Source organism: Azolla caroliniana, unplaced genomic scaffold (genome assembly GCF_043228905.1).
Source record: "Azolla caroliniana isolate FFs.n. ecotype wild unplaced genomic scaffold, voAzoCaro1.0.p SCAF_10, whole genome shotgun sequence".
Taxonomy (NCBI): domain Eukaryota; kingdom Viridiplantae; phylum Streptophyta; class Polypodiopsida; order Salviniales; family Salviniaceae; genus Azolla; species Azolla caroliniana.
The window spans coordinates 844,451-968,711 of NW_028230445.1; the positions used below are offsets into that span (position 1 = coordinate 844,451).

The 124,261-nt window shown below is 37.1% G+C and overlaps 10 protein-coding genes across 15 annotated transcripts; 6 read left to right on the forward strand and 4 right to left on the reverse strand.

Moving 5' to 3' along the window:
• The first annotated feature begins 6,070 nt into the window (after positions 1-6,070).
• On the forward strand, positions 6,071-17,966 carry LOC147858590 (squamosa promoter-binding-like protein 1). Its single transcript, XM_087326463.1, has 10 exons — positions 6,071-6,895; positions 7,201-7,373; positions 7,837-8,585; positions 9,166-9,240; positions 9,348-9,455; positions 9,570-9,687; positions 9,758-9,893; positions 10,012-10,189; positions 16,464-17,060; positions 17,190-17,966. Exons 1-10 carry the CDS (start codon positions 6,216-6,218, stop codon positions 17,646-17,648), a joined length of 3,273 nt encoding a protein of 1,090 aa, XP_087182589.1. The 5' UTR covers positions 6,071-6,215; the 3' UTR covers positions 17,649-17,966.
• A 5,172-nt stretch (positions 17,967-23,138) lies between these two features.
• On the forward strand, positions 23,139-48,231 carry EMB3012 (embryo defective 3012). Of its 3 annotated transcripts, none has more exons than XM_087325314.1 (37): positions 23,139-23,506; positions 24,553-24,818; positions 25,618-25,775; positions 26,132-26,348; positions 26,574-26,935; positions 27,134-27,313; positions 27,413-27,548; positions 27,804-27,952; positions 28,048-28,159; positions 28,279-28,868; positions 29,668-29,791; positions 29,892-30,175; positions 31,066-31,170; positions 31,261-31,323; positions 31,522-31,713; positions 35,080-35,139; positions 37,373-37,441; positions 37,559-37,705; positions 38,459-38,578; positions 39,356-39,475; positions 39,587-39,742; positions 39,956-40,018; positions 42,420-42,547; positions 42,673-42,928; positions 42,995-43,135; positions 43,561-43,663; positions 44,487-44,617; positions 44,905-44,976; positions 45,830-45,911; positions 45,983-46,090; positions 46,182-46,323; positions 46,410-46,493; positions 46,579-46,825; positions 47,142-47,196; positions 47,299-47,399; positions 47,518-47,581; positions 47,662-48,231. In XM_087325314.1, exons 1-37 carry the CDS (start codon positions 23,310-23,312, stop codon positions 48,045-48,047), a joined length of 5,970 nt encoding a protein of 1,989 aa, XP_087181440.1. In that variant the 5' UTR covers positions 23,139-23,309; the 3' UTR covers positions 48,048-48,231. The 3 variants fall into 3 exon arrangements, with proteins under 3 accessions (XP_087181440.1, XP_087181442.1, XP_087181443.1); XM_087325316.1 differs by having other exon boundaries at positions 45,986-46,090; XM_087325317.1 differs by having other exon boundaries at positions 45,998-46,090.
• Positions 48,232-51,212: 2,981 nt separating this feature from the next.
• On the reverse strand, positions 51,213-53,196 carry LOC147858592 (uncharacterized). Its single transcript, XM_087325270.1, has 5 exons — positions 53,070-53,196; positions 52,868-52,941; positions 52,586-52,665; positions 51,940-52,097; positions 51,213-51,750 (listed from the first exon to the last, which is right to left on the reverse strand). Exons 1-5 carry the CDS (start codon positions 53,191-53,193, stop codon positions 51,386-51,388), a joined length of 801 nt encoding a protein of 266 aa, XP_087181396.1. The 5' UTR covers positions 53,194-53,196; the 3' UTR covers positions 51,213-51,385.
• A 1,026-nt stretch (positions 53,197-54,222) lies between these two features.
• On the reverse strand, positions 54,223-57,550 carry LOC147858593 (uncharacterized). The gene is made up of 6 exons (XM_087326415.1): positions 57,466-57,550; positions 57,255-57,338; positions 55,533-55,614; positions 55,336-55,424; positions 55,050-55,161; positions 54,223-54,961 (listed from the first exon to the last, which is right to left on the reverse strand). The coding sequence occupies exons 1-6, from the start codon at positions 57,502-57,504 to the stop codon at positions 54,813-54,815; spliced, it is 555 nt and encodes a 184-aa protein (XP_087182541.1). The 5' UTR covers positions 57,505-57,550; the 3' UTR covers positions 54,223-54,812.
• A 14,253-nt stretch (positions 57,551-71,803) lies between these two features.
• On the forward strand, positions 71,804-76,666 carry LOC147858594 (putative xyloglucan glycosyltransferase 9). The gene is made up of 5 exons (XM_087325389.1): positions 71,804-73,309; positions 74,274-74,582; positions 74,840-75,130; positions 75,253-75,366; positions 75,502-76,666. The coding sequence occupies exons 1-5, from the start codon at positions 72,578-72,580 to the stop codon at positions 76,141-76,143; spliced, it is 2,088 nt and encodes a 695-aa protein (XP_087181515.1). The 5' UTR covers positions 71,804-72,577; the 3' UTR covers positions 76,144-76,666.
• A 2,242-nt stretch (positions 76,667-78,908) lies between these two features.
• On the forward strand, positions 78,909-81,624 carry LOC147858595 (uncharacterized). 4 transcript variants are annotated; one of them, XR_015530371.1, is made up of 5 exons: positions 78,909-79,057; positions 79,129-80,693; positions 80,784-80,872; positions 81,152-81,475; positions 81,558-81,624. XR_015530371.1 is itself a non-coding variant. In XM_087326017.1 (4 exons), exons 1-4 carry the CDS (start codon positions 78,964-78,966, stop codon positions 81,363-81,365), a joined length of 1,962 nt encoding a protein of 653 aa, XP_087182143.1. In that variant the 5' UTR covers positions 78,909-78,963; the 3' UTR covers positions 81,366-81,624. The 4 variants fall into 4 exon arrangements, 1 of the variants encoding a protein (XP_087182143.1); XR_015530372.1 differs by having other exon boundaries at positions 81,152-81,454; positions 81,539-81,624; XR_015530373.1 differs by having other exon boundaries at positions 81,152-81,454.
• An 11,915-nt stretch (positions 81,625-93,539) lies between these two features.
• On the forward strand, positions 93,540-96,257 carry LOC147858596 (cyclin-D4-1-like). Its single transcript, XM_087325388.1, has 6 exons — positions 93,540-94,053; positions 94,346-94,432; positions 94,557-94,655; positions 95,052-95,250; positions 95,352-95,485; positions 95,584-96,257. The coding sequence occupies exons 1-6, from the start codon at positions 93,640-93,642 to the stop codon at positions 95,650-95,652; spliced, it is 1,002 nt and encodes a 333-aa protein (XP_087181514.1). The 5' UTR covers positions 93,540-93,639; the 3' UTR covers positions 95,653-96,257.
• Positions 96,258-97,400: 1,143 nt separating this feature from the next.
• Positions 97,401-102,144, reverse strand: LOC147858597 (putative protein phosphatase 2C 46). Its single transcript, XM_087325387.1, has 4 exons — positions 101,785-102,144; positions 99,261-99,628; positions 98,484-98,720; positions 97,401-98,145 (listed from the first exon to the last, which is right to left on the reverse strand). The coding sequence occupies exons 1-4, from the start codon at positions 102,050-102,052 to the stop codon at positions 97,909-97,911; spliced, it is 1,110 nt and encodes a 369-aa protein (XP_087181513.1). The 5' UTR covers positions 102,053-102,144; the 3' UTR covers positions 97,401-97,908.
• A 6,726-nt stretch (positions 102,145-108,870) lies between these two features.
• On the forward strand, positions 108,871-110,559 carry LOC147858598 (adenylate-forming reductase 06235-like). Its single transcript, XM_087325344.1, has one exon. It carries the CDS (start codon positions 108,950-108,952, stop codon positions 110,498-110,500), a length of 1,551 nt encoding a protein of 516 aa, XP_087181470.1. The 5' UTR covers positions 108,871-108,949; the 3' UTR covers positions 110,501-110,559.
• A 5,651-nt stretch (positions 110,560-116,210) lies between these two features.
• On the reverse strand, positions 116,211-118,000 carry LOC147858599 (adenylate-forming reductase 06235-like). The gene has a single exon (XM_087325642.1). It carries the CDS (start codon positions 117,998-118,000, stop codon positions 116,456-116,458), a length of 1,545 nt encoding a protein of 514 aa, XP_087181768.1. The 3' UTR covers positions 116,211-116,455.
• Positions 118,001-124,261: the final 6,261 nt, after the last annotated feature.

Here is a 124,261-nt window from a genome sequence, read left to right on the forward strand (position 1 = left end):
GACATGACAATTATTATTTAAACTAACCTCCTTAATAGAGAAGACAAACTATGGGAGTTAAGATAATGATTCAGAAAGGAATTTATAAATTCGACACAATAAGAAGTTAGAGTTCTAAATTCATGCTATGGAGATATACAAGGAGCTGCAAGACAAAGATCAGCACTTTAATTAATTATCCTACTAATGATATTATGATGCATAATTATAGTCGTGCACAAAAGAGCTTGTTTGGTTACATTGTGATTGTCATTCTAATTAGTTTGACATAATTATAATCATGTTAATTACACGCTTGTAGATAGACGATAATGATAATGAAAACAATACACTATTTAAATTTACAAGTGTGTGGAAATCCCCATCGATTCCAAACAATAAATGCCTAATAAATGCTCAAAGATACCCTTTAATATGCTTCAAGGAAATTGATTGAAAACAAGTTCATATAGGTAATGATATCAATATCTTGAGTTTCAAAAAGTTAACCCACAGAATATACATGATTCAACTACTTGAAAGAACAATAATATATTGAAGGCAATGATAGTGCATATGCAACAAAAGTGAGACATAAAGCAACACTAAGATTAATCAATTTGGGCTAATCAAGAGCTAATCAAGCAAATATAGAGGATGCATACCAGGGCAGGAATTTGACGGGTGTCATGCCCGTCGAAGGCCATTTTGCCCGTCAAAAACATACACATAATAAAAATGCCCGTCAAGTGACATATAAAGTTGAAATATCCATTTTTCATGCAAAAGGCCCCTACAAATTATGCATGTCAAATGACATGTTAAAATTCTATTTTCCATGTCATATATATTATATACATATACATATGTCACTTATTATAGATATGAAGTGTGTATTATAATATATTAATACTATATAAAAAAAATTCCAAAAATATATATGTTTTTTATAACACGCTTAAAATAATATCATTATCATGTAATAATGGTATATATTCTCAAATATTTATTCTTAATTTCTTTACTAATAATATTAGTTGAAATTTGATTGAAATTTTAAACAATAACCTTTATTAAATACATACTTTAAGAAGTGTATAACTCTAAGAAGTGTATAACTCTAGGTTTGATTTTAATGTTTTAAGTTTTAAGTTAAAACTAATTTTTTTTACTTACATAAAATTTTTAGTTAAAATTAAATTTTTACTAACCTTTTTTTCATACTTATTAGTAAAAACATTAACCTAATATTAATTTTATGTATTTCATTATCTTTGTGAGGTAGTTATGTTTATTTGTGCATCTTTGTGCACTTTCTATAGTAATGAAATGTATAACAATGAAGCATAATATAGAACTTTCATTATTAAAATTTGTATGTCAAATGACATGTTAGTTTTTGCACTCTTGTGTCATATGACATACATCTTTAAAAAATGCCCGTCAAAAAACTTTTATACTAACCCGTCAAATTCAAGCCCTGATGCATACCATGTATAGGCCACCAAAGGCATCAATACCCAAAATGAGTCTTCATTTATTATTAAAAGACTGAACATGCTCTTTGTGTTTGTTGCATGTGTAGAGATGAAAGGGATAGAAACAAATTATTTGCATGAAGAGGTACAATAATACCTTTGTAAAATCTTCTCAATTTGGTGGTATCCATTGGCCATGACTCGAAAACTACACAATGTATAGACACATAGAGTTTGGAAACTTATTGTCCTTGATAGTGTTTATAACTCTATTGACCACCTTTTCACCTAACATATTTGAAATGCACATAAAGAACACATGCAGACCACAATATGTTTTGAACATATAGGTGTGTTTTCATGAACCCTCGCATTTGAACTTTTTCACTCTTTCATTTTGTGGAGAGAATTTTGTCTACATGAGACTTTTAAAATTTGTGAAACAAATTATTGCAACATGCATGTTATATCATCAATTTGGGTGCTCTTACATAGCTTGAAAATTAGGGAATTATATGTGTTCATGTTCAAGTATGTCTAGCCTGTTTGAACATTGCTAACAAGCATTGGCAAATGTCATGGTATGGTTGCCATTTTAGCAAAACAAGTATCAATTCATACTGCATACTTTCTATCACATATTAGAAAAACTTGTTTACTAGGCCTAACTTCATTGAGAGAAAAAAAATGCATGTAAGGCTTATATAGGGTGAATATATTCATTGACAAAAAAAATCCTAAGGAGAAACCAACTACAGTCTACAACCATGTACAATTTGCTATGCTGGTAGTTTGAAATTTTTACTTTAAACCATTTATTTCATAGATTTCTTAGATTTCAAGATGCAAGAGTTTTCTTATGAGTTTGATAGCCACCAATACCATAATTTGCTTGTGAAGCTACAGAAAAACTATGGAATTTGCATAAGTATGCCCTTCAACTCATCTCATAGTACACCTCATTCTCCACAAAATATTATTGTATGCAATATGTTACAATGTTCAATTGGCACCAGCTAATTGATTGTACACAATGTCCTTGAATGATTATAGTATGAATTTTGAATGTGAGTGTTGGAGCCACCTAATAAAAGGACATGATAAAAAATGCATAGATGCACCCTTTTATCCATGTTACAAAAGTTACGTAGGTGTACATATACATGGTTTTATTCAATGCAAATGTACGTGTGAATAATACATTATTTGGCAAACAATGCATGATTACATAATTAACAAAGACAACGTGTTTCTAACGCAATGTGAAAGCATTGCCTTTACACATTGTGTAAGAACCCTAGACATCTTGACCAATTACAACTTTAGATCACAAGAAACAAGTACATAAGTTGTATTGGAGAAACAGAGATAACATATGAATCCCGTAGAGCCACATCATGGCCGATTTGATGTGTATATACAATAGCCAAATAGTTTTGTATACCATATCTCCAAGATTACTATGCTCCACTTCCCCCAAACCGCAAATGATCACATGTTCCACAAAGTCGCCTTATCTAGAAATCTATCATTTGTGCTTAAAGTTTTGTGAGATTATGCTTGTGTGTTCAAGTCTTGAGCAAATGAGCAAAGGTTTAAATGCGAAGTCCACTTGAGAAGTCTTGATAATTGGTTTGAGTTATTGTTATTGGTTCAACAAGATTAACATTGACCGGTTTCCTAGCACAAGAGTGGATAAAAAAAATGGTCCAAGAAAGAAAAAGATGATAAATCATATGGTTACAAACTTAAGCTAATTATGTACCATTTATAGGCATCTTCACGTGTATAGATGTAAACACGTATAGATGCAACCATACATATAAGAATTTAGATGCACGTGCATATACAAATGCTCTATGGATCTTAATGTGAAATATATTAAGCATTCTTTTTATCTCTATGTTAAATCTGTTGTACACAAAAATTGCAAGTTTGAAAATGACATCAATTGTATGCTCATAACATTCATATGAGGTTAAATAGTTATTTGCCACTAGCATGGGCCTACAAATAATGTGTGTTTCGTATAGTGCAATCGTTATGCAAATAACACATTCTTTCAACTATCTTGTTCACCTTATATACAACCATATGTTGCCCAACGTAAGCCAATAGTTTTATGATCAAATTTGACATTAATTCCTTAATATGGTTTTAGAGCCTTTGAAGGGAGAGTTACATGTTGAATTTTATTTTTTATTATTTGATAGAAATAAGTTGATCATTGTCGTCATTCTTTTGGGAAAACAAAATTTGGTTAAAAGTTACATGATTGGATAGTTTCATGTAGCTTTTCCCTTTCACTGTGAGAGAAGGGTAGCTAGCTACAAGTGATATGGAGCCAATATGTTATGAAATCTTGATTCAGATATAACAATTAGAAAAAAATGTAGAATTTCTTAAGGCTAGTGGCTTATTCGAGGATGGTTGAAGTCAATAATGGAGGAAATTGTCTAAGAATTGAATATTATATTTGTCAAGCAATAAACAACATACAAAGGTAGTCAACAAAGTTCCAAGTCATGGCCATTCTCATTCTTAGATGTGGAGCAAACAAAAATAATTTTAACACTAGAAAGATTGTTCATAGAATCAATTACAAAAGCACCAGTGATGCATGTACAAATGGGTGATTGATGGCAATAGAAAACCGGAGACTAGTCAATGTTCACTAGTAATAAAAGCCACAAGGATGGGTTCATGAGAGCGGGGTTGATATTTGTTGGGGCTTAATGGATGAATAAAAACATGTGTCACAATAATGATGTTTAACGAGACAAAATAGTTAGCAAGTATCATCATTGGGTTACCTAACCGTCTTCGTACATTGTTCTTCTTATGGTATATGATGGAAAACAAAGGCACCTTCATCTTGTCCAACCAATAAGGATTGGCAGAGGGGTACATCCATTGGAGGGGTAAAGGGAACACATGACTTCTGTCCATCCATTGGGTTTAGAGGGAACACTATCCAATCTATATATTGTCTTTAACCTAGTTTTGAATAAGAGTTGATTATTTCCCCCCTTGACTCTTTCTCTTTCATATTATAGCACCCTAACTTTCTCTCTCTCTCACACAGACACACATTTGTAATCATGATTTGTCTTATAGGCTGATTTTGGCCTCTCATTGAAAAACTAATTTATTTATTTCATTTTTTTTCCCAATCTCATTGGCCATTAACGCGCACGACCTTCTTATTAGCTTGGTAAGGCCGATATTGACACCATCAACTATGCAAGATTTCATGGGGTGACATATACCTCTCACCTTATCATATTGTAACTTTACGTCCTTGTCTCAGTCTCGAGATGTAGGATTTGTAATATTTTTATGCACTATTTTCCTGTTCCACAACCTTTGTTATTGTTATTTTCTTCCTTAAGCCTTATTTCATTTTAGGCTTCTTATATACATTAACATAATTTTTATTTCCCTTTCCCTTTCTTTTGGTTTCACCTCCAACAATTCCAATTCAAACAACGGTTCAACTTAGAACCTCTTGGGTGTCTCAATGACGCTCAAATGCCTTTAGCCTCAAGCCATTTCAAACAAACGACAACATGCAACATATAGCTTCCTAGAGTAGGTTCACATGCAACATACAAATAAATGACATACGGCATGCATCTTGTGCATACAGTTTATCGAGCGAGAGAGTGCGGAGGCACGTTTGACTTTAATGACACCTCTCAAAAATGTAATGGTAATCCACAAAGCGAATATTTTGTCTACAAAGTAATCGTGACAGCTTTCTCATTCTGTGAACCATCACCGTTGATGTGTATGTCGGTATGAGTTCCATGACAACCGATCAAGGCTCCAAACTAGTCCTAGGCTTTCCTGTGAGTGTTGCATGTCACATGGCTTTTACCTTGAGGTGTTTCGTAGGGCACACATTACAAGGGGCTTCCGGATCTACCTCTCCTATGTGAACAAAGGCTTAATATAGCAAGCATGTGCCAAGGGTTGTACGAACATAGATAGATAGATAGGTATGTATGGTGTCGCCTTTAGGCTTTTACCGAAAGAGAAAAGAGAGAAAGGATAGGTAGGTATCACTACTCGACGCACCGAAACCGAACGGGGTCGAAAGTGAGAGGAGGGCTATTGGGAGGTGAGAGGAATGAGAAATGGTTGGTTACTTAGGAATGGTATTCCTATTCCTAAATTCTAATCAATCAAGAGAGAAGAAGAGTAGCCAATCTCTCCTTTTTAGAAGAAGAAGAAGAAGAAGAAGAAGAAGAAGCCCACATGAAAAGGTATTCTCCTTCACAGAAGAGTGTGGGCAAGGCAGGCAATGACAAGTGTTAGGATGAGTACATGAAATTGGTGAGTACTCTCTCTCTCTCTCTCTCTCAGTTCACACACACACACACACAGAGTTTTTCCTTTTCCCCTCTTTACCTTTATCTTTCTTGGGCATGCTCTGTTCCCCCCTCACCATTTCATCTCCAACTTCCCCCAACCAAAGGAGGGACTCTCATTCAGTATTCAGCATCCAGCATCCAGCATCCAGCATCGATTTGTTTTCTCTGTATAAAACATCTGATCCGTTTCATTGGGGTTTTGATCCCCCCCCCCCCTCCCCCCCCTCGCAAAACAGCTTAAAGAGTTACCTATCCCTCAATTGGCTCCTGAAACTCTGCGGAAGTTGCTTGGCCGCTGCATCAATTGTTGGCAAATTTTATCAGCAATCCTCTTGGGTTGGAATTTTATGTGCTGCCGCATGGAGATTCACATGCATTAGATATGTTCTTTCGAGATCCAATGGAGAAATTGCAAGGAATTCAATATAGAAGCGAAGATGTCCCAGCCATGCAATTCTGGCCCATTCAACATGAATTTTTCCCAAGTCAAAAGGCTCAAATTGCATCTGACTTGGAGGAACCAACTGTGAGGAGTAATTTTACCGATGTAAATAAGGCCAAGATAGATGCTTTTGGTAGCATGAATTGGAAGGATTCTTGGGAGTGGGATAGTTTCGTTATGTCTGCCCGCCCATCTTCTATGAATACCAACGCATCACCACAGGTTCATCATGGTTCTTCTATACCCATATCCTCCTCCTCATTCCACAAACGTGAAGCAAATGAGTTGGTATCTAATGAACCAACCTTGCTTGAACTTGGGCTAAGCTCCTCATTATCATCAACAAGAAGAAAAACAGATGATGATAATCTCTTAGCTTTAAAGCTTGGTGGGAATGGTCACATGTGGAGATCAGAGGAAATTCCACAACAGAATGTCAAAAGGAGTAGGCATTCACCACCGGAAACGCAACCTCCCCGGTGCCAGGTTGATAACTGCACTATGGATCTGAAAAATGCAAAGGATTACCACCGTCGTCATAAGGTCTGTGAGCTCCATGCAAAGGCCTCAAAAGCTCCTGTATCTGGCATGTTGCAAAGGTTCTGTCAGCAGTGTAGCAGGTTTGTATTTTATTGTTATATAAGCAGTTGGACATTTGCATACAAATGACTGTACCAATTATGCAATCGTGTCTTATATACTTGTTGCTACATATATTGCACTTTTGCACACATACGTATTATTCTATCTCTGGCTATGAATTTAGTTCTATGTGATTAATTTCACATTTGCACACATCCACCATGCAATATTGTGCTATGAACTTATTTCACATTTGCACACATACCCACCAGCCAAGCTTCAAGTACATACATAAGGGGATTAGATCTATGTTTTTAACAAAAGGAAGTTGATACTTTTTCAGATTCCATGTGCTACACGAATTTGATGACGACAGAAGAAGCTGCCGGAGACGGCTGGCTGGGCATAACCGGCGGAGAAGAAAGAATCAACCAGATGCAACTGCTGCTTTAGCAAGTATTTTGGCTGATCAAAATGCTCTCTCAAAGATAATGAATCCACTAGGTCCACTTCAAGGTTGGGTTTACGCTTTTCTTGAACTGTTTTGTGTTAGTGGTAGACTAAGTAAGGATAAATCAGAAAGTTTTCTATTTCAATAGGTGTGGGACTTTTTATCAATTTAATTGGCACAAACCTATTAAGGATTCATTGGAATGTGCTCCAATGAATCTGGCTAAGTGCAAATTTTAGTTTTAGTTGGTGTTGGCACTTGTCACATCGTAGAAAAATAATTTAGTTTATCCATGAGAAAGAATATTTGTGTAGGAAGTCTGACAGAACATGATATGAGATATTTCACATATTGAGATGAAGAGCATAGCAAATGAGAAATAATGAATTTTGTCTGTTTTAAATAGTGTCATATGCATCAGTTATGGGATTATGCGAGGTTTTTAAACTGGGTAAAAATTTGAAGTGGGGTATTTTGACTGAATAGAAAATTAAGGTTCAAGCTTTTTCTCTTTTTTCTCTCCAACAGCAAAGGATGAAGTTGACAAGCTTCTTAAGTTACTTGGTGGGGGAGAGACACTTTTGGAGACCCTAATGAGCTCAGCTGCAACAATAGGAGAGACATGCAACAAATCTTCAGCTCTAGGGGCTGCAACAACCAATAACCTTGTGAATACAATTGCCAAGTCACAAGTCCTTGGCAATCTGTTGCTTTCGAACCCCAATCTGACTTGCAACTTGTCAGCTACAACAGCATCTACTGGAGCTTCAATTGCAGCTCTTTCTAATGCAGTTCTGTTATCACTTATGCAATCACAACAGAAGATTGATGCAAATGTGAGTAGTGGTGATCATATCCCTAATAATGAAAGAAATTCAGAGATTTGCACAAATGCATTTAGTCCTGGAAAAGTTACCCAGCAAGATACATTTGCCGTGCCCAATTTTAGGGCTCAACCAATTTCTGCTACATTGCCAAACTCAGGTTTAATGGGGAAGCCTATTACACCTCCCATATGTAGTGACAATTCAAATGAATCCAATGGAGATTCTGCAGATGAAAGGATTCATAGTGGTTATACTCAAGAGGGAGGCTATCAAGAAAGGTATCCCAGAAATCTCATGGAAGGACAAATTCAAGATTGTGACAATGAAAAGAACTTCCCAACAGCCAGAGTTCAGAATTTAGGTTGCATAGAGAGTCACTCTCCCGATGAGCATTTTGATACAGTGGTTGTGGGTTCTGATCATTCCTCAGATACCAGTCTCGACAAGCAGGTATTTGTTCTTTCAACATGTGTATGTACTACATATATGTGAGCACACTGAAGTTAGTAAAATGAAATTGACAACTTTGTACTTTTGTGAGCTGGATACTTTACACATAAAGGTTGCATTGTATGTTCAAGAAACTATCGATGTATTCTTTGATTTGTTTGTGCTTTCCCATCTGGATCACCTTTAGGTGACCTGTTACGGGCCTGACCATATAATATCCCATGGTGAGAATTTACCGTAGTATTCTATACACATGGATAAAGTGTGAGGGTTAAACGAGAGTGTAAAGAAGGGGAGGATTACTTCTAATCCTTGGGATTGAGCCAAACCTAAGGCCCCCATGCCAGTTCACACTTGGCCTTATGGGTTGTCTCAATCCCAAGGATTAAAAGTAATCCTCCCCGTCTTTACACTCTCGTTTAACCCTCACACTTTATCCATGTGTATAGAATACTACGGTAAATTCTCACCACGGGATATTATATGGTCATGCCCATAACATGACCTGTTTGGAATCTTATCTTGTTAAAGAATTAAGTTCATTCTCATCATATAGTTCATGGATTCTTCTGATATACAGGAACAAACATTTCAATTGTGGTTTAAGATCTTTGACAGAGGTCCTGGAGATCTGCCATCTTCACTCCGAAAACAAGTAGATATTTCAGTGTCTTAATGTATCTCATTATGTTGATTGGTAGTCTTATTATGAATGAATTTTTAACTTATCCTCTATTAATTTCTGTTTTCTGCATCTCTTAGATGCTTGAGTGGTTGGACCATTTGCCTACTGAAATGGAAGGCTATATCAGACCAGGCTGTATTATACTTTCCATCTTCATATGCATGCCGGTTCATGCATGGGAAAAGGTAATGCTTTGAAAATCCAAGCAATATCCTTACTAGTAAAGAGATGTTGGTCACTTTATTGCTTGCTTATAAATAATCCAGAATATGGATAATTAATAGAGAACTAGTTTACAGTTATGTAGAAATATTGAAGAGAAACTGCACAAACTCGTATGGAGCTCAGAAGGGGAATTTTTGCGTAAAGGCCAAGTGTTGGTGCAGTTAGGGGATGCTAGTGCTCTCATTGTTGATGGTAGGTGATTCATATTTGGGAAAACTAAGTCTTTGCAGCATTCAACTAACCTGTCTGTGCTATAACACAGGAAAAGTGATGCGGAACACAATTCCAAGGGTTATGCAAAGGCCAAATTTGACTCTGGTACGACCCTTCGCTGTAATTGTTGGGGAAAAAGTAGATCTGACCCTGAAAGGTTATGACCTGAAAAGCATGGGCACAAAGTAAGGAATGTCTCCTTGTGTTTATTCTGCATTGATTTCATTTACAATCATAATCATGGATCTCGTTGATGCCAATGTCTTCTTGTGTTGCAAACTAACACTTCTTTTAAACTTTCAGAGTAATATGTTCGTATGAAGGAAAATGTATAGAGAGAGAAGTGGCTTTTACAACTACTTTGCAGCTCAAAAAACGAGAGAGAGAGGAAGATCAAGATTTAACTCCTTTAGAAACTGAAGAGCAGGATATTTCTTTTCATGTGGGGCCTTTCAACAATCAAGGACATGGTTTCATCGAGGTAAGTGGATGGGCAGAAAGAAAATTCAATTATCTTCTTTAGAGAATTCCTTTCTAGAGAGAGAGAGAGAGAGTATATTAATGTCGAGTATAAATCAATCTTTGGGGCATATCAAACATACAGTGTTATCAATTGTCCAAACTACCCAACTGTTCATGGTCAAGTCATTTCGATGATTATAATTGTTGGGCTCATTTTCTACTCAGGTAGGAATTTGTCCAGGATTCTAGTTTTGGTTGCGAGATGTTAGATATTGATACTTTATCATGTGGAAGGACTGTGCTGAGGCCATGTTTGATGGATAGTGGTCATTTGTTGTGCACTCACAGCCCAGATCACATTGATGCTGGAAAATTTGGCATTCCTTTATTAATTAGATATGTTAGGCATCAGCCACAGAGTGTCCAATGCTTTAGATCGGCCAGCACAGGGACAATTTTGGTTATTAAAGCAGAATGATTTTCACATTCGATTTGTTGAGAATCAATCTCAACTCGTGTGAACATGTGCTTATGAAGAAAAGCACAATCTGCGAAAAAGTGCGTGAGCACACTTTATTGTAATCCATCGTGTAGTTGTCAAGTGTAAATGTGGTCAAAGAATATCAAATATTCTTATGACATAATCATACTCGAGTGAATATTTTGATTGGATTCCACCAACCACATTTAATGTGGCAGTCCCTTGAGGACTTGTATATATAACCCCCTTGGCCCATTGTGTTTAGTTGATGATCTTTAGTTTATTAATGTAGTTTTCTCTTCCATGCATAAGTTGTCATCCCCCTACCGTGTATTTTATTATTTCTGGCTATTTTCTGTGATTCCTTCTCTTGCTCACACATGCACTACGCTTCCACATACCCCAACTCTATGAGAGTTAGATTCTTTACACGATTGAGTAGGCTGATTTGGGATCAGGTTTTCTTACTGGCCCTGGATAAAAAAAGACATTGTAGATGTGTTATCTTCTTTTGGGGATCCATTAATCAATGTTACAATGTAAACAATATCTTCTCCACAATTATTTACATTATTATGATGCACTTGGAAGAGGTAGTGCTCAGAATGATAGACATATAGATTGGTACATTAATTCTCTGTAGATAGGTAGACATAATTTGGTATATTCATTTATTGTAGATAGATAGCTATAATAATTCACTGTACATGTAAGATTATCAGATCAGATATATTGTAATTTTTGTTTTCAAAATATCTCTAGCATAGGTTGATCCAAAATGGAGAGGTCTCTGAAGTGAGAGAAATACTTCTAATGGCAAGAGATAATGGCCTTTATCTGTCAATGACAAGGGTCGTGAGATTGTGGTCCATGAGGTTGGGGCCTACGTGCACGGAAAATTGCTATTGCCCAATCTATTGCCTTTGCTATGTCCTAGTTGGGAACCCATTTTTATAGCCCTTGATTGACTTGTAGCATGAGGATTGATGGGGATAAAGAAATTTGTGATTGTTCTTTGTTGATGAGCGTGTGTGGTTGTACTGTTGTCCTTCCAACTCCACGTGTCTCTTGAATTCTAGCAAGAAAAGCCCCAAGTACCGTTGGTCTCATATTCCATTATCTTGCGTAGTGAAACAAAGCCTTACTTAAAGAGGCAATGGTATCTCCCTCTTATTTCATAAAACACTACAATGACAAACATAGTGTTCTTCAGATTCCGCTCATGATTAGACAATTGGCAAATTCTTTCTTCCAAAGGTATTTGTGCATATCTGCCTACTTCAATCTCTAACTAATCTGATGAAGTTCGTGGTTGCTCTATCACACTACATAATGCATAGCATGGATGTACATCCATATAAAATGGCCTGATGATGAATCCATCCTCCAATGTGTGTAAAAAATGTCGTATAGTCGACCATCTGCATACTAAGTGATGGTTTGGGGCTGATGCATCGTACCTTGTTTTTTCAAGTTAATAATATCAATTCGAATCACTCTATTCTTCTCCACTATGGTCATGTTTAGATGGGGACAATCCAAAATATATTGTGATGGGGGTAGTACATTTACACTTATGCCATGTGCCTCGAACCATTGTCGCATTTCAGACCACCAATAATGAACATCTCCATGTTCAACAAGTTGTTTTGATGACATAAGTGCTAACCTTTAGTACCGTCATTTAGGGAGCTCCCAAAGCCATTGGATACAGGTCACTGATCAGGATAATGCCTCGATGATTACAAGGGCTACTCCCATCTTTGCTCGGATTATATCATGGGGCACCAATGTTTTGCTCTCTATAATGTGGGCAATCATTGAGTCTAAAGGTTTCTCGAAATCTTTCCAGTTATTTGCCTTGTTAAGACTCAGTTCCCACGTTTCTACTCCATAGAGAAGAGTTGGTGTCATAAGTGTATCAAATAGCCACAGTTTAGTTCATGGCTCTTGGAATTGCAAATGTGCACATTGTCTTTCAAGAGCATCAAGGGTTGCATATCCATGAGAAAGTCGGGCTCAAGCAGCCTCCATGAGGAGAACCTAGGCCTCGTGAATGTTACTTCTAGGTATGTGTAGAAGCATGTTTCTCTGCCAAGAAGAATTCTGGTTCTGATCTTGTTGCGCAAGCTTGAGTGGTGTTGAACACCATCACTTTAGTTTTATCCATGTTTGCGGACAAACCTTTGTCTGTACAAAATACTTTTAAGGCGTTTAGATGTCTTAGTAGTTCCTTGAGAAAGTCGTGGATTAGCACAATATCATCAGCATATAGTAATATTTTGTATGGCGATACCTTCTAGGCATGCTCTCGAACCACCCCAAATCTCTCTATGTAATCTGATACCTCATCTCTATAGGGACTGAAGAGAGTGGGAGATAGTGGGCATCCTTGTTTTACTCCAATTGTGCTAGCCACAACCCCTGACAAACCATTGGAGAGCACACTTTTCCCAACACAGACTCATATAGGCATAGATTCCCCATTGCATATCTATAGGGACACCAAGGACTTCTAGCTGTTGCATAAGCCAAGCATGCGGTAGAGAGTCAAAGGCTTTTCAGAAATCCAGAAAGCAACAATAAATCCTCTTATTATGGGCTCTACCCTCCTTGATAAGGGCTTGGAGGGTCAATATGTGATCCAAAGTTGTGAACCGCTTTCGAAAGCCTGCCGGTCCAGCTGAATGGCAGCTATTTCACTCTGACCATATACTCAATTCTGATTCTAGGATTGAGCCATATAGTTTAGCCAAGTAATGGCCAATCATGATTTTCCTATGGTTGTTTAGCATCATGGCGTGTCCACTCTTGAGGATTGGCGCAATGGTATGTTCTGTCCATCTAGTAGGGAAACCTTCACACATCACTTTATTAAATATGCGTGCTAGCAATGGGAGCAAGATGTCACAGGCATAGATAGGGATCGACAACGGTTCGGTTTAGGCTTATCCAAGCCAAACTGGTTAAGCCTAAATCGTTTTAGGGTTCTCAAACCTAAACCAAACCAAACCAAACTTAGCCTAAACCGGTTTGGGAAACGACTTGTCAAATGGTTTGGAAACCTCTCTCTCTCTCTCACGATTCACTATGTAGCATAGGTGTTCGTCAGCTATATCGTTCGTTTTCCTACGTTGCAAAACAAACACGAATGATATTCAAATATTCATGTGTGTTTTTTTCCCTCTTTTTCCCCTTTTTCCCCTTTTTCCCCCATTTCCTCTGCACATCAACGCTACGCTCTCCTCTCCTCTCCCATCTAACCTTGAACAATCTGCTGCTTGAACCTTGAGCTTGCATCGTGCACACTAGTCACTAGTGAGTCAGTGACTACACATCTTCTCCCGGCCATTAATTTCTGCATACCAACGAGATTCACGTATGTTTAGGGTTAATAATAGGGTTTAAAGTTGTTTAAACTTTAGGTCATAGTATGTACTATGTAATATGTGCTATGTAGTACAGAAATTTTTGTAATTGTTTTGTAATAATTTCTGTATTTTTTTTGTAATTTTTGTAATTGTTTTGTAATTTCTGTAATTTCGTTGTAATTTTTGTAATTTTTTTTAAATTTCTGTGTGTTCTGTAATTTCTGCAATTTCGTTGTAATTTCTTTATAATTTTTGTAATTTATATCATTTCTTTAATTTCTTTGTTATTAGAATTTACGAAAAAAAGCATATTGTTATGTAATAAGAAGGTAATGTGTTTTTTTTTCCAAATTTTAAAAAATTGTTTACCTTGAAAAAATATTTATCTTATAGTAGATAATTTACCCAAATCATTCTTCGAGGGTGTTTACCATTCTCGAACACGAATGCACGAATGGTACGTATGGTTCATACTATGCTATGTAGAATACAAGCTCCTTGATTTTTGGAAAAAAGAAGAAGAATACAGGCTCCTTGCCTCCCTCCCTCCCTCTCTCTCTCTCTCTCTCCCTCCCTCTCTCTCACGTTTGTGTAGTCTCTCTCCCTCTCTCTCTCTCATCTGTATAGTCCCTCTCTCTCTCTCTCTCTCTCTCTCTCTCCTCGTTTGTGTAGTCTCCCTCCCTCTCTCTCTCTCTCAAGTTTCTAAACGGCTTAACCGGTTTGAGCAGGTTTGGCGAGGCTAGCCTCCCTCCTTTGTGTAGCCTCGCCAAACCGGTTAAGCCGTGTAGAAACTTGAGATAGAGAGAGAGAGAGAGGGAGGGAGACTACAAAGACGAGGTTTGGCGAGGCTCAAGCCGAGCTGAGCTCAAACTGTTAACCAATGCCTTAAGCAGCTCAGCCATACCTCCGGTTGGGATGGGGGATTCATCAAGCCCCCATCCCGAAGTAAGTGCGTGCGTGCGTGCGTGCCTACTTGGGCCAGCATGCACCTATTCTTTCTTTCTTTATCATCTTTATTTCCCAGATCTACAAGGGTATCCCTCTTCTCACCTGCATCTTATTTTTTGGGTTAAGGCAGGCTAAAGCCTAAGCTGACCCTCTAAGCCGGTTTAGCCAAACGGTTTAGGCTTGAGCCGAGCCGTTGCTGGTTCCAATGATCGGTTACAATTTAGGAAGGTCAAGATCATGATGGATTGGTAGATGAGCACTTGATCTATGCCTAGGGATCTTACATTGTGGGGTTAAAAAGGTGGATTCATGTGGTCTTGAACCATGTTGGTGGGGGCTGCCCAGGGATATCATATAGTACCTTTGCATATTCATGCCATACCTGAGGTGAGGTCATTTGTGTGGTAGGTTACCTCATTAAACATTTTCCATGCTCTTTTACTCTTTTATCATTGGAACAAGTGATACCAACTATTTTGTATGACTCTACCAAGTTTGGGTGCATTGCCTGTTTTGTGGGGAAAGGCATTTGTGGCTGATTTATACAATGACTTTGACAATCCTTGTGTACTTCATCTAGGGGTGTAACTGATCCAAATCTAACATTCCATACTCCAACTATACACGTCAATTGTCTCTCGAATAAATTGGTATTAAACCAGTTCACTCTCATTCTTAGCATATACATCCCTTGTGCATCCATCTTGACCTGAGCATAGATATGCATGATCTGCTGCGAAGGTAATTGATCTATCAGATATAGTGAACTCTGTTATTTGAGGTATAAGAGGTGGAGATCCCATCAGGTAATCGACTGTGCTGGCACCACCTTTTGGGTTCCAACATGCCGAACCATCTGATCTGAGCAATTGTGGCAATCCATTATATATCTCAAATCCGTCACTTCCCAAGGCTAGAAAATGTTTGCCATATTCCGTTACTTCACACATATCTTGAGCTTGTCTCTTTAGATCAACCTCTTCTGCCAAAATATTAATGTCTTTTTTTAAGAGGCTAAAATGGTCTTTAAGACCAAACCATAGACTTCGTCTTCAACTAAAATAATGGTAACTAGGTAAATAAAATAAAACATGACTTAAGAATCTCGTTATCGATACATGTAAGATTCTCAGGTGTGTGTGTGTGTGTGTGTGTGTGTGAGAGAGAGAGAGAGAGAGAGAGAGAGCAAATGGGTGTAGCTCAGTTAAGGTTGCCCAATGGAGTCCAGGAGGTCATGGGTTCAACCCCTACACTCCTCAGTGGCATTTAGTAAACTAAGAGATATGTATGTGAGTAATAGAGATATGAGAAAAACTGGGTTTTGAACCCAAGATGTGGTGCTAGTAGTGTAACAACTTCCAACTAGGGTAAGCTAATTACCATAGAGAGATGAATAGATAGCTAGATAGATTCTTATCGTCTTCGTAGGTCAAATATGACCTATGAGAGAGAGTTCTTCGGATTATTTTAAATATGTGTATTTTGTTGATTAGGTGGAAGGGCAACTGGTAAAAGGAAACAATTTTCCCATTATTGTTGCAGACAAGACAGTTTGTGATGATGTTGGCATATTAGAGGAAGAATTCACGAGAAATCTTGGTAATGGTGTTATGGGAGGACCCAACAAAGCAGCAGCTGATATTACTCACTTTTTATACGAGTTTGGTTGGCTTTTACACCGAAATAAATGGAAGTTACATTACATGGATTCAGGACTACACAACTTTTCGTCGGAGAGATACCAATGGTTGTTACGGTTTTCTGTGGAACGAGGCTATTGTGCTATAGTAAAGAATATCTTGGATATTCTTTTCTGTACAAACCATGAGTCGACAGAGCATGTAAATGCAAAGGCCCATAAGATTCTATCTGAAACTAACCTACTGCATATTGCTGTTAAAAATAACTCAAGGAACATGGTGGAATGCCTGCTGGCATATAATTCTACAACCTCTGTTCCTGATGATCAACAAAGATATATTTTCAGGCCTGATACACCCAGCCATGGTGGACTCACCCCTCTTCATGTTGCAGCTAGCATGCATTCTGGTGATGAAGTTCTTGATGCACTCACAAACACTCCAGAAGAGGTATGTCGATCTTGTAATCTTGCTCAAAGTGATTTTATGTTGCTATAACTGATTGTGGTAGTTTTTTAACTTGCTAGAATTGATTGTGGTCTCACTTGAATGAATGCTAAATTTGTTGTACCAATGCAGCTCTGGGCAAAAGCATGGACAAGTGCAAAAGATTGTGGTGGGCAGACTCCTTTGATGTATGCATTAGCCGCAGGCCGTAAGAACTCTATAAAATTGATCCAACAAAAGCTGGGAAATAGAGAATGTAAACGAAAAGAAGAAACTGAAAGAGCCCCACAACATGTAGCCCTGAATGTTGATGGAGATAACAACATAAACTCATCTTCACCAAGGAGTACATTATTCACCAATAAAATACATGCATATACTTGCAGAGGCAGAGACCTACTTCTAACGCAAAACCTTCCTCTTCGGATTCGTGGTTTAAATACTGGATCCTTGTATCGCCCCTTCATGTTGTCGATGCTTACCGTTGCAGCTGTGTGTGTATGCGTAGGTGTACTGATGAAGGGCCCTCCGAGTGTTAACTTTGTCCCAGGTCCATTTGTATGGGAATCCATTAGGTACGGTCCCAAGTAAGAAATTAGTTTCATCCAAAAGGAATATCCTTATGTTGGGCACTTCTGAGCTTGTATGTGCTCTCGTACTATGCTCTCCGCAATTGTTGTTGGACAATATAGGTGGGTGGGCGTGTATTTTGTTTCAAAATGTACTTCTCTATTTTTCCCACCTCACCAACTTCATATCACGGAGAGAACAAATTATTACCTCGACGAATAAACTCAACGGTGTTTTAAGGCAAATGAATGCTCGATAAACACTTGACGTTAAGTCAAGTAGGTTCAAATAATGTATTATTTTACGACTTATTCTCAAGGGACATTTGTTGTTATGTTCCTACTTATGCAGAGGGAGAATACCTACAAATGTATGATGGGTCAATGTTGGCTTTAAGCATATGTAATGCGACATGGTCACCATTGGTTATGTTATTGCTATCTATAGGTGTAAAATGAGTTCAATGGTCATGCTAAGAGTCTTTTCATGTAATTAGTATAATAAATAGATGAGTACTATAAAATGAACACTTGGCTCAACACTTCATCGTTTTGTGCAAAACCAGACTCGGCAAGGGCAATTAGGACGCTCTTAATACAAAACCTTGGGATTGGACAATAACTAAAACATGTTTGTATGTTTTGAAAGGGTTTCCTAGAGTCTAGAAGTTTCATCAAACTCTAATTTAGAAGGTCATGTTGCATGATCTATGAGCTTATGCATTAGCTCAATTAATCCTAGCAACTTGTTGCATGAACAAAATCAACATATAAAAGAAAAACTTGAATATTGAAAGAACTAGTGACCCATACATTGCCTACTATAATTCAATGCGACCTTTTTGCACTTGCACATGCATTATGATAGTGCAATTTTTTCCCCATTTATATCATGTGTAACAAGCTTTTACCAAAGTAATTGGCTAGATGAATGGCCTATCCCATTAGTTAATGAAATGAGATTCAAATTTCAAATTTAGCTATATTAAGTGAGCCTAAAAATATTGAGAATTATGTTCGTCTTTTGGGCATTGATTTAATCGAACGGAACAACCATTCGTCTACAAAACTCTACCTAATCAGCAATGAAACCTAGTGATGGGAATTAGATGTTCGTAAAGAAGGCCATCGCGCCTTTTACCGAGACGGGCGAGTGATCATAAATGATCGTACTACTAACTGACGGCGTGTGGCCCATGTGACAGAAAATGCACTTAGGATGACCCTATGGAATTGTAATGGCGCACTCTGGGCACACCCCGGCCGCCTAGAGGAGATACTAAAGGTATCTGATATACTTTTCTTGGTAGAAACACATCAGAGCCCAAATAGAGGACTCCCACGGGTCGAAGGATTCCGTTGGGAGTCCGCTTTTAGACAAACCTCACGTCGACACACTACTAGGGGATCTGGAGGTGTCGTGATACTATTTCGTAGAGAGCTACATAATAGGATAGAAATAATGAAGATAGACCCAGAAGCTTGTTTTATGTGGGTGAAAGTCTCCACAAGCAAAGACCATGTAGTATTTTTCGCCATTTGTTACTTTCCCCCAAAAGGATCTCGTTATAATATTAGTGGCTTGACGAGATTAGTCGATGAAGGAATGCCACATGAGCCTTCTCCATACGAACCCCTATCGGATGACATAATCCGATATTCTTCCCAAGGAGAAGTATTTCTTGTAGGAGACTTCAATGCGAGAACCCAATCCCGACAATGCACAGTATTTCAGATGAATAGAAACCTAGAAATGGTAAATGTTGATCCTTTAGACATAGGCACCACACGTAGATCAAAGGATCAAGGTGCAGACGCCACGAGCTTTGGCCATCATTTGCTCGAACTTGGCAGTCGGCACCAGATGGTCATATATAATGGTTTAGCTAAGTGGCCGGGCTCGGAAGAGCTCACATGTTTCCCACATGGAGGAGGGGAAAGCACAGTTGACTATCTAATAGGGCGCCCGGAAGCTACCCACATGATTAACTCCTTCTTAGTGGCCCCATGCCCTATTGGCGCAGACCATAGCTTCTTATACTTCGAGCTAAAATGTGATATCTCTAAGGTCACCAAGTCTAGTCAACCATGCCATCACACCACAATACATTTCACACATGAGCTCTCTGACATATACTCTCAACATGTTCAGGCCCATCTCCCCTCCATTGATCCCTCTCTACCGTTAGAAAGCCTTAGTACAAAACTCACACACATCCTTCACTCCGCAGCAGCTAGCAGTTTCCCATATACAAAACACTCAAATCAAGGTAGATCAGGATCAATGCCACAAAATAAATGGTATGACGAGGATTGTAGGGACCTACATAGACAACTTACAGTATCGCAACTCAATGGTAGTATTACCTCCACACAAGCTCGCAAAGAAATGCGTAAGATGACACGTCGTAAGAGACGAGCGTGGGAGGCATCCCAATACTGGGAACTATACCATATGCTCATGAGTAGCGATTGCGCCACGGCATGGAAGAGACTACGAGAGCCAAGACCACAAACACCCTCGAAGATCCCGAAACTTGGCACACATATACAAAGAGACTTTACCAAATCCCAAACCAACCACCTTTTCCAATGCCTTCCACACCCCGGCCTACCACAGGGACACTTTTCACGACCTCTAGGGTCATGAAGGTCATAAAGAAATTACAACATAGGAAGTCCATGGACCACACAGGATTGCGAGCAGAACACGTTATATATGCGAGAGAGTGCCTAGCTCCCTTGCTAACTCCAATCTTCAATCGTGCCCTTGCGGAGGGTTTTCCACCACAGTGGACTATGAATACAGTGACCCCCATACATAAAGGGGGGGACCCCATGGACCCAAATACATATAGGACCATTATGATAGGCCATACCCTTGCTAAGTTATATGGTGCAGTAATGGAAGCAGAGCTTAGCGACTACATGGAGACCCTAAACCTTCGTGCACCTGAACAAGCTGACTATAGACGAGCCTTCTCCACTATTGATCACATCTTCACACTTAGATGCCTAATTGACCAAACTAGGGCTCGCAAGAAGAGATTATATTGTTGTTTTGTGGACTTCCGCAAAGCCTTTGACACAGTCCCTAGAGATCGGTTGTTTGATAGACTTAAAAGCTTGAGGATACCAGATGATATGGTATGGGCCATCTACGCACTATATGAACAAGTGTCCGGGTGTGTCCAATGCCCAGGTGGCCTATCCAATCGTTTCACTAGCACTATTGGTGTAAAACAAGGTTGCCCCCTATCACCGATGCTTTTTGGGATCTACATTGATGAGATCACAAATTTTATTGCTCGTGAGGGAGGCACCGGAGTGGTCCTTGGGGATACGCAAGTTCATATCTTGCTCTATGCGGATGACATAGTTTTGCTCTCTGAATCCGAACACGACCTACAGAGGCACCTCACTGCCTTAGATGACTTTTGTGTACAACGAGGATTGGTAGTGAATCTAGGGAAAACGAAAGTCCTTATCTTCCACACATCGGCCCAAGTTAGAGCTAAGTGTCACCTAACTATCTCCCATAGCCCAATCGAGGTGGTTGGATCGTACGTATATCTCGGAGTCACTTTTAGTGCCCGCTCAGGTAAATTTTCGATGACACAGGCAGCAAAGGATAGACTCACGAGAGGACATGCATCCCTCTCACTCCTAGAGTGACAATGCCACCAAGCACACTTTCAAGAGCCACGGACTAAAGGGTGGCTCTTTGACTCATTAGTGACCCCCTCCCTCATGTATGCATCAGCGGTTTGGGCTCCAGGATTACCATCCTTCATGTGGACGCAATTAGAGAGACCATTGGTGATGATGCTATCACGCCAACTCCAAAGCAAATCGACTGTACCACATGACATTATTAGGGCCGAGTTCACGTTACCCCCAATGCTAGTAGAGGCACTTTTTCAACTTGTAGTCTTTATTAATAGGATACATAGCCAACCACATGATAGAATATCTCATCAAGCCTTTAAGGCCTCTCGATCATTGTATGAGTCCGGCTATACTAGCTCATGGTATGGCATGATGGTGACTTGGCTTCTTGCGAATGGTCTAGACATTAATAACCTACCTCCCCTTAGGTACAACCACACGAGTGATAACACCTTAATCTCTCATGAGAACCGCAATAAAGTAATACACCAAGAAATATGGCAAATTTACACTCGGTGTAAATGGATCACCCCACTAGAGCCACTCCCATCTAAAATGTCGTACTATAAGAAACACTTCATGCACTTCTCTGAGTTAGGTTTTATCACGCGGCCAAAATATCTAGATGTATTCTTACCACATGCACTAAGGGTTGCCATTGGACAACTTAGAATATCATCTCACCAACTTGAGATTGAAAATGGCCGTACTAGTGGAGTCCCTAGGGAGGAAAGGATATGTAGGTTATGTCACATAGAGATAGAGGATGAGTACCACTTTACATGCAAGTGTCCAACCTATGCCGAGATAAGGGCAAAATACCAAGACATACTTGGTCCGTCTCCCACCCTCCCCAAACTATTAGATACTCTAGATATAAAGAAATTAGGCAAATACATTCTAGAGCTAAAACAACACAGAGAGAATAAATTACAAAATGTTGACAATAATGTTGCTAATGATCACGAACATGTAACAAATGCAGTTTTTCAGGAACCTGAGGAGACAACGAATGCCGACACACTTGCACCACTCGGCCTTTCCATTGATGAGGCAGAAAACCAGAGAAGAACCAGACGTCCTCGGGTGCCGGGTTTCAAAGCAACTCAACGTGATGTGGAAGCAATATTGAAAATACGGGAACGTGAGCTACACCGCCTAGAAGCCATGGCTAGGGCACTCTCTACATTGGAACCCACATCAAGACCCTTTGACCCCCCACTTCTTTTCGAGAGGCTTGGGTGGAAATAAAATTAGGCTTAGTGTATAGTCACTTTCGAGTATACTACATATTGTACACTACTAGAACTCTTTTAGTTTAAGTTCTATTTTTTTTACTTAATTTTATTTTCAGTTATGATGACTGGATAAATACTCTATTGTTGTAAACCAATTGTCTCATGGGCCAAATTTGGCCTTAGAAGACGTTAATACATCTTTCTTTCTTTCTCTCTCTCTCTCTCTAGCATCATCATCACTTTGATGTGATTGGACATGCTACAACCTCATGCACTCTAAAACAACCCGGGTGACCCGTCGTCCTCGGCTGGAGGATCACCGTACAAACTTGGCCCCCATCATTCATTCCGCAGTGTAAATGGAACGGAGGATGATGAAATCGGGTGGTTCTCGCCCCCACTGTATAACTGGTCAATGCTTGGATGGAGGACCTGGCCGATGCGTCGATTAGAGTATGGAAAGAAGCAGAGTGACAGTGACGGACATAAGGCAGGTTGTTGTTTGTTGGGGCTCCTAATTATTAGAGGCTAGAGCAGTGGTTTAAAAAACAAGATTAAAGAAGAACAGGCGATCGATGATGATGGTGCTTTCTTTTGTACTGAAGAGAGCAGCGGCAGCAGGAGAAGGAGAAGGAGAAGGAGAAGGTGAAGGTGAAGGAGAAGGAGGTACAGACGTTCCCGCCAATCCCTGAGCCAAAACGAAAAATGCAGGCGCAGCAGCGAAGATGATCGCCATCCTCTCCTTCCAACTTCTTCTGCGGTGAAACTCCATCGCCATGCTGAATGCATTACGTCTTCTGTCGTTCCTCCTCCTCCTCCTCCTCCTCCTCTGTATCTGCTGCTCCTTGCTGCTCCCGCAAAGCCATGGCATACCTCAAGGCCCGCATATCAACAATCTGAACGTCCTTCTTCCTCCGAGAACAACCCATCCCGTTCGATTTCGCCTGCAAGGTTCTGGTGGATGCTTCACCTGGTATGGTTTTCTTGTTCGCCTCTCTTCGCTTTCCTGGATGATAATGTATCCGAGTAGCGCTTTGCACGGCACTTGAAGAGTTCTTTTGTGGGATAAGTGATAAGATTTTTTAAACATTTAATGATTTTGTTTCAGGTGTTGTAGTTTATCTGAAATGATACGCATTTTGTGATTTTTTTTGACTGGATTATGTATGTGAGAGGAACGTCACTGAGCATTGTACGAGTTCTTTATGGAATGTTTAATAAGTTTATTGCAAGATTGAAGCTTCTTTCAGCCATGCTAATCTATCTGAATTAGTATGCCTTTTTTGTAATTTACTGAATGTATGATGATCTAAGAAAATCTTCACAGAGCACTTTAGAGTTTGTTTATTAGTTGTTTGGTCAAATCATGGTAGTTTGTGTGGCTGCTACACACGAATAACTAAATTATTCATAATGCATTTATTTTCTTTGTAATATGTCTGAAAAACACTTCACGAAGGAGCCCATTGTTGGATACTCGATGAGGTTATTGCAAAATTTGAAGGTTCACAAGTATTCAGAGTACATCACAGGAGTTCTTCATTGAATATTTGATAATGTTGCTGAAAAATGTAAATTTTTGCTTCTTGGATGGTAGTTTACATGGCTGATAGACATGGTAGCTCAAAGTATTCAGAGAGCATTGCAGGGGTTCGTTATTGGATATTTGGTGAGATCATTGCCAAAATGATCTCATATGGTAGTTACCCTGACAGTAGGCATGAGAAGTTAGTGAATCTTTTATCTGACAAAATAAGCATAATTTACTGCATCTTTCTGGAACTCTTTACTGGTTATTTGGTAAAATAATAGTAAATCTTGAAAGCTTTGTGCCCAGTGTCTTAATTTACGTAGTGAATAAAAGTTTTCAATATTTGCAACTCACTTAACAAATATCCAACAAAGAACTACTTTCTAGGCTGTTCCTCTGAGGATGAGCTGTTATCTGGAAAATTGCTGGTTTCTTCTATAGAATGTTAAAATCTGTGCATAACCTATTGCTTTTCAAATTCTATCCAGGCTGTGGGATCATCATGATCTTATCCATGTCGAACCCGAGTTTGGTGGTACTGAAAGCTGTTCAGAAAATGCAGTGATCACCTCGATAGCTTCTTATACCGGACGAAGAGCAACAGCTGTTTATGCTAGGGATACTGTAACTGGCCAAGTGATTAGATGCGAAGTCTTTATTGACAAAGTTTCTAGCATAAAAATTTCTCATCATTCCCTCAAGCTTGATCTGGATGGTCTTGCCACATTACGCATACATGGGTTCGATGTGGAAGGTATGTCTTGAGTTCCAACATTATCCAATTTTGACGCCACAACATTTTCACTCTTTCTCAATCTCATCAAGCAAAGTCATTTAATATGCACTAGTTCATAGCGCTTATGGTGAAACTTTGCATGTGATTCCACGGAGTCTGAAGAGATGATCACAAGCAGGAAAAACGGGTTTTGCATTTTTTATGAAGTATAAAAATGATATGATACAACTAAATGCTTCACCAGAAAAACTTTTATGATGCATACAATATATTCTATGTGTATCATAACATTAACTCTATTCCTTGCAGATGTAGCATACATTAAACTAGACGGATTCTATGGCTTTCTTGGAAATGTTTATATTTTTCCTTCATATGATAAATTGGTATATTACATGTATTCTTATCTGGAAGTAGGATATGCTCCAGAGTTAGAATATGGCTTTATATATTTACCCAATGTGTAAGTATATAGAATGACCAATCTATACTAGCATTTTTATTATTAACAGAAAACAGTTGGTATACCACATGTTTCAAACTCTTCTGTGGTAGACTTCAGCTCTTATAATATGCCATTATCATGTCACACTGTTTATTCTTCATTTGGAGTGGATGGATGCCATTCTTTCATGTTCGTTTCATGTTTCTAGAAGAAACCAATGCTTCAATCCACAGATTTCTTAATTGCGATTTCTAAGCATTTGTTCTCACAGTTTGCGTTGTCAATTTTATCACATGTTTATTATTCATGATGTTTATACTTATTACAAGTTTTTAAAGTGTTTAAGGGCTCATTAAAGTTTCTTATTTGTAGACAACACGTTCTCATCATTGGTGGGAATTCAGATTTCATGGAGGTTTCATTACTCAGAATCATCTATGGGTCTTGCAACCCACTGTTTGGTACATGTTCCTCTCAAAGACACTGCACTGAGTGATGAGATCGACACAAGGATTGAACTTGAAGAAAAGGTAACTGTGATTGCTGTTATAGTCACACATTTTTTTGTTGATCTATGAACCTAGCAATAAAAGTTATTGTATTTGAAATGAGCCTATCTTTCAAGTTATCCAATCAGAAACTTCTTTGCCACAGAAAACTTCTAACGTACTTTGAACTCGGGTAACCCACTTTAATGTCTGGAGAATGTGTGTTATGAGTATGGTCCTGGTGAAAAGACTATGATTTATTATTATTATTATCATTGACAGGATCCTGACAATAATCTATGTTGGAGGTTTCTGGGCTGAATATAAAGTACAATAGGACACAAAGTTCATGTTTTACTTCTCAACTATAAATTAAATTGCTAGCTATGCTTGTGCAGGGTTCTGGATCAGACCTATTCGTTGTGAGAGGAGTAAGCGTTGGTCATGAAAGAGTTTCTGCGAATGTTATTGAACCCACAATGGAAGGACTCGAGGATGAAATAAGTCTAACAGTTGCAGAGGCCATTTCCATCGAACCACCATCTCCGTTGTATGTTTTGGTTGATACACAATTCCAATATACTCTCAAGACACTTCGCTATAAGCTTCCATTAGGTATAATGCTTCTTCTTTTTATGCTGCTCTGTAATAATCATTGACACTCAAAACGTTATGGCATGGCTTATTGGGTTTCATCTTTTAAAATTTGAACACACTTTTCCTAAACTAAGAGAGTAAGGAAACCAAAGTTTACTGATCGATGAAGTTTGAACCCCTTTGATGTTATCCGTTGTCATAAATTTTGAAATCATGGCATACATTATTCATGAATTTATGCAGCTATACAGCTCCCATCTATGCATCACCGTTGGTCTGTTATGGATTCTTCTATTGCTGAGGTTGATCAATATACGGGAAAGGTGTCTACACAAACAGTGGGAAACGCAGAGATTGTGGTAGAAGATGTCAGATTGGCTGGCCATAAACAATTCTCTTCATTACATGTTGTAACACCTTCCAGCCTGCAATTGTATATAGCACCTTTAGGTTTCCATAATGCTAGTCAGCAGACAGTTATGAAAAAGGAAGCTCCTCTATGTTCTTCAGATCTTCCTTGGTATCTTATTGTGGGTTGGGATTATGTCATTCAAGTTATGGCCTTCTCGGATGAGTCTAGTACTACACCACTTCATATAACACAGGTTAGATATGTTGGTATCTTGTGTAAAAATTCAATATATCTATGCTCAATTGAATAAATGCCAAATGAAGCGTTTCAGAAGCTACTGCACTGCCATTGCTTTACTTCTGGAAGCTGCTGTTTGCAATTATAATTGGCCTTTACAACCTCCTGCATAGCCTTAAAAGTAAATGTGAGCTTCCCTCTCTCCTCCTTGTAGGGAAATGATCTCAAATTTTTATTTGAAGAATGGCCCTACTGGAGGGCGTTACCCATTCCTGAAGATGTTCAACGTGAGCAAGGTTGGCGTAATGGCACCTTTATCAAGGCTGTGTCTGAGGGATCAGGGAAAATATCTGCATCACTAAGCTACAGACTGTCCATAATGAATCCCAATGAGGTATTGTGGACTGAATAGATTTTCATATCACTTATCTATTTTGTCTTTTAATTAACCATGGAAGTGGGATTGAGAATGTTCAATGTTGTGTAATTACAGGTGCTAACTGAAGACCAGGAGATTATAGTATGCAATCCAGTGCTTGTGTTATTTGAGAATGGGAAGCATTCTAACTTATTAAGTCTTCCTTGGCATCCTGCAGTTATGCAAGCTTATCATCTCAAAGTTCATGGAGGTATTGCAGGCATAAATTTGAACATAATAAAAGCTGTAACAATTTGTGTGGATTATACAGCACATTGCTAATATAGGTTCATACTGAAATTGATTAAGTAATGTTCATTACTGTCTTGGAGAAAGCTCTAAACTTTCTGTCAAGGTTTTTCATGCATAATATGTACCGAAGTTTTATTTTTGTTTGCGTGGTGATGGTTCAGTGTTAATGGATTGGGTCTTGAAATTCTCATCTTCAGATTTGTCTGTGATGCAGGTTGTGGCACTGAGACTTCCGACTATCAATGGGCATCTTTGGATCCCAAAATAGTTTCTGTAAACGCTTTTGGAACAGTTTATGCAAAAGGAGAAGGCAAAACTATAGTGCATGCAATAGCCTTGACAAACCCAATGAATTTTGATAAGGTGATTGACTTGTACTAAACATCAATATTACATATGAGCAAATGGTTTGAAGCAATCATTCACATTTTTTATTGTGACCTGTGCACTTTTTACAGGTGAAAGTACACATATCATACCCTTCTTCTATTGTTAGGGTTGAAGATTTCCCGTTGGAGATTGAAGTGGGTTCTTATCTACCCGCTGCTGTTACCATGAGAAATTCAGATGGTAATGTGCGAGGATTATTGAACATCGATTCTTTCCAGCAGATGTTACTTTTAATATCAGTGTTTGTAGGCATTGTGCATGTTGATTGCTTATAATAACTGTAGCAATTTGATTTGCAGGACAATATTATTCCAAATGTGAATCTTTTTCGTCTTTCATTAAATGGAAAATCATTGGGGAAGAAAAAGTCTTTGTACAAAGAGATTCTGTGGGGGATGGGGAAAGCATGTTCCACGAGCTTGCAATGGTTACTGAGAAGCCAATTTGTGACTTGAAGTATTTTCTGGCTGTACAGGCTGGCCGTGCAACCATAACTGCGTCGCTACCTTCAGATGAATTTACTAGTTTTTCTGCTTCAAAGCACCTTGTTTCATGGACCATTTCAGCATATGCACCATTAACAATCCTGCAGACTGCTGATGGACACTCCTATGGCGGCTATGACTGTGGCGTGAGTCAATCTGAAACATCAGGCAATGCTTCTGTACTCAATCATTGCCAAATCAATATGTTGCAACTTGTACCAAAAACCAGTATGAAGGTAATGCTAAGCGGTGGGCCAGACCGTTGGGGACAAGGTACCGAATTTATTGAACGGCATAAAGTTATATCTGGGGAAGTAGCAGACGGAGAACAAATTCAGGTGTCACATCTCACAAGTGGTGGAGGAAGGCTTTACGATATACATTGTGTGGGTCTTGGAAATTATGTGAGTACTAACTGTTCATGTGTCAAGGGTCCTAAATCTATTAGAACACAAATCTTAGCATTTCAAAATGTTTAAGATACTTAATTTACGTCTGACGTAGCACACATTCACATTGTGAGGTAGAAACATTGTTGGAAGGGGATTGTTAATATCGTGTTCCTTAAAAGGTAATACATGATTAATTGATGGGTGCTATTCTGTGAATTGGGAATATTGAGGACATGAATATTGGGACTTCTTTTCTGAGGCAACTTGAGATATGATGAGATTTGAGGGTAAAATTCGAAGTGTGATCCCTTACTCTACAACTAAGAATAAACCGTATAACAGCAGAAAGTGTTCCATCTCAAATTAAAAGAGACCAATTCTGCTCTGTAACACCAAGAAAACTGCCACTAAGTTCTTTAGTAATGACAAAAATCAATTGGCCAGTGTGTGTTGGGACGGCATCATCTATTTCTCAAGTTTCCACAATCATACAATGTAATATGAAAAGGGTAAAGGTTTGCAAACCCACATATTACTGCACATTTTATTTGTCAGCTCATGGATAGCTTGAAGTAATACTTATCTGAGAATGTGACAGTAGCTGATGACAACTTATTTGTTGTTAGGTTTCCTTTTTTTGTATACCGTTTGTTAAAATTTAGACCATCAAGGCAATGTAGCTGATCCATATTTACCTTAAAAAATCAGAAGGTTAACTAATCTAATGATGATATTTTTAGATCAAGTATTGTTCTCCTTTCTAAGCAGAGAATGACAACTTGTCTTAACACTTTGCTGATTGGACTGACAGACTGTTATATTCTACCGTGGTAATTTAGCTGGTGTAGGCCATCCTGTGCCCACAGTTGCATCAGTAAATTTGACTGTCGTTTGTGCTGATCCATCAGCTATTGCCCTCATTGTTGATGATATTGGTCAGTGATATCATGCATTGAGTGCATTTCTCTGGATTAAATAAGGTTCTCCAAATATTCTGAGAATTCTTACTTTTTGATAACCTTATTGTTACACTAGAGCACACTTTGCCACACATCAAAGCTGCAGTGCAAGGAAATCGTGATGATAACTTTGTACACAAGACTCCAATCACTGTCACAAGTGGCCGTGGCCTAAGGGTTTCTGCAGTGGCTCTGAATGCATTTGGAGCCCCGTTTGCGAATGCATCATCTTTGCCAATCAACTGGATGTTGTCTGATTGTTTGGGCCTGGCTTATTGGGAAGGTCATCAAACGTCTGAAGTTTCAATTGAAAATGCACGATGGGAAGAGAATCTAATACTTACAGACAACTCGGGTCAGGTAACCGCTTCACATAATGTACAAGAATATTTAGTGTTATTAAAGTGTATACTGGGACCTTTTTCTTGATAGAACTTATCTCTATATGTATTTTTTTGTTCTCTCTTGAAGTTGAAGTTTTATACTAGCTATATTATTTGTTGAAAATATTTCTGATATGTCTTTTTCATACTATATTATTATTATCTTTCTTTCTGTTTGTTCAAATATTGAAAGGTATGAATATTCTGCATGACACCATCTTCCTGGAACAATGACCACAAAAGTAGGTGCACACCCATATAAATATTCTCATCTCTAGAATGAGTACAATCTTATAATTGGCGTCCATTAATAATTGTTACCTTACATGCTTACAAAATATTTTGCATGACACCATCTTCCTGGAACAATGACCACAAAAGTAGGTGCACACCCACATAAATATTCTCATCTCTAGAATGAGTACAATCTTATAATTGGCGTCCATTAATAATTGTTACTTTACATGCTTACAAAAATGAAAGAAATATTTTGAAGATAAAAAAACTTGTGCATGCCCAGATTAATAGAAAAGCTCGTTGGTGTTCTATTTCATCATAAGAAATGTGATAATCTAGTATCTACAGAAGATGTAAACATGGGATTTCATGAGGTTATGAAGCTGGTTAAAAATATTTTTACAGCTGACCTTTTGATTAGCATATACTCAAAGTGCTTTTTTTGTCTTCCATCTCTACTTCCTCTTACTGCTGATGAGAAAATTTATTAACCACGGGATGCGAGATAACAAAAGTCTGTTTGGCTGAACTATGTGTAATGTTAAGCTCTAAATTTGAAGTTATAACCCCTCAAGATTTTGAGTGGGCTATATAGCATTGCAGTGCTTGAATTTTAATGATCGGCTACAGTGCCTTTTGAGGGCTTCGGTAGGATTGCTTAATTTGGAATTACCAACACCAGTGCGGATCTTGGAGCCACGGTTATATTTCCTTACAGATGCCGTACAGTTACAGGTCATATTAAAGTCTTCACATGCTATGGTTAATTGGATTTTACTGTGTATTTTGAAAGCAATCCTTGTTTTCTGTCACAATATCTTGCAGATTGTAACTTCGTTGAGGGTATCACCAAAATTTCTTCTTCTCTATAATCATCCTGAGGCCAAGGTACCATTGTTTAACTTGGCACCTTTGGCTGATAGGTTCATAAACTACAGAGAATTCCAAAGTTAATTATTCTTTTCTTCTTAACTTTCATTGGTGGTTTCAGTATTTACTCTCAATGTCGCATTAGTTTAGCAATCTTCCATGATCTTTTCCATTCTTTACTGGTCACATTTTTTACTGAGAGCACTTCTTTTCCAGGGTAGTTTTTCTGTTCTTGGTGGATCAAGTCATATTGAAGCTGACATCAATGATACAAAAGTGGCTTTTGTTCTCGAGCAGCCCCATGCACCGGATTATTTACATATGACGATTGCTGCCAGGGGCCTTGGGACAGCTCTTATAACTGTATATGATGTTGGATTGATTAGTCCAGCATTTGATTCTGCAATGGTATTTGTTTCTTTTACACTTTCCTTGAAATACATAATATAGTATATATTTGAACACTTCACTTCAACTAAACAAAGATGAATAATAGTTTTCTATGTTTTATGGTGGATTTATGATATTTCTTGCATTTGCACTCTCCACCATTGGAGTATCCTGGCACACGGTTTTCACATGTACATTTATCGTACATCTATAATATGAGCTCTCACTGCCAGAATAGATATGCTGATATGTAACTGTATTCTGGAATTAATGCATCCTGATTCCAGACTTACCATTGGTTTTATTTTATTAAACTGTGGGCACTTGGGAATTTCGTATGCCAATAACAAAACATCCTAATAAATGAAGATAGACAATAGAATCATGAAAATAAGGTACGAGGTTCTGTTTCCTAGTGCAGTGCTTTTAATAGGAGTGTGCATTGCCTGAAGTTTAGATGGCTTAACTTATACAGCATAGTAGAACATGGAATTACTGCTGTGTGGAAAATATTCCTTCAAAGCCGAAGAAAAGGTGAAATGATACTCATTCAAGAACTGAAAAAAAAGAAACAAGGATATATTCACATCTTTTAAGAGGCCAAAATATTCCTACCAAGAGAAAATAAATTTGGCTAAATTAGTGGAACTCCTTAAGATACCAGGGAATCTTATTAGCAACACACTTGAAGATTCTAAGCTTAGACGGACTGAAACTTCTGCCCTCAAAAGAAAGAAAGAAAGATATATTAACATATTTTAAGATTTCAAAATGGACTATAAAACTAAACAAGAGATTACATTTTAAAATATTGTCTTGTCTTTGAGAACTAACCAAAAGAAATGTATCTAATAGAGAAGTAAATAAAGAATGAATTAGACCAAAGCATCCTGTTAGCTGTACATGTAAGATTCTCAACTCAGATAGATTGTAATTTCTGTTGAAAGATCTCTAGCATAAGTTAATTCAATATAGAGAGATCTGTGAAGCTAGGTTGGTGACGGGTGTGTCGAGATTGTGGTCCACAAAGCCGGTTCCAACGTGCACGAAAAATTGCTATTGCCCAATCTATTGCAACCCCATTGCAATCTCCTGCTAGAGAGCCCACTTGTGTGTCCCTTGATTGACTTGTAACATGAATAGGAGTGGTGGGGTTAAGTTGTGATTACTCTTTGTTGATGAGCTTGTGTGGTTGTATTGTTGTCATCCAACAACTTCTTATTGTAAGAACAATCCCGATCTATTGCAACCCCGTTGCAATGTCCTGCTAAGGAACCCACTTGTGTGTCCCTTGATTTACTTGTAACATGAATAGGAGTGGTGGGGTTAAGTTGTGATTACTCTTTGTTGATGAGCTTGTGTGGTTGTTGAGGACAATGCCAAGCATCATTAGTCCTCATATTCCATTACCTTGCATGATGGGCCATGGGTAAAGAGGCAACAGTTTCTTGCTCTTTTTCCATAGAGAACAGTACAGTGGCAAACATAGTGTTCTTCAGATTCTACTTTGATGGCACAATTAGTAGATTCTTTCTTCCAGAGATGTGTGTGCATATGTGGCTAACTCAATCTCTTATTGATTTGAAGAGGTATGCAGTTGCCCTATCACACTGCACAATGCATGTGATAGATTTATAGCTATATCAGAGGCCGTGATGATGTATTCATCCCCCGATGTGTGCAAAAAGTGTGCCTTATAGTCGGCCATCTTTCTACCAAGAGATGTTGTGATGATGATCCATGTTCTTCCGTTATCCTATTTGATAATATCAATTTGGATCACTCTATTCTTTTCCACTATGTTCATGTTTAGATAGGGACAATCCAAGCAAGCTATATTGGAATGGGGGCAGTGCATTTCAAATACTGATCATTGTTTAGGATAATGCCTATGAATTATACTTGGGATTGTGAGAAAACTGATATGAACAATTGGATGCCAAAAAAGGCTAGCAGCAGCTTAAAGATAAACGAAACCAACAACTGTATTACTTAGTGAGGCTCAAAACCTTTATATACAAAAATGAGAGTGGGTTTGGGGTTCTTCAAAGCTATCGTTTGAGCTTTATTGTCTCTATGATACATTTGTTGGACTACATTCCATAAATCTTTTGCTGTCTTGTTATCTTTACCAAGAAATTACAAGGAACTTGAGGTTCATACTGAAAAGCATGAGCAGGACCATCTTTGTCTAGACAAGGTTCAATTGTTGTTTGTGTGGGTGTTGAAGATGAAACAATAGAAGTAGCCATAGGATTGGTCATTGTCCCTTTGACAATATTCTACGAATGATGGTATTGCAGCAAGGTCATCATCTGCAATTCCCAATCTAGATAGTTGGTTTCATCTGACTCTATGGGAAGTGAAGGAATGGTGGAAGAGATACTAGTGGCATTGGAAGCCAAGAATACCTCAAATCTATAAATAGATTATTTTTAGCTAGGTGCACAAGGACTGCTTACTCCCTAAAGGATAGCTTAAGTTGGACAATATATGGTTGCTTAGAGGGTGTTCTCTGTGGGTGGGAACAATGGACATGGAAAAATAAAGAAATAATTGGTTGGTTTCTCAAAGAAATCTGAGTTGAATGGGATATTATTTTTTGAGTGGAGGTTATGGAGACCTCACAGCTTTGATATCATGTGATAAAACTGCTATCAACAGTTTTATGGTGCCAAAGAGGCTAGCAGCAGCTTAAAGGTAAACTAAAACAAGAGCTATATTTCTTAGTGAGGCTCAAATCCTCTTCGTAAAAAAATTACAGTGGGTTTTGTAACACGTGCATTTATTCTGACAACAATGGATACTTTGTGCCAGAAATTAAGGCACATAGGATATACAGATGTGCTTGGTTTATGAACTTTGTCATATGCTCACTCTAGACATAACCAACTTGAGATACCATTTCCCCTCAGTATTACTCTCTCCATTAGTATTAGCTCCAGAATTTAAGATCATTATCATGGGTCTTTAGGAAATTTGAGCTTTTGTTTCGGTGTCAGTATGATTTTGTAATTTCATACTGATTATTCTGACATGTAGGCTGATTTTGTCCTCTAGTGGACATTAATATAAAATTTTCTCTTTCTACCTGTATAAAGTGACGGATGAGTTTGGGATTTTAGCCGATTATAAGCATGATTATTCTGATAGGCCGATTTTAGCCTCTAGTGGACATTAATATATCTTTCTTTCTATCTGTATAGAATGACAGAAACAAGTTTGGGGAAGCTTTTTATTTGGGCAAATGAGCAATCTCTAGAAGTAGGACTCCATTCAGCATACTGCAATGAAACAATGCAGACTAAAAAGTGCATTCTTGTTTATTAGCGCTTTAATACTTTTATACTATATATTAGTATCATAACCGGCTATTGTTTGCAGGTTTCGGTGGCTGATTTAGCGTGGGTGCATTTACTTTTACCTGAGGAGGCTAGCATTGAGGTATGATATAACTATTTGTTCAACTCTTGTTTCTATTAATCCAAGTGATTATATTCTTTCTATACAGTTATACTAATAACATTATAAAAGTAAATGAAATAGTATTTCTTTTTTCTTTACACTTAACAACACTTTAGTGCTAATGGATTCATTTCAAATATAAAACTATTGTAGAATGCTGTTATTGGCAATAATATCTATAGATTGTCCAACTAACTAATCTTAACAGAAATTGGGTTTGGGTCTATCAAATTCAAGTTAAAATGTTTTGTAGATACCTAAAATATCTGTATGTATAGCTTGATACATTCAAGGAGATGTCTCTTGAGTCTAGCTTTAGGAAGCTGAAAGTAATCATTATCATCGCTTTCAGTTTGGATCAAGAAATCGAGATCTTGATGGATTAACACAAGAATGATCCGGCAGTCTCCAAGAACTCATATCTCTGGATCTGCCATTTCCTATGATTTACTCCTATTTCATTAAATTGTATGATCCCTACTTACTTCTATATCTCTCTATATTTAATGTGTTAATATCACTAGCTGATTTTTTCATCTTATTCCACAAGACAAAAAAGATTTATTATGAATATCAAGCTATGGGCAGTCTCCCAGAACTCATGCACTGGATCTGCCATTTACTTTGATTTAATATTATTTCTTATTATGTGGTATCTATATGCACACTCAATGCCCTGCTTACATCTAAATCTCTCTCTATGGAATAAAGACTTGGGATTAAGTGATGTAGCTCTCAATATAGATAATATGTTTTCTGGTTGAAACTTTGGAAAATGAATCCAAGTATATGCCTAGTATTGATGGCTACACCATAAAATCTATATGACCCTGCACTAGAAGTAATATTCAGTGAGCAGGAATGAATGTATCTATTTTGAGACCTTTGAAAACTACATACAAGTAAAAGATATATGAATACAAAAGATATATGTGGGTTCAAGTAAAACATTATGTAAAGATAAACTTCATGTCCTAGGTGGTTACATTCCTCATAGAGAATCCAAATACCATAAATTGTATGGGATAGATTGTGATGATCCTTTTTCCGATGTATGTGCTGACATTCTTACAGTGTTGGTTGTGGGAGATTGTAATGCTAGAGTTGAAACTTGCCAAAATGTGGAAGTCAGTTATAATGTAATGTGGAAGATTGTTCTATGTCAGATTAGGATAGGCTTCTCATACACATGCTTAAATGCATAAACTTGCATATTCTCAATGCTACGCATGCATTTCCAATGACAAATGTTTTGACTTGTCTTCTAGCCTCGAATGAGGAAGTGGGGATCAAGCAAAAAACTCATAAGAGCAAAATCCTCTCATGTGGCTGGGTGCTTAACATTATGAAATGGTTTAAGATGGGGGACTAGAAGATTGATTGGCTCTCCCTACTGATGCTATGAAGTAAATGATAATTGAGGATAGATTACTAGAGGCACTAAGGATGCAGTAGCAAGATGCCAAAATGTCAAATTTGGAATATTACATTGCGCATAGTAACCCCCAATGTTGGCCTCAATACAATGCCAGAATGTATCCAATTCAGCGCACTACCCTCATGAGCATTGGCTCTCGGAGAGCCTTAATACTTCTTCAAACTCGGTCACACGAGTTAGGTGTTGAGGTAGCATGATTGCATCATTGCTCAAATATCCAATGATGAAGACATGCAAGGTATGCAATGAAAACCTAATGGAGGATGAATATCGTTTATCGCAGCATATAAGGTAATTCACGAGAAATATGATGACTTATGTGATTGTCATACTCAAATTTTGACCAAGAAAGGTGAGCACATATGTGCGTGCTTTATTTTCACATCAAGAGTTTTTACTACAGAGTAGTAACCCCCCTTCTTAGGAAGAAGTCACATACATGATGGTATGTTGATTTGGTTCCATAGGTTAAAAATTGGCCTCATCATGCATGGATGATAAAAATATCTATTCTATTCTGTTCTGATGTCACTAGCATGTGGTTACAGTGTATAATTTGCTATACGAGGAACTTCTTCACCTCAAATAGTGCAGATTTGATCACATTGTCTGCATTTTCTGCCTCCTCAAAAATCTTAAGTGTTGGTTAATATCATGTTAATCATAGGTGTGAAGGTTGATTTAATATTATGTGCTTTGACATATGAACATATTATATATAATAAAGATTTTGCATATAATATAAGTTTAACTTATATGCTTGACTTATTCTAGGTTGGTTCAATTCTAACAGTAAAGCTTCAAGCTGGTGATAACTCCGGGAACGTTTTCAATGATTCCCAGGTGAATTCTTCATAGTATTTGTGGAGAAAAATAAAATGCCATCTTTGAAAGAAATTTGTGGACATTTTTTAGTTGAAGTGTCATCTGAATGTCTGCCTTTTTCTTTGAAATCTGAAGTTGGAGTTGATGGAATTCAATGTGCACATCAAGGACGAGATATTAGAGCTTTTATTTAAGAACAGTGTAGATCAAGTTGGAGGGGAAAAAGTTTATGGATCAGAATTCACTATACGAGGTGCTAATGTTGGTGTCACTGACTTGTATGTAAGTATCATTTTGGTAAACAAACATTCTGTTCTCACAGTTATCAGAAATCAAAATGTATTATAATTAAAAACTAGCATAGTAGATGGTGCATTGCATATTGTAATGTGTAGAAATTTGTCTCTGTGGAAAACAAAACCTAAGAGAGTAGTTATATGAGGATGGTTCGTGTGGTGTATATGGTAGAGCAGGAGATGGCTTTATGGCCAAGGAAAGTATTGCCATAAGGAAGCTGCTTGTCATTTCGCATTTATAATGTGCTGCATATCGTGATGAAATATAAGAAATATACATTGTGTAGAGTTTAGACATGGCCAGGCATTTGAACTTGAATTTGCTATTCTCTGTTCTTTGTTTTCTCCAAGGTGGGAGGAATTGTGATAAACTCCAGCTGTTATAAAGGTTGCACAAAATGTTACCTGGCCCAGTAACTATCATTCTGTAGTTCTGGCATCTCAAAAAGCATGCCAGGAATTTAAGTTGTAGTTGTGCAGTCATCTATGCCAACTGTAGATATAATTGTGCAAGTTTAGATTGTTTCTATACCTAAAACTTGCAACAATTGTTTTAAAATTGCTATTCAACTATTCATGATAACCGAAAACCAATGAGCTATGCAAAGTCTAACATATAGAACAGCACACAAAGTCCTGAAGCAACTTTTATTAACAAAATGCAAAAGAAGTTCTCACAAAATCTGATGGTAAAAAATAGCAAAGAGAATTGACTGTTTTTCTTGATTGTGGTATGCAGGTAAGTGCAGGCCAAAGCTACGGTCATGATATAGTCAGCGAGCTTCTAAAAGTGGAAGTGTATCAACCACTTTCTATTCAACCCAAAGGGCTTGTGCTTACACCAGGATCACACTATGTGGTACATTTTTAGTCGTGTTTTTTGGGTGGTTTTGTCTATGAATTCCGGCTTCTTATAATGGTTAATTTACTACAACCATAGAATGGAAGGAAATAGGTTGTCTGAACAGAATGAAAAGTGTGGCGTGGTTGATAATTAGATAGAAATCAATCCATTTCAGTGCTATCAGAAGTAGATATCTTCCATACCTTTTGTATTTCTTAGTATTGTCTGAGGTTGGGGTGGGTCTTATCCCTCTGAAGTAGCCGAAGGATTCTGTGAAGTTGTGGTGGGTCTCATAACATCTCCTTGAGGTTTGAAAGTTGATTGGTAAGATGTTATCCAGGCATTGATTTAGCCAACTAACATCTCACAAATGCTTGGAGCAGCCCAGATTTTTGAAGTAGTGAATGAATGGTTTACTGCATCCATTACATGTGCAAATTACTCTATTTGTGGTGGTTTCCTCTCTTATTTCCAAGTTGTGGTTTCTTTCTGATTAGTTGTTGCAGGTTGGCAAGTTTCTTAACAAACTAGATCTGTGTGAATATGTAATGCTAACAATTCCTCTGCCGAATATGTGAATTAACATCAGATCCATGTTCACTTTGTTGTAATGAGCTTTGTCTTTTATTGTCATCTTGGTATCATAAGGCTCAGATTTAACCAGAGTATCTTTATACTGCTATATCCTTTGACTTCATGACATCTGCGTTCTCATGTGTGAACAACAAATCTTTTGCTTGAGTTCTGAGATCGACAATATAAAATTTTTGGAATTTTGCATTTATTTTCCAGGTTAACGTTCATGGCGGTCCAAGTTTTGGCACATCAATAAAATTTCTTAGCTCTAATGACACAATTGCCTCGGTTGAAAAGTCACTCGGCATGGTTACTGCTAATTTTCCAGGAACCCTTGTAATGTCCATGTTCCCATATTTTATTGTAATATGCTTTTGAGAAAATGTGTCACAGTTACATTGTTGAGGTGAACTTTGAGAAAAGTTAACTTGTATGTTAAATTTGCAGTTTGTTTACGCCGAAGCCACGACACAAAGTGGGATAGTTATATGCAAAGCCACATTGGAAGTGAGTATCCATGTTCCAACTGCAATGACTTTGAATGTTCGAGGAGGACAAATTGCAGTAGGACGGAAATTGTCTGTCTTTCCAATGGGTATAAAGGTCGATCTCAGATTTTTATTATGTTTTTGCAAGTCTTAGTTAAGTTGGCTATTGGTTGTATAGAAATCACTTACATACGAAATGTCTTTTGCTATTTAATAGACTAGAAACAAAATGTTTCTGGACATAGCTTTTCATCTTTTGCTAAAAACATTTAATAACCAAATAGCCAAGCTCGTATACTGATGAAGTTATTCTTTCTTAATTGTGTAGGAGGACGTATTTTCATTCTATGAGCTTTGTGGGAACTACAGATGGAGAGTTGAAGATCCAGAGGTAGTATTTTGTACAGTTCATATTCTGGTTAGAAAAAATGTATTACTGTGTCCTGTTTCTGTCATGACTATATTTTTTCGGAAGTCTGAAAATGATCTGAATTACTGTTAAGTTTGGACATTCAATTTGACATTCATATGTCAAACCTTTGAATTCAGATGTATGATTGTGGTTAAGCCTCGGTACACTTGGATTTCATTACATTAAAATGTCTTTTATGACAGTATTTCACCATTTATTATGGAATCTGCATTCCATCAAGATGACCTCGTTGCATATGATGACTTTCATAATGTGTAACTTATTGAGGTTATGCAGGTTTCTGGAGCCTTGCGCTAATTTGCTGTTCTTACAACCACCCATCAGACTACGGTTGTTCAATACATTGGTTACACCCTCTTGCGTGAAGCAAAGATATGGGGAATAAGTCTCCCAATGCAAAAGGATGGAGAAACATTGCAAAGCCACTAGTTCTGCTGCTTGCCCATATGATTAGGAGCAAAACATCAGCACCATATGAGATAAACCAGGCAGAGTTGATACAGCCATAATAGTCACCGAGAGATATGTTAAAGCTTAGACTTCTATGTAGTTTGTAAGTGAGCTGACTTGGTATACCTACTGATGGTTTGCCCTTGCCTCATCTGAACAACCGCCATACAGGAACAGTCTGTTTTTATAAATGAAAGATTGGGTCCACATACTTTACATGGATATAGAAGCACAGCCACCATTTGAGTATTATAATCTTCACTACCCAGTTTAGCACAATTCCTTGCTTAGGTATGGAAACAGCATTGCTTAGCACTATTCCTTTACAGTGATATGTACAATTAGGAATACTTGTAGGCAAGCGAAAGGATCGTGTCCAGATTGCAGTAGCACTATTCCTAAACTGACAATAGATAGTGTCATTGATCTTTTCGATGGACACCATCCATGCCCATCTGAACCACGTGTGAGAACAGTTGTGATCAGGCACAGCTCTTGATCAATACTGAGTACTGTGGATTATATTCAGCCTGAATTTTATTTGATTTGATTTTACATTTCTGGTTAATTGGTTTGAGAATATCATATAGCTGCAGAAATACCATGCAGTAGATGATGGAGAAGCCTGTCTCATGGCACTTTGGCCATATCTTGGTGAAGCTTCAAAAGCATAGGGATTTAATCCTTCGATTACTACGTGGAATGCAACAGAAATTTGTTTCTTCTGGACTAGAACTTAGACTAGAACTTAGTCACAAACACATTCGTACTCCTTACTGGAGTACAATCCGAAGGTGTGGTCGGAGGTATGGTAATAACGCGCGTATTCAATCAACAACACACCATAATACACGCATAAGATTAGACATTCAAGTACACGAGACAGCAATCACACAGATCTTCCAATTATAATATATTACTTGTGTATCCAGGCTCCTTATATAGGTAGCATGTTCTGATACAAAACGGTGTTCATCTGTCACCCCTTAACATAATAACTCTTCTAATCTATTTGTATTGCAACGCTTTGCTTCTACTAATATTTCTAATTACTACATATCCTCTAATATTCATCCCACTTCTGGGTTCATACTGTATCCGATTCACATTGCTTCTGGATTCCGGTTCCCCCCGACTTCCTTCCAGCAACCAAATTGTACATCACTGATGTCTTGCTTTTAGTAAACGTAGAGTTTTTATTGTTGTCTATGGATAACCTAGATTCAGCCATATATATATATAGTAGGGATGCCGCCCAATGCTCTGAGAAAATGAGGAATGATCAGGGTAGGTTCGCAGCGAAGAAACTGTGTCTGTATATAGGGAATGCCGTATGTGAGAAAGCAAGAAATCCCTGCTGTCAGTAGCACTATAATAAGGATGCTTGATGTGAATGTATGAAATCCAGAGGAGGAGATGCCTGCTGATGCTTGCGCATAATGAACACTTGATTCAGAGGAACTAAGAAAGTATGCAGTCATCGTTGCCGGAAGAAGATACAACCTAGTATCCCGATTAAGCTAGTAAGAGCTGATTTTTTCCATTAAAGTGCTTTTCCAATAGTTTAGAAGATACCTTGGGGACCAGAAAAAAAAACTCATTTGTATAAATTGTGAGTGTGTGAAGATAATCTTTATTTGTCATCCTGGTTGATCAAATATATATATATATATATATAATATGTATTTCATCCTCTGTCTGGATGTACTCTCAAATTAGATACAATGTCAGGTGAATATGATTAATGTCTATAGAATGCGAAATGTTTATATCTAGAAATATATTCCATTTACAATTATATCATGTTTTTACTTTATGATTGCATGTTCACATCATGTTTCATTGTCTGCTTACTTGTGTAATTCATGTCTGCTGATATTTTTATTGGTTCTTTGTGGGATGCAATCAGGTTTTGAGTTTGTGCACTACAGACGATCTGAAAGAAGGGGAGAATAAAGAAATTGTCTCTACTGCTACCCCAAATAGACATGTTGAAAATTATGTTGATGCAAAGTTTTCTGCTGTAGTTTTTGGGAAGTAAGTGCTTCTGATGCAATTTTTTGTCTGCTGTTAATTAACTGTCAAAAATTATTATTGTTTAATCAAGGTGTATTTTTCAATGTTTATACATGTGCTTGAAGTTCTAAGGTGATGTCTTTCAGGTCTGCGGGGAAAACAGATGTCAATTTGGAGTTTTCATGCCATTTTCATTCAAATCTAGGTTACTCAAGCACACATTTTTACATTGCAAAAGGTACTCTTCAGGTTATTCCTGATCCACCGTTGGCTCTGGGAATGTGTGCAACATGGTTATTACCCCCAAGCTACAGGACATCAAGCTTATTACGCCAGTCGACTGAAGCAGGTTTAGAGAGCACGAGCATGACAAAACGGAACATTGTCTATTCCATGTTACAGGTTGGGGCGAGGAAAATTTGGATGGAGATAGTACTGAATAGGCGTTAATAGACTTGTTTTTTGTAGGATAGCAACAGAGACCCGATGAGTATCTCTCTTGATGGGGCACATATCAGGACATCAGAAAGGAAGGATTTAGCATGCATCCAAGCCAGGGATCGAAGAACTGGACGAACAGAAATAGCTATCTGCATAAGAGTTGCAGAGGTGGGCTTAGAAAACACTAGTACATACATTAATCTTCTGTTGATTTGTACTTTGGAAAACCAGTTTATGTGATGAAAAATGGAGTTTCAATTTCTCTTTTCTTTTCTCACAAGTTTCATTTCAATTACACTTTCTAGAGATTTGTACACTAATCATGTTCCCTTAGTCAAATGTTTTAGATGCATCTCTTTTTTGTCCTGAAAATTTAGGATAAGTACAAAGAGCAGGTCTATATACAAATTGGAAGTGATGTGTAGTTTTATGAATGGGGTCAGGATATGCATGGTTCTCTTATGATGGTGTTAAAACTTTAGTATAATCACAGAGAATGATTCCCTTAGTATTGTAAAGGGGTTTAGAATATGCATGATTCCCTTTAATGCCCTTCAACTGCCATTATGACTCTACTTATTTACCACTGGCAGGTCTCTCAAATTATTATCGGGGATATAGAGACTTCCATTCGCAGGATGGTAATGTCAGTCGGAGCACATCAATATTGTTCTGTTACGCTCCAAGATGAAGTTGGTAAGATTTTCTCTTACAATATAAATATGATTATTGTAGTGCACATAGTAAATGCAAACAATATAAATATGGCAAAAATCAAACTGTATCTATGAATATGCTTATTAGTCAATGGTGCTTCTTTAGGGGAGGTAAATGTAAAAAGCTTCTATGAATGCCTGTGAATTGCTTGAATGACTTATTGAGCTGCGTTACTGTCTTGAGATTTTCTCTTCTGAAAAGTGATATGGATCTTATTATTCTAGTCATTGTAAGGAAAAACTATGAACAGTATTGCCAGGAATAACATTTTTAGCCCTTTTAACCAATCAATTCCACCCGATGGACTTTCCATGGGTCTCATTCTATCAACGGGTTTTGTTATGACTTCAGCGACTTCGGCAGCTTGGCCAATAACACGCCAGCCATACGGCGGTGAATCCGTTCCCAGGCCTTGTACACACCGCCCATCACACAAAGGATTAAATTATTCATATAAACATAGAAAAACTGGCTAATTTGGCTGTATCACCTACTTATCAGTCAGGTTGGCTGCTAACTAATAAGTAAAACATGATTAACCATAATTTGAGGTTGCCGATTGCCAATTGAATTCTTTCCTGAATTTTGTCTTTCCATTCGAAAATCAAAACTATATGCTACGTGTGACGGCCGCTGTATATAACTGTGAGGCTTTTGTAATACATTAATTAATGGGTCAATAGGAGTATTTTATGTCATTGGTGCATGGGCCTCAACTAAAACTACACAATAATTGGAGGCTTACCTCATAGGTCTCTAACTGCTTACAAACATTCGACTGTATATTCTCTTCTGTATGTAGGACTTCCATTTTTTGAAGTTGGTGATGCCATTCACTTGGTAGCTGAAACCAACCGTATAGATGTGATTTCGATCAAAGTGTTGGTTGAATATGATGACGAGCATGCAAGGAATGCAACAATTCTCATTCAAGTAAGATCTGCTCGGGGTTTGGGTTTATTAGTGCTATAGATATATATACAGAATGATAGCATTATCAAAATTAATGATTAATTGACAAATAATTAATCTTAAGTTTAAATCAGTTTATTTAATTTCATTCATGAAAATCCATCAGCAATTTTTTGCAAATATTAATGGTTGTTTTTCTTAGTATATGTCTTCATGAGCAGGAAAACAATTAATTTTGAGGCATTCCTTAATTTTTCCATGTTATTGTCCTACTCTTTTCGGAACTTTTTGTTTGCTTTAACTTGCAGGCTTTGAGACAAGGAACAGCCATGGTTAGAATATCACTGATGGGAAATCCTGCAGTAGCTGACTATATTCTGGTATGTATTTCAAGCAATTAAATGCAAGTATTGTAAGTGATTGATGAAAGAAATATTTGTACATGCTGCCCAGTTTATTTAATAATGTACTAAATGTCCAAGAATCTGCTTAGTATCAGGTTAGCCTTGAGTACTGAGGTAACAAAGTTGGAATTTCATGCAGAGAGGCAAACATATAGCCTCTCTGGTGGTAGATCTGAGTGTGAATGAAGTGAATTGCAGACACACATATCCTTATCCTTCACATGCCTGTTTGTAATGCAGCCCATGTGTGTTGGAAGCATGGATGCATTTATTATACGGCCAACCTGTATTTGTAACTGTTTATGGTATCACAAAGTTGATTCCAGCAGTCTCTCATCTTAAACAGGCAGGCAAGTAGTCGGTATGTGATCGGTTGTGAATCATCTGGTTATCACTCTAGTGATCAACCAATGGGAGACCAAATGTATGTTGTCATAGTGTATGTTGTTCAACCAAGCACTTGTTCCCCTGGTGTAATTAGAGTGAAAGAAAATGTCAATGACAACTTTGGAAAATTAGTCAATATAAAGCCACTTGGAAGCTAATTTGAGAGAATAATGTTTTAAGAGGACAGAATCACTCCACTCAAGGTGATGCAATTAAACCATTGCTCACTACTAAAGGTTCCAGGGAAGTAGCTGAGGATAATTATTGCTGAAATATCATGCATTTGGCTAAGAGTACTTTGTTAGCTGCTGAGAGCCCAAATCTCAGGTTTTTGTTGTTAGTAAACTGGGTTAGAAGTACTTTGCTGCTGGGATAGTTACAATCTATGCTGAAAGTAATAGAAACATGTTAATTAAGTAATTCTTCACTTGCTGTTTATCAGGTTCATGTTGGAACTTTCATTATTCCACGAAATCCGACACTACATATTGGTGGATATGTAAACTTTTCTGTAGCAGCAAAAAGTAAGTTGCCAAATGATTATCTGTCCTGTTTCTGAAATTTCATCTAGTTTCATGAAATGACATCACTTTAGCAGGACATGTCACAGATAATGGGCATTGGTTAAGCAGCAATGCAGATGTGATTCAAATTAACGAGCATTCTGGTGAAGCGCATGCGGTGGGTCCTGGATCAGCAGTGGGTAAGAGTAAAACATACATTTTGCTTTACTGTGATTTCAGATCACTAATGTTGGGTAAGTCAAGAAACTTACTAATCTGAGGCACTTGCAGTGAGCTATGACAGTTCTTATTTGACTGCATATACAACTGCAAATGTAGTTCAGATCACGTCTATTTTCCTGAAGGCACCAAGTGAGCAACTGACTAATGTTCAGGTTCCAGAGAATGGTTATCGTTTTCCTGTCAAGTTCAGGTGGTACACTTACCAAATCCACTGTTTCAAATATTCGTATGCATGATTCGGTGGTTTATGTTTTATGATATCGGATCTGTGTATAGTGATCTCCATGGTCAAGACATAGGGGCTTTTGCTACTGATCAGAAGATTTTATACAGTTGCCATGTGGATCCACCATATATTGGGTTAGACAATTCTTCTACATGAGAATGCTGTTATGTTTGGCAAGATGCATGCTTTTGCATCATATTAACGTACGAAATTGACCAGGCGCCCCCTAGCATTCCGTGATCCAGCAGATGGGAAGTCTTATTGTGTCCTTCAGCCCTACTCTCCCGAAAGGCTATTCTTGACTTTACAAGGTCTTGCTGAGGAGGCGGGAACTGGTGTGGTTGTTGGTGATGCTAAAGGCTGTTTGACCATAAAGATCACAGCAGCAGTCCAAGGGATGCCGGATATTGGCTCTGTAATGACCCCCTTTGCTGGAGGTTTCCAAATACGTGACAAACGTGCAAAGGTGATATTCTTTTAGCTACTAAATGGTCGTGGAAATCTGAAATCTGAAATATTTGAATTGGTTATGACAGGCTTTGCTTGAATCTTAAATTTTCTGAACATATAGAAAGAATATAGAACAATCCCAAAGATACTAACTCCCCTCATACAGTTGTATGGATGTCTATAATCAGTTTCCTGTATTAACTTCAACATTGAGAAATGAAAGTCCATAAAATGATGAAATGATACATGAGAACCTTCCCGACATTTCTAGGAAACCCTCCAGATCTTGGAGGTCATGCATTTTTCTATTGACACCCCTTTCTTGCCATCAGGTTCTGTTAACTCCAGCAGCCAATAAGACAAAAGTGACCGTGGTTGGAAGTGCAGGTATTCTCTTTGGCTATTATTTTCTTGATTCTTCCATTTTCTGCAGATGTTGAATATCTTTTTTGGTAATGTGCAATGTCATTAACATGTTTTAATGTATAGGTGCTGTTCTTGTATCTTGGTCAAGAAATGACCTCTTGAATGTTACAAGAATCAGTAGTGACAGAGATGCTTATGGCTTTGGTGGTTACGCAATTTTTGAGGTGATATGCTGTCACAAGAGCCACAAAGCTCAAGTTTTCAGTTGCATTAAAAAAAATTCCTTTTATTTATATTGACCTACTTAAATAATAATTTTTCTCCTCATCTGTTCGATTGCAGGTATCTGTAATTAACGGAGATTCGCCATTTATTTCCAATTTAGTATTCAGACTCCCCACTACTGGTATGTGAAACTCTTAACATGAGTACTTATCATGCATTTTCCCTGCAGTGATTATGAATAACAAGGTTTGTCTGCAATAGGGGAAATAGAAGAGATCCTAGTTGAATATGATTTGAAAGATCTTCAATATGGAGGTTTAATGCGGCAAATTGTTACGGCTGTGATTGCTGCTGTTGTTCTTGGGATGCTTCCATTTGTAGTATGTGCACGAGTGTTTGATATCCCACGGAGGCGCCATCAGCAGCAGCATGATTCAGATAGTATTGATGGACAATATATGCAGTATGAGAGTCCTAGGAGTCCATCAGGAACCCTTACACCAAGTGGCTTTCCAAGTCCACAAACAATTTCTCTGAGTAGAAGCCCACCACAACCATACACAGATTATGTAAGCAAGACCATTGATCACACACCTTATTTTCGTCGTGAAGGCTTACGCCGATTTGATCCATCAAGAACATATTGAGAATGATGATTTGCTATGGAGACTACATTTTGTATGGAGCTGAAAATGATGTGTTTGCTTTTGCTTTAATTTCTTTATATTTTATTTGCAACAGTTACTCACACCACAGCCACAGCCATTACACAGATTATGTAAGCAAAACCATTGATCACTCACCTTATTTTTGTTGTGAAGGTTTGCATGGTGTCGATCCATCAAGAACATGTTGAGGATGATGATTTGCTATGGGCATTACATTTGTATAGAGCTGAAAATTATGAGTGTTTGCTTGCTTTAATACGTAAATGTTTTATTTGCAGCTGAAAATTGACTAGAGCTGTTCTATTCAGTGCTTATTCAGATATAAATCTAGTCTTGGGTAATCTTCTTTCAAGGTTCCTTAACAAATATTTTTTTGTGTATATTTGCTGTAGCATGCCATGGAGATAAATACAGTTTTTCGCTTTAAATTTGCTATTTATTTTTTTCCAAAAAAAAACCTCCTTCACATTAGTTAGCAACCAATTTTAGTATTACATGGTTAATGGTGATACTTCTTTCAAGGAGCTCCATCTTTCCCAAAAGTTATATATGCTTTCTATTACTGTGAATGGTTGATTGCTTACCTTTGTAAAACATAATGCATATTTCATGCAAATACGGATTAGAAAATTTATGATTTATTTTGCCAAGAAACAAAGTGATTCCCATTTGTTATTAAGTGTACACCTATCTTGCACTATTGGCCGAATAAAATAAAAACAACTTAGTAGGAATTACATTCAACCCCTATCCATTCAAGGTTAGCATTATGAGATTATCCAGATATTTAAATTCAAGCTATTTATTTATGGTTAGGTGTAGATATATAATAGTATTAATTAAGTAATGTTTTTAAATTCTGCACTTTATTTATCATGTTTGCCATGCATATATTACTCGTTACCGTATTTATTTTACTGTCAGGTAAAGGAGGTAATATATTGATGAATGTACATATAATAAATGTATTCGGTAAGCACAGCAATGCTTGAGACTGTGCTACAAAAGTTATGAAGACAAACTTTAAAATTTTAGAATATCTACCAGCCTTCCAAGTATAAATTAATAGAGTTGGTTGTTGAAAAGATCATGAAAATGTCGTATCACCTGGCAAACAATCAACATTGGTGGGCTCTCCCATAGGCGCGTTAGTTGACTATGGCCAATTCATGTTTGAAGACCAATTTATATAAAGACTGAAGTGAGAGCTAAGCTCGCATTAGTTGACTATGTCCAAATCATGTCTGAAGACCAATTTATATAAAGAAGATATATAAAGACTGTAGTCAGAGCTAAGCTCACATACGATTTTTAGAAGAGTACAATATTTTTCCCAAACTTAATATTGCTTGATAATATATTCATAATGAGCGTTCAAAGCAGCTGGACTAATTTGTTTGATGACCATCTTATGATGATGGTAATAGTGGGCATGTTTTTTATGTTGAAATGTATAGCTTGTTCTAGTGATACATTACTTCATGATATTAACATTAATTATGTGGATCTATTAATTGAAGAAGGGGTCACTTACAATTCTTTGAACCCTAATATTTGTTCCTTCTCTTTTGGGCTTGAGTTAGATCATACCAAAATACATCATGAAAACAGTGATAAATTGGGGAATTCTCGAGTCTTCTCAAATCAAGATTTAGTAATGAATATGCTAATCTCTTCTTCAAGCTTTGAGGATAATGATAACCAATCAATAGTAGTGGGCACTGCTAGTGGTGTGTATCTCTATAGAGACGTTAATTATGATTCTTCTAACATAACCTCATTAGTTGAATCTCTTGGTTTCCTATATCTCACAGCCAAGCTCTTTAGTCCTAATCATGAGAACGTTCGTAGATACCATATTGCCAACCGATATTCTCACCATTGTTATTGCAGTGACCATGTTATTGATAAAATGGCCAACGGAAATAAAATAGATGGGCATTCTGATGTTGATAACAGCATGTGGATGTCACCATGCAAGAGTGTCGGCTCTCTCATACTCGTTGGTAGTGTACCTTCCGGTGCAGTTGTTGTTGTAAGTGGCACAGGCGACTTTGTCTCTGCTACTGGTCAAGCCTTTGTCACCCTTCTTCCTTCCACAAATCCCCACCTCAGCCTCACCATTAAATTTGATGTGGAACTTCAGTTTGGCGAGGACAGATCTAAGTCTACTAACTATTTTTGAGGTCCGAGGACAGATCTAAGTTCCAACATAATGTATCACTTGTTGTGCTAACACCTTATTTCCTCATGGTATTAACAATAAGCAACTAGTTAAGCTTAAGTAGTGAGCTGTGAATGCATGAGCAATCATGCACTTGACCGCTACATATAGTCACCACTTACAAGCCAGTGTTATGAATATAGTTTGGGATTGTTAATAGGGATGTATACAGAAGTGTGTGTGTGTGTGTGTGTGTGTATATATAATTACCTACCACATTTACATCAATGGTCTTTGATACAGTTCTCTCTTCATAATTGAAGCACAGTGTGGTTCACGATGCTCTTTTGATTAATATTATTTCGCTACATAATTGGTCACAATTTTTCAGATGAATGGTCTTTGATACAGTTCTCTCTTCGTAATTGGAGCATTGTCTGATTCAAAATGTTCTTATGATTACTGTAATATAATTGTCTACATAATTGATCACGATTATAGTAACTTTTTATCAGAATCACCAGAAATGCTTACAATCCTTATCCCTCACAGTTTGACAACAATAAATGAGTATTGGTATGTGTATTTTTTGCAGTCCCGACCTCATTCCAAATATACTAATGTTCACATGAATAGATTTCTTTACATTTCATCAGCATATCACAATTTTCCACCTTTTGCGAGCCAAATTGTACTGAATAAGATGGAACAAAAATACAGAAATGCCTTACGAGTCTGGAATATACTTCAGGATTCTGTTATATACCTTGCCTATCCAATATGCTGCTTTAACCTCGAAATCTTCCATGCCATCAGAGGAACCATGCCCCTACTCTCTAGTGTGGGTAAACAAATTTAAATTGGCATTATGGTTCTAGAGAAAAGTCTAATTCCTTGCATATGGAATTATTAAAATGACCTCTAGATTACCTAAAACAAGAATTATGCCCCAAAACAGTCTAAAAAATCTACATTGTAAATATAACAAAAAAACAGCCCTCATTAAAATATCTTCTCTTCTTAAGAAAACACACTAAGTGCAAATTCACAATCAAGCAGCAGCTATCGACAAGAAATATGCCCAGAGGAATCTTTCGAACATTACATTAGAAGAATATTTGGATATTTGGATAAGAGGAATCTTCACATTACTTCAAATCGAGTCATGCACAACTTTACATGATGGCTTCTCCCTCCAATCAGGTAGCATAGAGATCCCAGTGCTGGATAAACCCTCCACAATTAGTTCTTTCTGAAAGATATCCTCAAACTCTTTAGTCACCGATGCACAACTCAAACATGACCTCATTTCACTTGTCAATATGCTCGACGATTCAGCATAGGCACTTTGATTCCTGGATATATTTACATCATCATCTCCAGTACTTGCATCTTGCTCATCATGGATATTTATGTCATCTTGATAAATTTGTCTTGTTGAAGTGCCATGCTCCAGATCCTCAGGTGGTTGTACCTTATCAAACTTCAGCCCCTTGATGTGCATTGTGCCAATATTAACTGCATTTCATTAGAGAACAATGAACGATCTCAATTGCCTGAACATATGCCTGGTTTAATCCGAGAAAATAAGAATAAAACATCAAATACCCCAAAACAATGGAGTATTATATGTTCAATGTACCATGCAACTTTACCTTAGCTACTAAAATAATAGATGGTAACATGAATGTAAAAGAAAACTCCAACCTACTGCACCCCGGTCAGCAATAGAGGGCAGGTACTTCTTTATATGTTGTTCTGCATCTTCATCTGCTTTCAAAATCTCACATTCAAATTTTATGCTCGGCACAGAAGCATTTTTTGCCTTCCCACCATGAATTGCCTCCATAATTTCTTCTTCCCAACTACTCACCAATGACATCAAATATGACTTTAATGGATCATCTCATGCAAAAAGAAAAATTGTATCAAAGAAATCATAATGTGCTAAAGCACATGTGAAATCAGTGTCTTCAATGGCATTTGTGCCTCATGGCACAATATGCATATAAATTGTCGGAATACATGTACGTACTTGTTGCAATATTCACAAAGAATCAAAAAATCAAATCAATTTTCTAGAGGATCCATCAGTAGTCAAACTTATTAGATATTCATAGTTGCAAAGCATTGCGATTAGGTTTAAATGTCCTCTTCAAAGATGCTCCCCATAAACTTGATCAAGCAAAATTATCGAATGCAGTCACAATCTAGTCTATTCAAAACCTTTGACCTAAATGGACCAACATGATGTCTGTTGGTAGAAATGGTGATTTGCAACCTAACTGTAGCAAAAAAAGAACCTGGTGATTCTTTGAGGTATTATTTTATAAATTCATCACATTTTACATACCCATGAATATCAGTTGCATTTTGGAACCTCGCAGCATCATGTCCATGTGATTCTACAATGATCTGGACCTCCTTCTTGCTCTAAAAGTATAAATACACATCATGTCTCATTAATAAATTGCAAGCAAGAGCGCGGATGAAAGCAAAAAAAGCATCAGATCGAGCAAAAACTGGAAATACAGCAAAGCAACAAAGAAACCATCAAAGATGTAAGAAATAATGAATCAAAACACTAATAATAATGAGTTCAGCACGAACAAATATCAATAAACATATATTTTACATTGTAATCAATGACGGAGAGATTAATAAGTTTGTAATCTTCTCCACGGCTACACTCTCTCACACAAGAAATCTCTGCACAAATCAGCGAACCATGAATTTCTTTGCCTCAGCGTTTTAGAAACAAATCTTGCATATATTTAGGAACATGGAAGAAACCACGTGATCAAGTACAGAAAGAGACAGAGAGAGAGAATACGCACGAGTTCCAAAGAGACCAAAGCACTGAGATGTCTGAGCATCGACGAAGTGACCTGAGAGGGACCCTGAAGGAAGAATGGCTATGGAGGCGATCCCTCTCTTCTCCATCTCCATCTCCATCTCCATCTCCTTAATGTTAATTTTGAGGGTTTAAGAGCAAGAGGGGTTTAACGGTTTGAGGCGAGACTCATATGTACTTCGTTCTGTTCGGTGTGGACAGTAAATACCATACCATATTTCAAGCTCAGTATGTCAATTCAATTCATCAATCCATACATTGCTTTGCATAACATAAATGCCAAGATTTTCCGGTCGCCCACTCGCCTCCGTTCGTGATATCTAATCTATTTGTGATGTAATCTGTGAGCTCAACAACTCATGGTTCATCGTGTTCACGATACATTCCTTTCCTTTTTTGAGAAGGGATGGTTGAAGACCCCTCATGAGAAGAAGGGTCATTCATTTGACAAGGAGGTAATGAAATATGAGCTCATTGAGAAAAAAACTTGGAAAATGGCTTTCGTACTAGCTATCTTAGAATGATGATTAATCATTATCCCAAAATTATCTGAGAGTTTCTCCTATTGCTCGTCGAACTACAAACATTACCTCTTGGATAAAAATACCATTATGATTCCTTTTCTTATGTCCTACTATAATTTTTGTAACAAGAAGAACTAGCCCACCCTTGTTATTAACTAACACATTCTTGTTACTACAATAAATCTTCTCTTCTCCAAGAACCAACAAACACGCAAACATGCCTAAACACACTTACATCTGAAATATCTTTATAACTATGTATGTACCACCACCATTCCCCACAAATGATCAAAATTTTGTGCCTAAACACACTTCGGGATATCTACATCTGAAAGATCTTAATACCTACCTTTCCCCACAAATGATCAAATTTTCGTGGAACTCACTTTTTAGGTCTTTAGTAAGCAAGAACATTCTGTTTTCTAGGATTATTCCAACATTGTGAGAAAATAACAAGAAAAGCAAACATTTGTTTGTCCAAGAATACATACATATATACACTGGGAGTAAACTTCATGACATTCAGTGACATCGCCAGCCATGTTCATTGTCACCAAAAGGGATTATCATACAATTTTTAGAATGGATAATCACTCGTTAAGAGCATTAAGTAAAAATAAATTTCCATTTATATTACTTATTAACTGTTATAATATGCTCATTACGCAATTCCAATAATCTAACATTGTGTGGATATCCAAACTTGACCAGCAAGATATGACAAAGTTAAAGAAAATATCCCAATTTGGTGTGAATTCAATCTTAGAAGGGATGCAAAGAAATTGAACCATACTCCAACTGGAATATGCGAATCGAATCTTAGGGACACAAACTCAACCATTTCACGACCAAAATATGAAAATTATCCTTCTAATAAAGGTGCAATACTCTGGTTTCTTTAATCTCTTCATGTTCAAGAACTTATTTTCTTCACTCATGCGGGTGTGCAATGGACCTGCTAGTGCTTATAGGAGGAGCCTTTACACTATCCATTCTTACCTTGGCATGGATGGTATGAGGCTCACTGTAAAGTGATCAAAAAGGAGACACGATTGATGTAACCAAGCATTCTGCTTCTCTCCTTCAAATTATCTTATACAAGGATGGCATAGTGCTGATCATTTTCTTTCAAATGAATCTTTGTATTTACAGTTATAATAGAGTGTGGTACATCAAATGGCATTTGTCACTTCATATGCCACTTAAATGTCACCGAGTGCAAGAGGCTTGACAACATTCTGAAGGAAATGAGGTCCATCTGCATTTATTCTCCTCTCAAGTGCATTATAATTCTCGAGCAACTCATTCAATCTGTTCTTCACCTCATCCACCTCCACCTTAATAGCATGCGCTGAGGGTACAAGACTAGATCTAAATGAGTTCATCCAGGAAAAAAGCATGCTGTCTTATGAAAATAATGACAAAAAGGAATTGCATACCGCTTTCTAGATCACTGGAGCTGTCTTTTATCATAGAGAGGCTAGAATTGAATCGCTGCAAAAGCTTTAGTGCTAATGCTTCCATAATATCCATCTTGTCATTCAGATCTTCCTGAAAAAAAACAGTAATAGAACTAGTGAACAAAAATATTACTAGAGCAAATGCACATATTGCCGGTTATAAATCAAACAATCTATATGTCCCATGAGCTATGAAGGTCATTGAGGTCAGAAAACAAATTATAGATTGTCATATAATCAAAATATATATATAAAGCCAATATACCTGATGTTTTTTTATTTTATTAGAGGTTACCCGTTGCCACTCCTGATATAAAGTGAGCAATGATGCTGTTGATGTTGGGTCCAATGACCCTATAATGGAGGAACAATAACTTCATTCATGACATCAAACCATGAGAAATTCAAGGAATCATTTACAAGATACTATTTTCCAGATGAAGTGAAAAAACATGAATATACCATGTTCACTTCCATAAGCATGTCTCAACAAAACGTCCTTCAGACCAACTTCAGCAGGAGGCGATTTAAAAAGGGGGGTTACCTAAAATTTTCAAGAAATTAGAAATACGCCACCTTTAGGCCAAACAGAAATAATAATAATAATAAGCACTACCTCACAAAAATTCATTTATGAATCCAATGACAGCTCATGCAACTTCTCCAATTATATGGATGTGGCACGGGTCAATAAACACCTAATTCTGATGTAAAATATCCTGATCCACTAACCACACTGTTCACTAAAACCTAACACCCCAAGAATATGATGGTAATGCTAAAGTGCTCAATAAGAAATTGAAGAATTTAATCATAGAAGTCTTGGCCTTCATCTAAGCACTCCTGAGCAGTGAAATTCATCTGCATCATTCTATGGTTTCTTTCCTCCCCTGCACTGTTTGCCTCCATCAAAAGACACTACTTCAAATATTGACCTCTTAAAGCTTATATACATAAGAATGAAGAACCTAGGTAGCAATAATGCCTGATGATGGTGCTCAAACAGATGAGAGATCTCCAAAGTACCAATAAGGAAGTCCTCTATTTGTTGATTTTTTCCATAGCATGAGAAACTTAATCTCTGCTGAACACATGCTCCGCAAAGGGATATAACCACCAACGACAATAGATGATTTTTCAGTACGCCAGTGACTCGGTTATAAAACTTTTTAATTAGGGACCACATTCATTTCTTGTTTATGTATAAAGACTTGCAAGATTGTTCGTTTTCCACCTACATCCATTTATGGGGCAAGAACACTACACCTACACAGCTGCATAGTTGCTCAGTTTTGGGACTTCCAGAAAATGCCATTTACGTCTCTCTTCACTCCAATTGCCCTATCTCTTCCTGATAATAAAATACTCGATGGGAAGGCTAAACATACAAATCCATTTGTTGACATAGGGGATTCTCTGGTACGTGTCATGGAAAAACAGATAATATTGCTATACAACAACTTACCGAGAGAAATAAAAGTAATGAAGTTAGCATGATCCCTTAAAGGCACAAAAAGCGTGGGTGGCAAGATGAGCTCGCACCAGCGTGAGCATTGGCAAAGGTCTAGAAATACATAAAACACGGAAATGGGCAGCATATCATCGTCAAGTGGCTGTCATAGAAAGAACGAGAAACATCTAATCACAAAGACTGATTTCAATACCCTGTAAAAGTGCACACAAACATTGTACCCGATACATAACGTCACCCAATCTCTGACGAGCTACCATATGCTGAAAGATCACTCTCACGAATCAAGATCATCCATAATGTATGGATTCTCGTTGAACTATCATGTTGACACGAAAGTAGCTAACTACAATATGCTAAACCGTTGACTGATCAACTTCATCCATAGTGCAAAGATTCACACTGAGCCAATGTTTCCTTTGAACTATTAACTTGTGAATTCAGAGTTCGCATTACCTCTAGCCAGCTGCAACATGATCAAATGAACTCTTTTTCGACTCTTATCATATATGACGATCCATATTACACATATGGAAAACTTATTCAGAATGGAAACAAGCCTTTATCAACACATTTACAAATTGCATATACGGATATGGAATTGAAATTAGAATAATGTACCTTTTTCTTAAAAGAGAACTCAAAATAATAAGATCAAAAATACAAATAAAAGTTGGTAATGAATGTAAAAGGAAGTGAAAAGGTGAGCTTACGATTTCAAGCCCTTGTAGACTCTGAAGAAGTGGGTCGATCTCGGTAGTTTTTCTGCTTATAGTAGTGATTCCGTCTACAGATCCCTGGAAGAGGGAAACACGCAAAGAGAACAGAACAGAAGAAGAAAGTTACAGGTTTTCGGAAGAGAAGGATTTCGATTCTCTGGAACAAACAGAATTGAAAAGCAAAACAGGACGACAAGTGACATACCGACTGCTCAGAAGCGAGCTTGGACTCGGCGATTCCCATCAGGAAGAACCAGAAGAAGAAGAAGAGAAGAAGAAGAAGAAGAAGAAGAAGGGGATTCTGAAGTTTCAGAAATCGGCCCTGTTCTTTCCGTAATTTATAAAACTGGGTCCACACGGGATTACATATACATACATACATACATACATACATAATTACACTTTACGAGCTTTGTTGCAGGTTTCTATAATTCCCGAAATGCCCTTCCCTACCCATCTCTATAGACTATAACTTCTCCCCCATTCCAGAGGATTGAATGGAGAAGAACCAATACTATCGATATATTATGTCCAAGTATTGCTATCATAATAAGGAGTGTGTCCCTAAAAACTTGCTTAGACTACTAAATTTAGCTTGCACTTTACTTATAATTAGCATATTATGTAACATTACTATTACATGTAGGAAACCCCACGAACAAGGGATACGAGACAGAGAACTAGAGCTTCTAGAGCTTTCGTTTCGTTGTCATGGTCGTCGAGTATCGTGTTTGTCATGGATTGGGTTTAGGGTTTAGGCAGGGTCAAAACACAATAGCCTCCTATTGTATGTGGTTGCCAACTGAGGGATACAATAGACTTGGTGGTTGGCAGTTGATAAAGGCCGAAAATGTATTGTTGGTGCAAGATGTGGCTATGACACGGGTTAATTGGATATTATTAGATATGGAATATTGCATTGCTTACAAGTAGTCGGCAACACTTTAAACACATAGTTAAATTGCACAACATTAAATTTAAGCCAAACATAGATCAAGTGAGAACACTTTAAACGCGTAGTTAAATTGCACAGCATTAAATTTAAGTCGAGTATAGATCAAGTGAGAAATAGTTAAATTAATAATAAAGAATACAATTGTGTAGTTGTGCTTGGAGGTAATAATGGTCGATTAATAGCACGGCTCTATCAATGGTTGATGCAATAGGATTGAGGCTCTATCCTTGGAAAATGTCATTTATGGATTCTTCGAGATGTAATGGTTGGATAATTATGAACTATCACGATATATTGTCAACTTGTTCTCCCCTTATAGAGAGGTAGTTCGTATTGGTTGTGTTACTTGCACGTACGGTGTCAAAGCCTGACCAATCACATAAGTACATGCATGAATATCATTAAGCAGTAAACTTCAACGACTACAAATTACCTTAATGCTCAAAGTTTATTAATCATAGTTTGTTGCTCCTAAGCCCTTTATCATTAGAAGCACTTGATCATACATGACATTAAGTTTAATTATTGCAACCTGTTACCCGTATGAGATGTACGAGGATGGATAAGGGTGAGAGACAACTACCCTACTTGTCTCTTTGTAACGGTCACCTCATGTACCTATATAAACCCCACCCATGGGGCATGAATAAAAGTAAGAAAAATAGAAGAAGTTTCCCTCTCAAATTTCTCTCTCTCTCTCTCTCTCTCTCTCTCTCTCTCTCTCTCTCTCTCTCATTCTATGTTTCTCTCTCCTCCTCTCTCCCTTGTGCTCAACCCTCCTTGGGAGGGGGGTGGAGCCGTTCTTGGCTCCACCCCCCAGCCATACACACAACCTACCAGATCACCATCTCCATGGCATGATTATGGGACAATGGTATAGTCATAGATGGACCCAAAAAGAAAAAGCATAAAGTTGCGGTCGTCCATGGTCTCTATTAGTTGGAGAGTGTACTCAAAGGCGATGGTTCCAGGGTCTAGTCGACAAGTTGAAGTTGATCAATGACGATTACACGTCTCATTGTTGGTGGAACCACACCATTGAGGGGTGTGTTTGACTATTAGGCCTCTTCATGGTCGACATTGAGAACGATGGTGGTGCACACACAACAAGTTGTGGTTAGGTAGGTACAACTTCTGAGGTGTGGTTAGGTGGGTGCAATTTTGAGTTGTGGTAGTGCAATTGTCGGGTTGTGGTGGAGGTGACATTAGGGCATAATAGAGTGCTCAAATCATCTAGATGCACATTTAGAAAGAGTGGTCAACCATGTCTTTCTCCCAATGAAACCGATTAACACTCATTTTTGGTCTAGCTTATCTTCTTGCACCTAAGTCACTTAAACGATCTCTACTTGTACCAATAATTGCAATAGATGTTCATCGAGTGGTTGGATTGTGTTAGTTGGTCAGCATACAATTTAGTCACATTACAGGTCGTTCCACCTTGAATAGTGGCCATCAATTCTTGGGTAGTAAGCAGGATGACCATAAATTTATAAAGATGTTTAAGCTTTGGCATGACGGATTCACCTTTACTAAGAGGCCTCTCCCCCCTATTCATATCCTACGAGAGAGGCCTCAACATCGAGTGCGAGGATTGTGAAGTACTTACCTCTGATGTTATGGTTAGGGAAAAAATGAAGGCTCATTGTATATGTACATGTGTGTGCGTATAGATATATATATATATATATATTAACGTCTTCTAAGGCCAAAATTGGCCCATGAGACAATTAGTTTACAACAAAAATGGGGTATTTACCCATTCATCGAAAGAAAAAATAAAAACAAAATAAATTAGAATAGAGCTTAAGTGAAATGGTTCTAGTAAAAAAAACATGTTCTATAAGGAAATGGCTTTATACTAGGCCTAGTTTCATTTCCATCCAAAGGGTTTCGATGTGGATGTGGCCTGTGGTCCCAATGTAAGAGGTACCCCAACCATAGCTTCTAGGCGGCGTAGCTCACGTTCCCTTATCTTCTTAATCATTTCTATTCCGCGTCGAGTTGCTTTGAAGCCCAACATCCGAGGGCATTTGGTTGTTCTTTGCATTCCCGCTTCATCAAGAGAGAGGTCGAGTGGCATAGGTGTATCCACATTTATTGTCTCCCCTTGTTCCTGAAAAATTACATTAGTTTCATATCGGTGGATATTAAAAGGGTTATCGTTAACACTTTGTAATTTATTCTCCCTATGTTGTTTTAGCTCTAAGATATACCTACCTAGTCTCTTTATATCCGAGGTATCTAATAGCTTGGAGAGGGTGCGAGAGGGTCCTAGTATGTCTTGGTATTTCGCCCTTATCTCGGCATAAGTTGGACACTTACATGTAAAGTGATGCTCATCCTCTATCTCTATGTGACATAACCTACATAGCCTTTCCTCTCTAGGGACTCTATTATCACGACCATTCTCAATCTCAAGTTGGTGAGATGATATCCTAAGTTGTCCAATGGCTACCCTTAGTGCATTTGATAAGAATGTATCTATATATTTTGGTTGTGTAATAAAACCTAACTTAGAGAAGTGCAAGAAGTGTTCCTTATAGTACAACATTTTCAATGGGAGTGGCTCTCGTGGGGTGATCCATTTATATCAGGTGTAAATTTCCCATATTTCTTGGCATATTACTTTGTTGTGGTCTTCATGAGAGAGAGAGAGAGAGAGAGAGAGAGATTGCCATTATAATGAGATTGTCAATGCCCTTCCAACAGTGAAATAGACATGGTAATAATTTAGTTAAATTTGGTAGGGGTTCTTCCTCAATTGATATGCCTCCCTAAAGCTAAGGCTTACACCACTCTCTCTTTCTCTTTGAACCATTTATTTGCTTACGAGCATAAGCCTTATATTTGTGATTATTAATAATTATAATTGTATAAAGATGATTAATGGAAGGTAAGTGGAGTTTGTGATTTATTGTCTATTTGCTCTTCTATTTAGTGCATAATTGTGGTAAAGTCTCTTCATTGTTACATGGTAGATTTTGTGAAAGTAATTATGCCATAATGTCAAAGTCATACATAGATATCAATAAGGACACTCCTAGGGATTAGAAACACGGCTTGAAGTTAACAATGAGCTTTTTGTAAACTCCCATGTCTACTTATAGGCTAAGGAGGTGCGGAAGAACCATCTTTGAACCTTGAGCATTATTTTTTTGTTAGTGTTTTTTCTTTTTCTTATTTTCATTAGCAAATCCCATTAGTGAGCCCTAAAGTTCACTTTGTTGAATGCTAGTTTTCTTTTTTGTCCCATTTCAATTAGTCACAAGTAATTATTAATCATTTTTCTAAACCATTTAGCTACCATAACTATCAATTAGTACTAATTAACAGCTAAGGGTCATAACTAGATTTTCTTCTCAACACGACCTACTCATAGTACACAAAATATAAATACAATTAAGAGCTCAAGTGCACCCTTAAGGATTTTCATCTAAAAACTCTTTAAGGTCGGTACATTCAACCGTACATAGACACACTCTCTTGACGTGTTAAACCATTACGCGGGGAGTCAAAATGACCAACATGAACCATCAATTTGATCATGTCTCATGAACTCTCACTTGATTTTGTCATGTAGACAACTTGATTTTGTCATGTGGCAATTTGTTTCTACCATAAAGAGGGTTAAACGGTGAAGAGGAATCATCACGTTGGCTCTAACTCATCAATTGTAACAATCATGTTGAGGTTTAAAACCCAAACTTGGTAGGAGTATATTTATTTCCCTTAGGTGTTTTTCAAATTATGAACAATGTTGCCCTTGGTGACATAATCTTATTAACCATAGATTATTGTACGTTATTATTATAATACTTATTTATATTGTGGTAGTAAATGATTAATACTTATGTTAATTGTATCATACCTAGGTTTTCATGTTGGAGAAGATTTGGTGTGGAGGTATAGTTGAGCATTACCCTAGAAGTTCGAAGGCCAATGAGCTTATGATTGGAAGGGGCGAAAGCATAAGTGTTTGGCATGCGTATAAAGCATTCCCAATACTAGATGGCACTCCCATGTAAGTTTAATAGCTTATTCACAACTTTGACACGTCAAGTGAGGAATCCCCCAATTTTCCATCACAACCAAGGTTTTCTCAGTGTCACTACTTCAAGAACAACTTCTCAACAAAAGCATCATAGTTTTTATTCGAGTCTCTAGAACAAGATATAAAAGAAAATCGTAGCAAAAAAGAACAACAATTGTGACGCAACAATTTCATGGTGGATTGAGTTTATGTAACATATACATGATCATTGGCGCTGAATACAATGCAATGTCTCGTTGTACATTGTAAAATGTATTGATGACTTATAATGGATGAACATGTCAGACAAAGTGTGGAAGTCAATTAATGAATTAGTAGTAATAACATGTTAACAATGATTTTTTTTACGTGTGACCGTTATGCATTAATATTGAAACAAGGTAATATGTTTCTTTTCTCGTATAAGTGAAACACTAAAATAACTTTACATCTTCGAAATGATTTTAATAAAGAAGTTGTCTTTCCACAATAACACCCAAACATGTTTTTGTCTGTCTTTAATCTTTCATCGTAAAATATTAAACTTCTCAAAAATGGCACGTTGCCTCTTTAGATATCCAATGTGATGGTGTCTAAACAATTTGTTGAGCCCATTAATTTATCATGCAGGTAAACTCTTATTCCTTCCAAAATACAAATAACGAATTAATTACACTTTCTTTACACGAATCGAGGATGTCCATGTAAAATCAACGATGAATTTGTGTGGGTAATAAACTCCATTTTCAAAGGAGTTCAAAAGCGTCAATGCATATAAGAGTGTTAAAAAGGGTGATATAGTCGCACCATTGATATCATCTAACCAACTCCGTGATGGGACATTTCACCAACAACCTTCTTTGAAACTTTATTTAAAATGAAAATGATGTGGATGCAACCCTCATAACATGACCTCATGTATGTTGTAATTAGATGTTATTTTGGAAACATATCGAATTTTACAGAGGACATGTAGAAGAAAAACCTTTTGAGAAGATGTCCACTTTTTTAGTTGATTCCAATGAAGGATCGCTTGATAACAACGCAAATTTATTGCTATAAACAACTAGATAATGTAGATCATGGCCATTACTTTACTATTTTCAAGATGATTAATCATTTTTTTCAAGTTCACAGTACATCATTCTTACTTTGTTGTTAATGGTAAAAAGGAACATTACTGAGTGTGCTCGACATGTGGTTTCTTTTCGAGAGGTTCTAGCATTTCGGAGTAAGAGGTTAATTCTCATCATGCATCCTCGTTGAAGTACATCATCACTTCTACCTAGAGACAAGTACATGCAATTTAGTTAGGAAATCATGGATTTAAAAAATACATCACAACATTTTCAAAGGCATTAAAATATATAATTTTACATCTGGAAACAACCAAATCCATGGATGCCAACGTTTGTTTCGACAAGAGGACTATGAATGAATGAGCAATACCTTCTAATTTGGAGTAGAGAAGCCTCTGCGTGTAGAAATATCACATTCATGAAACCTTGATATATGTTCTTAACTATTAAAGGTACGTGTTTGGTTAATGAGAAAGTTTCATTGTATCATGGATAATTATATTTTCTTGTCTCAAATAATGAGAAAATATATAAGTCATTTAAGCATATTGTTGTAAAGAGACCCCATACCAAATATAAGAGTGAAAATGTAATGACTTCAGAGATCACGATATCACTATATTGCCATTGGCCATCAAGCTGAAAGTAATGAGTAAACATGGATAAATATGTAATCAGTTTTAAAATATTTGGGATATGTTGGAACAACAATTCAAACATTTGCCTAGAGGGTCGAGACACAAGAATGAAAAAAGTTCATGTAGTTAACTAAATGAGTTCATGTGGATGTAAGGCCTTACAATATGTGAGATTCAAATATCCATATAAACCAACCGTGCGCCTATTATTTAGTGATGCAAGTTATTATGGAAGCTCTCCTAAACATGTTTTGGGGGAGAAACCAGACTTTTCTACGTGCATCACCACCCATGACCTTGAAATTGGGTTGAGAGTACAAGGTTTGCCAAATCTCTAGATGCACATCATCTCAATTTAATAATCGATTGCCATGTACATATAATAGAGTATACAGATCCTCTAGAACCTTCACCATATAACTTGCATCTCTTTATTTGTAAAACAATTCAATAGAAGGATGTATTCAACATGCTTAACCTCAATGTGATGTCAACTTAAATTCAATTTGATGGTGATCTTTGCTTCCTCTATCAAATCATCTTCTACATGTATATGTTTGATGGGAATGTTAAAATAAAGTGTGGATTCATAATATTTGATTGACAACATGTGTTGTGCAAAAACTTCCTCGTCGACCAACAAATTATGTGTTCCTAAAAAAGAAACTCCTCATCCACATATCGACTTAATGATTTCGAATCATACAAAAATTGAATAAAAAAGTGGTAATTTCATTCGAAAAATTGTCCTAATTTACTTAGTTGAAATGTATAAATATGTGATAAAATAGTTAGATGACAATGAAATATTATTACCTCTCGCATTTTGTAATGTCTACTACACAAAAAAAGATTACTATATGTGAAAAAGCACAAATTGGAAACATGTATTTTATATCTCGTATAATAGACTCTTGAGGTTTCCTAGATGTTCTCGAAATTACCTAGTGTAAATTATCAAATATATAACATATTGGCATAACATCAAAACTTGTGCCTATGTGACGCGTAGGTTTGATTTGGAGCTCATTATAAATACTCCTCATAACTTTAGCTACAAATCATGCATTTTAACAAATGGCCCCGAAAAGTATGTCACGACATTGACATTAATTTCATTTTCAAACACCAAGATTGAAAATGATACCATAAATCAATGTTTAGAAGGCCATATGAACTAGTAACATATTGTCTAGATCAAGGCCATCATGAATGTGGTCATGCACATTATGGTTGTAGGTTTACTTCTTGAGCAACGAACAAAATTAATATGGTATTCATCATTAATAAACTCGTTATAGTTGTAGTTTAGCGTCATGCACACTAACAATTTGCTAGCACAAAATATAGCTTTACAACCTGATCTTACATGTTTTTTTTACTACAACACATGGAGTGAAAAATATAACACATGGCGGTGCTAATAAATGCATAGGACCTATTAGCATGACAATCTTCCTCAAGATTGAGACCATCATGAATATCATCATGCTAGTAAGCATTTCAAAGGGTATACCGTAACTCAATCCTAATCCCCCGCATATGATTGCACAACTAATCATGTGAAGAATGAGTTCCTAATAGCATAATTGTGTTCCCTGTCCAGAGAGATTCCACATACGATACATTCATTAGGGATTTGTATGTTTGCTCAAAGACGAATTTATGCTATTTGTGCCGACAAAAGCTAGAATATGGGTCCCCTTGCACACAATAATGTCATGGAGCTGGAAATACAAAGCTAGGAATAGTGCCACAAAGGTGTGTGGTATGGAGCTATGACTTGTACAAATGATGGTGAACCCTCTTCCGTCACATGTTATGAAGATTGATGACATGTGTCAATGAGAACATTGTTGTCAAATATAATCTCCTATCGCAATAACATGATTATATATGAAAATGTCATATTCTCTTTATCCATTCCATGGCCTCTTTCTTTCTTAAAGCACTATATGATTAGCTAACATAAAGGTGACTCTCTTGAAAACATATCGACTTTCTTTCTCTCTCTCACCCATTGAAAACAATTTATTTTTTCCAAAAAGAAAACAAAAATATTAAGTTCAAATTGGCACAATTTATGCGGGAACAACATAAACGGTGCAATGCATAACATTCCCTTCACGTTGTAGAGTTCTCTCTCATTGAATGAAGTTTTCTTAACAACACAAATGTATTGCTAGTTGGGAGAGATGTGGAGGTTCACATGTCACATGTTATATTACATATGGTATGACAAGCTACAAAACAATATTCTTCTCTCCATGATCAAACAACACTTGTTTATAGCTCACCCCCACGCCTAACATTTGCAAAATTGTTTAAATTTTGCTTGACTCAAATTCTCTTTGATTGTCATACAGGAAGTTGGGGCTTTGCGAGGAAACTTACTAACCATGCATGTATAAGCTTGATCTTAAAAAAATTCATGAGCCATGTTTTATTACACCCATTGGAGTCTGCACTAGGTCCCATAGGTTAGGTTTCTTGCTTTCCAATTAACGACCAACAATGGTTTGGTTTGAACCGAATTGAAGCGCAAAACCGCAGCTTAACGGTTTAAACGGTTCGGTTCGGTTTAAGGGGTGAACAGTTCAATTCGATTTGGTTTTAACGGTTTGATTGTTTTTTTTTATTTTATTTTATTTTTATAATTAAAAATAAATAAAAATTTTAAAACAATCTTTTTCATTTTTAAGCCTAGTTCTCACATTTTAGGAAAAATCTTAAAATTTTGAAATAATGAAAATTTTAAAAATTAAAAATTTTGATTTTTGACCTAAGTTGAAAACCTCCAAGATTCAATTTGAGAGAGGCTTGCAGTCCGCATCCCCGAGGTTCCCGGACATTTGGATGTTGATCGTAGGCTTCAACCTATGGTACATATGGAAAGCGCGTTGCCTAAAGGTCTTCTAGGATCTGGTGCGACCCCTAGAGGAAGTGATCATGGACATATGGTTTGCACTTATTAGCTGCCTACGAGGGCAATTGGACGAGGTTTGCAACCATTCCTCTGACGTGGGTACTGCCCGTTTGCACTTTTGGCTGAAATGGCGGAACACGCCTATGGTGACACAAAGGAGGAAGTGGCCCGAGGTGGAACTACCAGCCCCCACGCTGGCTGTTTCCGGCTCACTTACCACCCTCCCTATGTTGTCGACCCCAAGAGTTGTCTCGTACTAGCCATCACTACAGTTCACTATTTTAGTTGTAGGTACTTACACTAAGTAGTCTGTCCGAAAGGCAATGTAACTAGTTTCAATTTCTAGAACTTGATCGGAGGGGGATTCCCCGATCTATGCTTAAGCCTCATTGTACTGTCTCTTTGTAATAATCTTACCTAACTAATGGGAAAGTAGCTTCATTTTGGAAAAGAAGAAGAAGAAGAAACTGCGGTTTTAGTGATTTAATGGTTTAGATTTTTACCTAACAGTTTGGTTTTTACAGTTTCGTGGTTTGGTTCAGGTTTCAAAAATTTTGATTGGTTCATTTTGGACACTCTCGAACCGAATCGTTGCTGATTGTTATTTCCGAGGATGACAAAATGTAATTATCATCATTTTCCATTCCAAATGTGCATGGATATGCATGTGTTTGTGTATATGTATGGTTAATTAGTTTATCCACATTTATTCGACGTTTCATAACTAGTAACATGGTGTCATGTGTATGTTTTGGGTATTACTCGATCCATATCACTCAAGATCTCCCACAATAATGTTTGATCATCTATACTATATATACTCTTTGTGGGGTTTCACTTTACATTGGTGTTTCCCACTAGGAATAAAACGAGTCCTTGGAAAAAAAAAACTGTGTGGAGAGGGAGGGAGAGTGAATGAAAGGAGGAGCCAACCACACCATCGTAGATGTTGCTATACTCGTATTATATGAAGAATTATAGATGTTTATCCCCATGCCCAATAAAAGTTATGTATACTATATCTAGGGTTATTTTAGGAGCAAAAAGTGTACAAGAAAATAAAGAACCAATGCACATAAAGAATATATTGCTCATTCAAGTAACATTACAAGGAAGCTAGCTCAACAAATAAACGTCCCACAAATAGTTTGCTAACAATATATAAAACATTGTGTTTGTGTGAGTGTGCACGTGCATATGAACAAATTTCAATCAAACTTGTTTGCTCAAGCTACAAACAAAACAACCTAATTAGTTTCCTTAGTAACTAGAATTTTGATAACTTAATAAAAATGGCTCGAGTAGGATATCGTACTCAATATATAACTACGCTTTAAAATTATGTACATGCTTAGAATCTAATGTATTATTAATGTGCATTACATCCTACTCAAGTATCTGGCAACCATTAGGTAAAGTATAACTTGAACAAGATCAACTGATGTTACATGCACTAACACCTTTACATTGGGAAAATTTCCTTCAAGTGTACATGTAATGGAAATGAACATCTTTATAGTGAATGATAGATGGGAACCCAATAATACAAATTTGGGTGATTATTTTGTGTGGCATCTTTAGCCATTAATATAGGAAAGTGTCATTCCTTGAACCGTAGAATGTGCCCACATTGTTATGAAATCCCACATTTGTTTATGGATACAAGCTAGCATCACAAGAGTTATGAGAAGCTAAAAAAAACAAGGGATGTTTACAAGAATAATATTTTGATGTAAGACAATCGATGTTATGAAGCTAGACAACCTCGTTCGCAACCTGTCTTTAGTGATTAAATACAAGAGAAACCATTACATCTCGTATCTTGAATCATGTAGAATATATGCACATGTCATGGAAATATTGCATACACAATCGTTGTGAGAATTTGCATTACATGAATAATTAAATGCATTATTTTTTTGCTATAAATTCATTTAGATCGAGCAATCAAAATAAAAAATTCAGGTTGCTAGTTCTAACTAAGAAGGTTGGCTTAGTTAAGTGATAAATTTATAATTAGCTTATACATTTATCACATAACTCGTGGTTCACGTATTGAAACATACCATGTATAAGCACATTGGTACATATTGTGGCTAGTCAAAAGACCTAGTGCAAAATGCATGCTTGAAAAATACTTGCACCCTCGTATATGGTGCTTACCAATGAGCAAAGTTACTCGTCACAAAAGGACAAGTCAATGCCTCCATGTTATTCAATTGATCATGATACTCAAATGAAGTGTCAAAGCAAACAATGTTGTTATTGACATACTCCATCTAGTAGAATCTCATAGAAACTAGGGTGTGTAGAATCACTTATGTTACTTTGATACTCCATTTATGTTTGAATTGTCCCTTGAATACAAGTCTTGCAATTTGTCTCACCTCATAGGTTTCATTTTGTTATCAAGTCCAACACTTTTGAACAATAGAAGTTGATGGATTCCACACTACTCGACGATATTACACAACGAGGATAGATTCTATACGATATTGTTTCCTCATCTTAATATTAATACTTTGTCCTAAATGTTCCAACCCTCCCATATCGCGACAACAAATGAATACCAATCTCCTTACATATATTTGCAATTTTTGGGTACAATCCCTCCATTATCACATATGCCTTTAAACTCTAGCCTCAACTTAAATATATTTAGCTTCTTGGACCCCCCTGTCCCCCCTTTACTAGGGAATGCACATTTAGGCACATATATGTATATACACATGACACGCTCGCCAAGTTAGAGACATGTGTCAAACTAAAGCCAATAGATTAATGCTCACTATGGTGGACCTTGGTCATCCATGGTGTATGCATGAATAGACGGCCACTGTGTATATATTAGGCATAGAAAAAAGTATAGATAATGAAGTAAAGGCTCCTTGAATAGGAAGGGAACCGTTTTAAGGCTAAAAGCAATTAGTGGACAGGCTTTAAAGCCAAATGACTGGATGGCGACTCACTAGACAAATATAAATATCGGCCAATATAGCACGAAGTGAGAGATATGTGTGATGTTGAGTGCAAACTATTATCTACGTATGTATACATATATAAAATATGTATACATCTACATATATTTAATATAGACAATAAGATATTTCCATTCAGCTCTATTATGTGTCATCCCTTTCTTGTTTCTATGTTTAACCTAACCTACTATATGAACATTTGCGAGTAGTAGAAATACAACAGTTGAAAACTTGTGATATTGACTTGGGAGTGGTCGATGGCAATGGAATCACTCCTTTATGTTAGGATCACAATCTCATGATCGAATAATTAGTGCAAAAAACACATTTAAAGATCATTCATATTATACAATATTAAACGTTAATTAATTAGAGTAGACCCAATATCTGTGAGGGCATCCTTAGACGAACCACAATTCGTCTTTAGTTTTGCCATAACCCAAGAGTATATTGATGTTTTTAAGTGTTAGGTATCCTTGTGCATCTTCTCATTCACATCCATATCATAGTATGGACCGTTTCCAATAACAATAGTAGTATATGGATAACCATGTCTATTGCGCACAACAAACCTAATGTACTACTCAATCCAATTTCATAGAATGTCATGCACACTCACCTTCATCTAGTTTACAAGCTCCGAATTGAGGGATTTTTTGATGGGTGATAAATAACATGGTCGACTTCTACACTTTCAACAATTCAACATGCTTGCTCTAGCAATGACCTAATTAGGATATCGTGATCATAATAGTACAACTAAAATATTGTGCATGTCATTAAAACTCATTGTTCATGGGGGGGAAAGGTTGTGCTCAAATAAGTTATGTCTTTAACCACATGACATACTATTGAAGTTGAATGATATGCATGGTAGAAAATATTTCAAATAACCACGGTAGGGATCATTTAATACATGATTGTGGGAGAATGCAAGTTACTATAATGAACCCATGAATTTTGATATGCGGCATATTTGTTTACAATTCGTAAGGCAATTAATCCAAGATGGCTCTAGTCTTGCCTGTCAAAGAGAGCATTTGTACTACAAGTAGCAATATTTATACGCCTTGCTTCCGACTTTCTATTCCCACGTCTTGCACAATGGGATGGTGGTCCTAGATAACCGTCCATAATGCATGACCGAGTATGCAGGAATTGGATCAAAGAAGAGCATTTTTTTTAGAGTGAGTACTTTGGGGGCATTTTGTGTTATCATGGTGGAAATGTGGAATAGTCATATAGATTCAGTCTCGCCACAATCAGACAAGGCGAAGGTGTGTGTGTCACTACGATTTGACAAGGCAAGACAAGGGGTGGGAAGGAGATGAGAGCGAGTGAGTAACTGGGTAGAGTCAAGGAGGGAAGCAAGCATATTATGATGGCCATATGGTGGGTGGAATTTGGAAATAAAGAGTGGGCCTTCTTTGTCCAATTAAGGAAAACCTTATTTTTCTATCTGAAAACAAACAAACAAATAAATAAAAATTAAGCAAACAAATAGATAAATAAATAAATAAATAAATAGATAGATAAATAAATAGATAGATAGATAGATAAATAAATAGATAGATAGATAAATAAATAAATAAATAAATAAATAAATAAATAAATAAATAAATAAATAAATAAATAAATAAATAAATAAATAAATAAATAAATAAATAAATAAATAAATAAATACATACATAAATAAATAAATAAATAAATAAATAAATAAATAAATAAATAAATAAATAAATAAATAAATAAATAAATAAATAAATAAATAAATAAATAAATAAATAAATAAATAAATAGAAGAAGAAGAAGTAAGTAAATGAATAAATAAGTAAATAAATAAATGAATAAATAAGTAAATAAAAAAATAAATAAAAAAATAAAAAACTTACCCTTTTCTTCCCTCTCTTTTGAAAGCCATGGCATCATCACCATCACCACCACCACCATCATCATCATCATCATCATCACCGTCATCATCATCATCATCATCGACCTTCTTTCTTCTCTGTGCCATTCATTCTGCTTTCTTTTTGATTCTTCACCGAGAGCTTCCATAGCTCCCCCACCCCACCCAACCACCCACTGTGTGAAGGAGTAGTGCGTGTGTGACACAGAGAGATCTTGCCCATCCTTCTTCATTTTACTTCAACCAAGGTGACCCCATCTCAGTAAATGACAGCTCCGATCTGGGTTTCCCAGGGATAATTAGGGTTTTGATCCGTGTTTCTCAATGGAACCTGCCCAGACACATCCAGATTGGGGTTTCTCGGCGGGCATTATTGTTTTTTTCACACCTTTATTTCAAACATTAGGGTTTCTCATCCATGAGTTAATGTGAGATGTTGGTTCCTTCTGACGTTGGGGTTCTCTCATACACTGTTTTTTGGATATATTAGGGGTTTTGTCACATCAGGGCTTGTCAAAGATTATGGTTTCGTAGATATCAGAGTTTCTCAGATATTCGGGGGTTTTCAGAGATCAGGGCGTGTAAGAAATCAGGGTTTCTAAGATATAGAGGCCCCTGATACATTAGGGTTTTTTCAGAGATTATGATGTTTTTCAGAACATAAGATTTCTCCCAGAGTTGGATTCCTCAGACACTAGGGTTTCTCCGAAGCTGTGATATTCTGCTATATTTGGGTTTTGTTAGAGATTAGTAGTTTCTAAGAGATCTAAGGTTTCTCAGAGATTTAAGGCTTGTTGCCATGCCACCGAGCTTTGACTTTGTGGAATGGTGGAAGAAAGAGAGCCATCACAAAGGAACCCCCGTGGTAGTGAAAATGGAAAACCCTAATAACTGGTCAATGTTGGAGCTAAGCAGCCCAGAAGAAGAAGAATTTTCTACAGAGAAAGAAAGAGGAAAGAATGCAAAACAATTCACTTGGCTGGTTCTTCTTAGAGCTCAACAAGCTGCAAGCTTTCTGGCTTGGCTTGGCTATGGTTTCTTCACTCTACTTTCAACCATCAAGACTAGAATCATTCTTCGACCACAACGACAAGAAGTTTTCTCAGAAGGGAAGACCCATAAAGGAAAACTATACAGATTTATCAGAGTTTTCCTCGCCATTTCCATCTTCATGTTGTTTTTTGAGGTTTTTGCGCATGTTAAAGGGTGGAGGTTTGATCGGCCTTCTTATTTGCATATCCCTGATTCTTCCGATGTACAGAGCCTCCTTCAGTCCACATATATTGGATGGGTTGATTTTAGGGCTAATTACCTTGGTCCTCCATTGCAAACACTAGCTAATTCTTGCATTGTTTTGTTCCTCATTCAATCAATTGATCGGCTTATTCAATGCCTTGGTTGCGTATGGATTTGGGTTAAGAAGATCAAACCTGTTGCCAAAGTGAAGGATTTTGAAACCAATGATCCTGAACAGCCCTTTTCAGCCTACCCCATGGTGATGGTTCAGATCCCCATGTGCAATGAAAAAGAGGTACTTGTGTTTGCTCATGTTGTCTTTTGCTTCGTATACTGTGTGTGTTAGGTTCATGATTGAATGAAAGTAATATTATTGAAGTGATATTTAGATTTTAAACGATGATTAGGTAGTGCGTTCTGTTTGTTAGGATCTTGATTGAAAGATAGCAATTGGTTCAAATAATTTTGATTGAACCATGACTAAGTAGTAGAAGGGTTAGAGATAAACTCACCACCTGACTATAATACCCTGAGCTGAGGTTCATCACAGATAGCTATGCATTAGGATACAAGCCTTAATCTGACCAGTTATCTGTGAGAGAATGATAACAAGAAAAGCCCATAATGACGTAGTTGTAATACTATATGATTTATTCATGGCTGTTAGCCTTTAGTGTCATTACAGATTTGGAATTTCACCCCCCTTATGATGGCATGTGTATTTTGTACAGTCTGGTAATTACTCTATCTACATAGATATTCTATACATTCATAAACCCTAGGACCATAAATACCTGTGATTAAAATATTCATTGATTAAATAATGATAAAGTAAAAGAATTAGAGATTAACTCTCTACCCAATCATAATCCCCCCCAGCAAAGGCTCATCGTAGCTCAGGACACAAACGTTAAGAGTGCACATCACCTTTTATAAATTCATGAAACCTTAGGCCTAGAGATTAGGTCTCCTTGTGCAAATGTGACTATTTCTGGACTCAATGTTGATTTCCCTAATAACATATGGGGCTGAACATTAGACTTAGTTTGGATGCTTGCCATCCCAAGTTACCCAAGGATGTAGCCAGCCCTAGGTCTAGTGTTCAGTCAATAGCTATATAGACAAATCTGTGCAGGGAAAATCATCTAAACCTGCAAATTCCCCTATCTCTAGACTTAATATTGATCCAGAACTAAGGTTACGAGTGGATAAATGAACTTCTTATGCTTCTTTAACTTAGATTGAATTGGTCTCTTAAGGTTTATCAGCAATCAATTGGAGCAATCGCACAACTGGATTGGCCGAAAGAAAGGCTGCTAATACAAGTGTTGGACGATTCAGATGATCCAGAAACTCAGATACTCATCAAGTATGAGGTACAGAAGTGGTTCCAGAAAGGTATACACATTGTGTACAGGCACCGCTTGGACAGGACAGGGTATAAAGCAGGAAACCTTAAGTCTGCTATGGGTTGTGATTATGTCAAAGACTATGAGTTTGTGGCAATTTTTGATGCCGATTTTCAGCCACAGCCAGATTTCTTGAAACGAACTGTAATCCATTTCAAGGTGCACTGCATTGCAGTTTTCATTTGAAGCACACAAAAGTTGCCCTAACTTGCTGCGCATTTATGAGAATATCCCAAAGTCTTCAGAAGCTACCAGAATACCCTTCTGTAGTGCTAATATTTGTACTGCAGAGGGTTATTGCGGAAATATCTGAAAACTATGGGTATTGCGCCAACAAGCTAGGGGTTTTGTCTTTATCTTTTTCTCCACACTGATAATGTTGTGGCTGAAGCTATATATGTGCTGTTAAAATGCAGGGAAATGATGATGTGGGTTTAGTGCAAGCACGGTGGAGTTTCATCAATAAAGATGAGAACTTACTTACTAGGCTTCAATGCATCAATCTTTCGTACCATTTTGAAGTTGAACAGCAAGTAAATGGTATCTTCCTCAATTTCTTTGGTTTCAATGGCACTGCGGGTGTATGGCGAATTAAGGCTTTGGAAGAGTCGGGAGGATGGATGGAGCGCACTACCGTGGAAGACATGGATATTGCTGTAAGGGCTCATCTACATGGTTGGAAGTTTGTATTTTTGAATGATGTCAAGGTAAGTTTGAAATCTACATGATCATGTTATGTATAAATCTCTTTGTTTTCCTATTGTTGCAAAAAAAAGTTTGTGCATACTTACCTTTTTTTAAAAGACATTTTTTTGTTGATTTTCACCAGTGCTTGTGTGAGGTGCCGGAATCTTATGAGGCATATAGGAAACAGCAGCATCGCTGGCATTCTGGACCTATGCAGCTCTTTCGTCTTTGTCTTCCTGACATTATAACAGCTAAAGTAAGCTAGCATTTTGCATCAAATTTTGATTGCATTTTAGGATGTTGCATTCAAATTACCTCTATTATGAGCAAGTGATATGCAAAAATCAATCTGTGATGGTGATGATGTTGAATAACTCTGGATAATATGCAGATCTCCATCTTGAAGAAGGCGAATCTCATATTTCTATTCTTCTTGCTCAGAAAGCTGATCCTGCCTTTCTATTCTTTCACGCTTTTTTGCATTATTCTTCCAATGACCATGTTCATACCAGAAGCTCAGTTGCCTGCATGGGTAGTATGCTATGTACCTGCCATCATGTCTTTACTTAATATTGTTCCAGCCCCCAGGTCATTCCCCTTCATTGTGCCATATTTACTCTTCGAGAATACTATGTCAGTTACCAAGTTCAATGCAATGGTATCAGGCCTATTCCAGCTTGGTAGTGCCTATGAATGGGTTGTTACCAAGAAGGTTGGAAGATCATCAGAATCGGATTTAGTTGCTTTTGCTGAAAGAGAAGCAAATGTAGAACAAGAAGTAGGGTTGCTCCATCGGGGTGTGTCTGAATCTGGTTTGGATCAACTAAACAAGCAAAATGAGGAGCTACCTAAGCCACACAAGAAGAAGATAAACCGAATCTATAGGAAAGAATTAACATTAGCTTTCCTTTTGCTAACAGCGTCGGCAAGAAGTCTATTATCAGTTCAAGGTGTGCACTTCTACTTTTTGCTCTTTCAGGGCATATCGTTCCTAGTTGTGGGCTTGGATCTCATTGGGGAGCAAGTGAGCTAAGGCCCATTCACACGTAGCTTTAACACAATATGAGAGGTCGGCAACACCATGTATGTCATGGTGCATAATGCATTGCTTCGAAATAAAACAAAGTGCAATATTTGCTGCCTGTGAACATATATGCCATTCCAATGGAGTAGAACTTTGAGGTACAACTTATACCCATATAGCTTTTACTTACATGGGCTTCATGGTATCGAAGTTGTCATTTGCAGCGATTCTGGCATGTGGAAGTACTCATGCATTCGTGCCTTTCGTCACTTCCATTTTGCCTGTAGAAAGAGTAGACTTGTGTAGAAAGAGCATTGATTTTATTCATTTCAGCATTTCTTATTTGTTGAATTATTTCTTGCAAGATCTATTATAAACCCACCATCGTCAGAGGCACATTATGCTAATGGTGTATAGAGTTGCTAGTTCAGTATTGAGCTTCTAAATGCAACTTCTAGGTTTTAGGGATATAAAAGAAACAGTGTTATTTCTCATTGTTGCTTCCTATTCAAATTTACGTGTATTTTTTCCATTTTATTCTAAAGTCATGTGGTATTTGAAATCTCTCTCATCACTCTTTCCATATCTAAATCTGTGGTTATATAGGTTAAAGAACGCATTTGAATTTCAAATGATGTGCATGAATGTTAATAAACAAGTTTGTTTTGATCATTCAAGATCTCTAATCCATATCCAGACTGTATACCTAGAATGAAAACCCAACAGTGTCTAGGTTTGTAGGATTCATTGAAAGCGACAATTGATAATCTTTTGGGTTTTTGTATCGGTGAGATGAGTTTCAAGCCGAATATTCCATTTCAAATGTGAGACATGCTGTCTATCTTTGATTGTGCTAGTTGCTAGGGCTATACTTCTTGATAAGTGTTATCTTTCTCTTTAGTTTCTTTTATCTGTAAGAAATGGCATGTTACTTGTACTTTTTTGACAAAGCAATTATCTCATACATATGTACTTAGCTGTGCCATGAGGATGATAGTTAGTAAGTGAAAGTTGAATGTGGTTCCCTAGCATGGTTTGTACTACAAGATCTTCCTTGTTTTGCATGCTTGAGAAAGTTGCAAGGCTTTCTTCACACTTAGTTCTGTCATTATTAGGTGTGATGACCATGGTACAAACACAAACTTAATGTTAATGCATTGTTTGTCTAATGTGAGCAACTAGAATCAAGTTGCATGTGAGATCTTTGATTGGCACTTTCATGAGAGCTTGGAGTTGTGTGGGTTCTTGATATGGCATCATGTTGTTTCAAACAACAAATATTATTACATGAACATTCATACTAAATACTTAACTATCTCCCTTGCAACTGTATTTAACAATAGTCAATAATATTAGGGCCGTGTGAGAAGGATATCTCGAAATACAGATATGTTGTTTCTTGGGAAAATACATATAACTCAAACAAGTTTTTACGATTGGAAAATTAGTAATTAAAATTCCATCTCGCACCTTAAATAATAAAGCTTGCCATTATTCCCAATGGATGATGGTTGATAAGTAATTCAATGATTAGACACAAGAATTGAGATATTAATCCCATCCATACAATACTTGTAGTGGCACTTCTTTAGGTTCAATTCTAGAGAGGTTGGTCTAATGTTAAGTTCATTATATTTTGACATCATTCTCATGATAAGTTAATTAACACAATTCTCTCTAAAAGGATGGCTTTACAAATTCATTTGCTAGAATTCGAAGGGTGGAATGCCAATTCATATATTGTGGTAGATTGAAATAGGCACACATATTTCCATGATAATCTTATGACTTATTTGTTTTTATAGAAAGCTCAATTGTTTTGCAAACAAGTCTCAACTTTTTTGAATAAAGAGTCAAATTGGTTTTCATATGAGATATATGCTTTACGATAACTTTTGCTTATTTGCTGAGTTTTGTAATAGTCTACAAATGTCCAAAGGAATCACGACGTAGATGTCACTAGTTTTTTTAAATTGAATATGGTTTTCTTCAAAAATGAAGAAATGTGTAATGTATTGATTGTGTTGGGCACTAACTATCTATAAGGAGGATTGTCTTATCATGATGTATAGCATTGTGACATATTAACATATACCAGATCCAAATTATGAGCTTTGTTGTCACATTCTTTAAGGATAGTTCTTGGAGATAGTAAGTGCCCACAATGGAGAAGACCTTTGTTACAGTATAAAAATAATTAAGGACGATCTTATGGGCCCACCATGAAGGAGACCTTTGGTATAGTATAGATTCGGTTTCTTAATATGCTCAAATGCTTACCCACACTTAATGGCACAATTCCTTTAACGAGCTAGTCTATTCTTTTGAAAAGTATGGTGAGGCCCATATCTCAACATGAAGAAGGCAGGCACATGTTTTTTTGCTTCTTTTTTTTTGTTATTGATGGAACAATGAAAGTGTTTGTTTTCTTGTAAACATACCAAGTTTGCATTGAGATGTTGTAGTTGCATCCTTGCTATGAATGTAATGCCTTGTTACGATACTTCGATTGAGATGGCCTATCGAACATGTCATGGATATCGAGCTTGTTGCAGCATTAATTATTTACTAGACACAATTAGAGACTCATTATAGACCAATTCACCGGGCCACATGCTAAGGTACAGAGAAAGTGCCAACAAACAACGATGATCCGCTTCTCGGATCGCAATACTAATCATGTGATTACATTGGTCATCCAATGCTAAATGAGTCCGAGGGCATTTTTTGTGTAATTTCCCAAAACCGAACTTGAATTTGTGTAGAACTAGGAGGCTATATTTGTAAATTTGTACTCTCTGTCTCTCTGTCTCTCGTTGTTCCAGTGTAATGAACGAACAGGAAAATCTTCCGCTCACCATCGCCATTCGATTCGTCTCTGTGTTTTTTTTCTTCTCATTCATAATATTTTTGACGCCTAAAGGTATGTTTCTCCAACCTTGTCTCTGCTCAATTATTAAAGAGGTGGAGAAACCCTAAACCCTCTTCTTTCAGATTGCCTTTCTTGGACTCTTGGCGTGGAAGCTCATATTGGGAATGATAATCAGAAGAACCAAGCAAATGGGTCTTTCCCAAATAGTTCTAAATCAAATGGTTCGTTTCCAGATGAGTCTACAGTTCCCACTTTTGATTTGAAAGAAGATCATTTTTCTTCTCATGATGGACACAATGGGATTCTTGAGAAACGAAAGGAACATCGAGCAAGAAGGAAGGAAGGTAGATGTAGCTCTTTTTCGAAGGCGAGGTTTTTTGGAATACTTCATGGTCCTTCTTCCCTTTGTAAATGCCCTTCCCATGGCTTACGAAAACTTGTTGGTAAACATTTTAATGTCATGGGAAGGCATTGTTTAAATGAAAAGTGTGAAAATCATTCAGCGAACAGTAGTGTTTGTGATTTTGAAAGTGCAAAGTTGCAACATGGCATATCTATGGAGAGTGATATGTCTAGAAGATGTAACATGAATGATGATGTCATTGATAATAATCATGAGAATGATGTTCCTGGAAATGGTCAGGATGTTATTGGACATGGAAAGTTAAGTGACAATAAAGAAAATCTGATCTATGATGAAGAAATGAAGATTCATGGACATCTTTATAATGTGAACAGAAATGTACATGATGTTAGTAAAACAGAGGCTGATATGGTTGCCGCAAGCAATGAATCAATGTTGAAGTCTCATAAAAAAATCCAGAATGAAACCAACTCCATTGTCACCGACTCTAGCAAAATTCATCTTAGGCAGGAAATTGATGGTGGCCTATATAACTATGCATCTGATGCAAAGGGTGCAAAAATATTGTCTTCCAATAAAGAAGCGAAAGGAGCCTCCAATATCCTGAACAAAGACAAAGACAAGTATTTCTGGAGTCCTTGCAATGCTGAGAATAAGTATATTGATTTGGAGCTCTCAGAAGAGACTTTAGTGGTCGAGATAGTCGTCACAAACTACGAGTTTTACTCATCTAATGTCAGAGATTTTGAGCTTTTGGGAAGCTCAATTTACCCTGCTGAAGAGTGGACTTTACTAGGAAAGTTCGAAGCTGAGAATGGTAGAGTTTCTCAAAACTTTACCTTAACTGAACCCAAGTGGGCACGGTACTTGAGAGTTCAAATTGTTAGCTCTTATGGCTCCGATTTCTATTGTACTTTAAGCATTTTAGAAGTACATGGGGTTGATGCAATTGAATGGTTATTGGAAGAGTGGTTTGCTGAAGAAGGTTATAGCATGGATCAAAAAGATGAGTTGACATCCAATCATCTTAACGAGGACATGGACTCAAGTAAAGAAGGTTGGATTCAAACGATGGAGGAGAAGAAATCTCGGCCAGAACATCAGCTAACGAATAGGCTGGGTCTAGATGCAGTAATGAAGCTCATGATGCAGAAAATCCGATTTCTAGAGCATAATCAACCTCACCTCTTTCAATTAAAAGAATTGGACGATCAATACAGAGAGATTCTTAGTTTGTACACGAATGAGTTAAATCTTATGAAGGGCAAATTGGAGGAGGCAGCAGTAAATATATCAGGCCTCAATGCATTGCTAAGCATGATGGTGAATATTTGATGTCTTAATTTCTTTGGGATTGTTAACAATATGTAGAATTGAGTGGTGCGAGGAAATTTGATGAAAATGATGGTGTAGGAACAAAAGTGGTATGAAGAGAAGCATGAGCTTGAAACAGATCTTTTGAATCACATCAGAACATGGAGTGCGGAATTGGATTTGATAAGGTAACAAATCCCGTTTTTCTTCAATGGTATCAGAGCATTTCACTTTCATGGGACATTTATGTTATTCATATGTGCGTTTGTATACATTTTCAGGTTTTCCTTCTGACAATCCCTTTACGTTTTATGTTTCCATGTCCTCACTGTGCACATTTATGTTATCTTCATTGCATTGTTTCTAAATTTGACTGTATTTTAAATGTTCTTTTTTGGATTTTCACTTACTGAGGTTACCCACCACTAGTATCATGCTTTGTTCAACACAATATGCTTTGTATGCAGGAGTGAGGTGAAGAAGGCAAAGAACAAGGAGATTGTAGCGTTGACGGTTGCATTATTATCCGTCATATTCGTTGTTTCGATTCATATATTCATGTTTTGCATGTCATTGTTCAAACGACGTATGCATGATAACAAAGAGCTGGTGTCACTCGTGCAGATTTTATGGATTGTGCCATTTTTGAGTGCTACTTTAGTAGTGTTTGTTCTTTCATGATCATGATTCAAATTCATGACTTTCCATTAAGAAGAGGCAATATGCCCATTTCTCTGGTGTGGTCATGAATGAGTCCTATAGTTAGGGAGGTATTTGTTGATTTAATTTGTGTAAGTATCACTCCTTGTTCTCATTCTGTAAATATTTAGCTCACTTTTGAAATTTAATATCAGCTGGAAATATTTTACCTAGCTTTATTGAAATCCCTGCCAGCAACAAGTTGAAATAAAAATTTATCAACAAGTTAAAACTTGACTCGGACTTGTTTTCTGGTAATCCGTTCCAATTTTTCCGGGATGATTTGGATCCATAGTTTGTGGCTTTGAGCTCTTCAACCATTCTCTTGTTCTCTCAATGGGTCGGATTTTGGGTTTCGTAGACACAAGATGGATATCTCGCAATCAATTCCAATGCATAATAGACATTCAAGTTTTAACTCATGCCAACCTTAATGTTCTTGATTTGTCTTAGAAGTTGTATAGTAAGTATATGCCATCTCTTTTGATTGTTCAAAGTTTGAAGTTAGTGATAAATTAGTGTGTGATCAAGGAGAAAAAATAAATTTGAATGATGATGATAAAATGATTTGACGAAATCGGGACACAATGATTCAATGCAGCTTGGCCATAGGCTTGCATTCAGTGGGAGAGCAACAAGAAAATTCCAGTATGACAAAGAAGAGGTGAAATTAACATTCTCGACATTCCACCCACAACTTGGATCTAACCTAGTACAACACTTGAAAATCTTATAGGGCCAAAACAGCCTTTTCTCTATTAATGTCTCTCTCGCAAATATCACTAGAACTAAAGAAAGAATAGCAAATAAAACTCTGATTCTTAGATTTTTGGCATGCTTGAAATGGACTGAAGTTATGGCTTTTCTAGACAAGTGGAAATGGCCTTTGGTATGCTCTATAGAGAGAACCGTAACTTCTTATTTGATTCAAAAAACTGTACAAAAGAGTTGGGTCTCAAGCCCATTATTTTATCTATATAGGACACATCTCCAACGTGGCCAAGATGTGGCTGTAGCTTTTCTTCAACTACCACCCCCCATCATCTTGGCTATAGGCACTAGTTTGGTCACCATATTTGTCGGATTATTTATCGCAAAGACTTTTTAATTGTAATAAAACCTTGAGGTACTAAATTCTTGATGAAGTGCAACATGACCTTTGTATTTGATTTGTTCATGGTGCATTTAATTTTTGGTCATATGAATGGTAGGTTGACTGTTATTGTAAACTATTGTCTTATTTAACAAATTCCCTAAGTGACCAACCAAATCTCGAAGCCAAATAATACATTCCATTGCATTTCTTGCTACAATGTGTTCAACTATGACAAGCTTTTCAACTTGTGTCACATCCAAATAGAGTGAAATCGTGCCTTGTCAAAGACCTCTTGTCTCCAACATTATCTTAATTCCCATGCACTTGGAGTAGTGTCTTATATATTTTCCATAAACCAAGCCAACATTAATCATACCCTTCAATTTCTCAAATTTATTTCATACTTGCCAATGTACTTTTCATAGGTTTCCCAATGTATCTACCTATTATAGTCATAACATGTGCAATATCAAATCTAGTAGACAGTGGACACTATGGCATATAGAAGGTTCCCAGTATCACTTGGATAATGATCAAGAGACATTTGCTTCACCTTCTCCTCCACTCGTGAAGAGAAACCCACTGGAAGTTTGAAATCTGTTGCCAATGGAGTACTAACGAGTTTTGAGCTTTTCATACCAAGTCGCTCTAGAGCTTTTTTCAATGTACCTTTTTATGATATAGAAAAACATCCCTACTTTGATACGTATATATATCACCATTTTGGGAACTTTCTTTACAACACCTACATCTTTCACCTTAAACTTCACATTCAACTGAGCTTTTAAAGTATTGATCTCTTACATATTCATACAAGCGGCCAACATGTCATCAACATACAAAATCAAATAAATGAAGGATTGATTCATGAGTGTCTTATAATGTACATAGCTATCATGTTCATTAACCAAAATTTATGGCTTGTTAAAATGTATGTACTCATCTAAGTTCATGACTTGTTGAATGATGAGTGCTCATCTATGTTTATGGTTCACTGAAATGTAAGTGGTGTTCCAAGTTAATGGCTTATCAAAGTAAGCTCATGCCAAAATTTATGTATTCAATTGAATCTCAAGTGGGTGAGCAACCTCAAATGCGATGAGGTGGTTGTGTCCTTGAGCCATATGCCTTGACGATCATCTTAGTGGTAGATTTTTCTAGCCCTTGGGCAAGTATTCATCTACTACTAAAAATAGTATTATTTGGGATTTGTTTAAGCATGCCACTCAAAAGTGAGATTAATAGTGATTAGCGCAAAACTAACTACAATTAACTAGCAAAATTTGGAGAATCAATGCTAGTTAACAAAAACAATTACATAAATGAACCAAAAAACTAGAAACTAAATGGGTTTCCCACTAGTGCTTCTCGTACTACTACCTACCCTATTCATTGTGGGAGCTTAGGAAGCACTCAACTAGATGTTTGTTGGTTCTTAATCATCCTCAACGCTGATGCAAAATATTGGCACCCTACTATTTGCTAGCATGGCAAAGATGTACGACCATGCATGTTCGAGCAAACCAAGAGACCAATTCGAGCATATTGTGAGCCTTTCACTTGACCTCTCTAACAATCTAAGGCTTGCTTTACCTATGTGTGTGGCATAATTAATCAAATGAACATGAGAAAGCAAAAGACAACACCTCCACACTACTTAAATGACAAAGAAGAGCTATAATTCACACTCTCTCTTTCAACCGTATCCAATGAATTACAACCCAAGAGTACTCTTCATAAGTACCCTTCTCTCTATTATACGTGTCTCATATGCTCTTACTGGAGATCTTTTTCTCGTAAGGAAAGGATACCAAAGAAACAATGACTCTTGGATTTTTGGTTGCTCAATTGGTCACTTATAACATGCAATTGAATGGAAGTTATCATTATTTACAATTTACAACATGTGAAAGTGACCTTTGGTATGGTCTCTAACATGACCCACTTTCCATTCAATTTAAGAAACAACATAAAAGGGTTGGTTTCTTCTTGAGTATGAGGTCCAAGCCCCTCAGTATTTTGGCCATACACTATAATTAGACATATTGTCCTCGTGGTCTTGGTCATGTCGCAATAATAATTTTTGTAGGTTTTCACCAAGCCAAATAATTGATTACAACAAAAATTGGGTGTACAAAATTATCAACACTTCTCAATCAAATGCATTATTGTAAATGTACATCATACCCCTATTGGACAATCATGTTTTTACTATGGCCATCTCTACATGCTTGGTATTTCTTTGAGTTTATCAAGCAACATATGTATATATATTGGACAATTATATGTACTATTATTATGTTAGTTTTCACCTCCCATATCCTTCTCCTTGTCGCTTCCACGATGAGTAGGTTAGAGTATCACAAGATGAGTTGAGGGAAAGCATTGTAATAAATCGATATTCATTTACATCTAAGGCAACATATTTCTTATTACTTTTGCAAAATGTAGTAAACAAAATCTCAGTGATATCAATGTCTAGTTGCATTCATTCAAAAGCTTGCTAGTTGTGTTTTGATGTTGTTATGTAGCTGTTTATTGTTATGTGGACAACGATTCCCCCCCCCCCCCCCCCCCCCCCCCCCCCAATTTTTATCTAAAGTGTCACACAAGGATAGCCAGTATAAGAGTGACCTGTAAATTGCAGAGTATCTATCGATACTTTGAGTGTACATAGCTTGATATGTATATGTGATTCACCTAACTAATGAGAAGCTATTTTTTCTCGAAAAAGAAAACTCATGTTAGAAATATATTAAATTCATGGTTTGGATATTTACACTTAGCAGAATTAAGGGCAATTTTGGTGGTTTATCAATGGGAATCATGTAGACTTGCTTAAGTGGTTACAAATATCCAATAAAAGGAAGTTATGCTAACTACCTAGCGCCCTCCCATGATAAAGCTCTTATTTGTCCTTTTTCTTGTTGGTGCAACCTTCATCATTGCTTTAATATCCTCTTCTCTACCTCCTCTCCTTTTTCTTCTACTAAAATTAAGTCTACTTCTTAATTTTGGGAACCCACTATTCTTTGTTTTGTCTACATCATAGCTACTTATAAGTTGCCCTAGTATCAATAGCATATTTTATGGTTGGGTACCAAGAGTAGGGTTCTCATGAAGATAAAGTGTAGGCTATCAACACGTGCTTCAATTGTACATTCACATGAGCTGGAAAAGCATGTTGGAAAACTTGGGGTAAGGTAAATTACCTAGCCTACCTCACATTTGCAAGAACTCCTTGAAATGAAGTAGAAGGTTTCGAGTATGCAATTCAAATGGTGACATGGAAATGGCTAGTTGAAATCCTTACACAATTGCCACCTTCATGTGAACATTAAGATAGCCGACATGACACACCAAGGAGAGAAGTTTTGCACATCACAACCATTTAGCCACCTGGTATACCATACATATGTGAATATCTTTCTTTTGAAAATTGTAAACAATGTGAATCACCTGTGAACTTACATTATGGCCAACTGTAGTGAGAGGAAACATTTGCTGAAAAATCTAACTTATTATGTCATATGCCTATGCCGAAGTTTAAATATCTTGTACCCTTGTGCCGCCTATCTATTGCAACACACTACATAAAACATCCTAGAGTATGGGCTTGCTATATTTCAAATCAAGTTTGATCGACAAACTATGTAATTGTGTTGTTGATATTATATGTTTGAATATCCAATGTTTAAATAAAACCAAATTAGGGATGACAAATCATTGTCAATTGTTGAATTGTATAAGGATCACTAACCACGATGACATTGCATAAGTATTCTAACCTTTCCCAAATGGTTCATCTGAAGTCTAGAAATGAGGGAAACTTCCCATTATTCACTTATGAAACATGGATTGCATAGAAGACCTATCTCTATTAAGTAAAAAATAAGATTATGACAATATGCATAGACCTTTCGCTAGAAATATTAAAGAGCTTGCCTATTAATGCTACAAGGTGGTAAGTATACATGCTTACATTGGTTAACTTTAATAAATGACCGATCTTCGTCGATCTTACTAAACCAATGTACGTCGATGTGATTTTTGCATAAGGGTCGGCTCATTAAAAACAATAAATTCCTTTTTATGTTACTTTTTGTGAAATCAATTGATACTTTTTTGACTTTGACTCTATATCATGAACATGAGAAACTATAGTATGTCTTTTTTTACCTCATAATACATGACTCCTCATCTAATAGCAATGAGAAACATTAATTACTTTACACATCAAGTTTTGTGTCCCTTACTAATGCTAAGTGTTCCTCGATGGCATTTTGAAAAACCCAATTATGAGTGCATTCTCGAGTCCCAATGTTAAGAGTCTATTACTAATCAATAGACCAAAATAAAGTAAAAACTAGGTAAATAGATTGGATAGAAGAACCTGTTCCACTCAACCACCCCTGAGCCATGATCAAAACATAGTCAACCTACCGTCGACGTCCCATATCGCCGGATATTAGGATGACTAATACCTTGGAAGAGATTAACACGATCGTCGTGACGAAAGCCCGCACCATCAGTGTCTAAGACAGCAGCCTTCTGACATAATGTGTTTATGAGGGTAGCTAAGCCTTATCTTTATACCTCTTCCTCGGCCCCTTGAATAGATGTGCTTTTCTAAAAAGACTCTCCATTCATTGGTTGTCAAGATCATGATAGTGCATGCACCTATCATTCCTATCCAATTACATTAGTCCCTTTCTAACATTAGTGAACATACCATTCAATTATGTAAAAATTAGTGACCTACCCTCACATACATTATGTGTACATAACACCCAACCTCCACCAATGCAAAGACTAACATTCTTGATGCTCCTTCCTAGCTATATCCTTCATCATGCAAACTAGCAGATGAGAAATAACATACATTCTATACATTTATTATTGTTGTGGAATGGCCAACTTGGTGAAAACATTCAAGATCTTGATTATGTGACTACATATAAATTGATATTTGGAAGAGGATTAAATATGTAAGGTGAAATTAATTCTTATTTAGATATAAGAATAAAGTTATGCAAAACTTCTCATAATAGTGCCAAACAATGTCTAAGATAGACGTTCTACATGTTGGTTTAACCTTCAATACCGAGGAAAGTATCCCACGGTCCACCCTCTAAACAATACAAAACTTGTATACTTTTTTCGACTTAATGTCCATGTCAGTGATGGAAGTTATATGAGACTGAAAAAGTAATTGTTACAGTGCTTTTAGACTTTGGTCTAATTGTTATGATTGTTTTACAGACATACATAGACATTCTACACAACTCTAGAACTAATAAATATGCATGAAGATAAGGAGAACACAAAATTGAATGCTTTGAAGTATGCTTTTATGACATATAAAATGGTGTAAATTTAGATCCAACTGTAAATCTATACACATGTTCAGTGTATGCATATGCACCTAGATCTAGTGAAATATTGTACACTTTCTTATCCAATAGTCTATGTTGACATGCATATGGTGATATAGTTTATGTGACCTTACATACTAGTAACTACAATAATTTGGCAAATAAGCTCTAGTTTGACTGCAAAATGATAACAATAACTTGGTAGTTCATTAAAAATGCATCCATGAATAGATGAATGCGTAGGTTTAAAACTTCAAGAAGAAGCTCGAAAAACTCATCTTTTGTTTCTACTCAAATACATGTCAATGTGATGTTAAACTATGCATGCTCGAACTATTATTTATCTCAAAGATTCCATTAATGCTTAATTTGCGGTTAACATTTCTTTGAACAATGTGCGCTTTTATGTGAGAAGATGCGATCACTTTTCTATGTTTGGCTAGACAAAACCCTCTAAAGTCTTACTAATATATCGACTAAATCTCGTGTTCCTTTATGTGTAAGTAGTTTGTTAAGAAAGTTAGAAGTCCGCAATTTTAATCTTATTGGGTAAAGGATGTTCATTGTTGTGAATTTGAGCATAGGTAGAAGCAATTTGTTATGGAGTGTATGCAAGCCCAGACATCTATAACGACTTTCGAATATAGAAGCGATATAAATGTTTGTCCTCGATAAATTCTCAATTGAGTGAATCTCGTCCCAACATGACTCCATACCTTATTACAACATTATTGAAAATGAATGTATTATTTTGTTATTTAACAATGTGAAATTTGATTAAGGTTACTTTGGACTTCTTTTATTTATTCTTGTTTTGTTTTGTGGTCCTCGTTCATCTTTTTAAGGACAATTGTTTTAGAGAAAGCAAGGAAATTATATTTGTTAAATGTTCAAATCGAAAAACAACACACTTGCCAAAGAGAGCTCACTAATAATGTGAATTAGAAACTCTACTCCAACATTTCTATCTCTTTTGTATATGTTATAATGATGAACGAGAAAAGGGAGAATGAAAAGAGCTACCAACATATGCCTACAAGTGGTTGCATAAGATTTACCTCATGGAACTAATGGTACCGTGCTCAACTAGTGGCACGAAAAGTATACATGGGCATGTATACTTAATAATAAAGTGTTACTGATCCATGTGATGTTTTATTGGCAAATATGGTGCAAACAACATTAGTATATGCTAAGAGTCATTTTCATTAGGAATGTGTATGATTTAATTGAAGTATAATGTTTGGAGCATATTTGCCTACAACTTTCTAACTGGGTGAATGTTTTATATTACGCTACAACATAAAGTTTTATTGATGATATATCAAACAAGAAGTCATTTAATTGTGATGTGGAAGGAGTACAAGATCATGCATGTGTACAACCAGATTATTGGAGATAGAAATTCATGAGACCATTTCCATTTGTTTCTCAGAGGAAAGAATGGGCCCTTGATTATGCTCTTCAAGAATTCACCATTACTAGTTAGAGACTCTCGCAACTCTCTAGAGTCATTGAGCATCATAGACAACTTAACTAATTTGATCACGTCCCCTTCTTGTAACGGGTCAAGAGAATACCTTAAATGTTTTGTTTACGTCCAAGAGTTTAATTTGATGGTCACTCAATGATAATAAATACCATATAAATAATATCATGTTTCTCTTGTAGCACCCTATTGGCAAGTCATATTCTTATAAACCCATAAATTGGGGTCCAAACATTAAATATAACTCTAGTTGATAATAAATATTACATAATGCCACATTTCTCTTAGTGTGCCCTAGTGGTAAGTCATCTTCTTATTAACCCATGCATGGAGAGCTCAAACCATGGTAGAATGTAGAGGTTGATTGCATGATATTCTAGCCTACATTGGACACCCTTTTCAATTACATATAAAATGTACAAAAGCATGACTTTTCACTACTATCTTTCTCTTGATACATAGAACGTTGAGATTGTGTTCATGACACCGTACTTAAGAATGCTTCACTAATTCATTCCTCTTCATCTTCCTTGTATTATTCTCGATAATCTATGTTGCTCACTCATCTCCTTGCCACTAAGTCTTGTCACATTAAGAAAGCACGAGGTCATGTCATGAATATGAGCACACAAATTTGAGATTTCATGTGTATAAGCTTTTGAAGAGAAATTATCGGCATATGATGCGACATTGATCTCCACCATATTAGGGTGATTTCGTTATGATGGACGAGGCAATGTATGTACAAGGTAACTGTTGGCAAAAGGTTAGATATATCAAAGCCCAAGCATGTGGGATAGCTTATCATGTACAAACAATAAGGTAAACACATGTGGTGGGTTGGTGGTAAATGCTAAGTAGGCACAAGGAGTGAGTTTAGTAGATAGTACAATATTTCAAATTACAAGAAACGGAGGGAACTATGGGTATGTACACCAATACTGAGTATCCTTGAAAGAAATCATTTCCCCAACATACTCCTGGAGTATATTATCCAATACATACTCTCATGTCATGAACGGATGAATTTCAAATATTTATTTTGTGCTAATGAACCAATCATTGAGCTAATCAAATTAGGCAACATTGATTTTAAGATGTAATTTTATTAGTCATTTGCAATTCAAAATAGCATGTTGTAACATGGTAGGACAACATGGTTCCAAGCAAAGTAGGGAAGAACATTGGGGTTTGGTATGTGGATTTGTTTTTGCTAGTGATATGGTTGTCCCTTAATTATGATAGTTGAATGCTTTATAATGCTTTATATATATAATATATATATATATAGTTGGCGATGTTATTCCCACACGTTAATTTTGTTGACTCCTCAATTGTTACCCCCTCTTCCTAATGTGCCTTGGTGGTATCCAGTGGATCGAGTATTGACGTTAATCTCTACCAAGATAGGTTTGTGAAAATCCGAAATTTGATACATTACAATGGAGGAGAATGAATGCAAGCCAAAATAATATTATATGGCATATGATTTCAAAAATCCCACACATTGTAAGTTTTTATCTATCCTATATACTTGCTCTAGTTTCTTCTATCTTTTACAAATATCAACTTTATCTACACCTTAATTTAACCTATCGATCCTCCTTTTAGGCCATTTCGGTAGACTTATGCAATCAAGAAAATGTCTTAGGCCCTCTCAAGCTATTAAACAAACACATGCATTACATTAGTTGTAAAATATGGAACAACATCATCAGCCAATACTTTCTTTCTCTTCATGACATCTCGTCTTTGAAGTCATCAACCTAGAGATGGTATTTGGAAGTTTAAGAATTTCCTCTTCATCACCCAAGAATTGAGTCTTGCAATATACAAAGATTGAGAGATCCTAGGTTGATTGATTTGGAATTCAAACATATTTGGTCTAATCATGACCATGGCAGTGCATCAAAATTCGAACATATTGGTTCTAATGCAAAAATATCTTACACATTTCTCCTCATGCGAAACAATATATATCTTATTGTTCCTTTGTTGTGACTTCAATTGTATCTGAAAATGGTATATGTGGGAAGGAAAAGTGTGACCTATGTCTCCTACGAACTTTACCGAAAGTGGGAAAATTATCAACACCCAGTTCCAATAACACAATGTGTTGTAGTTCTTACAAATGAAGGAGGGGAGTTAATGTACTTAATGAAAGAGTAAATCGATTGCCTTGATCCAACAACATGGGAGTGTGGGTGTGCAAATATTCACAAGACAATGGATTGGAAAAACATATTTAATGCTCAGTAAACAATAAGAGTGCATGTGTGCATTTATATATGGGCACTAATTTGCAGAATATATTGAGGAGGGCGCAAGGTTGCGGGTATGTGTATATACATTGTAGTCGAAAGTATGAAAGATAGACGATTGGTTATTTGGAGGATAGATTTAATATGATCCCTAGAGATATGATCATATTGCATTCAAAGATTCTATAGATTACTTTCTTTTTCCTATGAGAATGCAAGGTTTAATATATGAATCCACCAACACATCTAATCTAAGGGTCATTCTGATGATAATAATCATAGTTCATAACCTAAGGGAAATTTTAGAGAGAATGTGTGCATGAGTGAGATCTTCATGAGATCTTTGAGCACACCTATTGTACTTACAATATCAAGACACATAAAGTATAATATACGCCTCTTCGCGTCTTCTTTTTGTAAAAAATATTACATTCTCTAACTATACCAACATACAAAGCATGATTGACAAGGTCATCAGTGGATCCAACAAATGCTGCAAACATCATTTGATGCAATTGCACCTCGTCGAAGGGCGAAACACACATTGGACTACACCCCACTTCACCCATCGAACAAAAAGCATTTCAAGGGCACCAATATCAAACACCATCCTATGGGCCAAGACCCACTGATGGGGGAATCCCTGTAATCAAAACCCAAAGTTGAGAAAATGAATTCTCAAATAACATATTGTATAGGAGAAACCTTTGGCTAACATTCTATGAGGACCATATACAAAAAACGAAAACCACTTCTATTCAAGACATTTCGTCATTTCAACCTACATGAAGAAGATATTCGCCATAAATGAACGAAGTTGATAATGTGCCAAAAAATCATAAGTCTCATCAACCAACCAAGACTTCTTCTCCATCAACTTGTGATGGATATCATTGTTCTTCACTTGAGGAATTACATATTTGTTGTTCAAAGAATCAACTTTCATGGTTCGACTCCATCTAGCTTGTGTATGGATGAACAAGAACACCCAATATGTGTGGGCTAGACAACACACATCAAACCAGCCATGAATCGACGGTGTACAAAATCCTTTCCATGACTTATCTATGATATGGCCTAGTTTGATCTTCACGTTGGGCTTTCTAATGCATATATCATTTATTGTGTGTCCCTTGGATGTCTGTACAAATCAATCTCTTTCTCTCTCTCTCTCTAAAGTAAAAAATTTGCTCATTGAATCGAAGTGCCCACATGGCCTTTATCTCTCTTCCCTAGACAATGATGATACATATATTGATAAGTTCACTGGAGTGGTCGACACAACCCACGTGAACGATGGCATCCATCAATTGTTGGAAAGTTTGGGCGACAGATTTTAAAGCTCAACGAGAGATGCTGAGTTCGGCTATATGTATCTTAAAGCTAGAGGCAAGCTTGGTGTTAGGAATCCCGAAAAACCCTAAAAGCCTAGAGAGGGAGTTTGTGTGTGTGTGTGTGTGTGTGTGTGTGTGTGTGTGTTTACCTTAAAACCCTAAAAGGCACATACATTCCCTGTTTGTCACATGATCATCTAAGAAACACTAGAAAGAAAAAGACCAAGACTGAAGACTTAGAATAAGAATATATACATATACTGTTATACATATACATATACATATACCCATACGGTATACCCATATACATACATATATAATGTATATATACATTATACATTATACATATATAATTTATATACATAAAACACATACATTATACATATATAATGTATATACATAAACACATACATTATACATATATAATGTATATACATAAACATATACATTATACATTATACATACATACATTATGATTATACAATATACATATACAAATGCATTATTCATGTATGCATATCTTAGTTTTTTTTTCTTCTTCCCCTTCCTCTTCAAAAGCTTAGTTTTTTTTAAAAAAATTTCACCCAAATGTATTTTGATTTACATACTTCTCGCCATGCTCTGTTTCATCTGCCATTGATGCTTCTCCCTCTTTTCTCCTCTTTTTTCTTTTCTTTCTCATTCCCTATTTCTGCTTCGATATGCCTCCCAGCTTAGCAGACCTTCTCTGCTGCGAAGATTTCTCGGGTTGTTTCTCTGACAATGACGTTGATAATGATGATGATGATGAAGAAGAAGAAGAAGAAGAAGAAGAAGAAGAAGAAGAAGAAGAAAGAAGGAAAAGGAAAAGAGGTTATAATTTGCCTTCTTCTTCTTCTTCTTCTTCATTATCATGGAGAGATTCTATGGCTATGGTGCAACCAGAAGAAGAAGAAGAAGAAGAAGAAGAAGAAGAAGAAGATGATGATGATGAAGACATTGATATCCAAACGACATTTACTGCTCTTGTAGAGAGAGAGATCTTCCATGTGCCATGCTCCGATTATCTTCGGAAGTATGAAGAAAAGATTCTTGATGTCGAATCTCGGCAGAACGCAATAAATTGGATTTTTAAGGTACAGAGAGCTTTCTTCTTCTTCTTCTCCCTTTTACTCTGCTCTCTTATTGAGTCTTTTTCTCTGGACCTGCGTCTTCGTTTCATTTTTAGTTACTATTTGTATTCTCTCCACTTCTAGGTTCTCACTCCATTCTTTGTTTTAAATCTGTTTGCGATGGTTTCGGTGGTCTTTCGAGATTTGTTTTAATTTGGATTGTGAAAGCATTCTTTGATTATGCAACGAATGCCTTTCTTGCTTCATCAATGTTTTGCTAAGTGTATACCTACCCAATCCTGTTGTGTCATCAAAGGTTCGGGATTTCTACAAATTTGGCCCTCTAACAGCCGCCTTATCTGTGAACTATCTTGATCGCTTCCTATCACTCCATCGAATTCCAGTAAGTGTTTGCTCTCTTTTTACCCTAAATCCTTACAGAGAAACCCTCGTTGAAACCCTGTTTTTTTTGCATTCTCTTCTTCATACCATCCCCAAAATCTCTTGTTTTTTGTGTGTTTCCACAGAAGTGCAAAGGTTGGATGATGCAGCTTCTGTCAGTGGCGTGCTTATCTTTAGCAGCCAAGATGGAAGAAACAGATGTCCCCCTACTTCTTGATCTTCAGGTAAATCATGGATGCTTTCAGGTGGATGGTTTCCTCTTTCATGCCATTGACGAGATGCAGAGAGATTGCGAAGATTTGTAACAATCACGTTTAAGAAATGAACCCGATGTGAATTGAGTTTTTAAAGGTTTCTTGAATCGAAATTCACATGATCTCATTTAAAACTTGAATGAACCTGATTAGTATAATTTAATCATGTATCCTGTACTTATTTTTTATTTTTCAATGATCAAGACATAACAGGAGCGAGAAATTAATTCCATCACTATTATTATTGGCAATATCTCTACTTCATTAACATGAGATTAATTTGACTCACCTTAAAAGGCAGTGTGTGTGTATATATGTAGTCATGGATTAAACTACAATTTCCTGTTCCCCTTGCAATCTTCTCAGGTTGGGCCTGATTGTATATTCGAGCCGCAAACCATTCAAAGAATGGAGTTACTTGTGCTCAGCACCCTCGAGTGGCGATTGAGCTCTGTCACTCCCTTCTCATACATAGATTTTTTTGTCCGCTATTTAGATCTTGCAAGTGACACACATTGTGTTTCATGTGCCCGAATTGATGAACTCATCCTGTCTGCATTTCAAGGTGAGCTTGGAAGGCTTGTATTGTGAGGATGATGGATGCATATTATTGTTAATAATATGTCATGTGTGACTGAGTTTTACACCATTTGTATACTTTTGTAGACATTAGATTTCTGTACTACTTGCCATCATCCATTGCTGCAGCGGCTGTTCTGTGTGCCGCCCAGGAGATGTGCTCCCCACAGTTCATTGAGTTTAAGAAGATCTTATTTTCCATGTTCCCCCAACACCTACACGTAAGTCTCTACTTAGCAATGATATTCTTTCTTTTTTCAGGTTAAATTTTCTATATTCAACTAAAATTTGCACTTCTGGTATGTTCTGGTAATTCCAGGATTCATCAGAGAGCTGTTTTATGCTAATGGCAGAGCTTTTTTGCAATATGTACATCAACCAAGGGTGATGTTTCATTCCTAGAAGCCCCATTGTGGGGGTGGGGGGGGAGGGGAGATATTTTATATGTATACATTAGCAGTGGTTGAAAGTACATAAAGCAGTATTAACTCCCAGATTTCCCTGCAACCACTCAGACAACGGATGATAGGCAGTTTTTGTAGGAATATGACAGTTTGAGTTGCTCGTGCCAACATGCAATCTGTCTGTCATATTGCCTACACATGCATCTGAGTTTGGTATATGCTGTAGTCCATGTGTCTCTATGAAAAAGGTTTGAAAAAGAGGGATCCCAATGCACAATTTGGGTTAGGTTTTGATACTAAATGACACACTGATGAATCCTGATGCGCACATAGTTTTGCTCAAAATTATGCAAATTGAGAGAGTAAGAGCAGCTCAATCATGCGGCTTTGCAGCATTTTGGCTTTGAGAAAACCTCAGTCTACTATCGATTATGTATGTAATGTATACTGTGTTTATGATCCAGGCTTTCCTGGTATTCGGCACCTGAATACAACCATGGATCAAATTCCGTTGGGGGTGAAGATCACTTAGATGTATTAGTTTTGATGTAACAAATTTTCCAGACATTAAAGTTATTGGATTTAAAGAGATGGTATCCCTGTATTAGGAATGAAGCGATTATTTGCCATCTGCATAGATCTGATGGTGATATGCCTTAACTTTACACTGTTCATTTTCCAAAGTGCTGCACACAGTGGGAACAAATTGTTGATGACATTATCGCATGAATTCAGACATATGTGGTGAACTTGAATTCAAAACATACTCAGAGAATTCCTCGAAAGACATTAATATTTCCATTGCAACTACAGGATAATGTCTAACGAACAAATTATTCCAAAAATATATCTGATTTTTTTCAAAAGTATATGCTTCCACTATTACCTACACAAAAACTTTATAATGTAATCAATGTTCAAATACTTAACTGCAAAATAAACGTTTTGTTATAGTCAACAATACAATCTAGCTTGTGTTGATTTTTTTATCAGCTTCAATCTAATGTTTCATTATTGGATATCAATGTTCAGGAAATTGCTCATAATAGCTGGAACCATATAAATTACAAAAATCAAGACAACCATTAGATTGTTCAGGAAACTACGTGCACAGGTTTCATCATTGGATATCACATTCCACCTTTCGGGAAACCACATCATGATGGCTACAGACATGAGTTGTGAAAATTATCATTAACATTCAAGACAGCCATTAGATTGTTTAAAACTAGACTCTTCTTCACACATTACAACAATCAGTTTCAGGTGTTTTCACTTCTACGTTATTCAGTTTTTTTCTTTATACACCAGTAATCAATCACTTGAAGAAGAAACATCCATCTTCTTTTTCCTCCTGGAACCAGTTTAATCAATCTAATTAATCCTCCACAATCTCAAATCATAGAAATTTCTATTACTCTTTTTCATCTGATGAATCATCACAACCTAGGACTCTATCTAGCTTCATATGATCATTTAGGAAACAAAAAAGTGAAGTTCAATGTACATCAAGACTTCACTTAGTGGATGAAAACAGTGCAGAGAATGCTGACACCCAGCGCCATCTGGATTACTATCTAAAGAACCTGGCTAACAAAATTATGATTAATAAAGTTCATCAGAGAAAGGGAGAATCTAAATAGTAAACACGAAACTGCAGTGTAGAGCCAATTGGGAGAAAAAGAAATGGAAATAAGATTGTCTTGTTCGAAGGATATGTGTAATCATTAAGTAAGAAGAATGAAAAATGGATATTTTCAATGCTTGGCACCATTATAACGCACATTCAAATAAATCACATCGATGAAGAATATCACTTGGGTCAATAAGCAGAAAATAGTCAGGCAAGCGTTAGTTCGTTATTAAAAAGGTTTATGTCAAAGTACCCAAAATGAATGGATATGGGGTATATATAGGATGACATTACCACTAAATAAAAAAAATCCTGCCAATATGGGAAGATGGTGCCCCCCTGACAGTTACGTAACTTCTCATACCCAGTCATTATGTTGCCCGAAAACGTAAGCACTTGAGGATCTTTTGCATTGGTCTGGGATCCGTTATAGATCTTTATGAAGCCGAATAGCTCTGACATAGATTATATCTCTCACAGAGCATCTGATACAAAACATGTGACACATGCAAATCTTGTCGAAACCACTTGTTATCTACCTGCTATGGAGAATAAGTGGTAGGTCTTCTTAGTTTTAAATCCTATACATTCAATAGAAAGTCATCATTCATACTGTTGAAATACCCGGTGTACAATTACTACCATGAGTGGTAGAGTGACTGTCGACATTAATAGGAGAGACAGTGCCCATTAGTTCATGATCCAGGAAGACCACAATCACAGTGATGTCATCATGAAAGTGACGCCTGATTCCTCTTTCAATTTTCTTCAGATCACTATACCTCATTTCACGCTTCTTGGCTGCCTCTTCCAATGCCAATTTGATTAATCTTCTTGCTATCCCCTGCATGCATCACATAACAATATTAGGTTTCCTTGTTCCTTTGGCCAGTAGTGTATTGTTCTGCCAAAGAAGATAGCAGTAAAGCCAGAGAAGGCAAAATTCCAAAAAAGAGTAATAGTTTCATCAGGAAAGGAGATACCATCACCAATGATAAAAAAACACTGGGCAACATGTACTCAAGCCATGAAGTGCACATGCATCAAAGCTGATTCATGGGAGTGTTGTTAAATTGCTCATGTATTCATGTGAAGTGTGACATACAAGTGGTATATATTATAGATTTGTATAAGATATCATGCATCATGAGATATACTTTCATAAATTGCAACTCTGCTTACTCGTTGTGGATGACTGTTTACAATTTTAACTGCAGCTTCATTGCTCATGTGTTCCCAGAGACCATCAGATGCAAAAATCAGAAATCGATCCTGAGATTGAAGTTTGTGGATGCATATTGAAGGCTCTGCTGTAAGAACGGGTTGTATGAGAGGTTCTGTCAGAAGAAATTGTGAAAATAATGGCTCTCTGTTGAACTCCTGCTTCTTCAAGTAGAAATCCCCAATAGATCTGGAGACCTGTAGGAGTGATTAACGACAATACCCACATTCAAAACACACTACATAGTCAAAAGTTGATGCATAAAACACTCCCCTCTAGAAATCTGTCTAAATAATCACACTATGGAGTATATTTATAAAGGAAATGTCTTAAGATACTAAAAAGTATCTAGGATATAGATTAGTCACTCAGTATGTGCCAAGAATATAATGCAGGAAAGATGTGTATTAAGTTGTTAGTATCTAGAGATATTTTGTTACATTTTTGTAAATGCTAAAATCATCCAGCCATCTTCATCCCATACAATTTTGTTTCCATACAAAAGCAAGTGCCATGGAATCTTGTTACTAATAGATTTGCATATCAAGACTGGTTCCTGAATGTCTTGAAGAATGCTAGAGATAATATGTACACAGACTTATATATACACGGGGAGCCGAATCACTAGAGCAAAAACACAGAAATTCATTATTTCCTTTCCAGACAGTACCTGGAAATTTGATTATGTTGAAGACAATAGTAATGCACTTAGGCACACCAAAATTTAATGTAATTACCTGTATGATACCTTTGACTCTCCAAACACCATGTTTTTGCAAGAGAATACGATCATCATTCGGATGTAAAGCTTTAACTTCTTGCCGAATAGCCTCTATACTGACATTGTGTTCAGTTGTCAATTGAACAGGTGTAATCACTCCACTAGATCTAAACATACATCCTAAAATGGCCCTGGAATCGCCTACATTAGCAATGTAAACTGTTCCATTGCAAACTACTCCAACCAAGCAACAAGACCCAGCTGCAGCAACCTGTGGCTTCATTGGCCAAGCTTCTACCACCAGTGCTTCAAAGCCTTCTTCGGTAGCTTTGAAGGCCATCTCAAGTACCTCTACAGACATACCTCCTCTTGTAGATGCAAACCCTGTCCGACCACATAAAATCATTGTAGCTGAATATGAGCTTTTCAAAGGAATTATTTAATTCAATTTCCTATTGTGGAACCAAAACTATAAAAATCCTGAGTAGCTCAATTGCAACAGACTTCCACACATTACTGAAAGCTATACTTGCGTTTTCACAACCTTTGTGACTTTGTTGTTAATGATATGTGTAAAAACAGAGAAGTACTGCAATCCAGGTCTGCATCCTATGAACTGCTCTCTAATTTGTATGAAAAGGATAGACATATCTGACATCATGGAGGCTGGAACTCCTTTAATTCCTTCAACTGGCATCATGGTATGGAGGTGTATGAAAAGGCTGGACATATCTGACATCATGGAGGCTGAAACTCCTTTAATTCTTTCAACTGGCATGATGGTATGGAGATGTTAAATAATAAGACTGTTACTATAGGTGTCTACATACAAGCTTCTTTATCTCTTGGCATGGATTTCCTATTTGAGCTTAGGTGTCTACATACAATCCTCTTTATGTCTTGGATTTTATGTGCATAGACAAATTTGAACATGCATCGACTCTGTGATCATTTGCATTCATCCTATACAATCTAATGTCATGAAACAAAGTCATGTAATAGAAACACTGGAAAGTTGCATGGATCAGCGAAAAAAGACAAGATCTCAGTTGGCAGAAAGACTTTCTAACCAATGAATATGATCTTCATCCCCGTGTAATGGAACAATATGGATATATAATTAACGAAAGGGGGCTATCAGCTAAGGCCCAGCAAATTATTCCTTCAAATGGCCTTGCTCCACTACTCTCTGATGCCATGGATAGTAAGTCAACACTGTAGAATATATGGTAAATCACACATAGAAAATACAGAAAGAAAAGGATTTGAACTAAGAAATCTGTTCTTAATCCTATATTTGCTGATGGACTTGTCACCCACATTATGGAAAATGTGGCAACATAAAGACAAAAATGAGGTTTCTCACTAGTATCAGGGTTCAGTGGAAGCTCAGAAAAGCACTCTGACTGATATGGACCGTTTGATTGAGAAATGAAGCCATATTTTTATAATGATGAGGATTTTGACCAGTATCAGCATTTCTCCTAAAGGCCCAGCAAAGTAGGATTACAACAACATGGTTGGTCTTGTTGGTCAGTCACATCATGTAAAATGTGGAAAGTGGCACACATCAGTGAAAAGAATCAATCTTACATTGAGAAAGTAGAGAAAATTTGCAATATTTGGATAAGGATGAGGCTTCTAACAAATGCAAATAATGCAACTAGTTCTGAGCAAATATATCAAGAGAACTATTATTATAGAAATATAAGCAAACGAGGTAACTAAATTCAGACCAAGAATGTTGTGTGTCTTACTTGAGAGATGTGAGAATTTTTAGTGCTAAGAAACATGTCCATACACAAATTTGATGCAAACGGAGCAACTAAAATCAGCAAGATGAGTGTTCTTTATTCTTTCAAAAGTCGAGAACCTGGTCTTTTTTAATGCATTGTAAAATATTCTTACAAGCATACACAATCATTATTCAAACAAGGCAACTCAAGTCAGCATGATGGTTGTGTATCGCACTTAAATTTTTTTGATATACTGTGAAATAACTAGAATGATGCTTGTTTCTCTTTTTTAAATGAAACAACTAGAATCAAACAAAGAGTTTCTTGTAAGATGCGAAACCCTGGTCATTTTGATGCATTGAAAACAATATTTATGCAAATGATGCAACTAAAATCAGCAGGAAATCCATGTTTCTTAGTTGTGAGATGCAAGAACAGTCCTTTGACCATATACTGAAGTATTCGTACAAAACACAACAATACCCACATGTTATTTGCTAATGAGGTCAGTGAAGAAGGTTAAGTTCCTTACTGACGTATTGTGAAGTCTTCTTACAAACGCGTAATGCAAATGAACCACCTGAGTTCCTAAACTGGGCTGGTCACACTAAAGTAGAAACTCTTTATGCAACAACTTTTTTATGCATTGCAAAGTACACTTACAAACTTACACCATGTTTATGTAAATGGATTGAATCAATGCATAAAAATGAGTGATTTCTAAAGCTCAGACATTCATACAAACACGTACAATACTTTTGCAAACAAACAAAAACGATTCATATTAATGGTAGAGATTCTTACTCGAGAGATGTGGGAACATGGTCTTTTTTATGTACTGTGACGCTTCGGGGCCACCATGGCCATCATAGACACCAATGAAGGTTCCAAAGGGGCCTGATTCAACCTGACCTTGGTCTTCGAGAAGCTGGTTAGCTTGAACTATAGCCATGGAGAACTTGCCATAAGCATGGCTTTTGATGTCATCGCAAGTGAGAAGAGCATCTTCTTGGTCTGCTTCATCTCTGAAGCGCAAGCAGGATGTGAGTAGATTCGATAATTGTGATGGCATCCCTCATCTCATTGTTTCTTTTACTTCATTCTTCATTTCCACGGGTCACAAATGCTTGCCAAAAAGAACAAGATGCAAGAAGCCGAAATAATCTGTGTTCTTTTTCCTTCGTCTCAAGGAAGGAACGAAAAATGGCTGCAAGGAGCAGAAATGCTGGTCTTCTTATTCTTCTCTACCGCGAATAAGAATGGCTGCGGGGAAGCACGACGTTTCTGTTCGTCTCTTTCTTCGGAGGGAACAACTAAGTCCTGCAAAAGAAGCAAGAATCTTCTCCCTTCTTCAAATGCCTCTGCTTATTCGGAAGGAGCAACAGACGGACGGCAGACAAGAAGCGGATGTCGTGATTCTTCCCTGAAAACGGGGATCAACGGAGGCTTACCTGGATCGATCGATCGGTCGGAGGGGGATGGATCTGCTACAATAATGCGAGTCTGATGAATGCAGGAAGGATAGGTCGATCGGAGAAGAAGCAGCAGCAGGGGCGACTACTCTGTTTCTCTGTCTCTGTCTCTATCTCTGTCTCTGTCTGTGTTGTCTCTATGAGTGTGTGTGTGTGTGTGTGTGTGTGTGTGTGTGTGTGTGTGTGTGTGTGTGTGGGTGTGTGTGTTATTTCCTCCTCCAAAGGTTAGGAAGTATAGGAGTCTCTCTCTCTCTCTCTCTCTCTCTCATCAATTCAATTATTAAGGGCCTTAATCCCTCCACAATGTGTGTGTGTGTGTGTGTGTTCCCAGGAGAGCAACCCGAGTCCCGGGGGGAGGAGCTAAAGGCGCAGAAATCGAATCACGAGATGAGATGACCCCCCGGTAAGAAAATGCATCACCCAGGAAACACACTTGTCTGTGTGTGTACATATGTGGATTCTTGCTTTACATCCACGCCTATTTGTTACGCACATTATTGTTTTTTGTTGCTGCTCCTGGTATTGTATATAGTGACGACCCTATAAAGGAAAAAGGGGGGGTCTTCTCTCATCCAAATTCATGCTATGCAACCGCTGCGCTTTATTCCATCGGTAACATAATGCGTTGCTTGACACAAGTATTGTGAGTATGTGGATTCTTATATTGTTCCATGCTTTGTTGGCCATGCAATGTTATGATGTTGTTGTATATAATGACAAACCTAAAGAAGGGGCCATTTCATGCAGATCCATACTACATATGGTGCTTTGAATTGGTTTTGTAATTTCCGGCTTCTCTTTTTATCTTCACAACACCATTCACTGATGCTCTCCTTGGTTTTGTGCATGTTGGGAACTTTTTCCGGCTTCTCTTTTTATCTTCACAACACCATTCACTGATGCTCTCCTTGGTTTTGTGCATGTTGGGAACTTTTTACGACACATTAAGGCAAAGCGTCGCCTCCACAAATATTTAAATGTGTTGAGGAATTCCCTTCTTGGTTGTTATTTGGCAAGTGAAGACTTGACATCTATACATCCACCTTATAAAGTATCATATATGCCATTTGGCTACACACTAATGATTACAATTTTATGAATGATATGATTCCTATTTCCTTTTTTCACATCCTTCTCTACTCTTCACTACTTATTCATGCTCAAGCACATTCACTAGTAGCACCTTAACCTTAAAATCATCATTAACATACGCTTACACTTGTTGAACAACATAATTTTCAACAAGGATGTGATAAACATATCCATCTCCCAATGAACACTTCATCTCCAAATTGTTAAAACAAAAAAACACATTTTTACCATATTTGGAACAAATGGCATGCGGTTCACTTCATAAATTTCAAGAACTTGTTAATTGAGCCATATGTGTAAAATTAAATTATTATGCTTCGTTACACTACATGAGAGAGAGGCATAGGAAGATGTATTTTATTATTGTCTTTGGAGGTCAAATATGACCTTTGAGACAAATTGTATAACGTTTTCATGTAAAACATATGAAGGTGACCAACTACTCTTGATATTCAAGAACTTAACTAATGAATATCCTAATTGAGAGTGCAACTATGACAATGAGAGAAATTTGTGCAAGGATTGGGTTTGATCGAACATGTGCGAAGCATAACCAAATGTGATTAGATTGACTATTGTAGAGAGTAGTACGAGACTACCGAATGTTTATGATCCTTTCATGGCTATGTTCTCTTGTGTGCGAATAATAACTCCACAGAATTTTATGGTTGTGGATGAGTTGAATCATATGACCCAAAGGCAGAACATTGTATCAAAATGGGATACTCAAGCTCCACGACTTGTTTAGGACAAAATGATCATAGTCAACTAGTCTCATCACATGTGCCCCAATGTCCCATCTCTCATTGAAGTGATTGTGAACCAAATCATATGGAAGCAATGGTTCATATGGTAAGTAGTGAAATGGGCTCCAAAATGTATTATATGTTATGAATATATATCAAAACTCCAAACCAATGATAAAGATTTGAACTCGTGACAACGTTAAAGAAGAGGTGTGATATAAACCATTAGGATAGATTATATACATATGCATCCGATATACTTCATATAACCTAATGTATGATCACCGAGTGTCACACTTGTACAAATGCCAAGTAGTGATCGTGCATGCCTATGAAGAGGTAAGCATGCATTTGTCAAAACCATGCCATATAAGCATGTGTTTAAGTATTCACGAACCATTTGGATTTGATGCCAATCTTCGGCATATTCTTGAAACCCTTGTTCTTATTGTTAATTATACATCGTCAGTCTCCTATTTTTCTCTCTCGTTTCCCTGTTCCCATTCACTTCTTCAATTCAACCTTGTTTTTTGTGACAATCCTAACAAGTGTGTAATCACTTTTACTTAACACATATGCTTTTTAAAGGAACTAGTTAAGTTATTTTCATGAGCGAGATGAGAAATAATTTGTTAGGTTAGGGTAAGTGAGGTTGGTGTTTAAGAGAGTGATTGTCAAATCACTCTCCCTCGTCTTGCCCTCAATAGGGTATATGACGACATGAACCTCTTAGCCTACGATATTAGCATGGAGATATAACTCCACCAATACAAAATATATGCTCTTGATGTGAACACCTAGAACCAACACATAGTGGAAGTTTTCAATTAAAGTAGATTCGAAGGAGGAAAGAGGTTATATATCTTGTAGACTTGCATATTACAATAGGTCTTAGCATGCACCACTACTTTTTCTATGAGTGTATAGTTATTCTTGCCTTTGCACAAGCACACAACTTGAACAAAGTGATATGTGTGAAACATTCACAATTTGATGGGCTATACATGCTCAAATGGTTGAAGACGGTTTTGATGGGCAATGTTTGTGGCACTTTCTACATATGTATGCAAGATGTGGCTATTTATTGAAGTATTGGATGTGTTATGTGAACTAGTACTTTAGAAGCAATAGCTAGTGGACAACCACAGTATATATGTTGACCATGACTACTAGCAAGAAATGTATTCTCTTGGACTGTAGGAATTTATTTATATGTTGAGTATCATTATCGTGAAGAGCTTTAGTATATGTGGAACCAAATGCAAACATAAAGTTTTAAGACTACCAGCCAGGGTATGTTGAGCATGACTACCGACAAGAAATGTATTCACTTGGACTGCAGGAATTTGTTTATATGTTGAGTATGGTTATGGTGAAGAGCTTTAGTATATGCGGAACCAAGTTCAACCACCTTTGTCTGCAACATGAAGTTTTTGGAAACCCTGACAAGGGGCAAAGGAAGATGTGTTTCAAAAGCTCCTAACTACATATGTGGTCTCATGGAATGCAATGATGATAGAGCTTATAGAACATGGATGTTTCAATGAAACACTAAATTGTTTTCACATGTTGGAGATTGATGGTATAGTTCCTGATTCTATCACCTTTATATGTGGTCTCCTAGCTTGTCGTAGTAAATGATAAGGGCATGACCATATAATATCCCGTGGTGAGAATTTACCATAGGCCCGTAACAGTAAATGTGTTATTGGCAAAGGTTGAGAGTTGTATTCATGTATTATAATTATCCTTATCTTGCCAAATGTCATCACTTATATTTGGTCTTTTCTTTGATGATATATACTTGTTGAGATGGAAAATATTATATACTATTTGTATAGTGCCTCTTGTGAAGGCAAAGAAAGATGTGATAAATGTGACTGTGAATGTTTTTTTTTCCAATCGTTGTTAGTAAGTTTTGAACATGCGACTCATAACTCTTGCCATTTGAGCTATCTTCCTTTTATGTGTTAAAGTAGTTTTCTTTTACATGTTTCTTTGGTGAACCCTTAGACCAAAATCTTCCTACCTTTGTAAGGCTTGTTCGTTTTGTGCTCTTCTCCTTTGCACACACCACATCACGACAATATCATCTACAATATATGGATTTTCCTTGAATAGAGAAAATTAGTGACCTTGATGATCATTTGGGTGCTATAAACTTCATGGAGGTTAACTCTAATGTGGGTTTAGGGTCTTTGTACCATATCACATTGTTGTGTAATGACTGAGATCCTATAGAATGAAAATGATGATACTATTGTATTCTTGGTAATCAAAGGGATAAAGGAGCACAATCCTAGTGAAGCCAATCATAAGGAATGCAATTGTGTAATAAAAAAAAACATGTTGCATTCTATTTTTCAAATACTCTTTTTTTTGAGGTTTTCTTCTTCTTCCTAGGGCTTTAAGGGATTTTCTTTAGGAGGCTTTGAGGGGTTTTTGTCTTGGAGGGGAGGATTGAATTTCTAAAATCTTGTTGAAGGGATTCAAATAGGGGTTTCTTCTTCTTTTATTAGCTTAAATATATGATATTGCATACTTACGTCTAGCTTCCTTAATAGACAGACATCTTGTTGACTTAAGTACATATAATTTAGTTTAGCTCATCTGAAGGGGATTATGGGATCTCCTTAGATAACTGAGCAACTCAAATGCTTATTTGCATTGTCTTGTAATTAATTCTCTTAGAATTATTGGGGTGAATTTATTTCATGACATTGTGGTGGCTTTGTAAAAAAGGAAATTTCAAGTAAATTCTTAATTGTCTTTACTAATCTAATAATGATAAGCTATCTAATAGCAAGTATTTATTTGGTCGTAATGGTGTTATTTGTGTTTGTTATATTGCTCGTCTTCATATAACAATTTCAATTAAAAGAGACTTCACTATGTAGTTATGGTTAATTCTAAACTCATTTGTCGCTAAAATGTGATTTGGTGAATTTGAGATTTTGTTTACGAGTTAGGTTATGACAAAGTCGAATTGTCACTATATAGCAATGAGCCATCCATAATACTGGAGGAAGAATCTTTTAACAAACTCAATAAGACAATTTCCTCGCTTCAAACACCTTCAGGGTTTACCTCACTTTCACAAGCAGTTGTGCTTTCTTGTGATAACAAGCAATAAACAAACATAATATTGTAAATGCTTTAAGATGTACCATTACTAGAAATAAGGATTTTTAAAAAAGATGGGGGAATGGGTGAGATGAGAGAGAAAAACATTAACATACTCATTGATATTATATAGGGTCATTATAAAGTCATACTTAGGCAATTGATATAAAGGCATGCATCTTAAGTCATGTATGGGGTCATGCATAGCAAATATATGATAATAGAGAAAACCTAAGTCATCGAAAAGTTTAGAGTAGATGTTATACAATGTAATGATGATTTACTGGGGCCACAATTATGCTGCCACAAAATAGAGGCACAATGCAAGAGAATTTGCATTGCTTCCAAACTAGGTTTTATACAATGTAATGATAATTTTATTGGGGCCATAGTTATGTTGTCACCACTTAAGAGGCTCAATGCAACACAATTTGCATTAGCTCCTATAGTAGATGTTATACAATGTAAGAATGATTTTATTGGGGCCACAATTATGCTTCAAACTCATCAAGAAGCACAATGCAACACAAATTGCAATGGTTCATAGAGTATATGTTATAGAATGTAATGATGATTTTATTGGGGCCACAATTATGCTCTAACCTCATTAAGAGGCACAATGCAACAAAATTTGCAACCGTTCATACTTTGAAATGTAACAATGATGTGGATTTTAGATATTCAAAAGAGAGATGAAGGGGTTAATAGTAATTACTAATAACCTATAACACATTAAACTATAGATTCATGAAACCTTCATAAATAAATGCACTAGACATAATGTATTTGTATAGGCTTAACATTCCCGAAAGGCCCCTACTATTTTCCGGATTTGCAAAGTACCCTTTTTCGTCATACCCTACCTCCACAATTTCTATGGACATTAGAACATGAGGGTTATTAATATTGGGACGTGAAAAACGTGTTTCAAAAATCTTGTGAGACTATACTCGTATTTTGACGTAGTTTGCTTAACTTTTCAATCGAGGTTCCTGAAATACCTACCCCTTTTCAAGAGCCAGTGGTGTCAAGACATTACGTACAAAGCACAATATATTTCTCACAACACCCAAATATCCTAGTGACGAGTTCACATATTAAAGAGAGATATGGATAGGAGCCTTTTTTAAGTATCTCATACTTTTTGACATTGGAATATACCCATCGTCTAGGATCCTTAGGACAACTCTTCAAACTCAGACTAGGTTGTTTTCGATGTCGTGTCAAACAACACAAATAAAATATACATGTGGTTATGGTTGATACCTATATTTGAACTCGATCAATAATATAGTTCTCAAGTGCATATCTAGCGAGGAATTTGTCAAACACATTGACATTGTAAAGGCGTTCTCGATTTTATCCAAGAAAGAAGCCGAAAACCAGTAACTCTTCTGATCTTAAATTTCTCTCGAGGACGAGAAAAAGATTAGTATATAAGGGTTTGGGGGGGCACAACACTCCATGCATACAAAACCCCCCAACACTAAGATTGAGCAAGACGCATAGTAAGCATACACAATATTATTTGGTTAGATGGAGCTAGCTAGAATCGCCATTGATAGTGGTCGAATACCGAGTGCAAGAGTAGCACCCATCACACTTGATGACAATGACCATGACCAAGAAGCTTGTCCCAACCATTCTAGCATTGACATCCTTACCACCCCTCCTCCACTCTCCCACTCCAAACCTACTCCCATCTCCATCTCCACCTCCTCGGCCGACCACGGAAAGTTCCCGACCCTCTCCCGCATTGCCGCCACCCACCGCGGCTGGCTCACCGTCTACAAGTGCCTCTTCCTTCTCAGCTTCTCGGTTAACATTGCTTGCTTCGCCGCCGCCGTCTCCGGACACTTCCCTTCCGCCCGTTCCAACTCCGCGCTCATCGCCGTGGCCAATGTCCTGGCCCTTGTAGCCTGCCGGAGCGAGCTCTTCCTCCGCCTCGTCTTCGCCATCGCCGTCTTCGTCTTCCGCCGCCTCCTTCCATTCGCACCGCTCAGAAATGCATGTACCTTCTTCCTCTCCAACCTCGGTGGCATCCACAGCGGCTGCGGTGTCTCCGCCGTCCTCTGGTTGGCCTTCGCCGTCTCCGACATGTTCTCGCACTCGCACGGGGATCACAATGACATGCTCATACAACGGCTCCAACATGCGGTCGCCGTCATCACTCTCGCTCTGCTGCTGCTCACATGCATGGCGGCATTCCCCGCGCTCCGACACCTCCATCACAATGTCTTCGAGAGGGTGCACCGCCTCGCGGGATGGGCCGCACTCGCCGGAGTATGGCTCTATGTTATCCTATCCAATGGCAGCTACGGACTCCTGGATGGGGCCTTCTACCTTCGAGCTTCGAATATCGTTGGCTCTCCATCGGTATGGGCAACTACGGCCATAACATTGCTTATCATCTGTCCGTGGTTGAGTGTGCGTCGGGTCCCGGTACGCTGCCTCGCCACCGGAGCCGCACCACCGGGAACACATGGATCTGTGAGTATCCTACACTTCTTCTCTTGCAGCCCCGTGCGGCCGGGCCTGCTGGCACGAATCAGCCAGTCACCGCTATCAGAGTGGCACGCATTCGGCACGGTGTCGGATGGGAGGCATGGGTATTCGATAGTGGCGGGCGCGGTGGGCGACTTCACCAATGGCCTCATCCAGAATCCGCCCACCCGAGTGTGGGTGCGCACGCTACATTTCGCAGGGATCCCGTACCTGACGAACATGTACGAGAGGGTGTTGCACGTCGCCACGGGGTCGGGGATCGGGGTCTTCCTCTCCTTCCTTCTTCAGCCGACGTCGGTCACGACCGAGGTCCACCTCGTGTGGGTTGCGAAATCGGTGCAGAAGACGTACGGCGATGAGTTCGCGGAGCTGCTGAGGACATGTCCAGCCGATAGACTGACGGTATACGATACGGCCGAGAGGGGAGGGAGGCCGGATGTAGGCGGGATGGCGGTGGAGGTGGCACGGCGCGTCGGGGCACAAGTGGTGATCGTGACAAGCAACCCTTCGGGAAGTAAAGCCGTGGTCGACACTTGCCGTGCCAATGGCATCACCGCGATAGGTCCGGTGTGGGACTCTTAAGGGTCATTCATGGATGATGAAGAATCTAAATCTACTACTTTGCACTAGCCACTATTACTACAACACTACCACTTCATCAAATCTTTAGAGTAGTACACATAGTAGTAGTAGTGGTAGTATATGTATGGTAATTTCTTTCGTCAAAAACTACTCAATAACCTCACCAAGGGGTAGCTTGGGTAATTTGGTTGGAAACTACTTAGCTCCATAAGAGGTAGTTTGGGAATTTCTTTCTAAGAATAATGTAGCCCCCACCCCACCCGAAAGGGTTAGTTTTCATGGGCTTGTTTGTTTGTTATTTCCTTGGAACCCAATAATGATGTTGGTCAATAACATATTTTTAAAGGTTGAATACCCAAGGCATAAAGTATCTTGCTTGACCACATTTAACAATACGGATTTGTCAACATTTGGACAATGTACGTACCATGACATTGCCCTTTCTCTTTTTGTCTCTTTTATATGAGTGGTGCACATATAAAGCGAGATCAAAATTTCCAAGTCACTCCAGAGTTAATCATGAAGATTGAAATTTACTTATGTAACCAAGGGTTTTGGCCTTCCATTTTGACTTCATTATTATGTATCTAGAATGTTTATTTTATTAAAGGTGTACATTCAATAATATACTATTGTGGTGTGCATGTGTTTCTCTTATGTGCATTTCACGCTATGTATGATGTTGATAGACATATAATATGTAGAGTATAAATACACATAGATTAACTATAGGTGATATTGTCCATGCATATCATATTAATAATATGTTTCCTAGGTTGATGGAACTTGACATGTCTTGGATATTATGTTTGAGTTTGACCATAAGGTGTTAACTTGATGTATATATATATAATATAGCTTATGGAAATATGTAACAACATGTTTACAATGTTTACAATGTTTATACATTGCGTGATATTTCGCAAGATCAATGTATTTGTGTCGAGTAGATGATGGGAGTAGCTAGTTTATCTTGGTAAAATTATTTATGCATACTTGAGACTACACATAAACTATTTTATTTTTTTAAATAGTGTTCATTCAAACACAAAGCTAACACTATTGAGCACGAAAAATCTGAGATACAAGCATGCCCAGAATTTGAGTTCATATTATGTGACAATGAAATGCCAAAATCTAAGGTACCCATAACAATGTTTGTATCCCCACTAGACAGATTGTTTGGTTGTTTTGTATCTTACACAATGTCAAAGGCTCTAACATAGTAGACGTGCAAAAGATGAAAAGTTTCCATAGATTTACATTTCGATTGATTGGTGTGAGAGATTATATAGTAATATTAGATTTCACATGATGCAAGAGCAACCGTAATATGTAAGATTGAGTTGAGAGGAAGAAAATATTCAAAAACTTAAGAAACACACATGTGATGACATCAAACCAATGATTTGATCAACTTTTTTCAAGAGAGTTGTGTACATAAGAGCACTGTTTCAGAGGAGAAAATAGACAAATCAAAATTTGGTAATCAGGTCCTCAAATGCTTGATCAGATATTCGTAGTTATATTAATAGAGACATGGGTCCAAATGCAAAAGAATATTGTCTCCGGGCTGATATCTATTGATTATCATACTCTTGTTGGACTTGCTTTGAGAGTTCTTGAGGTTTTCGTGTAGTTTTTTAGGCTTAAACTAAATAGCACATTGAAAGATTCCTAGTTGCAATGGTGCTCAATATTGACACTAAACCAAACATCAGCTTCAAACGAAACAAACAAAAGAGAGATGAGGTAAATGTTCCATGTGCACAAGGATATTGTTACGGCCAACCCTTTTATGGTTGAAAATAAATCCCCCGAAAATAAACTCGGGTGTGTATGTGTGGGTGGGTGGGCGTGTTATTTTAAAGATTTGTTTCCATTATTTCCATTTATTAAAATGAATTACAAATGACACCTTGTGGTTGCCTGTCTTGGAATAAGGATTTATGTTGATATAAGACAATCATAATAATATGCATAACAAACTTGACAACATTTCTCTTGATAAATGTTTGATTCATAAGTGGGTTCATGGTATGGAGGAAGAATTATAAAATAATTTTATAACATAATACTAACTTAACCAAGCCTATAATATAAGAGAGGATGTAACTCATGTTATTTCGAGACAATGTATAAGTTATGTTTTAGATAGCAATGAACAATGCATGCATGGACCAATTAAAGCATTGACAAACTAATTCATGTTCATAATTTAGCTATATCAATTCATGAGCCTTCTTGGTTCCATTCTCTACTATGAGTGATGCTTCAACCCCTCTCAATGTTGGCATTGCATCTCCTATACTTATATCTTGAATTTCAAACAAAATCATGAGAAAACTATCGTACTTGAATCATCTTGTCCGCTTCAACTTTTAGCTTCTTCATTCCTAATGTCAAAGATGGGTCTACTAACTTTCCTAAGTTTTTTCACCCGACAACCTAACAAAACTCTAGAAATGGGGTGAACTTGCAACATCTTGGGTCATGTGGTTATGTTTAACTTCAATTAGGTTGTCCAGTTTAGTGGTTCAATCTTTTTCTACAATGACTTCTGCACATTACCAACATAAATTACATGCGTGTGGGTGGTTTATAGTGTTATAAATCTAGGAGTATAATTTCACGTACCTAATATTAGTGTCATATATGTATCTATAAATAGTCACACTAGGCTTTCAATTACGAAGAGTAGTTACAGAAGGATGTAGTTCATAACAAACTTTCTTCTTCACCTTTGCCAATAAATACAATTCATCATACGTGTTTTTTTATTTCTCTAATAGACCCAGGTAAATGAGTAGATCTGGTCATTACCATCATGTCATTAGTCTGAACAGTCATAAGCACATGACATGGTTTAGAACAAACGTATACCACTTTTCCATCTTCACCATGTAATACGTCATCACATCATATGCGTTTTGTTTTTGCCTTGCAGATAGGTTTGAAGGCTTATCGTCTTCATCTTTGTCTTTGCTTGGCTTTAGAACAAGTTGTTATTGGTATTACTACGACCATTAACATGACCTAATTATGTCACACGTATACTACAACAAGCACGTTTATAACACAATACGCATGATATGCTCATAGAACATAAATTGCACAAAGACAAAAAAGCCACCACCATTGAACCTCATAATTAGTCAGACAAATTCTTGGGACTTCATTATGCAAATCACACATAATAGGCCTATGATGTTCCAATGACTAGATTTGTCGAGGGATTCAATTCCAAGTCTCCCTACACAGCTCTATTTACATTTGATGTGAACATAGGCATCATTGATATGGTAACAATATGTCATGTTCATACTTTGGGCTCTAAATCTAGTCATGTGGTCATTATGATTGTTAATAATGATATTGACTTACATATTATATATATCAACACTCAATTATTAGAGTTAAATATAGATATATACATGTACGACGAGTACTCTCCTCGTTAATGGCTTTTAGTGTGAGCTTTTCACAAAAGAAACATGTACTTACTTAATATTTTATTACGACATGTAAAAGGTTATTAGGAATTTAGCTTGTTCCCACATCCATGGACCCCATATCCAAGCAATTTGAGAAGTTACAAGTTTGAAAATTTCAATGAATTTATGTCAGAGTGGTTTGTGCTCATGTAATGTATAGGACCACATGAGAATCTCAACATAGTCAAATAATATCTCAAAGAATTTCACAAAGACAACCATAATTTATGATATGTTATTCTCATCACCCACCTTTTCATCATATTTTCCCAACATGATTTAACAACAAACTTTGTCTTGCAAATTTTACAGAATTCTAGTTTTGATGTATAACACAATGATTGGGCCCCTCTCACAAAATACATATAAATAAAAATGTAACAAAACCTTGAAAGAGATCCACGGTCACTATTGTCATTGTCATTGTTTTTTGTTTTTCTTAATTTGCTACTATCATTTTTTGTTTGTTTCCTTGATAATGCAACCTATCTTCCTTTCTTTATTGGAATCTTAGAAGTTCAACAATATCCAAGTGATTCAAAACTATGATGTATAAAGACAATGCTTTCACATTGTTCTTCATACGTACAATCTTGTTGTTATTGATTTTTTTATGATGATCATATATTATTAAGTTTTGGTCCACACATTCCAAGGCTTGCCCTTCTTCTCTTTTAACTTGCTTCTAATGGTTCAGTCAACACATTAACGTTATTAAAAAAAAATTTACACTCTTCAATCAACGATGATTATATGTGGATGCCTCCATAGTATTCTTCCAAGAAAACTCTACGTCATGCATAGGACTACTTGGGGAATGCCTTAGAATTTGAAATTTGTAATAATTCTATTGTATGTCTATATATTGGTTGTAGGGGCGTGAATTGGACATTTGTTTTATATTCTTTTGAAGTATATCATTATGATGCAACACATACTAAATATATGATTAATTCATCTATATATTGACTGCATACACTAGGTGTTACCATTTGCTTGTATCTTAAACCCATAAATTTGAGCCATAGACTATTCCTAGAAATTTGGTCGGATTAGTCCCGATTGATTAGATCCGGCCGGGTTGATCTAGCTTGATTCCTGCTTGGCCGGCTTGGTCAGTTGACTTGTGTATGGCCAATTTGCTTAGCCTAATTGGGTCAGCTCGTCCGAACCCTCGTGTGTCGATTGGCTAGGTGGTTGATCGGGAACGATGGTACACTGGAAATAGCAGCGCCAACGATCACAGGTGCCGGAGCATTCAACCACGTAGATGGGGAGCATCATTACAACGGGAAGGCCTTCAAAATTCCTCTATGAGGAATCTCTGCCAGAATCTTCTCATTAACTACCTCACCCTCCACTCTTTTCCTCTCCTATGTGTGAGTTAAATAAAGTACACAATATGTTCTACCTTTCATATCCTATTCGCAGTTTGTTTTCCTACTTTATCGTAATGTGCATGCACACAAATCCCCTTTGTGTGTGCACATATCCAATTCTCCCACTTTCAGTAGATTTTCTGGCCGTCACCAAAAATCTTCACGACAACGTTCTAGTGAGAGAATGTTAAGATTGTAGTCCTTCATAGTCCTATAGGTGTAGTTCATGTCGATTCATCAATAAGTATATGTTAAGGAATATTTTTGTAGCTTTGTTTGGTGATGATGCAAATTCCTTATAATGAAGTAACATCAAAGTGGATGAATGGTCTACACAAATGATCTTCATCTAGCTAGTTAGTCTCTAATGGGGGGTTGTGTTGTAAGGTGTTTCTAATATTATGATGGCCGTGCTTACATTACATTAAGAATGTCTTGAGTTGTAACCTTCACTTAGAATGCTTGCATCAGGGTAAAAAACACTGCTCCCCATCTAGTTGATTTAAACTTCATAAAACTTTACTCTAACGTGGGTTATGTGGGGGTTTCCTAACAGATTAGGAGTTTTGAGCTAGCACTAAATTGTCAAAGCATCGAGATGTGGCCTTATTACAAATAGGAAATCGTTCTCGAAAACTATTTGAAATTTGACAAATGTATGCTTGAGTAAACTTATGCAACTCAAAAGAAGCTATATTCCAAATCTATGGGATTGGGTCAATCTAATGTCTTGGAGGGTTGAACATGGGGTCCTCTTAATGTTTTGGGTTTGACGTTAGTGTAACTCCAAGACTATAGAGAAAGAAAAGTAAAAAACAAAAAGGCACAAACTTATGCTAGCTAAAATCAACAAATTCATGTCACTAAATATCCATTGGTTATGTTGAGGGACATGACCAACATGAATTATATACTTCATTTCACTTGTCGGTTTGATCCGATAAATGACGATTATGAACAACTATACATTGTCGTAAATAAGTTCGTGAGTAGTTCGTCTTTGGGTTATGTAGTGGTTGTTGTAGTAATAGTGGCTAGTGCAAAGTAGTAGATTTAGATTCTTCATCATCCATGAATGACCCTTAAGAGTCCCACACCGGACCTATTGCGGTGATGCCATTGGCACGGCAAGTGTCGACCACAGCTTTACTTCCCGAAGGGTTGCTTGTCACGATCACCACTTGTGCCCCGACGCGCCGTGCCACCTTCACCGCCATCCCTCCTACATCCGGCCTCCCTCCCCTCTCGGCCGTATCGTATACCGTCAGTCTATCGGCTGGACATGTCCTCAGCAGCTCCGCGAACTCGTCGCCGTACGTCTTCTGCACCGATTTCGCAACCCACACGAGGTGGACCTCGGTCGTGACCGACGTCGGCTGAAGAAGGAAGGAGAGGAAGACCCCGATCCCCGACCCCGTGGCGACGTGCAACACCCTCTCGTACATGTTCGTCAGGTACGGGATCCCTGCGAAATGTAGCGTGCGCACCCACACTCGGGTGGGCGGATTCTGGATGAGGCCATTGGTGAAGTCGCCCACCGCGCCCGCCACTATCGAATACCCGTGCCTCCCATCCGACACCGTGCCGAATGCGTGCCATTCTGATAGCGGTGACCGGCTGATTCGTGCCAGCAGGCCCGGCCGCACGGGGCTGCAAGAGAAGAAGTGTAGGATACTCACGGATCCATGTGTTCCCGGTGGTGCGGCTCCGGTGGCGAGGCAGCGTACCGGGACCCGACGCACACTCAACCACGGACAGATGATAAGCAATGTTATGGCCGTAGTTGCCCATACCGATGGAGCGCCAACGATATTCGAAGCTCGAAGGTAGAAGGCCCCATCCAGGAGTCCGTAGCTGCCATTGGATAGGATAACATAGAGCCATACTCCGGCGAGTGCGGCCCATCCCGCGAGGCGGTGCACCCTCTCGAAGACATTGTGATGGAGGTGTCGGAGCGCGGGGAATGCCGCCATGCATGTGAGCAGCAGCAGAGCGAGAGTGATGACGGCGACCGCATGTTGGAGCCGTTGTATGAGCATGTCATTGTGATCCCCGTGCGAGTGCGAGAACATGTCGGAGACGGCGAAGGCCAACCAGAGGATGGCGGAGACACCGCAGCCGCTGTGGATGCCACCGAGGTTGGAGAGGAAGAAGGTGCATGCATTTCTGAGCGGTGCGAATGGAAGGAGGCGGCGGAAGACGAAGACGGCGATGGTGAAGATGAGGCGGAGGAAGAGCTCGCTACGGCAGGCTACAAGTGCCAGGACATTGGCCACGGCGATGAGCGCGGAGTTGGAACGGGCGGAAGGGAAGTGTCCGGAGACGGCGGCGGCAAAGCAAGCAATGTTAACAGAGAAGCTGAGAAGGAAGAGGCACTTGTAGACGGTGAGCCAACTGCGGTGGGTGGCGGCAATGCGGGAGAGGGTTGGGAGCTTTCTGTCGCCCGAGGAAATGGAGGAGATGGGAGTGGGTTTGGACTGGGAGAGTGGGGGAGGGTGGTCATGGTGGATTTCAATGCTAGAATGGTTGGGACAAGTCTCTTGGACATGGTCATCAAATGCAATGGGGGCTACTCTTGCACTCGGGACTCTCCCACTATCAGTGGCAACTCTAGCTAGCAGCTCCATCATACCCAATAGTATTATGTATGCTCACGATGATGTTTGATCTTAAGGTCGGGCGTTATGGTGTTGTCCTCCTCAATGGTCATTATATACAAGACTGTTTTGGTAGACGGGGACAAATAAAACATTGTAACACACTCTTTGACTTTCAAATTTTCCGACACAAAATTGCGAAGAATTTCATTACTTGGGATGAGTTTTACATCATTGGTAGCCCCACATCTAATATGTATGCATGGTTGATTGTCGTATAATTTAATGACATAATTTGACACGAGATCATCAGCTACAACTTGGGTTTAGCTGTTATTAAGAGTTATTGTGGAGTTTATATTTCAAAGGCAAACACGTGTACCCATGTGTATGTAACACACAGAAGCTCCTTATCAACATTATATAGATTTTTTATTGTTGTTTAAATAGTGAATCCAATCACTAGGACATTGATATACCCATTTAATGTTTTGCACGTAATGTCTTGACACTAATCTCTCATCTCTTTTTGAAGTTGAGGAAACTATGCCAAAGTACTTGTGTGGTCTCATTACATTTTTAGTTTATTTCGAAACATTTTAATATTCCCAAAGTACCCGTCCTTTTCTATTATGTATAGTACTTATAGAGGGAGGAGACTCCAAGGAGAGTATGGTTAAAAGGGTATTTGGGAAACAATATGTCTATTGTATTTATTTACAAAGGCACATGAATCTATAATCCTTTCATCTAATCCTTTCATCTCTCAAACTAGTTTCTCAAACTTACGTTATCATCATAATTTTGTCATAGATTATTATTACTAATCCTTTCATATCTCTACTTAGTTTCTTGAACTTATGCTATCATCACACTTCAAAACATGAATGAATGCAAAATGTGTTATGTTATGACTATGGACTTGTCTTATGAGTTATGTTTCGATAATAATGATAATATATTTATTATGGACTACCTCATGCATGACTTCACACATGACCTTAGGTTCATGAGTTTGTTTTGAATACTTGCGATGATCCCATATTGACTTGCAAATCCCCATAAATGGTCCATACTCCATACAAAAATGCATATCAATGTCTATTTTTACGTATGTATCTCCCCTTCCTTTAGTCACACAATTTTCATTGTCCTCAACTCTACAAATGTCTCAATTCTTCCTTACATATCAAGGATTTTATAGACTCGTGCTTGTTTCTATGTCCACATTCATGTTACACTCTATTGAAAAATAGCCTTATAGTTGGTACATTCATGGTACACTCTTTATGTACGGATTCTTGTGGTTTATGGAAGGCCAAAGATAACTATTTGTTCATATATATATAAATTACTGATGGCAGTAAGAATGTGTATGATGTGGCCACACATGTTCATTTATTGCAATAACTTGTTACATATGCTAAATGGCTTGTTTATGTCAATTAGGAATAAGTATTTGTTAAGATGAAAAAATACGGATGGATTAATTAGATAATTGTGTATTCAAGTGAATTAAGATCAATTGGTTTATAACCGAAATTGGCCATTATTTTTTATAGGTTTATATTTAGACCTTTCTTAGCTCATATTAGGTTCTATCCACACTAGATGGTTTATGTTGACTATGAATATCTATAGCATCTAACTTGTCAATACTCACTCCATTTACATTTATGCAAAAATGCCTTAAAGCAATGACTCTCATTCACATTTTGGCAAGAAACTTGATCAGAATGTGTAGAATTGCACATGAAAGCTACATGTTATTAGTCTACATTAAAGTTTACACTTTAGAGGTGATTGTCGACACTTACAATTGAGAAATATCTACACGAAGTCTAGGATTTTGTAGATCTATTTCATTGTTGTTAAAAAACGCGTACTTTATAGATAGAGTACGTTTTAGAATACCCACACGTATTCTAAATGTATTCAACCTTTTGGAACTGTCATTTTTTCTAAGCCTAAATTTGTAAATAATTTAAAATTTAATTTTCTAGGGTTTTTTTTAGTAGAGAAAAAGAAAATAATTATGTAAATATTGGAACACCATTTATCCATGGGCAATAAAGATAATTGGTATTTACTATATGTATAGTATTCAAATTCCAAGTATATTTGCATTCAACATCAATGGTGTTCAAGTATTCGATGTATTCAACATATTCAAAACGTATTCAAAACGTACTCAACGTATTTTACCTTTAAATACGTATTCTAAGAACTTATAAATTTTTTTAGAATACTTATAAAATACATAGCATACGTATTGTACCCGTACGGTATGCTACGTATGTTACAACCATGATCTATTTGTGGATCAAAATTTCATAGGGTTTATGAAGTTGACTTTGTTATATCTCTAACATATGTATCATATTGATGGATGTGTTTCGCATGCCAACAATTGGTGAATAATGTTGATGGATATGTATTTAATATGTTGGATATGGATAGGTATGGGTTGACTTTACATGATCATGTGGCTTGTCTTATAGTTTAATGGAACTTGACTTGTTTATGACATTAAGTTCATCAACATACAACACATGCAATAAGAACACTATATTGATCTATTTCCTAATATTTTGGAATTTGCGTTGTTTTAGATTTTGTGGATGAACATTGGTTGTTAGTTGTGTTGTGTAGATCACGTATGTTACCCGTAGGAGTTGTACGGGGCGGTATAAGGGTAAAACACGTTAAAGGGGTTGTTCAGTATGTGTAATGTATAGGAGTGTGAGAATGAGTATGTCTGAGCACATGCACAATTATGTGCATGTGACAAGAATGTAACGGTCTCTTTTTGTAACAGACATATTATTTACCGTTACATTATGTATTATATAAACCCCTTATGGGGCATGTAATGAGATATAGTTTTTTCCCCTCTCATATGGTGTCATTTCCTATTTGTCTTTTTCTCTAGCTCTCTCTCTAACTTAACCCCCTTGGGAGGGGGGTGAAACGGTGAAGCCATTCTAGGTTTCACCCCCCACCCATCAACAACGTATTAGTGGAATTAAGTGGCTTATGTTTGGACTTATTATTCGAACACAAAAACTTGTTTACATTGAAACATACTACTTACTATAGTGGCTTATTTATATTGAGATGAAATATTTATGTCAACATTTAGTTGTGCAAGTGTTAGTACAAATATTTATGGAAACTACTAATCTATGTTCAGTGAATTTTGACATGGAAGAATGAACTATTTGCATTGCTTATATCTAATCTTCATTTATGTATGCCTACAAATTAAAAATTATGTATCGTGTGATGAATATACAAGTAGATATATCACATTGTGGATCAACTAGTCAGACAATGAATACCCAAGAACACACTTATGATTGGAGAATATAAGAGTTCATTCAAACACAATGTTACTATTGTCGTGAAGTTACTTGTGTGCATGTGAAATTAGAGTGGGGCCACAAAGGACTTTAACAAGAGAGGATGGGTTGATTCAAGTGTTCTAGGTATAGTGTTTGAGGATGCCAATGTTCTTTAGGTATAACATGCTATAGGTATTTATGCGTCACAATGTTCTTTAGGGACAACATGGTATACCATATAAGTATTTAGGCATTCAGGATGATGTGGGTGTTGGTACATGAACATGTATAGGTATTTTGGTGTTAATGTATGTATACTAGTGTGTGTACTACGTTGATATTTATCAAGAAGGGAGAGGGGTGTTTTATTATTAAATTATTTCACTTTATTTTTGTTAATTGTGATTATTAACATTATTATTTTTATCTTATTATAATTATAATAACTATAACAATTATTATTATAAATGATTATTGTTCTTATATTATTATTTGTTTATTACCATGATCTTATTTATTTACTTGTTTACTCACTTTTTATTTTATTTTATTGATTTATATTTTGTTTTATTTATTTACTATTATTTTTATCTCTTTTGGTGTCGATCGATTGTGGCGACGACCAATTGTGGAGCAGGTGAACAACTAAATGTTCAGTGTTCGAATCCTAAAGTATTAATTTTTATTTTTATTTTGTTTTTTTTTATTAATATTTAATATCACTAGTACTTCTTATTAATATTTTTTAATAAATTATGGGTAGGGGGAATGAATCTTTTTTATAATAATAAAAATTAAGTGGAGGGGGTTTAGTTACGAAAATTATGTCCCAACCTTATCCTCATGCACCATTTAGTGGACAAGACTTTGGTTTTGGCCAACATGGTAGGTTCAACTATTGTTGCTCAAAAATTTATGGATAGATCTATACAAATCCTCCCCCAGTGGTCGGAATTGAGATATGAAAATTCCATTATGACCCTCGAGGCGAAGTTTTTGTGTTGACAATACGAGTTCTCCAGCGAGACGATTAATTTCATCAAATTCCCGTAACTTTGTTTCTCGAGCTCAGAATTCCATGCCAAATATTCCAACGCACTCCTTGCTTTACCACGATTATTTAAAATGATGACATGTACAAGATAATTGAAATATAAATTATGTTAAAATGTTGTAAGTAACAATCAGTTCATGGGGTGTAAGTTCAACCTTCTCAATCTTATACAACCTTAGAAACTTTTGGTGGTTTAGAAGTGCAACTTAAGCTTTGCCTTTCATAAGATTCATTGTCGTGATGTACAATATAATAAGATCAAGTTCACATGATCAGAGACCAATTTGACTAAAACATTTATGAAATAGCACACTTGTCATTTGACAAAAATAGATGAGAAAGAATAGGCAAAACAATGAACGATAAACATCATTGCATGATAAAAATGATAAACAAAGGTAGATGTAGGAACACTTACTAATGTTTGCAATCCCATAAGATACACAAACACTTATGGAATTAAACAATTTCGCTTTCAATGGTTCGGTTCGGTTTTGACACTCTTGAACCGTTGCCGATTGTTAGGGCTACTTCAATATGCATAAAAACACATATAATGTTTGTTCCCTTGTATAAAAGAATCATATGCGGGTTCATGCTATGGAGGAAGAATTATAAAATAATTTGTTATAAAATAATACTAATGTAACCATAAGCCTATATTGAAGGAAGTAACTCACATTATCATGTGATGAATTTGGTAGAGGTCTCTTAAAATCAATGGAGAAATGGATAGGCCACGAGGAGGAGGGATCTTTGATCCTGAGAGGTAGGGACCACCAAATAGGCTCGAAGGCTCTAAATTGTGAGACACTGAGACACCAATACAGAATAACGCAATTCGAGTACTCGCGTATACTGCTCATAAATGGATTGTAGATCTTGATCCGATCAAAGTTCAACTCGATTGGCACATATGTACTCATGAAAACACATGTCTACATAAGGTTAGTTGGGACCCTTTGCAATGGACATGGCGTGATCCCTACGCGGGGCAAGGAAGCAAACCCATCCCTTTCTTCCAATTCACAACTAGATTGGGTTGTCACATTTCTAGCTGCTCAAACCGCCCGAGAGCTGGCTGATGCGAAGGTTTGGCACACATTTTAAGTTCCTCCCACAATAATCACCAAGTTTTGGCAGAAAATCTAGAAACAACAACACACGAGGCGAATTACCATGTTCCAATGGTTATTAATACATAAGTCCCTACCGGTGGGACCATGGCAACGTGGGAACCTTAGCTCTCCTAATTGTGTAGAGTGCCCACATGCAATAGAATCAATACGACACACTTTGTGGGACTGCCCAAAGTCCCATCGAATATGGCGGGGGGTTGGCTGCTTGTTGCAATTATGGTAGGTGCAAGGCTCAATCAAGTGAGGAAATATATGTTTGCTATCATGGCAGACCGCAGTTGGCAGATACGAGCATCAGGAAGAGGGGATGACTTTGGTGATAAAAGCACACGAGGTCCTTTTCTCCTCCAGCAGCAATGTCCACTCCACTCCTCTTAATGACAAATCTCAAGAGGTGTTGGAATTGGTCAACCCAATAACTCTTTGGATTCTATGGAAACAACGATGTAGGCAAGTCTTCTCCAACCAAACCGCACATCCAACAAGGTTACTGCAAGAGATATGGAGTGAAATTGTAGCCACTCTGAAGACTCGCCAATATGATGGCCTTGACTCCGATGGAGTTGAAAGACAACCAATAGCCTTCATCCAACAATGGTCGTCCTCTCCCTTTCTTGAGTAAGTGGGCATCCACATAAGATGGAACTATCGCGTCCCTACAAGGATTTGTACATAATCTTGTAAATTTTTATAACCAATGGTGTCACGGATCATAAGCTCAAGAGACAAGTAAGAAGATAACCAAATGGACAAG

Coding starts and splice junctions, on each gene's coding strand:
- LOC147858590 (XM_087326463.1), top strand. CDS start 6,216: ATGTTCTTTCGAGATCCAATGGAGAAATTGCAAGGAATTCAATATAGA. Junction 7,374..7,836: donor TCCACTAGGTCCACTTCAAG/GTTGGGTTTACG, acceptor TCTCTCCAACAG/CAAAGGATGAAGTTGACAAG. Junction 9,688..9,757: donor TAGTGCTCTCATTGTTGATG/GTAGGTGATTCA, acceptor GCTATAACACAG/GAAAAGTGATGCGGAACACA.
- EMB3012 (XM_087325314.1), top strand. CDS start 23,310: ATGCTGAATGCATTACGTCTTCTGTCGTTCCTCCTCCTCCTCCTCCTC. Junction 25,776..26,131: donor GGATTGAACTTGAAGAAAAG/GTAACTGTGATT, acceptor ATGCTTGTGCAG/GGTTCTGGATCAGACCTATT. Junction 46,826..47,141: donor TACGTGACAAACGTGCAAAG/GTGATATTCTTT, acceptor TCTTGCCATCAG/GTTCTGTTAACTCCAGCAGC.
- LOC147858592 (XM_087325270.1), bottom strand. CDS start 53,193: ATGGAGATGGAGATGGAGATGGAGAAGAGAGGGATCGCCTCCATAGCC. Junction 52,098..52,585: donor AATGCAACTGATATTCATGG/GTATGTAAAATG, acceptor ATTGGTGAGTAG/TTGGGAAGAAGAAATTATGG. Junction 51,751..51,939: donor TGCTGACCGGGGTGCAGTAG/GTTGGAGTTTTC, acceptor AATGAAATGCAG/TTAATATTGGCACAATGCAC.
- LOC147858593 (XM_087326415.1), bottom strand. CDS start 57,504: ATGGGAATCGCCGAGTCCAAGCTCGCTTCTGAGCAGTCG. Junction 55,615..57,254: donor GTCTACAAGGGCTTGAAATC/GTAAGCTCACCT, acceptor TGAAAATTTTAG/GTAACCCCCCTTTTTAAATC. Junction 55,425..55,532: donor TGCTTATGGAAGTGAACATG/GTATATTCATGT, acceptor CCTCCATTATAG/GGTCATTGGACCCAACATCA.
- LOC147858594 (XM_087325389.1), top strand. CDS start 72,578: ATGCCACCGAGCTTTGACTTTGTGGAATGGTGGAAGAAAGAGAGCCAT. Junction 75,131..75,252: donor TATTTTTGAATGATGTCAAG/GTAAGTTTGAAA, acceptor GATTTTCACCAG/TGCTTGTGTGAGGTGCCGGA. Junction 75,367..75,501: donor CTGACATTATAACAGCTAAA/GTAAGCTAGCAT, acceptor GATAATATGCAG/ATCTCCATCTTGAAGAAGGC.
- LOC147858595 (XM_087326017.1), top strand. CDS start 78,964: ATGAACGAACAGGAAAATCTTCCGCTCACCATCGCCATTCGATTCGTC. Junction 80,694..80,783: donor ATGCATTGCTAAGCATGATG/GTGAATATTTGA, acceptor ATGATGGTGTAG/GAACAAAAGTGGTATGAAGA. Junction 80,873..81,151: donor GCGGAATTGGATTTGATAAG/GTAACAAATCCC, acceptor CTTTGTATGCAG/GAGTGAGGTGAAGAAGGCAA.
- LOC147858596 (XM_087325388.1), top strand. CDS start 93,640: ATGCCTCCCAGCTTAGCAGACCTTCTCTGCTGCGAAGATTTCTCGGGT. Junction 94,433..94,556: donor TATCACTCCATCGAATTCCA/GTAAGTGTTTGC, acceptor GTGTTTCCACAG/AAGTGCAAAGGTTGGATGAT. Junction 95,486..95,583: donor TGTTCCCCCAACACCTACAC/GTAAGTCTCTAC, acceptor TGGTAATTCCAG/GATTCATCAGAGAGCTGTTT.
- LOC147858597 (XM_087325387.1), bottom strand. CDS start 102,052: ATGCCATCACAATTATCGAATCTACTCACATCCTGCTTGCGCTTCAGA. Junction 98,721..99,260: donor GAGTCAAAGGTATCATACAG/GTAATTACATTA, acceptor TCACTCCTACAG/GTCTCCAGATCTATTGGGGA. Junction 98,146..98,483: donor TAAACAGTCATCCACAACGA/GTAAGCAGAGTT, acceptor TGATGCATGCAG/GGGATAGCAAGAAGATTAAT.
- LOC147858598 (XM_087325344.1), top strand. CDS start 108,950: ATGGAGCTAGCTAGAATCGCCATTGATAGTGGTCGAATACCGAGTGCA.
- LOC147858599 (XM_087325642.1), bottom strand. CDS start 118,000: ATGGAGCTGCTAGCTAGAGTTGCCACTGATAGTGGGAGAGTCCCGAGT.